The sequence below is a fragment of the Bos indicus x Bos taurus genome, chromosome 18 (genome assembly GCF_003369695.1).
Source record: "Bos indicus x Bos taurus breed Angus x Brahman F1 hybrid chromosome 18, Bos_hybrid_MaternalHap_v2.0, whole genome shotgun sequence".
NCBI lineage: Eukaryota > Metazoa > Chordata > Mammalia > Artiodactyla > Bovidae > Bos > Bos indicus x Bos taurus.
In genome coordinates this window covers 10,868,981-11,008,783 of record NC_040093.1, presented here as the reverse complement: position 1 = coordinate 11,008,783, position 139,803 = coordinate 10,868,981, and the positions used below count along the sequence as shown (strand labels likewise).

The window sequence follows — 139,803 nt, the reverse complement described above, 5'->3', positions numbered from 1 at the left end:
AAAAGACATCTCAGCGGTTTCCTGGTTTTAGTTGGAATGACATTAGGATTAAGGATGTTCATTTCAGCATGGTTAATAACAGTAAAGGAAAAGAGAAAAGAATCCAAAAATATCAATCACCAAGGGAATTTTAAAACACGGGACAGCTTTATAATATCATATGGGCATCAGAAAAGATGAGGATATAAACAGATATGGAAACATTTATACTTTGTTTCCAAGATGACAAAAGGCATTTTCTGTTTCATTTCATTCTATAAGATGCTATTTTTGCAAAAATAAAATTATATGTAATGAAGATATTTGATGACCTAAAAATATTATCAGTAAAGCATACAGTAAAATTATGATTTCTCTCTTCTTCTTTTTCCTTAACTATTTTTAACATGGAATGTCCTTTATCTTATACACAAACACATAATATAGCAGTTTCATGAAAAATATGATTTCTTACCAGGAAAAGAAGTACAGTATTCAATTGCTTCACATTTTATTGCAAAATTTTAAAAGACTTTTCAACTCACCCATAGTTGGTGAATATTTATCTGAAAGACACAATTTTAAACAAATTTTCATTTCACTAGATTTAGCCTTTTAAATAAAATAAAAATAAATACGTCACCAAATTATTCTAGTAAAAATAATATTTTAAAGGTAAAAATTCAATGTTTATTTCCAGTGGTGTTATTGTGGGTGACTTCTAATTTTTCCTTTTGCTTTAACTGTACTTTCCAAATATTGTGAGTGAATAAGGCACAATTAAAGTTATTTTCAGAGAAGGCAATGGCACCCCACTCCAGTACTCTTGCCTGGAAAATCCCATGGACGGAGAAGCCTGGTAGGCTGCAGTCCCTGGGGTCGATAAGAGTCGGACATGACTGAGCGACTTCATTTTCACTTTTCACTTTCATGCATTGGAGAAGGAAATGGCAACCCACTCCAGTGTTCTTGCCTGGAGAATCCCAGGGACGGGAGAGCCTGGTGGGCTGCCGTCTATGGGGTCGCATAGAGTCAGACACGACTGAAGCGACCTAGCAGCAGCAGCAGCAGCAGCAAAGTTATTTTTAAAACAAAGAAACTCAACAGGCAAAAGTAAATGATTTACTTTTTCCACCTTCCCTACAAGATAAATCACACAATAATAGGAAAAAATGTATTTTATCATCTCACCATTATTTCTTGTTTTGTTTTATTCTATTTCTTTTCAGTACTGTCTGCAAAGTACAATTTGAAGCAACCATTTACTTAACTGTCTTAAAATGAGGTCCAATTAGTTTTAGCGTCTATTAAAAAAGGATCTTTTCATCAATTTCACAGGTTTGTTGTAAGGATTAAATCAAAAACATATGTTTTGGGCTCTGCCCAGTAGAGAGCAGTTAGCAAGCACTTTGGATATGGTAGTAATTGTACTGCAATGATAAGGCTTTCTCTTATTACAATAATCCTGATTATTTTCTACTATCAAGTGGAAGACTTATTCAGGCTTGCGATGTGATGCACTTAGTCGAGTCATTCGTTTCTGACTCTTTTTGACCCCATGGACTGCAGCAGGCCAGGCTTTCATGTCCATCCATTCGGTGATGCCATCCAACCATCTCATCCTCTGTCGTCCCCTTCTCTTCCTGTCTTCAGTCCTTCCCAGCATCAGGGTCTTTTCCAATGAGTCAGTTCTTCACATCAGGTGGCCAAAGTATTGGAGCTTCAGATTCAACATCAGTCCTTCCAATGAATATTCAGGGTTGATTTCCTTTAGGACTAACTGGTTTGATCTCCTTGCAGTCCAAGGGATTCTCAAGAGTCTTCTCCAACACCACAGTTCAAAAGCATCAATTCTCTGGCACTCAGCTTTCTTTATAGTCCAACTCTCACATCCATACATGACTATTGGAAAAAACATAGTTTTGACTAGATGGACTTTGTTGGCAAAGTGACGTCTCTGCTTTTTAATACACTGTCTAGGTTGGTCATAGCTTTTCTTCCAAGGAGCAAGTGTCTTTTCATTTCATGGCTGCAATCACCATCTGCAGTGATTTTGGAGCCCAAGAAAATAAAGTCTGTTACTCTTTCCAACCACAGTGCCTCAGATTTTCTTCTATAAAATGAGGACCAAAACTTTACCTACCCCAGGGGACTGTTAAGGGGGCGGCAGAAGGTGAGATGGTTGGATGGCATCATTGACTCCCTGGACATGAGTCTGAGCAAACTCCCGGAGAGAGTGAAGGACAGGGGAGCCTGGTGGGCGTCAGTCCATGGGGTCGCAAAGAATGGGACATGACGGAGCAACTGAACAACAAGAGACTGTTAGGAGGAACAGATTATTATGCATATGAAGTATTTAGAATAGTGCCTGAAACAAAGAACTTCATAGCTTGTAACTGCTATTGTTACCAAGAATGTTATAACTACTGAAATATTATCACCATCATCATCATCACCATCATGTCATCACAGCTGTCATCATTAATAAGATTCAAGCCAGTGTACAAGATATTGGGTTGGCCAAAAGATTTCATTTCAGGATTTTGCATAACATCTTATGGGAAAACCCGAGCAGACTTTTGTGGCCAACCCAATACTTGTTTCACATACCACCTGTGCTATATAAAAGTATAATGTGAGCCTCACTGCTTAACGCTAGAAATGTTTTCTTCCACTCACACAGAAGGGAGGGCGCTAGACAATTCTTTGGAATATGTGGAAATGCTTGCCCGACACAAAGATTTTAAATATTTTTAAAAGGAAACCTGATCTAATCACAACAGCAAAGAGTTACGCAGCATTCGTGGTAGGAATGTAAAATAGTACAGCCCCTAAGAAGTTTCTCAAAAGATTCAAAGTAGAATTGCCATAGGATCCAGTAACCCCACATCTGGGTATTTATCTGAAAGAACTGAAGCCAGGATCTTGAAGAGATCTGCACTACCATATCATATCATCGCAGCCAAGATGTGGAAGCAACCTAAGTGTCCATCGATGATGAATGGACAAAGATGCAGTTTATATACACAACAATATTTTTCAGCCTTAAAAGGAAGGAAATCCAGCCACAGGCAAAGACATGGATGAACCTGGAGGGCATATTATGTCAAGAGAAATAAACCAGACCTAGGAGGAAAAACACAACATGATTCCACTTTATATGAAGCATCTAAACCAGTCAAACTCATTCGTGAATGTTGTCACTAATGTTTACTCGCGAATTTATGTTCGACTATTTTGTGACCCCGTGGACTGTAGCCACCCACCCTGGAGAAGGAAATGGCACCCCACTCCAGTATTCTTGCCTGGAAAATTCCATGGACAGAGGAGCTTGGTGGGCTATTGTCCGTGGGATTGCAAAGAGTCAGACACGCCTGAGCGACTATCACTCTGTTGAAGTTTAACTATTAGTGTTAGCCCCTGGGTGGTCCAACCCCACAGGAGACAGAAATGCTAACAGGCAATGGACGACAATCCCAGAACTCTGGGTTCACATGGCACGTCAGGGTCTGCCCGCCTGGACAGTCCTTCCTGCAAGTGACCCCACTGTCATGGGATCCCTGAGTACTCCTCAAAGCTTGTTCTAGTGGAGAAATTATGTTTTGTGCATGGCAAATTTCTCACCCTGGAACAAGATCAATAGGATGAGCCTTCTGTGAAGTCTGGCCAGGTCAGTCACATGTCCAACTTCAGGACAGGCAGACAGGTGATTTAGATTGTTGGTGTTGTTGGTCAGTCATGTCCAGCTCTTTGTAATCCCACAGACAATAGCCCACTAAGCTCCTCTGTCCATGGAATTTTCCAGGCAAGAATACTGGAGTGGGGTGCCATTTCCTTCTTTAGGGGAATTTTCCCAACCCAGGGGTTGAACCATGTTTCCTGCATTGGCAGAAGAATTCTTTACCATGAGCCACCAGGGAAGCCCAGGTGATTATAGCGTTTACAGTCTTCCTTCTAGCCCGTGAACTCCTGGAGTGGAGGTACTCGTATCATTTAATCTCTGCTTCCTGTGCTCCTGAAAAAATGAAAGTGTTAGTTAGTCAGTTCCAAGTCTTTGCGACCCTGTGGACTGTAGCTCACCAGGCTCCTCTGTCCATGCAATTTTCCAGGCAAGAATACTGGAGTGGGCAGCCATTCTCTTCTCCAGGGGATCTTCCCAACCCAGGGATTGAACCTGGGTCTCCTGCTTTGCAGGCAGATTCTTTATGATACAGGATCCAAAACCTACTATCTCATCGCTCCTAAGATGCTAAAATACTTGGCTTTTCATGTTTGAACATTTCCAATATCAGAATGCCCCCTTACACCTGCTGGCATCCTATTATCTGCAGATCAGGTTGCTATGGAGATGTGCCTTCACTGAAGATGACGGTATTCAAGAAGTCAGCATCAAAACGAGTAGTATGGATGTCTGTGGCTCAAAAGAGAAATCCCTGGAGGCAAGAACAGGCTTTCTTAACCTCTGGGTTACAAGAGGAGAGAGAGGCAGTGAATAAGCAACAGTTTCAAAGACTCAAAGTAGATCACCACTACCTACTTGTTAAGACTGGCTCACTGCCCAGGACCAGTGAGTTTTAATTGCTTTATGTGTTGTTTCAAGAAATGCTGCCATCACTGAGATTTTGCGCAGCCAAAAGAATGTTATATGGAAAAATATGACTTTAATAATTCAGAAGGCCAGACACAAGTGGAGAAATTTTAGGAACATCTTAACTAGCTTCTCTCATGTATAATTTCCTTCTTATGAATGTACAAAACTGACATCTTGTAAAAAACCTATGTATAAGCAACAGTGTTGTTTTTCAACAAGTGTAAAAAAATCTAACTGATAAGGTAGTAGTAGTCATAGTTATACCAAGAGCATCTTTTCCTTTTTAAAAAAAATGTAAATGAATACTATGTTTGATTTATCTTTCCATGCAAAGATGACCTGAAGAGTTGAAAATAGTTTGTGCAAGATCATCGTTTTTTTGCCATTCCATAAAAAAGTTGTTTTGACAACTCTGTGTAAGTCTCTTCAGACATGTGAGAAATGCACCCATAATGAAATCCCTTCTTCTATTGTCAATTTATAGCAGTTGAAGGCAACATGATTTTGGTAAAAAGAATTAAATAGTTTTTCCAAAAATTAGTTCCATTTTCAAAAACCTCTCCGTAAGGCATTTAAAATATATTAGCATGGGAATTTCCTGGTGGACCAGTGATTAGAACTCCGTGTTTTCACTGCCAAGGGCCCCGGGAACTAAGATTTCACAAGCCTCACTGTGTAGCCAAAGCCCCCCCAATCCCCCAAAATACAAGACAAAAGTACACAAACAAAATATGTTAGCAAGAAAGAAGACACATGGTCATCAAGGAACATGACTTCTGTCAACAAAATTTTCTAATTCACATTCCTGCTCTTTGTTGAATCATCTTATTTAAAAAATAATAAAAACCCAGGGCTTCCCTGGTGGTCCAGTGGTTAAGACTCCATGCTGCCAATGCAGAGGTCATGGGTTCAATCCCTGGTCAGGGAACTAAGACTCCACATGCCAAAAGAATTTTTTTTTTTAATTAAAAAAAAAAGTTCATCAGTGGATTGTGTCTATTTTATTTTCAAAAAAAAAAAAATACAGAGTATCTTTTTCTTTCTGAGAGAACATGAGATAAAGATGGCCCTTACCCTTCCTGGCGTCTCTGATTTGATTACACATGGCAGGAGAGGTTTTCAAACGTCCAACCCCAGGTACTGTCACATCGCTCCTCACCTCCATGTTGGAGACCAGCCACGCTGTGGAGCCAGTAGACCGAGACCGACAGAAGCCCCACGGGCAGGGCCATGCTCCTCCCTCCAAGGAGCAGTGATCCACCAGGAGTGGACCCTCCGGAGTTTATAGCCACAATGCCTGTCTCCTCCCCGTCCCCTCCCCTTCGTCCCTCCTCTCTTTCTCCTTCTTCTGTTTTTCCATCAACCCCAGTCCCCTCCTTCCCCCTTCCTCTTCTTCTCACCTGCCTTCTCTGCCTTCACCTCCTCCTCTTTCTTCACCTTCCTCTTCTCTCTCTCTTGGCCCCAAAGCCAGACCTCCTCCTTTTTCATAGGAAGATACACACACAGACACACAGAAAATAATAAGCTGGCATTCAATAAGACAAGGATTAGAAGTCATCACAAGGAATTTCCAGTTGTTTCCATGACAACAAAGATCACGGGAGCAGTCAGAGATTCATCCAAGTCTTGGACCTTACCAGTCTTTGAAAGCCAGGGCTGAAGAATCCCCTGCAGGATGCCAGAGAGGCTGCCTGGGGAATCAGGTTTGCTTCATGAATACAAACATCTCGGTGTATGCTCCGTGAACCTTCAGTGTGAGCCACTGTTTTCTCGTGGCCCTTAATAATCTAGCTAATGAGTTACAGGTGACCTCGCAGTTCTGGGAACGAGCAATGCACCATTTATGGTCACTTACATCCCACAATTCTGAGAAGTAAGGTTAATTGGTCAGTTATGCAGCGAGCAGTACAAACTTGAGCTCGGTTATAGTAATTGTTGCTTTCTCTTCTTGTTCGTTAAAAAACCAAACTACTGGCAGCGCTAGTGGTAAAGAATCTGCCTGCCAATGCAGGAGATAAAACACTTGGGTTTGATCCCTGGGTCGGAAAGATCCCCATGACTAGGAAATGGCAACCCACTCCAGAATTCTTGCCTGGAAAATTCCATGGACAGAGGAGCCTGGCGGCTACAGTCCATGGGGTTGCAAAGCGTCGGACACAACTGAGGGCACGTGGACGCACACACACACACACACACACACACACACCCCTTCATTCTAGAAAATTCTCAGGCTCTAGGAGCTTCATTATCCAGCTGAAACCTGTCCACTTCCTTGTAGCTCAATATCCAGGAACTCTTCCTCCTCTGTTCATTAATATTCTTGTCTATGATCCCAGCCCCCGCAAGACCCCATTACTATATCCATGACTGAATTTTATGAGCCTCATAGATACGCATGAGATCCCCTTGGGACATCATTAACCATGGGGTTATCCCACCCAAACCGCCCCTGATTGTAAGCACTTACAGAGAACTCTCCTTGGGGGAACTGCAGTCTCATCCTACAGACTGGTTGGAGCCAAAACAATCGGGCCAGTCCCCAGATAATCCAGCGATTTTGGAAGCAAAACCTTAAAGAAGGCTCGTGAAGACAGCTAGGGCGGAAAACAACTCTCTTAAAGGTACACCTCAACCTAGAAACCCGGGATGGTGTGGGGATTGGGACCTGGGGGCCCCCACAGCAAGGAAGGGAGGGGTCTGGAGCAATGCTGTCCACTGGGAGAAATATGATGTGAGCTACTTGTATCATGGTGGTCATACTGATAGTAAGAAAAATAAGAAGAAGAAACAGCCATTTTAAAAATAATATATTTAAAATATTACCTTAACATGTCCTCAACATAATATTGATGAGATACTTTACATTTTTTTTCACCCTGCATCTTCAGAGTCCAGTATTTTATGCTTACAACCTGTGATGATTCAAACTCGCCGCGTTTCAAATGCTAACGGGCCACACGTGGCCACCATACTGGACTACGCGGCTCTAGAGCTCTGGAAATGAAAATCCAGAGAAAGTGGGGGCGGGAGCCTTGAGGGCAGGTCAGGAGTGGGTGAAATCACAGAGTGTGAACAATGTCGTGCTGAGGAAGGCTGCCTTTCTCCTGACTTTGGGGGAAAGAGACGGAAGAAAAGGAAACTAGCCCGGACAGATTTCCTGCTGAGTTCCTGCTGGTGGACGCCTAGCTTCATGGTTCTGTGAAGCTTTGCATTCACGCCTCTAAGGTAAGGTTCACTCTTTCTGTTTGATGAGGGAGGAAGCTGAGACACAGAGAGATCTTCCCGAGGTCCTGTTCTCCACTCTCCAAAGGCAGCTTGAATCCATAACAGAAGAGGGGTGTGTGTGTTTGTGAGGGAGTCTTACGTAGAGGTTTTGCTTCGGACACGGAGTTATTTGCTGCTGAGGAGCTGAAGGACTCAGTATTTTGGAGGTACTCTGTACTCCAGTGGCTTTATGCTCACGAGCTCCCTTAATCCTCACAATAGCTGTCATAGCTATCTCCACTTGACAGACGAGAACGTTGAAAACTGGAAGTCAGAGAGGTGAAATGACCTTTCCAAGGCTACCCAGTAGACAAATGGAAGAGGTGGGCTCTGAACTCTGATTGGTTGGGGGCCATTCTTTTCTCGTTGCTCCACTGTGATATTTTTGGCTTAAGAAAACCAGAGAGCAGAGGCTGCAGGCTAGACTGTTCGCTGGCCTCCCACTCAGCACCTTAGTACACCTGGTGTGGCTATTCTTGTGTTCTGCCTTGGGTGACAGATACAGGTGTCTCAGATCTGACTGCTGAAGTCAAAAATGGTGTACAGTTCCTTTTGGTAGTTGCCAAATAAACAATACAAATGGTAGGGTTGTGGGATACTTATTAAATGAATAGATAAAAGGATGGATGAAGAAAAGATGAGGAGATGGAAGGATGGATAATGGACAGAAGAACTGAAGGATGCATGGATGGAAGGAAGGATGGGGAGATGAATGGAAGGATGGATAATGGATAGATGGGTGGAAGGATTGAAGGACAGATGTATGGATGGATGGGAGGAAGGATGAGTAGATAGGTGGAAGGATGGATGATGGATAGATGGACAGAAGGACTGAAGGAAGAACAAATGGATAAATAGATGAATGGAACCAGGTGAACAGAGATTAAGAATACAGACTATCAATAAGTAGGGGAAGCATTTTCTAGACAGTAACATTCTCTGATGGTGATTGCAGCCATGAAATTAAAAGATGCTTACTCCTTGGAAGGAAAGTTATGACCAACCTAGATAGCATATTCAAAAGCAGAGACATTACTTTGCCAACAAAGGTCCATCTAGTCAAGGCTATGGTTTTTCCTGTGGTCATGTATGGATGTGAGAGTTGGACTGTGAAGAGAGCTGAGCGCCGAAGAATTGATGCTTTTGAACTGTGGTGTTGGAGAAGACCCTTGAGAGTCCCTTGGACTGCAAGGAGATCCACCCAGTCCATCCTAAAGGAGACCAGTCCTGGGTGTTCATTGGAAGGACTGATGCTGAGGCTGAAACTCCAATACTTTGGCCACCTCATGTGAAGCGTTGACTCATTGGAAAAGACCCTGATGCTGGGAGGGATTGGGGGCAGGAGGAGAAGGGGACGACAGAGGATAAGGTGGCTGGATGGCATCACCAACTCGATGCACATGAGTTTTGGTGAATTCCAGTTGGTGATGGACAGGGAAGCCTGGTGTGCTGTGATTCATGGGGTCGCAAAGAATCAGACACGACTGAGCAACTGAACTGAACTGAACATTCTCTGAAAAGTTTGGGAGACAATAAATAACAAAAAGGAAAAGAGAGAGGAAAATCATAAAATATTCCCAAAGTAAGTTTGCTTAATTAACTAATTGTAGCAGGTCTTGCTTGGAGTCACTCTGCCAGTGATCAGTGAAGCGTCCACACGGTCTCCTAATCGCTATGAAATGCTGGCTCTGAGGAAGACTCAGGCATTGTGCTTTGCCCTATAGATGTTCCATAAATTTGGTCCCTAAGAGCCACTTTATAAAGTTAATCCACCCTTAAGCCAGCTATCTATGTAGATTTGAAATTTTGCCATTTTAAATTTGTAATTTTGTAGTTTTGCTTTTCTGCAAAGGCTCTTCTATGTTTTCTTTCCCAGTCTTAATTATTTGTGTGTCTGTGTATATATGTATGGAGAAGGCGATGGCACCCCACTCCAGTGTTCTTGCCTGGAAAAATCCCATGGATGGAGGAGCCTGGTAGGCTGCAGTCCATGGGGTCGCAAAGAGTCGAACACGACTGAGCGACTTCACTTTCACTTTTCACTTTCATGCATTGGAGAAGGAAATGACAACCCACTCCAGTGTTCTTGCCTGGAGAATCCCAGGGACGGGAGAGCCTGGTGGGCTGCCATCTGCGGGGTCACACAGGGTCAGACACGACTGAAGCGACTTAGCAGCAGCAGTATATATGTACATCCAACATGTATGTGTTTGTGTAAATGTATTTAAATATCTATCATGTGTCTGCCTGCAATGTAGGAGACACAGGAGATGCGAGTTTGATCCCTGGGTCAGGAAGATCCCCTGGAGGAGGGCATGGCAACCGACTCCAGTATTCTTGCCTGGGAAGTCCTATGGACACAGGAGCCTGGTAGGTTGCAGGTCATGGGGCCGCAGAGTCAGACAAGACTGAGCACAAGCACTGACAGCATAGATTATGTGTACATGTGTGTGCGTGCACGTATATAACCATATTGTATATGCATACAGATACAACATGTACAATTTTTGTTTTAAATTAAGAAAACCATGTATGTGGTAGATGTACCATGCACATCTAAGGTAACAGTTTACCTGGGAAAAGTCCCATGTGTGCCCTGGGTTGTTCATTTCGACTTCTCAGAGGTGACCAGTATTAACTGCTTTCTCACGTGTCCACTCAGGAGAATTTTCTGTGCAGAGATCAGATCAGTCGCTCAGTTGTGTCCGACTCCTTGCGACCCCATGAATCGCAGCACTCCAGGCCTCCCTGTCCATCACCAACTCCCAGAGTTCACTGAGACTCACATCCATCAAATCAGTGATGCCATCCAGCCATCTCATCCTCTGTCGTCCCCTTCTCCTCTTGCCCCCAATCCCTCCCAGCATCAGGGTCTTTTCCAATGAATCAACTCTTCGCATGAGGTGGCCAAAGTAGTGGAGTTTCAGCTTTAGCATCATTCCTTCCAAAGAAATCCCAGGGATGATCTCCTTCAGAATGGACTGGTTGGATCTCCTTGCAGTCCAAGCCCATGCAAAACACAATTGCAGTGTCTCGTGGAGAACAAGGCCCTCAGTGGCTGATGCCCTTTCCCTCCCTTGGCACTCAGCGTGGCCTGGCCGTGTGGACCTCCTTCTGCTCCCCAGGAGAGCCCTCCTGCTGTCTTTGCTCTTACTGTCCCCTCTCCTGGAATGCTCTTCCCCACGACTGTGTAGCTGACTCCAACCTGACCTTGGCTGTGCTCCGAGGGGACCTCCCTGATCGCCTAAAGCAGACACCTGTCAGGCACCATCTACCACAGCCCCCTGTTTATTGTCTTCACTGCACTTATTCTGAAATGATGTTGATGATTTTTTTTTATTGTGGTAAAACTGCGCATAACCTGTAATGGACTTTTTTTTTTTTTTGGATGCGCCATATGGCTTGAGAGAATCTCAGTTCCCCCACCAGGGATCAAACCCAGCCCTGTGAGTGAAAGGGTGGAGTCCTAACCACTCCGTGTGGACATCTGGTGAATTCCCTAAAATGGACCATTTAAAGTGTTGCCCAGAAAATCCCATGGATGGAGGAGCCTGGTAGGCTGCAGTCCATGGGGTCGTGAAGAGTCAGACACAACTGAGCGACTTCACTTTCACTTTCCACTTTCATGCATTGGAGAAGGAAATGGCAACCCACTCCAGTGTTCTTGCCTGGAGAATCCCATGGACGGAGAAGCCTGGTAGGCTGCAGTCCATGGGGTTGCACAGAGTCGGACACAACTGAAGCGACTTAGCAGCAGCAGCAGTCAGTGGCATTAAGTACATTCCCAATATTGTGCAACCATGAATCCCATCTTGTTCTAGGACTTGTTTATCACCCCAGATGGAACCTCTATTCCTTTCTCCTCTCTCCCCTATCCCAATAAAATACTAGCCTTAAAAAAAATTAAATATGTATTTACATTATGGGCTTTTCTGGGTCTGTACTGCTTTGCATGGATTTCTCTAGTTCCAGTGAGAGGGGACTACTCTTTTTGGTGGTTTCTCTTGTTGCAGAGCAACAGGCTCTAGGGCACACAGGCTTCAGTACCCGAGCTTCTAGCACACAGGCTCAGTAGTAGCGGCACTTGGGCTTCATTGCTCTGCAGTATGTGGGATCTTCCTGGACCAGGGATCGAACCTGTGTCCACTGCATTGGCAGGTGGGTTCTTATCCACTGTGCCACCAGGGAAGTCTAAAATATTAGCCTTATATGAGCCGGAACTTCACTTGTCCACGTCGCTGATGACACCGTATAGAGGATGCATAACAAATGTGTAACAAATGAGTAAATGAACATCTGAATGAATCAAAAAGTGGATACAGATGTTTTTACATACATACACTGTCCATTCTTATCTAGAACTTGGACTCTTCACTTAATACTGTGTTTTTATAGCAGAATGCTGCTGCTGCTGCTAAGTCGCTTCAGTCGTGTCTGACTCTGTGCGACCCCAGAGACGGAAGCCCACCAGGCTCCCCCGTCCCTGGGATTCTCCAGGCAAGAACACTGGAGTGGGTTGCCATTTCCTTCTCCAATGCAGGAAAGTGAAAAGTGAAAGGGAAGTCGCTCAGTTGTGTCTGAGTCTTAGCGACCCCATGGACTACATACACATGCAACTCATTCTATTTAAAAGTATTGCGGGGTTAGTCTGATTTGATTGTGGGCAAATCAGAACTCACTGTACCAGTTCTCCCGCCTTCACTACTCATCTTGTTTCCAGTCGTTGCTATTAGACAAAGTCCAGAGGTTTTTGAACATTATGGTCTCCTGTAGTTGACGCTTCTCCAGCAAACCTAATGAAATGTGACCCTTATTTGAGGAACGAGAGCCAGATTCACAAGAGAATTTGGAGGGATGGTAGGGTTGGAGAAGCTGACAATATTTGAAAGGTCTGAGGTGTGTTGGTTTGGCAGCTGATAAGGTCAAAAATAAGAGGGTGTTAGAGGAAGCTAAGTGTAGATTAAGAACAAACAGTTCAATGTGTGATTGAAGTAGCAGCTTTGAAGTCAGGCTTTGAGCTGCACGGAGAGAGTCATGATGGTTAGAGCAAGCTCCTCTTTGCATCCTCATTTCTTCACCCAACTTAGGTGGTACTCCATTCTCAGACTTGTTTCCCTTCTGTTCAAAGCTGGGCAGTCTTTCTGGGCTCCAGGCAGAGTGGTTAGTGACAGTCACAAGTATGGTACCTTGAAGTTAAGCGAATAAGTCCGAAGTTCCACTGAATCCTTTCAAGAAACTTGGCTCTGAGATAAGTGATAAAACTGGTAATAAGCTTATCTCACAGTTGATAAGAAAGTTACCACTCACTGGAATTATATATGATTTGAGCTCTGGGCAATTTGAAAGGTTTAGGTTTGTGGGTTTGTGGCAGTATTTTTATTAGAAAAGAGTCCATTGGCCTTTTACAGAGTATTAATCCCTTTGTCATCTGCCATCGATGCCTTATGTGTTTTGGGGTCTCATTTAAAAACCTTTTACTAATGCATGACCTCATGTGAAGGGTTGACTCATTGGAAAAGTCTCTGATGCTGGGAGGGATTGGGGGCAGGAGGAGAAGGGGACGACAGAGGATGAGATGGCTGGATGGCATCACTGACTCGATGGACGTGAGTCTGGGTGAACTCTGGGAGTTGGTGATGGACAGGGAGGCCTGGCGTGCTGCAATTCATGGGGTTGCAAAGAGTTGGACACAACTGAGCGACTGAACTGAACTGAACTGAATGCATGACAAATGTCATCGGTACCCGCTCATTTATTTGTTTGTATTTAGGAAATGGAAACCCACTCCAGTGTTCTTGCCTGGAGAATCCCAGGGACGGGGCAGCCTGGTGGGCTGCCATCTATGGGGTCACAGAGTCGGACACGACTGAGGTGACTTAGCAGCAGCAGCAGCAGCAGCAGCAGTTTTGCTGCACTATTTAATTATTTTCCCAGCATTTGTCCCCTCCTTACGATTATAATATTCTTTGGTATTAAGCCAAGGCATTGATCATGTATCTGTCTCTATAATGAATTAATAAACTATTTTCCAAAGAGAAAAAAGACAAGGAGAAACTTGGCTCTGTAGAAACTCATCCCCAGTTGGTTTAACGATGAAGAGGATCACAGCCTGTTTGCGCTGCCTGGTTTGAGCTTTGCGTCTACCTTTATAGGCCGTCACCGTATATTTCTTGCCTATTTTTCTATCACACAAAGTAATAATAGTTCCTGCCTCCTGGGGTTTTTTACAATTAATTTTTATTTATTTATTTTTGGCTGCACTAGGTCGCTGTTGCTGCACTCGGGCTTTCTCTAACTGCGGCGAGCGGGGGGCTATTCTTCATTGTGGTTCGTGGGCTTCTCATTGCACGGCTTCTCTTGTTGTGGAGCATGGGCCCTAGAGCTCGGGCTCAGTAGCTGTAGTACACTGGCTTAGTTACCCAAGGGATGTGGGATCTTCCTGGACCAGGGGTCAAACCTGCGTCCCCTACATTGGCAGGCGGATTCTTAACCACTGGACCACCAGGGAAGTCCCACCTCATAGGGTTTTGTGATAATTAAATGCTAATTAAACAAAGCACCCAAAGTTACGCTTTGCACACAAGTGCTCAGCACATGTTGACCTCTGTTATTTATTGAGCTCCCATCATGTAATAAGAATTCTGCTTAGGTGGTCTCATCTCCTTCTGAAAACAACCCAATGGGGTAGATTTCAGTAGTCCCATATATAGACCAAGACCCTGAATATCAATCACTACCCATATCACACCCAAGATCCCCTGGATAAGCTGGAATTCACGTCTGAATCATCCTTTGTCAAAGCCACAATGATAAATATATTTAGCAGTTGTTAAAACAGATATTATGAGAGGTGAAATGCTCAGAGTCACAAAGCCAGCTTACGAGAAGGACTAGGATTGGAAATTATCTTTTCTGGACATCTTCCAGGATGACTGACTCAGATGGGGACAGTGATGATGAAAATGATAACGACTCATATTTACTAAGCATATTTTATGGGCCAGGTGCTGTTCAAAGCCTTTTGGGTCTGTATTAGTTCTCTGGGGCTGCTGTAAAAAAAAAAAAAAAAAAAATTATCCAGCTGAAAACAACGCAGATCTAGTCTCTTACACTCTGTAGGTCAGAAGACTTGCTGGGCTGTAATCAAGGTGTTGGCAGGGCTGTGTGCCTTCTGGAAGTTCTAAGGGAGAAGCTGTTTCCCAGCTTTTCCAGCTTCTAAAGACTTGCCCCTCTGTGGGACTTCCCTGGTGGTCTAGTGGTTAAGATCTTGCCTTCCAATGCAGGGGGTTCAGGTTTGATCTCTGGCTGGGAAAACAAGATTGCACATGCCTGGGGGCCAAAAAACCAAAACATAAAACAGAAGCAATGTTGTAACAAACTCTATAAAGATGATCTGCTTTCCTTGGTTCATGGCCCCTTCCTGATGTCACTCAAACCTCTGCTTCCATTGTTCCATCTGATTTCCTGCCTCTCTCACCTGCCTTACAAAAAAATGTCTTTATGGTTGGCTGCACTGGGTTTTCATTGCTCTATGAGGGCTTTCTCTACTTGCAGTCAGCAGGGGCTACTCTCTAGCTGCAGTACGCCGGCTTCTCACTGCGGTGGCTTCTCTTGTTTCGGAGGACGGGATCTAGACATATGGGCTTCGGTAGTTGCAGCTCTCCATGCCAGTACTCTTGACTCTAGAGTGTGGGCTCAGCAGTTGTGGTGCACAGCCTTAGTTGCTCCACGTGCCGTGGAATCTTCCCGGACCAGGGATCGAACCCATGTCCCCTGCCTTGGCAGGCAGATTCTTATCCCCTGCACCACCAGAGAGGTCCCTGCCTCTGTCTTATAAGGACTCTTATGCTTACTCTGAGCCCACCCAGATCATCCAGGGTAATCTCCCCATCTGACGATCCTTAACGTAATCGAAATCCCCACTGCGACATATTCACGGGTTCTGGGGATTAGGGCGTGGATATCTTTGGCGATGATGAGTATCTGGGTATTAGCATCTACTAACTACCTCACCCTGACTTTCGGAGGCAGCAGCAATTACCATCATTGTCTCCATTTTACAGATGAAGAACTGAGACCCAGAGCCCTGAATAGCTTTCTCTTTTACTTTATTGGGGTACGGTTGCTTCACAGTGCTGTGTTAGCTCTGCTACACAATGAAGTGAATCAGCCATGTGTATTTACAATAACCAGGAAATAGAAGCAACCTAAATGTCCACTCACAGATGAATGGATGAAGAAGATCTGGTGCATAAACACGATGAATAACTTTCTTAACATCGTAAAGGTTCTAAGAGGCAAAGCTTTCAAACCAAGTTCAGGCCTTTAACAGCATTCCACATTCTGCCTTTGGGGATATCTTAGTATATAGGTCAAAAATGATTAAATTTGAATATTGGGAAGGGGGTTTGAAAGGAAAACTTGAGGTGAATGAATTAATGAAAGTATAGATATCGGAGAGTATGGTGAAGCAGAGATATAAGCATGAAATTGTAGGTGGTGAAGAGTTTAGAAGAAGAGGTTCGAATCTGTCTCTCCCCCTTATTCACAAAGGGGATTGCCTAGCACAAAGGGGACTATCTAGTTATTATCTAGCTTGTACACCCTCCATCATTTGCAAAGTACTTTCCAACATCTATGGCTCTTATCATAAGGTCTTGTGGTGGGTTTTTTTCTCCCTCACTTGATGACTGGGAAAACTGCACCCAAGCCGGACTGCAGGTTGACTGCAAGACCCCAGCAGCTCGAGTTCCTACCAGCCAACAGTGTGGTGACAGAGGCAGGATGCCAGCCCCAACCACCCCATGGCCCGGGACAAAGTGACCTCCAGCACGTTTGAACGTGCGGGCGCTTGAGGAATCGCTTGGCCCTAACCTGAATGTTCCAGACGTTCAGCTATTAAGACTCACTTTATAGCCCATTCCTTGCCTTGAACCACCCCCAACCTATTTTCTATTAAGATCCACGACTTGATCCAAGTAGGTTCATTAACCTTCCAGAATGGCAGTCCATATCAACTCGAGTCTGCATGAAAACCCTTTATGACACACACGTCTGGTGTCCCATGCAAATCTCTGGTCTGAGTGGGGGCTGGGGGTGGAGCACCCAGGGGAAGAGAAGAACAAGACCCTGAAGCATAAGCAAGCTTAGCTAGTTTATGCAAGAAACAGCAAAAAAGACTAGTGTAGTCTGAATAGATCAAAGGAGAAGAGGTAAGGAATGAGCTTTGAGGGGAGGGCTTGGTATGGACTGTGAATGTTACGATAAACGTGGTGAAGAACTCTGAATTAATGACTGCTGCTTCTCCCCACTTTAATCCCTCCAGTGGCTTTCAGTTGCATTTTTAAAATAATTTGATTTATTTTATTTTGGCTGGGTCTTTGTTGCTGTGTGGGCTTTCTCTGGTTGCAGAGAGCAGGATCTACTCTCTGGTTGCGGTGCACAGGTTTCTCATTGCAGTGGCTTCTCTTCTTGCGAAGCACAGGCTCCAGGGCACATGGCCTCAGTAGCTGCAACTCCCCAGCTCTCGAGCACAGGCTCAATAGTTGTGGGGCAGGGGCTTAGTTGCTCCGAGGCCTGTGAGATCTTCCCGGACCAGGAATCCAACTTGTTTCTCTTTCGTTGGCAGGCAGATTCTTTTTACCACTGAGTCAACAGGGAAGCCCTCCAGTTGCATCTTTTAAAAATATGTATTTATTTATTTACTTGGCTGTATTAGGTCTTAGTTGCTCCACGGCATCTTTAGTTGCTGCCAGTGGACACTTAATTGAGGCATATGGGATCTACTTCCCTGACCAGGGATTGAACCTGGATCCTCCTCTGCATTGGGAGCGTAGAGTCTTAGCCACTGCGCCACCAGAGAAGTCCCAAACTTGCATTTAGAAAACAAGGAAGGCTTTGCAGGGTCCACTCTATTCACCTCACCAAGCATTCATAGCCAAAGATATGAGTAGTATCTAGTGACACCACTATATCCCCCTGGAGTGATATAGTTCCGGCTCGTCTTGTTCTTTGAACGCATCCAGCTCTTTTCCATCTTAAGCCTTTTGTCACATCCTGCTGTCTCTGCCTAGATGAGCTGCAGACACGCAGCCCAGCTCCGCTCATGGCTACTCATTGTTCTCTTCCTCCGGGTCTCAGTTTTCATGTCATTTTATCTGAAGAGACTTCCCGACCTCACAGTCAGAACTAGCTTTGCCAGGTTCATCTTTATCACAGCCTCTGTCCTCCCACCCAACTGCTGTTCTTTGTTACCGCATGTTCTCATCCTCTGATCTGAACCATCAAGCCAGACTTTCTGAAACTCAAGAGATGTTCAGGAGACTGAGAAGTTCTTCGGGAATGTGAAGGGGTCTGCTACAGAGAAGAGCCTGTCTGGGGATCGCTCGCTTTCAGTCTCCCCTTTTCTTTGTCACTCCTCAAATCTGAGGAGGGTACAGAGGTGGAAAATGGGGGGAAAATGGAATAAAGTTTGAATAGAGGAGTTAATCATAAAGTCATCAGGGGAATTCGATTCAGCAGCCCTGTATACCAGACCAGGAGAGACTGGAGGCCAATGTATCATCAAGGGGAACACAAGAAGTGTTTAGGGGAGAGACGGTAAAGCCCGGACTTTGATCAGTAACGGTAGGGACAGAGAGATAGGGGTGGATACAGGAGCTATTCAAAAAGTACAATCACCTGGGTTTGATGACTGATAGGATGCAGGGAGGAGATGGGAAGAGCAAAACTTTACTCTTAGGGGAATAACTCAAGAGACTGGGAGGAATACTGACAGCAGTTGAACCTGCTATCTGTCACTTACCATCTGTGGTCTTTGGATAAGTTATGCAACCTCCCAAATTCCAGTTTCCTTCTGCAAAATGGAGATGATCACCATGCCAGCTCTTCTGCTTGCTAGGAGGAGTAAAGTGGATACAAAACCTAGAACATCAGCATACAAGAGGCACTCAGTAACTGGGAGCCAGTAGTAGACAAGGCAATAGTAGCCGAGCCGCAAAGGAAACCCAGACCGCCAAGGCTAAGACTGGCATTGTCGTTTCTGCTGAGAATGGCCTATTTATATGTCATTGAGGAAATGCCATAGAGGCAACCAGAGCCAGGAGAAATTATGATTGACGAGGATAGTAATGCTTATTGTTCAGGTACTTTTAATAGCCAGCCGAGGAGATGGGTGTGGTGCGTGAGAACCTAGTGACAGCAAGAATGTTGAGCGTCTAGCCTGGAACACAGTAAGTGCTCAACAAATGCTTCATCTTTCCATCACATGCTCCCCTCTATAACGACAGAATATATATATATGTATATGTCTGCCTGCAATGCGGGAGACCTGGGTCCAATCCCTGGGTTGGGAAGATCCCCTGGAGAAGGGAATGGCTACCCACTCCAGTATTCTTGCCTGGAGAATCCCATGGATGGAGGAGCCTGGTGGGCTACAGTTTATGGGATCACAAAGAGTTGGATACGACTGAATGACTAACACTTTCACTTTTCACTTTGTAAGAATAAGCTATTTTTTTCTTACCCCCTGGGGATAGAAAGAAAATAGCCTGCGTGACGTCAAACCTGGGAGTGAGTGGAAGTGGAAGGAAACCCATGAGAGCCAAATTTTTGTCTTCCTTCAATCCAGAAAGAAGAAGCCAGCCGAGATGAATGGATGGCCCAGTTACCTGCTGGGGTGGATGGCCTTCCTCCTCTACTCCTATGGAACAACTGGAAGTGAGTATACTGGGAAGCAATGGGGAGGGTTTGGGACCTGGAAAGAATGAATGAAGTAAAGATGACTGGATCCAAGTAGGGACAAGATACCCTAGTAGAAATCTCAGACCGACGTGGGGTGTGGCCCCTGGATCTGCCGCTTTTTCTCTGTGTGACCTTGGTCATGCCCTGTAACCTCTCTGAAGTCAGTCCTCAGCCTTGAAAGAGGAATAATGGCATTTACCTCATGGGACGATGTTGAAGCCTAAAGAAAAGAACAGATGCAAGCATCTTTCACAGATTCAGCACAGGTTAGTGAAGTTGCTCAGTCATGTCCGACTCTTTGTGACCCCATGGACTGTAGCCCACCAGGCTCCTCCATCCATGGGATTTCCCAGGCAAGAATGCTGGAGTGGGTTGCCATTTCCTTCTTCAGGGGATCTTCCTGATCCAGGGATCAAACCCGGCCTCCTGCATTGCAGGCAGATCTTTACCATCTGAACCACCAGGGGAATCAGCACATGGTAAGGCGGATATAAATATTTTAATATAAAGAGGGGGCTCTATAATTCCAGTACACTGAAAGCTCAGAATCCCTTACTTGGAAATTCCCTTTATACTCATTACAAAAAAAATTGTGGGGCTTCCTTTTTGGCTCAGTGGTAAAGAATCTGCCTGCCAATGCAGGAGACACAGGTTCAACTCCTGGTCCAGGAAGACCCCACATGCACATGTCTATAGATTAATTTATTCAATACACATTTTTATATTTATTTGGCTGTAACAGATCTTAGTCACAGCACTCGGGATCTTTTAATTATAGCAAGTGAACTCTTAATTGCAGCCTGTGGGCTCTAGTTTCTCAGCAGGGATCGAACCCTGGACCCCTTGCACTGGGAGCATGGAATCTTAGCCACTGGACCACCAGGGAAGTCCTTTCAATACATATAGGTTGAGTGACTCCGAAGTGCCTGGATTTGTGCTTTGATCCAGAAACATAACAGTAAACAAAACCCACACCCTACACTCAGAGTGTTTACGATGAACGGAAGTGGGAGAGACATAAACTGATAATATTATCTTAAAAACTGGTGAGTATGACACTGCTGTATTTAAGATGCACCACCCACAAGGACCCTACTGCAGAGCACAGGGAACTCGGCCCAATGGTATGTGGGTGGCCTGGATGGCAGGGGAGTTTGGGGGAGAATGGATACATGTATATGTATGTCTGAGTTTCTTTGCTGTCCACCTGAATCTACCACAACAGTTAGTTGGATATACTCCATATAAAATTAAAAGTTTTTTAAAAATGGTAAGTACATGTACAAAGATTGGCCCAGTGTATTATAAGAGCAAGCAAGCATATTAATCCAGGCTGAACCAGGTCTTGATGAATGAGTAGCAGTGAGCAGAGTCGTTCTGGGCAGGATGAAGGACATGAGCAAAACTCCAAAGACAAAGAACATGGAGGAAGGTCAAGGGAATGTTAATCGCAGAGTGAGAACAGAGAGGTCAGCAAGTCTCGGATTATGGAGGGTTTTAACCCAGTTAAGAAGATTAGACCATCTGCTGGACTACTTTACAGATGGCTAATAGTATCTATTAGTGTTGATTTTTGCTAACAGCTCCCAAGGATAAACTTAATTCTATGTACACGGGGTACCAGCCTGCCCTCCCCACCACCAGCAGCATCCTGTATACTCAGGGGTGTTCCTGGGTGAGGACAGTCATTAATGATGACAACAGTTAACTTTTGTTAAGTAGTATCTGCCTGCCATGGAGGAGATGCGGGTTCAATCCCTGGGTGGGGAAGATCCCCTGGAGAAGGGAATGACAATCCACTCCAGTATTCTTGCCTGGAGAATCCCATGGACAGAGGAGCCTGCCGGGCTACAGTCCATGGGGTCGCAAAGAGTCGGACAAGACTTAGCAACTAAACAACAATATCCTTACCGTGGTCCAGTGGTTAAGAATCCGCCTACCGGTGCAGGGGACACAGGTTCACTTCCTAGTCCAGGAAGATTCCACATGCCAGGGAACAACTAAGCCCGTTTACACCACAACTACTGAAGCGCTTGCACCCTAGAGCCCATGTTCTGCAACAAGAGAAGCCACCATGATGAGAAGCCCATGCACCACACCTAGAAGGTGGTCCCCACTCACCACAACTAGAGAAAGCCCATGCTGCTGCTAAGTCACTTCAGTTGTGTCCGACTCTGTGCGACCCCATAGACGGCAGCCCACCAGGCTCCCCTGTGCATAGCAATAAACACACAGCACAGACAATGACACATTTTAAAAAGATGGTTAGCAATATCCTTGGCTTCTACCCAGTAGATATCAGTAGCACAGCTACCAGTTCCTCCCTCTTCCTCTTGTAACAACCAGAAATGTCTCCAAACATTGTCTGATGTCCCCTGGAGGGGGGGAGGTCATAATTGCCCCTTCTACATTGAGATCCACCATTCTATGCCCAGCTGGCAGACAGAGAAACAAAGAAGTGTGGAAGGTTGGTTGGAAATTTTTTTTGTTGAGCCAGGAAATGATAACATCATTTTAATCCACATTTTATGAGTCATAACTTAGTCCATGGCCCCACCTAACTAAAAGAGAAACTGCAGACCCTTCTCCAGCAGTCTGGTGGTTAAGACTTCGCCTTCCAGTGCTGGGGGTATGGGTTTGATCCCTAATCGGGGTGCTAAGATCCCACATGCTTTTCAGCCAAAAAAACAAAACATAAAACAGAAGCAATACAATAACAAATTCAATAAAGACTTTAAAAAACATGGTCCATATCAAAAAATCTTTAAAGAGAGAGAGACAGCAAAATGGATTCTAGCTATGAGCTCAGAAAGAGAAGGAAGCTGGGTTTGGCAAATATATGGAAGTTTTGCCTCACCATCTTTGTAACATGAGCTAACACACATGCACACACACGGAGGAAGACAGGCATGTACATATATGCACACACATGCATGCATTTATGTGTGTGCACACACATAACCTATCAGAGCACCTTACTCATAGTAACCCATCATTATGTCTTTGAGGGAGGAAAGAGGAATGTGGAGGAGACGGCAAAGTGAAAGCAAGGGCCGTTCTGATCCTGCTGAAAAAAATCCAAGTCCTCACTCTAATTGTTGTTGTTCAGTCGCTAAGTTGGGTCCGACTCTTTGTGACCTCATGGACTATAGCCTGCCAGGGGCCTCTGTCCATGGGATTTCCCAAACAAGAATACTAGAGCGGGTTTCCATTTCCTTCTCCAGGGAATCTTACCAGAGCAGGGATCAAACCCATGTCTCCTGCATTAGCAGGTGGATTCCTTACCACTGAGCCATGAGGGAAGCCCATTGTCACTCTACTATCAAAAAAAAAAAAAAAAAAAAAGGTATTAACTTTAAATCACTCCTTGTATGGGCCCTCTTTTCCTTCTCCATGAAATGAAGAATTGGGTTCGCACAGCATTTCCTTTTTCTAAGGCGTGGGTTTTTTGTTTTTTTGTTTTTTTTGATGTGGATCATTTTAAAATCTTTATTGAATTTGTTACAATATTGTTTCTGCTTTATGTTTCTTTTTCTTTTTTTTGGCCTCGAGGCATGTGGGCTCTTAACTTCCCTACCAGGGATCGAGCCCGCACCCCCCATGTTAGATGGCGGAGTCTTAACTACTGGACCGCCAGGGAAGTCCCAGAACAGCATTTCTTAAGAGGTGTTTCAGGGACCACTCATCGCCAGCACTATTGACTCATGGGGAAAAAAATAAAAAGGACAACTCAGTATACTCTATTTCACTCTTGTTAATTCAATCCTCATTTGCATATGGACTTCTGTGATGAATCCCACTGAAGAAACCTGTTTAACACTACTTCACATGGTGTTTCCCAAATTTATTTTATTCTGTCAGTTATTTTTTGAGCATCTGCTATAATCCAGTCCCTCTTCTAGGTTCTGAGGATACCTGGTGTAAAAGATAAAGTCCCCATCTTGGTACAGAAGGATAGAAAGGTCAAGAGTTGTGTTTCCAAAACTTTACTCATTCAAGGTCACCCCCTCCATACCTGCCACCACCTGCATGCCATCAAGAATATTCTGCACTCACCATTTTTCTTTCAATGTGCTTCCTCTTCCTGAATACATTTATTTTAAATGAATTGTTAGCATCAGCCCTGTAATCTATAAAAGCACTGCTACTTGCCATAAATAGGAAGTACCAATAAAAATAAACACTATGAGAGCAAAAGCCCATTATTAAATTCTACTAGATACTATTGTCCTAAAAGGGTTTTGAGCCCGAGTCCTGCTCTCTCTCTCTCTCTTTTTTTTTTTTGTTAAAAAGGGAGATTATTAAGTATTAGAGATATTGTAGGAAATACTAGCATTAAATTGAAGCTTTTTCTTTTATGTCATCAGGAGGATTGAAAAAGCATTGGAAAACGAAATGGTTTTTTAGTCTGTGATTCAAAATTATTTCATGTGTGTCTTTTCATAACCTGATGGAATCTTGCAATTTACCAGATTTTTTTTCAAAGATTTTTTGACGTGGACCATTTTTTTTTAAAAGTCTTTATTGAATATATTACAATATTGACTCTGTTTTATATATATATATATATATATTTTTTTTTTGGCTGCCAGGCATGTGAGATCTTAGCTCCCCAACCAAGGATCGAAGCCCCACCCCAGTGAACCCACATCCCCTGCATGGGAACATGAAGTCTTACCTACTGGACCCCCAGGGAATCCTGTCACCAAAAGTGTCTTGTATGCCATTTGCGATAGCCATGCTGGTTTGGAGACATAATATATCTTGGTTGCCTTTATTGTTTATGAAACTCATCCCTACTACTCTGGGTCCAAACATAAGCTGGAAATGTTCTTGTATGTCGTTAGGAAATTAGATGCAAAGACTATACTGCAGACTTCAGGCCATCATATAAAGCAGACCGAGTCTCATCCTTGGCTCCTTCCTTGGGACTAATCCCCTACTTGTCCCTCTGTCCTTCAGATAAGAAAGATTCATGCATCTTTCCCTTCACCTACAAGGGTTCTACTTACTTCTCTTGCACCAGAGCCAACAGCTTATCCCCCTGGTGTTCGACCAGAGCCATCTACGATGGACGGTGGAAGCACTGCCTGACAGAAGGTGAGTGATACCACGTGATCCGTCAGCAGGCGCCTTCAGAGGATGGGCTACCAAAGAGAATGCGGAGGCGTGGGTAATATGATCTTTTTTTGGCAGACCAAACACTGAGTGTTAATAATGGGTAATAACGCTAAGGATCATAGAGTGAGGAGTTTCCCAGCGGTCTAGTGGTTAGGACTCGGCACTTTCACTGCCTGGGGCCCAGGTTCAATCCTTGGTCAGGAAACTAAGATTCCACAAGCCACGTGACATGGCCAAAAAAGAAAAAGATAATGGTGTTAAAAATAGTGCTTTCCAAGACATGAAAGCAGACTAAATGTCCATCAACAAATGAATGGTTAAAGATGATGTGAGATACACACACACACACACACACGCACACACACACACGCACACGCACACGCACACAATGGAATATTACTCCGTCATTAAAAGGAATGAAATAATGCCGTTTGCAGCAACGTGGATGGACCTAGAGATTATCGCACTAAGTAAACCAGAGAAAGACAAATATCTCATGGTGGCATTTATAAGTGGCATCTAGAAAATGATACGAATGGACTTATTTATAAAATAGGAACAGACTCACAGACACAGAAAACAAACATACAGTTACCAGCAGGGAAACATTGCAAATATTGCAATAAGGTGAGTCATATGAATGTTTTGCTTTCCCAGGACATATAAAAGATATGTCACACTGTACTGCAGTCTAAATGTGCAATGGCATTATATGTCTTTAAGAAAATTACATACTCTTAATTTAAAAACTATCTCATTGCTCAAAAATGCTAACCATCCTCTGAATCTTCGGTGAGATGCAATCTTTTTGCTGGTGGAGGGTCTTACCTTGATGTTGATGGTTGCTGGCTGATCAGGGTAGTGGGTGCTTAAGGTTGGGGTGACACAATTTCTTAAAACAAGACAACAAAGAGGTTTGCAGTATCTATTGACTCACCCTTTCGTGAACAATTTCTCTGCATCCTGCAGTGCTGTTTGACAGCATGTTACCTACAGTAGAACGTCTTTCAAAAGTGGAGTCAGCCCTCTCAAACCCTGCTGATGCTTTATCAACTAACTGCATATAGTATCCTGTATCTTTTGTTGTGATGCCAACACTCTTCACAGCATCTTCACCAGGAGTAGTTTTCATCTCAGGAAAACACTTTCTTTTCTTGTCCATTAGAAGCAATTTCTTATCCATAGGTTATGTATTTAATGGTGCCTCAAAACAATTGCATTCACCACATCAAAGATCATTGATTAACCCAATCCCTGGTGGCTCAGTGGTAAAGAATCCGCCTGCTAATGCAGGAGACATGGGTTTGATCCCTGGTCCTGGAAGATCCCACATGCCTCAGAGCAACTAAGCCTATGTAATAAAAAGAAAAAAAGAAATCACTGACCCACCATAACAAATACAATAATAATTTCAAAGTGTGGAATATTGGGAGAATTACCGAAATGTAGCACAGGGACACACAGTGAGCCAATGCTATTGGGGAAATGGCACCGACAGACTGGTTCAAGGCAGGGTTGCCACACACCTTCAACCTGTGAAAACCGCAATCTCTGCAGAGCACAATAAAGCCAAGTGACTAAAGACACGTTGAGCCTGCACTGCCTCTGTTGCAAAGTCCTCTGCAGTTCAAGCAAATCAGGATCAACCGGTTGAAACTGAATTAGGAAATTACAAGTAGATATATGTATTTTTTAGTTCTGGAAAAGAGGTCCTCAGGGACTTCCCCGGTGGTCCAATGATTAGGACTCCGCTCTTCCAATGCAAGGGGCACAGGTTCAATCCCTGGTTGGGAAACTAAGGTCTTGTGAGTCTTGCAGCCAAAAAATGAATGACCAGAGAAATGTCACAGCACTCATGGACGTCTTTCTACACAGACTATCCACGGTGTGTCTTCCCCTTCATCTACCGGGGAAAGCCCCACAATGGCTGCATCACGGATGGCAGTTTATTTGGAAGGCAGTGGTGCTCAGTCACTTCCAGCTTTGATGAGAAGCAGCAGTGGAAATACTGTGAAACCAACGGTGAGGCGCTGCAACAAGGAGGGTGTGTTCACTAGGGGTGGGGATGGCGGCCAGCAATGACTCTCGCGAGGGCATGGGGACCGGGCGGTGAGCACGCGCGCTCAGACTCCTTGTCACCTCGTGAGCTATGGCCCGCCTGGCTCCTCTGTCCATGGGATTCTCCAGGCAAGAATACTGGAGTGGGTTGCCATGCCCTCCTCCAGGGGATCTTCCCGACCCAGGGATTGAATTCAAATCTCTTATGTCTCCTGCATTGGCAGGCAGGTTGTTTTCTTTTTTTTTTAACCACTAGCGCCACCTGGGAACATAAGGCTCTAATTATGTTCGTTTCCATCATTATTTTCAGAGTACGGGGGAAACTCTTTCAGCAAGCCCTGCATCTTCCCTGCCACGTACAGAAATCATGTGGTCTCTGAATGCCTTGAGGACGAAAACAACAAGCTCTGGTGTCCAACCACGGAGAACATGGATAAGGACGGGAAGTGGAGTCTTTGTGCCGACACCAGTACTATGGGGAAGGGGATTGGGTGGGCACGGGTGGAGTCCTTCATTCATTCACTCAACAAATGTCTATCCCAGCCCTACTGTGTGCCGGACCCTGAGCTGAGCACTGGGGCTATAATGATGAATATGCAGATTCCCGCCCTCAGAGATCTGATGAACAAATAGCATAAAGAATGCCATAATGCCACAGGCAAAAATGTGGTCTCCTTAAGATCCAAGAGAAACGGGCCAGTATAAAATTTGCAAAATATTAAATATCCAACACTCAAATAACAAGTATGCTATATGATAAGGTTTTGAAAAATCTGTTACTAATGGAACTGGAAAGACAGTGAAGCCAATTCAAAGGACTTGTAAGAAGCATCCATGGATGCTCAAGTCCTTTATATAAAATGGTGTAGAAGAGTTGAAAGTGAAAGCCTCTCAGTCGTGTCCGACTCTTTGCGACCCCATGGACTGTAGCCTGCCAGGCTCCTCTGTCCATAGAATCCTCCAGGCAAGATACTGGAGTGGGTAGCCTATCCTTTCTCCAGCTCATCTTCCCAACCTCAGTATTTGTGGGTTCTGGAGCCACAGATTCACCAACTAGATAATGCATTCCTCGAGTGGAATATTGAATCCTCAGAGAACCTGTGACTACTGAGGGTCGATTGTACATAGTCAATGAAGAAAAGAATGCCAAGCTGAAGCAAGATTGCTAAATTAGATACAAAATCCATTAACATCTAAAAACAACCAAACCTTTGGGTTTATCTTGTCTACCAGATAGAGATGACTGGACTCTCTCTTGAACAAATTCCCAGGTGGCGCAGTGGTAAAGAATCCGCCTGCCAATGCAGGGGTCCCAGGAGACTCAGATTCCAGCCCTGAGACAGGAAAGTCCTCTGGAAGAGGAAATGGCAACCCACTCCAGTATTCTTGCCTGGACAATCCATTGGACAGAACAGCCTGGTGGGCTACAGTCCACGGGGTTGCAAAAGAGTCTGACACAACTTAACGACTAAACAACAACACATCACCCCTTCGGCAGGAGCTCAGACAACACAAGCTTAAGTGAGGATGAAGCCTCACTGTGATGTAAAGACACAGGAGTAACCCCCGTCTTATCTCCACTTCCTCCCTAGGAATTTCCTCATTGGTTCCTGGCTTCCCTTGCCACTTCCCGTTCAACTACAAAAACAAGAATTATTTTAACTGCACCAATAAAGGATCAAAGGAGAACCTTTTATGGTGTGCAACCTCTTACAACTATGACCGGGACCACACTTGGGTGTACTGCTGATGCAAAGGTGAGCTCTTTTCCTTCCAGCATGATTTGCTGAGTTTTCCAGTAAGACGAGTTCTATTTCTCAGAGAAAAGGTGAAGTTAGCGGGGGTGGGGGAGGCTGGGACAACCTCCCAAAGTAGAAGACAAGAAGAAATCAGGATGTCTCTGAAAAGCAGAGGAGCAGGGTGAGGAGGTGAGCGAATGATTTCAGAACCAGAAAGGTGTCATTCCAAAATTTAGGTCTGGGAGGATTTGGGTGTGAAAAATTCAGAAAGTGGAATTTCTTGAGTTGAGACTTTAAATGAAAGGACAAACTTGAAAAGAGATAACCAAGACCTCTCTGGTCCCCCTGATGACTCAGCAGTAAGGAATCCCCCTGCCAATGCAGGAGACACAGGTTCAATCCCTGGGTTGGGAAGATCCCCTGGAGAAGGAAATGGCAACCCACTCCAGTATGCTTGCCTGAGAAATCTCATGGACAGAGGAGCCTGGTGGACTATGCTCCCTGGGGTTGCAAAGAGTCAGACATGACTTTGTGACTGAGGACACACACACACACACACACACACGTCCCCAGAAACCTTGTTGTTGATCCCGTACCTGCTTCACTGAGTAGCTAACCAGGGAAAAGCTTAGGTTCACCTCTCACCCTCTTCCCAACCTTGGCCCATACATCATCAACTGTCTCCATGGGACCCACTTCATCCTTCCTTTTTTCTATTCTTTCCCTTCCAGCTTCCATATTCTAAAGCCTATAAAAATTCTCTCTGGACCTCCTGCACTGACTTTGTCACATTGTAATTCTGGAATCTGAAAGTAAACAGAAGCCCTCTCGTCAGATATGGGACCATCCTGGTGATTCCAGCAGTATTTATCCTTGCAATTGCATGTGGGTTATAGAACCAAAATCCGTGACTCTTTCTGAAATTTAGTTTGATGGTGAAAATTATCTTCCACGTACAGAGGAAAGGCGAAGAAGTCGGTTTGGGACTCTACCATCTTAACAGTTGTTGATATTGTTGTTTAGTCACTAAGTCGTGTCTGACTCTTTGAGACCCCGTGAACTGTAGCCTGCCAGGCTCCTCTGTCCATGGGATTTCCCAGCAAGAATACTGAAGTGGGCTGCCATTTCCTTCTCCAGGGGATCTTCCCAACCCAGGGATGGAACCTATGTCTCCCGTGTCTCCTGCATTGGCAGGTGGATTCTTTGCCACTACACCGCCTGAGAAGCCCCCATCTTAACAGGGTGAATACTAAAAAAAAAAAAAAAAACCCACAGTGGTCCCCAATCCGTGGCTAAGTCTAAGAACATTTTTAGTCTCCAGCCTCAAATTTGTAACCATCAGAGAAGAACTATCTCGGGACTCCCCTGGCGGTCCAGTGGTTAGAACTCCATGCTTCCACTGCAGGGGGCACAGGTTAGATCCCTGCTTGGGGAACTAAGATCCCTACATGCCGTGCCCCAAACAACCAAAAACAAGCAAACAAAATAAACAAACAAAAAGAACAGAACCATCTCCTTGCAAGTCCTGCTCCTACCGAACATATTACAGCATAGGTGAGGTTGAGGTGCTTATTATTCACTGACTTGATCCCATGAGCCAGGTGAGGGGCAGCAGGTATCTAACTGCTCTTGGCTCAGCTGCGTCATTTTATTCCCAACTGAATCTTAAAAATCAACATGAAGTCACTTTTTAACTCATGTTACATTTGAGTCAGTGTGTACCTGTTACCTGAACACTGGCTTTTGATTTTCTTTTCAAGGGAAGGAGACACGTCTCCAGTGGAAGGCTGACATATTAAGTCTGGAACCTCCTTCATCTTTTTCATCAAATCTTTCAAGCTTAGATAACCGCCTTTAGGAAGAACCTGTTCACCATCTTGCTTCATCACTCGGTCCTTTGTGAAGAACAGAGGGAAAATGTGGTCTAACCACCAAAAGGGAGCCCCACATTAACTCTGGGGCTGCCTTTTCCGCTTCCTAGAATGACAGATATGGTGAGGGATCTGAAAGTGTGGGGAAGGAAACGCTGGTGAGTCGTATGGTGCAGAGATCAGATTCTCAGCCCAGGGATTCTAGGAGATAATTGCAGCCTGCTATCTCTTTCTGGGAAGTTACAGACTTGGGTGGAGCATTTGTAGGTACTTATTAAATCATTAATAAATAAATTAGTACATCAATGGAGGGTAGAAAATTCATTGCAAGATGGCCTCAACTTTTCCCTTATGGTGCCCATGACAGACATCAATAATCAATTGCAGAATCTGTTTCCTGTGAGCCCAGATGCAACCTCAAGTTGTTGGTGTTCTTCTCTTCCTGTCCATTCTCTCCTTCCTTCTCCTCTTCCCTCTCCTCCTCCTCTTCTCCCTCCCTGTCCTCCTCCTCCTTCATAAAATCCCTCTCAGTGGACTTCACCAGTGGTGCAGTGGATAAGAATCTGCCTGCCAATGCAGGGGACTCGGTTGGATCCCTGGTCCGGGAAGACCCCAGATGCCCCAGAACAATTAAACCCCTTTGCCATAACTACTGAAGCCCGAGCTCCAGAGCCCGTGCTCTGCAACAAGAGAAGCCACCGCGGTGAGAAGCCCGTGCACTGCAATGAAGAGTAGCCCCCGCTTACCACAACTAGAGAAAGGCCACACACAGCAACGAAGACCTGTCGCCATCAAAAATAAATATTTAAAAGCAAAACAGAAAAACCCTCTGAGCAACTACGACCATTGTCCCTCACCACAGCCAGACACTAGGAATAGATTTCAGCCATTCAGCCTCATTCACTGCCAGTCTGATCGTTACATTCACATGACATCGCATTGATGTGAGAGACGATCTTTTTCACTTTAGTTTAACAGCCAGAGCACACATCTTCAGTCAATCATATAAAAACACCCTAGTAAGCGTAACCGGCCTGTTCCCAGATCCCACATCTCTGTCCCTTGTTTAGCGCTTTCCCCGTCTCATTTTCTACCTCTGCCCCGACACCTCCTCACTCACTACACTCAAACTGCTACTCTGTTCCTTGAACTCATCAAGCTCGCTCCAGCCTCTGTCTTGCTGGTGCTGCAGTTCTCTTCCTCTCTTGAGCTTCTGTCGCTCTGCTCCTCACCTTGTTCAGTCTCTGCTGAAATGTCCCGTGATGGAGAGGGATGTGTGTCACCAGATCTACAGAAGACTTGCCGCACACCTCTGGGGAGTGCTGTCTGCAGGCAGCCTTCAGCGGTCAAACCAGAATCAGGGATGTCCCCAGCTTCAGAGAGACCTCCCTTGTCCGAGCTCACGCCCCCCCACCCCCCAGGACAGTCCATATGCAAGAATTGACCACGGGCAGATTTAAAGACCCAGCTGTTTCAACCCAAGTGAGACAACTCGGAAGAGCTGGGTCAAGAGCGCCTGTGGACTCCACTGAGATTGTTGAGCTTGCACCATTGTTCAGCTTCTCTCTCTGCTCAATCCTAGTTCCTTCCCAAGTATCCATCCCAAGGATACAGCTTGATAAACCTCCTTCATGCTCTCCTCCACTCTCAGACAAGGGAGAAACCCTGGGAACCCAACTGGAGACAGCTCATCTCTAAGTGCTCTTTCTGACCTTTTCAGTAAATTAAGCCACCCTTGTGCCTTCCCTCCAATTCTCTTGGTATACCCACGCCACTTCCTCAAAGTACTCATCCCAGTCTGAACTTCTCTTAAATGATCATTTTTGTCTTCTTCCCTCACATCAGACTGTAAGCTCCAAGAAAGTAAAGACTTTAAACTATCTCCAGGACCGAGAATAATCCCAGGCTCATAGCGCGAACATGGACTGTCCATTGGGGCTTCCCTGGAAGCTCAGTTGGTAAAAAATCCACCTGCAATGCAGGAGACCCCGGTTCGATTCCTGGGTCGGCAAGATCCCCTGGAGAAGGGATAGGCTACCCACTCCAGTATTCTTGCCTGGAGAATCCCATGGATGGAGGAGCCTGGCAGGCTACCATCCATAGGGTTGTGAAGAGTCAGACTTGACTGAAGCAACTTAGCCAGCCACATGGGGCTATTTAAATTTAACAAGTAATTCATAAAATCAATAATGTATCAAGAAAATGTTATTAACTTACTGAAATAAAAGTAAAATGACGCCCAGATTCTCGGCCTCACCACATCTAATACTCAATAGCGACACATAGCTGGTGGCTACCGTATTGGATGGTGCAGCAACTCCAGAATATTTCCATTATCACCGGGAGATCCTATTGGCTTGTGGGGCTCTAGACTACAAGCTTCTTGAGGTCAAGTAACTTATCCTTGCTCTGTTCCCATCACTTGGAACAGTGCCAGGCCCATATCAGGGACTCAGCAAGTATTATGTTTGAGCAGGTGCAGGAATGATTGGATGGGTGAATTGATGAGGGTAGAGATGGGCTGTGATGGGTAAGACAGGAGGTTGAAGTCACCTGTTAAATGGGATATGGACAATGTAACTTCTCTGCTCCATACCCTCCAAGGTCCTCAAAACAGCCTCTAAGAATGCATACTCGCAGGAGTTGACTCCTGATCCACTCAGACCCCAAACTGTCTACCCCTCTCCAGCCACCCTTGGTCTCCTTGCAATTCCTCCAGAACTCCAGGTGCAATTCCTGCCTCAGGGCCTTTGCATTTGCACTCTGTCGTGTCTGAATTGCCCTTTCCCAGACATGCCCCCAGGGCTCCATAAACTCCCTGATGTGCCTACACAGAATGCAACCCTTCCCCACCTCCAGAACCTTCTCATCCTTCAACCCATTTCTGCTCCTTTTGCTCCACATCTCTTCACCTTCTAACATTCTAGATACGATTATATTTACTCATTTATTTTGTTCTATGTCTATCTCCTCACATTATAATGGAAGCTTCTAGAGCTTCGGGCTATTTTATTCACTGCTATAGCCTCATTTTTCCTCATGCTTGGAAAAATGTCTGGCACATAGCAGGCACATCAGACGTTGCTGCTGAATAAATTAAAGGTGGAAGGGGGAAAGAAGGAAAGGAAGAAAAGGAAAGGAAGGAATGAAGAAAAGAAAAGAAAAAACATAAAATAGTCTTGGGATAGTGAAGAATGGCAAAACAGCATGGCTGCAGCAAAGTTAGGGAACATTATTCTGATTTCACTTTTTAAAATTTAAATTAAAATTTTCTAAAAGGAGGCTATTATTGAACTAGGCAAGCCATTCTCCAGGTCTATACTTAGGACTTTAAAGGTGAAAAAGAGGGACTTCCCGGGTGGATAAGGGGGCGTCCCAGGTGGCTCAGTGGTAAAAGAAATCTGTCTCCCAATGCAGGAGACTCAGGAGACTCCTGTTTGAACCCTCAGTTGGGAAGATCCCCTGGAGAAGGAAATGGCAACCCACTCCAGTATTCTCACCTGGAAAATCCCATGGACAGAGGAGCCTGGTGGGCTACAGTCCATTGGGTCGCAAAGAACTGGAGACGACTGAAGTGACTGAGCACACACCCAGAGGATAGGACTCCATGCTCCCAGTGCAGGGGACCCAGGTTCGATCCCCAGTCAGGAAACCAGATCCCACACACTGCAACTAAAGATCTTTCATGCCTCAACTAAGACCTGGCTCGCCAATTAATTAAGAATAAATAATTGAAGGAGGTTTCAAATGAGCTCTTTATTTGGAGGTCCTTGGGATTACCAAAGGCAGAGGTAAGAAGGAATATATCTTTCCAATTTCTAATGCAGATCAGGGTCAGGGGATGAGGGAGAGAACTGACTTCCAGTCTAACAGAGGGACTATCTCTGTATGGCCCAGGGCAGACCGATGCGGAGGCAGGGGGCTTCCAGGAATGGCTTTGTGGTGACCCGGCTGAGCCAAGGATTTGGAGGTGTCCATCCTCTCTCTCTTTGCATGATGTCGTTTCGAGGGGAGCTAATCCCCTGGGGGATCAGCTTGCTCTAAACCTTGATGATCCAGATTTGTGATTTAATTCAGTGACCAGAGTATCTGACACAAGGAGAAGGAAGTCGGGGGCTAGAGAGATGAAAAGATACTGTGCTTCCAGGAAATCAAGTTGGGCGGGGGTGGGGTGGGGAGGGGGTAGGTTCAAGTGGATGCCTCTTTAATTAACCCTTTCCAAACCCAGTCTCATCAAGAACCCTGTTTCTAGCCTCATGATGGATGTGCCTTCTTCGACCGAGAGGAAGAAACTGAGGGGATTCAAGGCAGCTGAAGTAAGAAGGGGGAAAGGTAGACGCTGTGTTGAACTTTCTGAATCAAACAGGAGAAAAGACTATTTTCACCCAGAGGAAGTAGGGGAAGAGACCCTGCCAGGTTGGAAGGATTTAGGATTATGAGCTGAAAGATGTCATTAGTCTTTCTTTGGGATTTGGGGGAGTGGCAAGGAGACCCCAGTACTGTTCACACAGACCTCTTCCTCCTTAATCTAGTTCCAGGGATGTAACACCACCCCATCTGGCCAAAGCTATTGTTTCTAGGCTACCCTCAATCCACACCGCTGCAATACCAGTCTCCACCCACCCGCCCACCCTCTCTCTCTGGAGGGCCCGTGGGGCACGTGGTCCTCCCCTCCACCACGACTTGATCCACGTTGAGCGGGTGGAGAGAGGCTGGGGATCCCAGGACCTCCTCAACGAGACATCATCTTCACAAACTCTGCAGAAACAAAATTTATGGTGAGGCAGAATAGGCATTTGTGTGGTTTTTTTTTTAATTGTTGAAGAACAGTTGATTTATGGAGAAGGTCGTGGCAACCCTCTCCAGTATTTGTGCCTGGAGAATCCCCATGGGCAGGGGAGCCTGGCGGGCTCCAGTCCATGGGGTCACAAAGAGTCAGACACGAGTGAAGCGACTTAGCAAGCACACACACAGCCGATTTACAATGTTAATTTCAGGTGTACAGTAAAGTGATTCAACTATACACATAGATATATTCATTCTTTTTCAGATTCTTTACCCATACAGGTTATTCCAGAATACTGAGTAGAGTTCGCTGTGCTCTACAGTAGGTCCTTAGTATTTATCTCTTTCATATATATTATATATATTAGTGTGTGATTAATCCCAAGCTCCTAATTTTTCCCTCCCCCACCAAGTGAGGCACCTGTTTGTAAGAGCAGCTGTCATTAATTTTTTCAGCCCTTACTACATGTCAGAAACCACAAGATCTTTGGGAAATGAACGACTTGATCCCTCTATACCTCGATTTCTGCTATTTACCTTATAAGATCTTTCAGATGGTTTAACACTATAATGCTTAGAAGACACAGTCAGAGTTCAATAATTAGTCATTGTGAGTCCCTGATTTCATCTTTTCAACCAATCCGGGAGAGTTAAATACCATTTAACAGATAAGCAAGCTGAGGCTGGTGAGGTTGGCCAGTGTGCCTGGGACCGTGTAGATGGTGAGTGGAGAACCCTGGAAGGGACCCAGGTTGTACCTGACTTTGCTGCGACTCAATGTCAGGGGAGCTTATTGGTCCCACCCAGGTCTCAAGGCTCATCTGTCCTTCTCTTGCCTGTCGTTGACCCGAGGGTCTAGTTCCTCAAAAATTCTACCTCTTCCAGATTTTTCATTGATGTCTACTATGGGGCATCATGGGTGCATTTGAATAGCAAACTAAGAATTTTAGACTTTTGCCTTATAGGCAGCAGTCAGATGCTGAAATTTTTGCACCAGAGAATGTCACAGTGAGACCCTGGCATGCCCTACTTGCATCTCCCACAGAAATGACCCCCATCCCTTCCTCTTAAACCTCCAATCTTTCTTATTTATTCAATCACTCAATGTGTGTGTCCTCAGTCACTCAGTCGTGTCTGGCTCTTTCGTGACCCCATGGACTGTACCCAGCAGGCTCCTCTGGCAAGAATTTTCCAGTCCAGAATACTGGAGCGGGTTGCCATTTCCTCCTCCAGGAGTCTTCCTGATGCAGGGATAGAACCTGCGTCTCCCACGTCTCCTGCATTGGCAGGCAGGTTCTTTACCACTAGGACCACCCGGAAAGCCCAATCACTCAATACACGTGTTGAACTCTGTGCCAGGAACTGTGGTATAATGATGAACCATTTCGTCTGTGGCCTCAGAAGGAAACAGGTAATCAACGATTGGAAGCTATCATGATGTCATGTGTCAGCATCACCGCAGAGGCGGCCGTGGGTGTTATGGGAGCTCAGGGATGCCAAGCCTGGCAAGAAAGATAGGGAGGGGGCACCATCCAGGGGCATAACTGAGGCTTAACCAGTGAAAAGATGAAGGCTGCTCCAGACAGCACACAAGCAGAGGAGTCTGCAGTGCACAATTTCTTTTAGCTTTTCGCTAAAACTTTGGGAGAAAGGTGTCATCCTTACCCCCATTTTGCAGATGTGAAATCTGACACTGAAGGAGAGAAAGTGACTGGGATAAGACCACATCATTAGTAAAAGATGATCCTCAGCTTGAACCCCATGAATCTGACCCCAGCGTCCCAGCAACAAACCAGTCCACCCTCCTTTGGATGGGAGTTTCTGTTCCTATGACAAAGGTGCCCAGGAAACAAGGAAGGGATGGGAAAGGTGGAGTCAGAATCGGCTTCTGGACAGGCTGTTCCAAGGAGTGGCCAAGTGCAGATATTAATCAAGGAGAGGTGAGAGGCATGAGCTTTTGGAAATGACATGGGGAGAAAGTGAGGCAACAAACAGTTCCAAAATCTAACCCTGCCTCCTCCAACTTCAAACTGAGGGAGAATGAGAAGGAATGGCTAACTTGGGAAAAAAATCACCCCGGGGAGATAGGGGTATCTCCCCTAGGGGTGTCTGTTCCCACACAGCGTCACCTTCAAAGTCGACGGTGCCATCTCCATTAATGTCGGCTTCCTGGACCACCTCGGAGATCTCCTGGGACGTGAGCTTGTCTCCCAAGAGCCTCTGCATGGCTTGCTGCAGCTCCCCCAGCGTGATCTCCCCGTCTCCGTTGGCATCAAACTGAAGCGGAGCACAGGGAACAGTATTAACCACAACAACTACAATAATAATAGTGTTTATTGATCACTTCCTGTGAGTCAAGAACTCAGCTAAAGATAAACAGCAAGGACCCGCTGTACAGCACAAGGAACTAACTCAATATCTTGTAATAACCTATAATGGAAGAGAATGTTTTTAAAAAGAACATATATATATATATACATATATATATTTGTATAAGGTGGCTCAGATGGTAAAGAATCCACCTGAGGTTCAGGACACCTGGGTTCAATCCCTGGGGCAGGAAGATCCCCTGGAGGAGGGCATGGCTACCCACTCCAGTATTCTTGTCTGGGAAATCCCATGGACAGAGGAGCCTGGCGGGCTACAGTCCATGGGGTCGCAGAGTCAGACTCACTGAGCAACAAACACACTCTAATTGAATGACCTGACTGTTTACAGAAACTAACACAACATTGTAAATCAATGATACTGCAATAAAAATTTTTAAAAAGAGAGAGAGAGAGGCATTTCCTGGTGGTTCCAGGGGTTAGGACTTGGTGTTTGGGGCTCAATCCCTGCTGGAAAAACTAAGATCCCTCAACTTGTGGCCCAAAATAACACTCAGTTAAGAGGTTTGGTACATCATCTGCTAAATGTCAGCTCCTTAAAGGCAGGTTCAAGGACTCTTGTTCTCTGCTCCATGCTTACCCCTTGGGACGCTGCACACCTTTTTTAAAAAAAATTTTGGCTACATCGCACTGCCTGCAGGACTTGGGTTCCCCGACCAGAGATCGAACCTGCGCCGTCTGTGGTGGAAGCGCAGAGTAATGACCACCGGACCACCAGCGAAGTCCCTGCACACCTTTAACCTACTAGAAAGTCTTAGAATGTCAGTCCTATGTCCAAACATGTCTGGGAGCCAACTGTCCTCCGGCTACACCGATGCCAACAGGGTTCAAACCACAACGCTCTCCTGCCGGGACCATGGCCGACAGCCTCCTCTCTGGTTCCAGCTGCCGCTGTGGTCCTACATAATCTGTTCTCTTCCTATCAGAACATTCGAGTTCATTTAAAACACCAGTCAGGGACTTCCCTGGTGATCCTGTGGTTAGGACTCCACTCTTCCACTGCAGGGGGCGTGGGTTTGATTCCCGGTCAGGCACTAAGAGCCCAGGTGCCACGTGGTGTGGCAAAAAAATAATAAAAATTATTAAAAACAAGAAATACCAACTGGTCTAGTCCCTCCCTAGCTTAAAGTCCTCCAGTGGCTTCCTATCCCACCCAGAAGAAAATCCTGCCACCGCTGCACAACAGGCACCTCCTATGGGATGGGGACCTGCCTTCAGCACCTCTGAGACTTTGTTTATCTCATCCTCCTCTCTCTCCAGCTCCTGCCTCTCCAAATAGGACAGGCTTCTTGCTCTTCCTCAGACACGCCCTCCTGCCTTTCAGCATCCCTACCTGCTGCTTCCTAATCCTGAGATCTGATTTCCCCTAGAGCAGTGCACTGTCCGGAAGAAATACGGGAACCTCGTGGGTAATTTCAAATTCTTCCAGCAGCCATCCCGCCACCACACACATTTTAAGGGAACAAGTGGAATTTTTTATAATTGATTTTACTTTAAAATATCATTTCAGCATGTAATCAATTTAAAAAGTATTAACAGGGCCTTCCCTGGTGGTCCAGTGGTTAAGACACTGAGCTCCTACCGCAGGGGGCCTGGGTTTGAGCCCTGGCTGGGAACTAAGATCCCACTTGCCCCACAGAATGGCCAAGTAAATAAATAAAACATCTTTTTAAATTTATTAATGAGCTATTTTACATTCTTGGTTTTTTTTTCTGGGATTAAACCATTTTATTGATGGGCTTCAGAGAAGGCTGGGAGGACAATGAAATCAGATGTTTTTCTCCCATTTGGAATCTCCCCAGCTTCATAGTTGCTGAAAAGCTGTTATATTCTTTCAGTGCTGTATTTCATAAGACTTAGTATAATACCATACTGAATTCTATGTCCTTAGCATGGCTAGTTAACATACCCAGCTCCCGAGGACGCTTAATCTAAAACACTAAACCTTAACCCAGCGTGTATTTCACACTCAGCGCACACCTCAATTCAGACACCAAATGTTGCAAGAAATACCTGATTTGTGTTTAAGTTTGGTGAAATTCATAGTTGAGAAAGTAGATTGGCACACCCAGCTTTGAGTATTCATTTTCAGATTTAAATGAACTGAAATTATATTCCATTGACTACAAATAGAAATGAACTTAATAGAAATTAACCAAAATTAAATACAATTATATATATGCATATGGACATATCTCAAGTCTCACTCATTGGCAGGTGGGTTCTTTACCGCTGAGCCACTAGGCTTTTGTCCCCCATTAATGACTAATCATAGACCCCTGGGGTCTCCTTCCACCACCTCCAACATTAGGAAACTCACTTCCTTGAAAGCGTCTCGCATCTCCTGGACACCAATCATCCCAGCAGTTTCTGCAAGCAATTTGGGGGTCATCAGCTCCACAAAGTCGTCAAAATCTACACGGCCACCCACTGGGGACAGAAGAGGCAGGTCTAGTGAGACTCTGTATGCCCCGAACCTTCCATTCCCTCACTTTGCCCTTCAACTCTGTTCAGGAAACAGATCTGCTCCAATCTCTCTGCCTTCTAAGAGCTCCCTCTTTCAGCCAACTCAAGCCCTCTTGATCTTCTCATCTGAACAGGAGCGGGCCGTACAGTGGAAGTAACTACCTATTGATGTGACCTTAGGAAAAATCTCTTGATTGGTTCAGATCTAGGCTCCCTCATCTGCAGATCTGGAGAAGAGAGAGTATGAATTAAATGAGCACCAAATCCCTTCCAGAGGCGAATCTCCTTGAATTCGGTCTTGTTTACAGCAACATGCTCAGATGCAAGCCCAGGAGCAATCTTGTCAATCACAAAATCAACTCTGGTCTCCACCTAAAGACCCATCTTTTTGTTACATTTCTCAGCAACATTAGGCTCCAACTCCAAGTGTGTTTTCAGGATCAAATACAGGTCCAATCTTGCACTCCACTGATGAATCTTAGTGGTGATAGCAATGACCTATATTTAATAAGCATTTACTGGAGGCTAAGCCTTTACCTGTATTAACATATTTATCCCTTCCTTTCTACAGTCTCACTAGGTAAGGAGTGATGACATCTTCACTGCGTGGATGGGGAAACTGAGATTCAAGATTGGGGGCTAACTCCGCTTCTCATAATGACTGCAACTAGTAAACAACACAACTGAGACTTGAACCCAAATCTATCTTAAAAATCACCCTTTTAGCCACTTCAAATGCTGCCTCTCTAGGTACAGTCGGAGCTGTTTTCTTCCAGACATCTAGCCCTGCTTCCCTCCTCCCCATCTCCAACTCTACCCTCAACCTCCATACCCTTCCTAACTTCACTCTTAACCCTCCCCCAAAGCCCGGTCATTCCTCCCACCCCCAAGCCTCACAGTTCATCCGGATCTGCTGGCCCAGTTCAATCAGTTCCATCTCCGTGGGCATGTAACCCATTGTCCTCATAAGATTCCCCAAATCCTTACAAGAGATGAACCCATCTCGGTCCTTGTCAAACTCAAGAAATGCTTCCCGGAGCTCTGAAAGTTAAGAGACAAGAACTTAGGGGCAACTTGAAACAGTCAATGGGGAAAAGGAGCATCCCTTGAAACTGTCAATGAGGCACCAACTCAAGACTCCTCAAAAAAGAATACATCGTAAAAATGTCCAAAAGGAGAGATATAGGAAGTGTGTTAGCAAGAGGACTAATTCCCGAGACCACTAAATGATAGCACTGAAGTCCTTCACATTGTTGGGTGAAGTAATGAGAAATCAAAACCACCAAAAAAAAAAAAAAAGAACAATTTTGGACTCATCCTTAAAACTCAGGCATCATTCATGGGTCTCTGAGACACTTGGGGGTCAGGATGGCTTCTGAACACTTTGGGAAGTACTTAAACTGCCCCAAAATCACAGTTGAGTGGGACGTGAGAGTGATGTACAACTTTTGCATCGAGGGATTTATACCGAAATGTACAAAGGAACAGAGGGCAGGTGAATGGGTGGATGGTGATATGAGGATGTCTGGGGGAGAAAGTGTTACCTTCAATCTCATCTGGTCCCAGTGGTCTTTCCTAGAAAGGAATGCAGGGGGTGGGGGCAGGATTTGGAAAGAGAATCAGAGATCCATATTCACTTCTCCAAACACGTCTCATCCTCATCCTTTCCTGGTTCTTCCCCCTTCTCCCTCCCCTCCACCCTTCTTACCTTCCTTCTCCCACCTCCTGACTCCCCTTCCCTGGCTATTTCCTCTCTTCCATCCTTGAACCTTGGTCTTTCTTCTCCTGCCTTTCCCCAATGGACATCCATCCCATTGTGCCAAAACAGATCCTGGAGGCCATGGAATCCAATCTCCTCCTCCAGATGAGAAGAAGTCAGACTTAGAATCAGTTAACATATTCAGAGTGCTAACTGTGCCAGGCTTCCAAAAGCATTTCATTTAAACTTCAGAACCACCCTGTGAGGTTGAGCCAAATACCATTCCCATCTTAAGAGCAAGCTGAGGAACAGAGAGGTTAAGGAACCTGTCTGAGTTCACACAGCTCATAAGTGGCTGGGTGAGAATCCCTTGGTGTAAGAGCTTGTGTTCAGTGGCTCCCAGGCAGGATGAGCACAGCCAGCATGACAAATTTCTGAAACCCTTTCATATTGCCACTAGCCACACCAGGACATACCTGAATCACCTCCCCAGGGAAATTCCATCAACCCCTGGCCTCTTTCACCCCCCATACCTCCCTTTACCCTTGGAGACTTTTTCCCACCTTCTCTTTTTTAGTATCCCCTTCCCCCCTCCAGTTGGGGCTTCCCTAGCAGCTCAGAAGGTAATCTGTCCACAATGCAGGAGACCCAGATTCAATCCCTGGGTCGGGAAGATCCCCTGGAGAAGAGAATGGCAACCCACTCCAGTATTCCTGTCTGGAGAATTCCATGGACAGAGGAGCCTGCCGGGCTACAGTTCATGGGTCGCAAAGAGTCAGACATGACAGAGCGACTAACACTTTCACTTTCCCCCCAGTTCGGTTCAGTTCAGTCGCTCAGTCGTGTCTGACTCTTTGCGACCCCATGAATCACAGCATGCCAGGCCTCCCTGTCCATCACCAACTCCCAGAGTTCACCCAAACTCATGTGCATTGAGTCGGTGATGCCATCCAGCCATGTCATCCTCTGTCATCCCCTTCTCCTCCTGCCCCCAATCCATCCCAGCATCATGGTCTTTTCCAATGAGTCAACTCTTTGCATGAGGTGGCCAAAGTATTGGAGTTTCAGCCTCAGCATCAGTCCTTCCAATGAACACCCAGGACTGGTCTCCTTTAGGATGGACTGGGTGGATCTCCTTGCAGTCCAAGGAACTCTCAAGAATCTTCTCCAACACCACACTTAAGTCTTAAAGACTAACAGTGAAAAACATGCCCATTGGAATCAAACAGTTCTGGCCCTGCCATTTACTAATTGTCAAAGCTTAAAGCAACCTACTTCATGACTCACAGCCTTACCTTCCACATCTATAAAATGGGAATGAAGGTATTACAGACCTCATGAGTCATTGATTGTGAGGATTAAATAATATCAAGAATACAAAACACTTTGCACAAGTTTGGGCACACAGCAATGACTTAGGTGGCAACTACAGACTTCCCTGGTGATCCAGTGGCTAAGACTCCGTGCTGTCAATGCATGGGGGCCAGATTTGATCCCTGGTCAGGGAACTAGATCCCACATGCTACAACTAAGACCCAGCACAAATTAAAAAATGATAAACGGCAGCTACTGTTATCCCCACCACCACCATCGTCACTGGCATCACTATGGTGTCCGTAGAAAAGAATGACATTGGTCAACAGTGACGTCACCCCAGTTCCCCTTTTGTCTCCTCTTTCATCTTCCACCTTTCGGTCCTGACTTCTGATTTCACCCTCCCTTCCCTGACCCACATGTCCCCACCATGCTGCCTGGGATTCTTTAACCTTCTCAGTTCATGCTCTACCCCCCTTCCCTTCTTCCACTGTACCGGTCACAGCCCTTCTCTCCCCGGCATCCCAGCTCCCTCTGCCCTTCCCACCGTCCTTCCCCACTGCCCCCAGCCTCACCCGCTGTTTCTCCGCGATGCCTTTTCTTAGGAAGATGCAGGCAGGGCCCATGGGAAACTGCATGGACGGTGTCAAGGTGGAACTCATCAGGCTCCAATCTCAAGACGCCGCCCCCACCCCCAACCTCGGGTCCCCCTTTGGTGGCTCAGCCTCCTTTGCTTCTCCGCCAGTCCTCGGCCAACTCTGCCTGCCTCTCCCCCGGTCACCCTGGCTCCCTAGGGGCTGTGACAGCTGGGTGGCAAATCTCTTCTCAAGTTGGGGAGGGATCACAGCTGTTCCTGCCTCCCCATCTGGCTTGAGGGAGACTGGAGGTTGGGGCGGGGGAGCCAGTGTCAGGCTCTGACCTTTTATCCCCAGAATAGAATTGGAAGGATGGTTTCAAAAATGAGGATTAGGGCAGAGGGCATCCATTCATACAACGTTCCAGCAGGCACGTGGCGTGATCGGCCTAAGCCTGGCCTCTGCTGGCCTCTAGGCAAGTGAGGATGGAGAGCACACGGCCCCTGGCTTCCAGGAGCTCTGGAGTAAGCCAGGAGCGTGAGTAAATGAGCAGAATGTGAACATCACGTGACAGCCTGACTTTGGGAATAGGCACGTATAGCGGCCGGTTCAGTTGCCAAGTCGTGTCCAACTCTTCGAGACTCCCATGGACTGCAGCACGCCAGGCTTCCCTGTCCCTCACCGTCTCCCAGAGTTTGCCCAAGTTCATGTCCGTTGAATCGGTGATGCCATCCAATCATCTCGTCCTCTGTTGCCCTCTTCACCTTCTGCCCCCAACCTTTCCCAGCACCAGGGTCTTTTCCAGTGAGCCAGGAGGGTGGTGTTTACCCTTCCTCTGCTCATCTCTTCCCTTCCTTTCTTCCTGAACATTTCAGGGCAGGAGGGGCAAGGTAGGCATCCACGCTGACGTGGGTAGTCAGAGGCCAAGACTTCCCTGGTGGGGGAATTTAAGACCCTGGGTTTCCACTGCAGGGGGCACAGTTTCGATCCTTTGTTGGGGAACTGAGATCCCAAGTGCCACGTGGTGTAGACAAAAATAAATAAATAAAAGTGGGTGGGTTTGCAGGCGATAAGGATTGCATGGCCCAGAGTGTTGGGGCCTGAGAAGGTGAGGATGAACCCATGGAAGAGCAGCCTGGTACGGGATACTGGAGCATGAACTGGGTGACAAGGTTTATCTACACACGGGTATCACATCACCTAGGGTAAGGGTTTGCACTGTGAGCAGAGTGAAGATATCCACTCATGGAGGTGGCGTGTGCAGGGTGTTGAAGCCAGATCATGGCGAGAAAGGCGTCCCCACAGGAGCAGATAGCAAAGGAGAAGGGAGATTGGTTACACACGGGATTATACTAAGGATAATAGGAATCGGGTTTGTCGCTGCTGGAAAAGGGAGTTTTTAATACAGAAAGGAAAAAGGTAGAACAAGCTCTATGGTGTTGGATTGGAACTGGAGGCACTGTTATACACTCATGGACTTCAATATATAGGAAGGGATACACAAATAAACAGCTTTCCCAGGTGGCACGCTAGTCGTAAAACATGCCTGCGTTCCAAAGCAGAAGAATGTAAGAGACTCAGTTACGACCCCTGGGTCGGGAAGATCCCCCTGGAGGAAGGCACCACAACTCACTCCACTAATCTTGCCTGGAGAATCCCCACAGACAAAGGAGCCTGGTGGGCTACAGTCTATGGGGTCGAACAGAGTCGCGTACGACTGAAGCAACTCAGCACGCACACACACACACATACAAATAAACACAGACATGACTGTGTGTGTAGGGACTCGGGAACATATATTCTCTAGCTAAGAGGACGCACCCTAGTATTAATGAACACCTCTAGCTTCCAGACCTTGACCATTCTCCACCAAATAGCAACCAAGACTCCTGGAAGCAATGGCTGATTTCAGGTCTGGGGCAAGACAAGTATTATAAGATGAGCCTAAAATTTATGTCTTCTTGCGCCGTAAAGCAGGAATGTGCTCAAAGAGTTATAGGGGCATGCCAAAAGAACACAAGGGCTTCCCTGGTGGCTCAGTGGTGAAGAAACTGCCTGCCACTGCAGGAGACTCAGGTTCGATCCCGACTGGAGACGGAAATGGCAACCTACTCTAAGATTCTTGCCTGGAGAATCCCATGGACAGACAAGCTTGGTGGACTACAGTCCATGGGGTCTCAAAAGAGTTGGACACGACTTGGTGACTAAACAACAACAGAAGCTTGAAGAAGCGCCACTGGCCATTTGATGGGCAATTTGAAAATCAAAATAATAACAAACTATATCAGATAAATAGGGAACCCCGGAGTCTGTACAAATATCAAAAGTTTGATAACACATGGATAGCTTAAAGCACCTCCACTCAAAATACTGGGCTTCCCAGGTGGCACTAGTGGTGAAGAAGCCTCCTGCCAATGCAGGAGACAAAGGGACATGGGTTTGATCTCTGGGTTGGGAAGATCCCCTGGAGGGCATGGCAACCCACTCCAGTATTCTTGCCTGGAGAATCCCCATGGACAGAGAAGTCTGGCGGACTACAGTCCGTTAAGGTAGAAAAGAGTCAGATGTGACTGAAGCGACTTACCACACATACACGTACAAAGTACTAATTTCAAAAGAGTCACTTTATAATGGGGGATACTTTCTTAAATAGTTAAAATGAAGGTCATCAGTAATGTAGCAAATCAAAATGATGCATTCCAACCCATATGCGATTATGATGAGTTTTTCTTCCTTCAAACCTCCCTGACTGCCCGCCCGCCGACTCTCCCCAGAGCCCAGCTCTAAGCATCTTCTCCCAATGGGTTCCAATGATTTTTAGGAGGAATTGGATGTCATCAGAACATGGTCTCCACCACTCCCCTCAGCTCCAGGGTCATCTCTTCAGGGTCCGGGTACTCCAACGTGATCTTTTCACCCCTAGACCTTACCAGGTCCCTTCTCTGCCCGTGAGATAAGGTTCCCCACCCTGTAGCAGCACACGGGGCTCGCCGCCAGGCACTACAGTTGGGGGCTGAGTGCAGACTGCCCAGGCCAAACCCTGGCCCTCCACTCCCTCGATGGTAGACCTGGGGCAAATAACTCACATCCTGTGCCTCAGTGTTCTCATCTGCTTAATGGGGATAATGAAAGCATCTCCCTAGCAGGGGTTTCATGAGGGTCACTAGTGAGTGAGAAGATCCCTGCCCAGCCCTGGCAGAGGGACATGGGCAGTCATGGGTGCTTGAGGAGTGTGTTTACGGGGGCCCTGCAGGGGTGTGGGGCGGGGGGGAAGTGTGCTTGGTCCCAGTTTCCTCAGAAAGACCCTATTCCGTGCCTAAGGGAACCTCAGGACTCCACGTAGGGATGGTCACTGGGATCCCCAGACATACAATATTTAACACTTAGTATTTTACTTAAACATGATAAATATAGAGGTACATTAATTTGCCAATGCTTTAAGGTAGAACTCTTAACTACGAGAAACAAACCCCATTTGTACAGTGGTGTGATCACAATGGAATTTATTTTTTTTCTTCTATCCCCACCCCACCCCCATGACAAGAAGTCCAGTTAGGCAGCTGCCGCCCTCGGTTCACTGGTTAAGGGTTGTCAGGGCGACTTTCTCTGTGACGCTCCTGGCTTGTTCCTCATGATCACAAAGTGGCAGCCCCAGCTCCAGCCATCACACCCACGGTTGCACGTGCATGTGGGCTCAGTTTGCTGCGTCGTGTCCGACACTTTGCAACCCTGTGGACTGTAGCCCACCAGGCACCTCTGTCCAGGGGATTCTCCAGGCAAGACTACTGGAGTGGGTTGCCATTTTCTTCTCCAGGTGACCTTCCCAACTCAGGGATCAAACCCAAGTTCTCCAGCACTGGCAGGTGGATTCTTTACTGTTAAGCCAACAGGGGAGCCACACTGCTACACTACCAAAATGTGACCTGTTAAGGCCATACCCCCAGAGCCCAGCAAGGACACAGAGCAGGTGTTCAATAATTATTTATTGAAAAAAATGACCGAACCCCAGACCCCCGCTGAAACCATCCCCTCACACACACACAGGGCAACACCAGCCGTGGGGAGCACTAGTAGCCACAACCCCGCCCCCGGCGCCCCAGCCTCCAGGGCGAGCAGGAACTCTAGTAGAACTCTTCCTGCTCGGAGTCCGGCTCCGCACCCTGCTGGTTCTGAATCTGACTCTGCTTCTTGTACAGACCGGCCACCTGAGGTGAGAGGGTGGGTGGTGGGCGAGTCAGAAGCCCCGGGCAGCCCCACCTTCTTCCCAGCCAAATCGGGCCAGAGCCCACGCTCTCCAGGAGGCTGGCCTGGCAAGGTGAGCCCACCCCTGGGCCAACCACCCACCCCTCCACCACAGGCCTCACCTGGGCACTGGTAGTGGCCTGCTCCGGCTTCTTATCCTCACGGACGCGAATAAACCGAGGGAAGCGGAGGGAGATCCCCTTCTCGCTGTCCACCTGGGGGAGGCACAGGGGAAGTGGTAAGGAGAGCAGGCAGCATTCCCCACCCAAGGTCTCCTCCCTGCTCCGGTGCCTCTGGCCTCAGTCTCTTGATCCATACAATGGGACTAAGTGATGGGTCATTGTAAAAATCACATCAGGTACGCAAGTGTTTGGGTCTGTACTCAGTGGCATAAGAACAGGGGGCTGCCGGGGCTTCTGTTGCTATTGTTATTGGGGCTGAAAGGCAGGAGGGCACAGAGCCAGAGGTAGACTCTAAAACCAGACTTTGGGGTTCAAAGCCCAGCTCCCGACTCAGAAGCCAAGTGAACCTGGGCCCATTATGCACCTTGGGCCTCTATTTTCCCATCTGTGAAATGGGAAGGTCAGTGTTTTTGTGAGGATGAGTGTGAACAAGTGCCGTGCCTGCTTCACCTAAGTGCGTGATAAATGCTGCTCCCACTGCTTGTTGCCAGGGAACCCTGACTGCCCTAGGTGGAGCAGGCGTGAGAAATTTCAAGAAGGAGACGAGATAAAAAGTATGAGCTTTGCCTTTACGTGGAAGTCTGCTGCTAAGCAGAAATGCGCATGCCAGATTTTGAAGGCTCAGAAGAAATCCCAAAGGGAGTATGTTTTTAAGGTTTCCTGTTCTTCAGATAACTACACTTCAATTTAAAAAAGTTATATTTCCTGTTCTTTGGAAGGAGGATGCTAAGAGCTGCCCTAGTGCCAGTGGGTGGCAGGGGGTGGGGGTCCCCTGGGACACGGATCCTTTGGCAGGTGTGGAGAACAGAACCACTAGTGAGAGAAATTAAGCAAGGAACATTAAAACTTGGAAAATGAACTACAGTTGATAAAGCAACGCAGTAGTTTCTTTTTCTCGTAAATGGTCAGCAGGAAGTATCCTAAGTTTTTACTGAAAGGAACTGCTCTCAAAAATTACTTAAGACCTGAGTGTGAGACTGATATTTAAGAAAGTGATTTAAAAAAAAAGATAGAAATGTGGGGTTCCCTGATGCCTCAGGTGAAGAATCCGCCTGCAGTGCAGGAGACACAGGTCCCATCCCATGGGCAGAGGAAACTGGCACGCGGCAGTCCATGGGCTGCAGAGTCGGGTACGATTAGTGACTAAACAAAATTAACTGAAGCACTTTGCTGCACACCTGAAACTGACATAACTTTCTAAGTCAACTATACTTCAATAAGAACATAAAATTAAAGACATAAGAATTTAAAATTTGACAAAGAAATCAATTTCATCGTTTTCTACTCCTGGGGAATTTTTCCTATTTTTTTAAAGGAGACTTTGATTTCACTGTCTGAAACCCAAATAAAACGCCAGCTTCGGTCTTCTGAAGCATCACCCCGGAAGCACAGACATGGGCCCCAGAATCCCCTCCCCGCTGCTCTCCAGCCACTCAGCTGGGATTCTTTCGGAGGATCTCCTCAGGGTACCCCCGTTACTCACCAGGCCTCGGGCCGCAGGGTAGATGGGGGACAGGGAGAGGTCCGCGCACTTCACCTCCCACACGTCGCTGGGGTCCAGCCAGTGGTCGGGGGCCACCGCACCGTCAGCCCGAACGTAGGAGCGCGGGGTGGGCAGCACTAAGGCCTGCAGCCGTGCGAGAAGGGGAGAGGGTCTTGGATCGAAGTCAAGGCCGAGGGCTGGGGGAGGGAGGGCAGCGAGGAAAGAGGGAGGAAGATGGGGAAGGGGAGACACAGACACCCCTCAAAGTAGAACACTGGCAGGGGCAAGGATGATGAAAGAAATGGGAGAAGGAAGAAATGGAGACCCTGGGAGCCGAGACAAGAAATTAAAGGCAGAAAGAGAGGAGCAGAAACCCAGAGACAGGAGTCAGAGACCAAGAGAGACAGAACCCAGACAGGGACACACAGACCAGAGACACGAACACGCAGGAAACCGCAGCGCACCCCAGACGCCCGGCACCAGGCCAGCAGACACCCCGGAGACTGGGGCTCCCCTGGCATCCTGAGGGCGAACTCGGGGAGCCAGCAACACGCCCTGCCCTGAGCCTGGCCCTGAGCGTGGCAAACAGGGCTCCCTGACAGCATCTCTGGCCGGTAGCCGGCAGGGCTGGGACTTGAACTTGGACGTGCTGGGCTCCCCGCCGCCAAGCCTCCCACAGGGCGAGAGCCCCGAGCGGGCAGGGAGGGCTCACCTGGAGCCTCTGGTGGTGCTCTTCCAGCTCCTCGTCACTGAAGCCAGTTCCGAGCTGCGAGGACAGGGGTCAGTGGCTCTGCTTCCCCCCAGCTCCCACAGGCCCAGGATGAGCCGGTCTGCCCCTCCCCGCCACCCGCCTCCGGGGTCCACCTGGCACCTTGCAGATGGCCTGGAACTCCTCGCTCTCCTCGTCATAGGAGGCCAGCAGGAAGCCCCCGTACCGGCCGGCCCGTTTCCCCTTGCCCAGGTAGGCACCAATCACTACGAGGTCCAGGGTGTCGCCCACACCCTCGAGGTAGTCCTTCTTCAGCTGGGGGGAGGGAAGGCCGGAGATGAGGGTGGGGAGCTCAGGTGTGAACCCCACTGCTGGTGTGGGGAGGGTGGGGGCTGGGTGAGAAGACCCAGGACAGACGCTGGGAGGAGAGCGGATGAGGGACAGGTTTCTCGGCTGAAAAAGGCTGATGAGAAAGGGGCCACTCTGATGGAGAAGGCGGGATGGAGGGGACGGGTCAGGTGGGCAGACTTTGGGGGGTCACCTCAGATCCCCCTTCCTTTAGTATGGAGGGACATTCCACTCCATCACAGGGAGAACATCTATCCACTCATTTCAGAAACTAAATTAAGTGCCAACTGTGTGCCAGGCAGGAGCTTGTTCCTACCCCAGGGTCTCTGCGCTTGCTGTGGCCCTGCCCCTGACTTTACCCTGCTCGTTACTCCCCATCTGCGTCCTGGCTGACCTCCTGGTGGAAGGCAAGAACAGAGTGCTCCCCAGGCTCCCTCATCCTGCCACCTGGGGCACACAGACAGGCGGTTCTCCACCAGCCTTGGTGAATTTGCTCACAGGGAGCAGCGCGGGCAGCAGGGCCGAGGCGGCTGCTATGGGAGGCGGGAGGGAAGGAGCAAAGGGCCCCAGAGCTCGAATGGGGTGAGGTGGCGATGGGGTGTGGACCACCCAGCAGGGACAGGCTTCTGGTCCCTGAGCTCAGAGAGCTGGCAGGATGAGAGGGTGGGCGGCACCTTGAGCCAGTTGTGTGACCTCTTGGCGATCTCGTAGGTGGCGTCCACGTCCAGGGTCTTCACCATCAGCCCCTCGCAGGAGTCTAGGGAACACAGGAGAGCCACGTGAAGCCCCGGCGCACAGCCTCGCAAAAGCCGTGGGCGGGACTCTGGTCCAGTCGTAAGGTGGGGCCAGGGTGGGTGCAGATCACGGGGCGGGGAGGGAGTGTCGGGGGGCACAGACCGTGTGGGACGCCCTCACCTTTCACCGACTGCTCCAAGAACTCTGCGATCTGCTCCGTGTCCTTGGTGTCTAGGGAGGTGGCAAAGACGAACTCGCCCTCCGTCTCCACGAAGTTCTCCCGGAGCAGCTGCCGGCGTCGGGAGAGGGGCTCACGTACCAGGGACTGCAGGGCGGGATGGCAGACAGACGTCACCATGGAAATAAGGAGGAAAAGCCCGACGTGGTCGGGCAAAACAGGAAGCGGGTGGGTCACAGGTCACCCTGTGGCTGATGGAGGTGAGTGTGAAGAGGGGCGTCAGTTTACATTTGAGGCAACTTAACAGAGGCTGGATTCTCACGTCTGTTCCCGCCCTCAGGCCGCAGCAGGTTGTTTTGGTTGCAGGACAGGCATACAGATGGGGAGTTGCAAAGGGAGGCCTCAGGGGCCACACTTGAGAGCCGCTGCCCAAGCGTGGCCTCCCAGCTCAGCCCGCTGGTTCCCAGGTCTACACACCCCTTCATCCCCCGAACACCCAGAACACAATGCCGGAACTCACCTTTCCGTTGAGGTAAATGAGATCGAAGGCATACAGACACACCTGCACCTGGATCTCCGCCGCGTCCACCTCCTGGGTCGGGAGGGATGGAGACCCGGAGTGGGGGTGGGGAAGGTGAGATGGGGCTGGGTGGGGCTGGGTGGGGCTGGGTGGGGCCCCTGCCATCACACCGGAGGCAGACACCCAGTCACCTGCCACTCTCCCCTTCTCCCCGGCCACAAGGTTGTACGCCTATAAGCACAGCAATGATGCCGGCCGCTGGCACTGGATTATGAGAGCAATCATCTCATTCTCTCTGCTAAGTATTCGCTTGCCCAGCCTCCCTCGCAACTAGTGAGGGTGACATGACAATTTTGGCCAATGAGAGTGAAGAAGTTTTCTAGGGTGCAGGATGAGGGGGCTCCTGGAACAGATCTTTCATAATAAGTAAAGACCCCTTCCCTCCTTCCTATTTGGCATGCTGGGATAAGAATGTGATGGCCGGAGCTGTGGCAGCCATATTGTAAAAGGCTGAGAGAACTACATTCCAATTGACAACTCTGTCTCTCTGGGACAGGGCAGGATTGGGTGGAAGATGATGGCAGGTGCTGGAGTGGGGCAGAGGCTACCTTGCGTTTGCGGGTGGTGAGGACTTGGAATGGCTGGATCTGCTTCTTTTCCCGGTCCCAAGCTACAGCTTCTGTGTCTAGGATGAAGGATGTGACCGATGGGAGTTTAATCTGAAAGGTGAAAGGGGGAAATGCAAAGCTCATGAGAGGTGGTGGATGAGGCCAAAAGACAGATGGAGAGAAACCAGTTTATTCCCCTTCTACATGGAGAAGATCCAATGACAAACTGATGCCAGCCTTAGAGACACGCGTGAAAACAGATGCCTTCTGGTCCCCACTGAGAGGGGAAAAAACTAAGTTTTCTGAGGACTTACTATGTGGTCCCACAAGCTGGAAACCCAGGAGCCTTTGTCATCTTCCTCTTTTGCTCACTTCACATTCAATTCAGCCATGAACTTGCCCATTCTCTCTGTGAAATCTCTAAGGCATCCACTTGCCACCACCTCGCAGAGCCCAGTCCAGCCTCAGCCACAGCATCCTACCAGTCTCCCTGCTCCTGCACTGACTCTGCCCAATACACTCTCCTCACAGCAGCCAGGCTGCTCTCAGTAAACCCCACATCTTCTCGGTGCTCATCCCTGCTGAAAACACACGGCTCCCCAAACCCCTGGAATCTTTCCTTGGCCAGCCCCTGCACCCCTTCACCTCACCTAGCCCCTCAGACTCACTCTCTGCACCCCCACACACAAGCCTTTCTGGTTCTTGAACGGACTGTGCCTTTCCAACCACAGGGCCTTTGCACATGCTCTGGACTTGAGAATCTGCATGGCTCCCAGGGCCATCCACACTGTATCCTGGGCTGTGCTTGGTGACGGCCCTGTCTTCCTGACACCAGGGCTAAGTCTTATTCTGTTAAAGGCTCACAGGATCCTGGACCTGTTCTTCAGAGCCCAATCTGAGTACACTCAGAGGTAACAGCAGGGCTCTGATGAAGACCTGCCTGCTCTGCCGTCTGGGTTAGTCGCAGCCTCCAGCACAGGGCTCGGCAGAGAGCAGACACCCAGTAAACACTTGAATGAACGGGGGAAAGAAGCCAGATCCCACTGACCCTGGACTGTGACTGCCTACATGAAGCTCTAGCACAGGCAAGATGAACTTATACCAATGAGAAAAGCAGATCAGTGGTTGTTGCTGCAGGAGGTGGCAGGTGGCGGTGGGAAGAGGGGCCTGCCTGGCACGGGGCATGAGCAAACACTCTGGAGTGATAAACGCACAGAAATGTTTTATATGTTGATTATGTGTCTGGGTGACCTTGTCAAAACTCTGCAAACTCTCAAGTCAGAACCTTTTATGGAAACTACGCCTTAAGTTGGTTTTAAAAATAAACAGCACTCAGCACATCACAGGAGCTCAATTAATGCCTGCGTTGCACTGTTTCTCTGTCCTTGCTGCTCTAGGAAAGAGCAAATGTCCTCATTTATTACAGAAGACTAGTCCTCTCTGTGGGCTTCCCTGGTGGCTCAGTGGCAAAGAATCCGCCTGGACTTGGGTTTGAGCCCTGACTCAGATCTCCTGGAGAAGGAAATGGCAACCCACTCCAGTCTTTTTGTCTGGGAAATCCCACGGACGGAAGGGCCTGGCAGGCTACAGTCTATGGGGTCACAAAGAGTCAGACACGACTTAGGAACTGAACAACAACAAAGTCCTCTTTGACCGAGAGCTCCTAAAGTAGGTCCACACGGCCCCTGGGAGCACAGACAGCCTGGCTCCAGAGCCCTAGAGATCCAGCCCTATTTACAGGCTGTGGGGCCAGCGTGCAGGCTTCTCCTCCACCTTCATCCCAAACCTTCTCCTCGTCAGAGTGTGAGTCTGCCTTTCCCAGCCTCCGCTGCACCAGAGTGCCTGTGACCCCGTGCTGCACAGGGGACCCCAAGGTGGGGTCAGCCGGGGGTGATGGGAGGTGCCCAGAAAAGCGCTAACCTTCCTCATGGCGGGGGGACAGCAGCTGGAATCCCTTTCCTACCCGTCTTTCTGTCTGGAAGTGTGGTGGCTCCCTGGAGACCAAGGGGCCAGGCACTGGGATGAAAAGGCAACGAGCCAAGGACAGCAGACCCAGCTGGGTTTGGGAAGACCTTGGTCCTCAGCTGAGCCAGCCCACGGCCACCCGCCTTCAGATTTAAAAGGGGAAAAAAAAAATCTGCAGGCGTTCTATTATTTATAACCCAACACACTTCAATCTAATTGCACTCTCTCCCGCTACACCGGGCCGGCCTGGCTGGCCCTCCGTTCCCCGCTCCCCTACCAGCACCCCTCCCCGGCCCCCGAGGTGGAGCCGGCAGCTGGCACTCACCTTAGGGATGCGGCTGATAATGTCGGGGTACCTTCCAGTATTGTCCTCCTGATTCCTGCTGAAGATCTTTACCTCCCCGCCTTCCAGAACGTGGATCTGCCATCGTGGGGGAGGGGAGAGGGACTCAGAGCCGGGCCCACTCCCGGGAGCCCCGACTTTCTCGACCCCACTTCCATGGGCAGGAGGTTCCAGAAGCTCTGCAGGAGGAACTGGTGCAGAGACCTCAGCAAATCCTTCCTGGGTTCAGAGGGCGCTCCCAGGCCCATCTGTGGAGCCCCTGCCGCCTCGTCTTCATCTCCAGTCCAGCCCCTCCTCCCCCGGCTAGCACAGGTGCTTTGCTCTGTGTCTGCACGCGCCAATTTGTCTGGATGTTGTGGTGCTGTAACATTCTGGTTTTTATGATTTAAATGTATTCATTTTAATACGTCTGGGTCACAGTCCTTGAGCAGAACCATATATATGCCACCTAATATGCACATTACCCTAAGAAATAGTAGTGTATGTGTATACAACATGACTTTAAAAATATATATCTTTAAATCACGATTGCTATCTTAAGTCATAGTTATTTTCTGCTCAGCACTGTATTTCAAAGGTCCATCTATGCTGAGCCTATCCAATCTACTGCGTGTAGCTGCCTCAAGGCACCACAGGGAGGCGCCCACGGAGCTCGCTTACCTGTCCTCAGGTGAGAGCAGGGAGTGGCCCCCACTCCCCCCAGGACAGAAGAGCCACAAGAATCTTCACAGCCCAGACCAAGGCCGTCTCCGGCCCTGGAAGCCAGGACACACGTCCAGGTAACCGCACTGAGGGGGACGCAGGGCACCGGCTACATCAACACGCCCACCAGCAGGACAGCACAAGTGCAGCCCACGCTTTCTGAGCTCCCACTGCCCTGGGTCAGGACTTGACGATGTTACCTAGTAGGATCTGTTTTCAGAGGAGCCAGTCAGGTGGCTACGACTGTACCACTGGAGGTGGGAACTAAAGCCCCGAGGGCCGTGCGAGACCAGACGAGTAGCCATGCGTGGCCGGCCGGCCCCGAGCTCGGGTCTGAGGCACCCCATGCCCCGCTCAGCGGCGCGTCCACCCCTTACCTGTGCCCTCTGCCCGTCGTATTTGTACTCGCAGGTGAAAGCTGCCTCCTCAAAGCGCTTCAGGACCTCACTGACACCCCGGGTGGGGTGGGCCAACATTGGTTTCAGGGGAACCCCTGGGAGGGGAGGACAGAGTGAATTCAGATAGAATTTACTGGGTGGTGAATTCATGGAGGCAGGGTGGAGACTGCTAATCGCACTCAGAAGCGACGCGTGCAACACCTGGGTCTTGTCATCACAGAGCCTGGCCGCCCCCTTCTCGAAAACTAAAACAGAAATGCGAGCGGTCTAGAAATTAAAGCGACAGCCCTGGAATGACAACGTGATAAGAGAAGGAACTCGGGGCGAGCCCCAGGGTGCAGCGCGGCCCCTCCCCTGCCGCCCGCCTCCCTCTAGGCCCTTCCATGGCAGAAGGATGAGATGCTGCCTGCCTGCCGCACCGCCTCTGGGGTATCTCGGGGACAGCAGCTCTAACACGGAAGCGCGAACTCCATGGGGATGAGGTGCGGCTCAGGGGAGAGGAGGGTGCTCTCTGAGCAGGGGGCCCTGTGCTGGCCACCCCAGGGATGGAGGGAGGGGAGCCTGGTGGCAGCCAGCCCGGGGCGAGGCTGTGGATGGGTGGAGGCGGGCAGGGGGTATTTCATGGAGGCGAGTACCTGGGCTCAGTCTGCAGTGCTCCGGGAGCCGCTCCAGGCCGTGTTCCAGAAGCACGGGGACGATCCGCTCCAGGTCAGGTACCTCACTGGGGCAGGGAGCAAGAACAAGGCGGGCGGGGGTGTTCTTCTAGAACCCTGCTCGCTGGCTGCAAGATCCCCACTGCCTGCCTGTCACCCCTTCCCAGGGTCGGCTTCTGCCTCCCTCGACTCCCCTCATCACCCCAACTGTCGTCATCCTTCATGTTTCTTCCAGGCCGGCCTCCCCCTCCCAATATTCCGGCTTAACAATGGTCTGGGGCCAGCCTGAAAGCAACAGTCTACAGGTCTCCAAGCAGGGGCAGAGTTCTCTCCATGACCGTCACGACCCTCACAGTGTGCCCATCACCAGGCCCCGTCTGGGTTTCTCATGGCCTTTCCACAGGCACAGTCCTGCCTGGAACTCAGAAGCCTCTGCCTGCCCCTCTCCTTGGCTGTCAGGATCACCGCCTCTCCCGTCCCTGTGTCCCTGACCCCTCGCTGTCAGACGCCTCCCTGATCTTTGTCACCTCCCCGTGCCCAGCGCCTGTCTTGTCTGGATCCCCACCCAGGGCTCTGTCACCTAGGTCTCACCAGAAAGTCTGCTTCAGGATCATGCCTTGCTCCTCCAGCCACGTCTTTCTGGCTTCTGCCGTCTTGCCCTTCCCGGCGTCCACCACGGCGGGGGGGCATTCTAGGATGAACCCCAGAGGAAGGGGCTTTGGAATGGGCCCGACCCCCCTCAGCTAGCCCCGGGTCCACAGTGGGTGCTGGTGCGAGATTCCTCAGGGAGAGGAGGCAGAGGGAACCAGGTGGGGGTGGGGATCGGGGGAAGGGTGGCCGGGTTAGCTTGAGTGACAGCGTGGGGCTGGCCACCGGGGCTCACCTTGACTGGGGGGCGTGAGGCTCACGGCCTGGGCGAGGGCCGCCAGCACCGACTGCTCAGCCAACCCGAGGCGCAGCCGTCCACTCAGGGCTCTGGGGGGACAGAGGGTAACGGGGATGGGTGCACCTGTTCAGCCCCTTGCTCCTCCCTCCTCCAGTCTCCCTACCACGACCCTCTCCTCTAAACCAGAGCAGCCTCCAGAGCCGGAAGGGACCTGCGATCACACAGCCCCACTTGACAGAGGAGGAAACTGAGGCCAGCCACAAATCATCACGACCACAGGCAGCGCCTACAGGCAGAACTAGGGGCCTGGCAAGGTGTCCGTGTCTCTCCTCAGCTGCCCTCTGACAAAGCAGTGATGGTGGGGGTGGGGCCGGGGCACGGCCAGATCTGGAACAGCCTGCCCAGGGGTGCCAGGGTGTGATGGCCAAGAACCTGTGCCCGTAAGGGCCCTGCTTGAGCCAGTGACCTCGGGCAGGAGGCTGTCTCCATCTCCCCTTCTCTAAACGGGAGTGAGGTTCACAGCCTCCCAGAGCTGCAGGGAGGAGCTCATGGGAGAAAGCGCGAGGCACAGGCCAGGGCAGACATCACTAATCCACTGCGGCATGCTTCACCCACGAGCCCAGGCTTCTCCAGGCAGCACTGCTGAGAAGAGGAGCTCCGTGCCCCGCTCACGATGCTCCCATCCGAGGGCGGTCAGGGCACCAGCAGTGATGTGCCTGCTGGCCCTCCTCCCCCCGTCACAGGCCCACACCCTCACCTGGCAATGAAACGTGCCTCTGAGTGACGGCAGGCCACAAAGAGGCCTTTGATGACGTCAATCTTCTTGGTTGTGGACTGGAGAGAAGGGGGCAGGGCGGTCAGTGCCAGGGGTGAAGGGAGGGAGGCCATCCTCGCTGCCTGGGGAGCTGCCACCCTTGGAGACCTGCCCGCCTCCCACCCCTGCTCCCCGGTTCCACGGCCTGGAGCGCAGAGAACAGTAAGAAGCTTGTCCTTCCGGCCTCCCACCCCGGCTCTGCTCAGCAGGTGTTCACGGAGCCCCACGGCCCGCACTACATCGGGGCTAGGGTCTCAGGAGGAGAGTCCTGCAGTCTTGAGAGCAGCAGGAGAAGAGAAGCTCTGATCCCAAAAGCAGGACCCAGGTGACACCGCCCTGAGCAGTCGAACCAGAGCCTTCCAGGTCCCCAAGAGGAGAAGGTCTGGGGAGAGCCAGCCGCCCGCCCACTCACAGCGCTGCCTGCCAGCTGCGCGATGTCCCGGAACTTGGCGAAGACGCCGGCGGCAGTGAGCGCAGGCGGGGGCAGCACGAGCCTCTGGGTGCTGCGGCTGCTCTCGGCCACCAGCCCCACATCACCCTTCTCGGCCACCTCGGCCCGGACGGACTCCAGCTGCCGACCTTGTAGGGTAGAGGGAGCAGCGGCTGAGCGCCAGGAGGGGTGTGGCCACCAGGCTCCCCTCTCCAGAAGCCAGGATGATGAGCCCGTCTACACCAGAGGGGTCGTCTGGGGCGGCATCATCAGTATGGAGGTGGGATTTAAAGCCCTGGATTTCGGCCCCGACTTCCTCCCTGGCCTCCTGGTTTCCTGTCCGTCCTCCACGTGGGTCCAGAACTGACCCTGCCCCTTGCCTGCCTGGGACCTTTCCACGGCTCCCCAACACCTTCAGAGTAAACACAGAGCACCCCAGGCCCTGGGCAGGTGGGCAGGTCCCGCCCACTCGGCCAACCTCTCCTGGGCACAACCACACTCTGTCCCCAGCTCCGCTCGTGGCTCTGCTGGCAAAAGCCCCTAAGGACCTCTGCAACCTCCACGAGCCCCGACCATCAGCCTTGCTCTGCACCTGCGGCATCCCCCTCTCCCACCTGATCTGAGTGCAGACCTCGTCCTGATTCCCCCCCGCTCTCAGCCTGTCAGTGGCCGCCCTCCCCACCTTGCACCTTTCCAGTCCCTCCCCATCATCTCCCAGCCTCCCCACGTCCTCCCTGGAAGCCCCCCATCCACCCGGCCTGGGGGCGTCCACCACCACCCCCGCCTCACCCGTGGCCTGGGCCACTGCCTTGAGGAGGATGCCCTCTCCGATGCCGAGCTCCAGGCCCTGCTGGGGCGGCCCCAGGCGGTTGAGGCTCAGGTAGAGGACGGGCAGGAGGTCAGCAGGTGACAGGGCCACCACGGAGCGCAGCAGGTTGCTCAGCGTCTCCACCATCCGGAGCCTGGAGGAGGGGATGGGGGTGAGACCACCTGACATTTCGGGGTCAAGATGGGGTAGGAGAGCATGGTGATAAAAGAAATGCAGGAAAAGAGACGAGGAGAGGGCTCACGACCAGTGCCCGGTGTGTGACCCGAGCCACAGGGACCACCACAGGCTGCTGGTGGGACAGGAACTCCATCTGACGACGACAAAAGGCATGATCAGCTACAGGGAAACAGCTGATGTGTACGGACTGCTTTCCGGGTGCCAGGCGTTGGTATTAAGCCTTCAAAACGTTCTCTGACTCCCTGAATTCTCACAGCTGCCCTGAGCTAGATACTATTTCATTTTACAGGTGAAGAAACTGAGGCACAAAAGACTATGTAACATGCCAAGGTCAAAGAGCTAGTGAGTATTGGGCTGAGACAGGGTTCTCACTACAAACAAGACGTGGGCTTTCTCTAACACTGAGGATCGGGAGCATCAGCCTTGGTTACTGCAGGTACTCTTGGTTACTTGAGCTTAGTATCCAGTTCCTGCCACCAGGCAGTGGAGCCTCTCTTCCCACGCCGGGGATCACGGTCACCCTCCTGTCCTGCTCTGACCAACAAACCAGGCACAAACGATGGTGTGGGCCCTCAGAGGCCTGTGGCCGCTCTTGTGGCCAGGCCTGTTGTCTGTGATCTCATGCGTGAGGGTGCAGCTGAGCCAGGAGGGGGTTAAGAGGATTAAACAGCTGGAGGCACAGCCAGCGCCAGTGGGACAGAACCGGGAGAGCCCCCACTGGCCCCGGGCAGGCAGCCTGGTTAATTACCGAGCAGAGACCTCCTCGATCTTCTCGAACGCCCGGGCCACAGCCAGATAAGGAACCCTGGGGGAGGAAAAGGACAAACACCCACACTGTACACCCAGCGTGTACACCCACGCTGCCTCCCCGCCAGCTCCCTGCCCCTACACGCTTCCCAGTGAAAGATCTGCTGATCCCCAGGTGCTCGCAGGCAATCCTGCCTGACCCCTGCCTGGGGTTCTCTCTCTCCATCCCCTTCAGAGCGCCCAATGGTCTCCCCAAAACACTGAGGGTTGTGGGGGCTGGGGGAGGACTGGCAAATCTCTCATTGAAGCCTCCGGAGACAAGGCCTCCCGCAGTGCCAGGGAGCAGAGGAGGGGTTCTAGGGAGGGCCACGCCTCACCTCTGGCCCGCCTTCCAGCAGGCATCTTCGATGGGGTGATAGTTGTTCTTGGCAGGATTATAGCTCGCTGGGTCCACGTGTCTGTGGAGGGAAAGGAGAGGCTGCAGGGTAGATGCCTGGGTCGAGGAGAAGCCATTCCACCAGCTGGCATCTACTGAGCATGTCCTAAGTGCCAGGTACTATTCCAGGCACAAGGGCATGGAAATGAATGAAAGTGAGTTTGCTAACCTGGAACACATGTTCCAGTGTGAGAGTCGGGGGTGAAAAACAAATGAGACCAAAAAGCAGAAGAGAATAAGTCATTTTCAGTATTAAAACATTTTTAAGACAAAAACCAGATAGAGGAAGAAATCAGAAAGGCAGATGCTGCTTCAGAGGACGGTTGGGGAAGGCCAGAGGAGACATCCGGTCAGAATGATATGAGGGGTTAGCAGAGTGGGGGCCAGGGAAAAGAGCATCCCAGAGGGGAGCTGCAGGTGCAAAGGCCCTGAGGCAGAGACACGCCTGGCACGTTGGAGGAACAGAAAAGGGGTCAGTGTGGCTGAAGTGGAGCAGTGTGATCTGAATATCGTTCAGTTTAGTCGCTCAGTTGTGCCTGACTCTGCGATCTCATGGACTGTAGCCCGCCAGGCTCCTCTGTCCATGGGGTTTCCCAGGCATGAATACTGGAGTGGGTTGCCGTTTCCTCCTCCAGGGGATCTTCCCGACCCAGGGATTGAACCCACCTCTCCTGTACTGGCAGATGAATTCTTTACCACTGAGCCACCTGGGAAGCCATGTTGTTCAGAGTCCACTCCGAGAGGCAAGGACCCCTGTGGGTCAGACCTGCCCTCACTCTGGCTGGAACAGCAGGAGGAAGGTGCAGTCCCTGGGTGCCCCAAGGAGCCAGGCACTGTGCGAAGGGCACTCCATCTGCTAGCAAATCAGTCCTGCAGGCAGGGACTCACCTGCCTCCCGTGTCACATAAGGAAACTGGGCAGAGTGGTTACGTAGCTCACCCGAGGCCACACAGCTAGTAAGCGGTGCAGTTCTCGGACTGTGTTCTAACCCTCTACATCATACGTTCCTCGGGAAATGCCTCACACCCATCCCGTTAGAGCCACCACAATCCAGATTCTGCAGTCACACTCCTTTGGGTTAAAATCGCTGCTCCATCAGTGACCAGCTGTGTCCTGGTGAGGAAGCAATTTCCCTCTGAACCAACCATATGATGGAGCTACCCGGAGTCCGTGCCCTGACACGCCCTGAGGTTAAGGGAGAAATTAGGGGAAGAGTTCCCACTCCTTGGTGCGCTTTGTGGGGAGCATTTTTACAACACTGACTCCCCAGCCTCAGACCTATGTCTCTGCCAAACATGGGGTGAGGGAGGAGACTGCCGACTGTTTACAGCTCTTCAGCTGATCCTGTGCACAGACAGGGATGAGGATGGCTGAGCCGGACAGAGCACGAGCAGTGAGTTGTATGGTCTCAGTATTTGATAAGGGATCGCTGCCTGGTACTTCCTACTATAAGGAGAAACGGCAGAGCTGAGGGGTAAGAAATTCTGCAGCCACGCTGCCTGGCTCAAATCCCAACTCTGCCACACTCCTCATCTGTGGTCTAATCAAGGCAATCAAAATTAATAATAATAATAGCAGCTACTACTTGCCGAGTGTGGGCATGGCCAGACGCTAGTCTGCAAACCTCAGGAGGAAACTGGCCCAGAAAGGCTAAGTCGCTTGGCCAAGGTCACACCAGCTGACAAAGGTGGAGCTGGGATTTCCAAGCACTCCAGAGCACTGTCCTGCCTCCATGCCTCACTTTTCCCACCTGTGGAATGGGAGTCCCAACAGAGTCGATGCACAGGGTTGCTGTGAGGCTTCAATGCATCAGGATATGGAGGGCACAGCGTCTGGTGCCGAGCACACCGTTTACAGTGGATAAAAGGGTGTGCTTTCTACCATTAACAAGTCCTCATATTAAAGGTGAGGAAATTGGAGGTACTGACAGTTTGTCTGTCTCCTGGAGGCGGCCATCAGTGATCAGGTTGGGAAGAGTGTAAAAAAAAAAACGATCGCAGTATCCCAAGAAGTAAAAATCAGGACACAGAACTTCATGTCAGACACCAAGTTGGCGAGAGAAACTTACAAGTAATATAAGCATGGGCACGAGCCCAGGGCGCAGGGCAGGGGTGCAGAGAAGAGGCCCAGCGTAGAAGCCAGGGCAACTCGGCCTCCAGGCCTGGCTTTACCCCCACCCTCCCTGCGTGTCCCAGGGAAGATGGCCTAGCTGCTGGGCTACTGGTTTCAATGCCTGGGAAATGGCTAAACACCAGCTGCCTACTGCACAGGCCCACTGCAGAGAGGAAGTAAAAAGGCACAAAAGAAACCTTTAGGACGTGACTTGACACAGAGGAGGCGCAAGAAAAGGAGCTGACCTTTCCTACAGCGCAGTCACGTGCTGAAATGGGGCCATTTAATCTCACTAATAAGGTTGCGACTGGGGTACAAACTTGTCATTAAGAATCCCAAATTTTTTATTAGACTAATTAAACCTGAATCACAAAATTCTAACGCTGAAAGGCTGTTTGGTGATTACCGGTCTCCTTTTTGGAGGCCCACCTCCAATCAGATCAGTGAGGCCTGGGACTCACTGGCTTACTTTGTTTCGTCTGCTATTCTCTTGATGGATCCTGACTCACCCCTTGATCTCGTCCTTTCTCAGAGCACCAGGTCCTTCTTCTTTCGCTTCTTTTTTGACAGCTGGCTTCCGGGGGGCTGGGGAATGAAGCAGGGAAACAGTGGACCCTTTCTCCTTCCCACAGCCCCCACCTCCCAAGTACTCTCCAGGTGGCATCGCTCCGTGCTTGGGGCAGGAACACGGCAGGAAGGGCAAGTTAGGCCTTCTCACCCATGGGAAGGCTGAGCTCCTTGGAGAAAGACCCACCTGCCTCTTCCCTGCGCAGCCCCGCAAGGTGAAGTCCCCACTCACAGAAGAAACTGCTGAGGGTCTTTGGAGTTTTGGGGGGCGGTTGAGCCTGGCCATCCTCCTGTGGTTCCTGCTTCACCGTCACCCCGGGCTCTGAGACGCTTTCTGTCAGGGACTCTGCTGAAAGTGAGAGAGCTCAGATGGTGATGCAAACTTTAAACAAATGTATTTCTTGGCCACGAGGCATGTGTGACCTAGTTCCCTGACCAAGGATGGGACCCGGGCCCCCTGCACTGGGAACACAGAGTCCCAGCCACTGGACCCCCAGGGAAGTCCCCAGTGCCTATGATTTCTGAAAGATAACTCGTTGGAGGATGACTGGCTCTCTTTTCCTCACATGTGTGGAGGAAAAATAACAATAAAAATAACAGTAGTAACAAAACCTAAAGTTTCCCCTAGAATTTGCTTTTAGACAAGACATTGGAGAATCTTATTGAAGTCTTATCCAAGCCTTATTTACATTAACCGTCCTCCAAAGACATGGGACCCCCCCGCCCCGACAAAACCAGAGAGAGGGGCCCCAGGGAGAAAGAGGGTCAGACACTCACTGGAGGTCTTCCGGGGCTCAGGGGGCGTCGTGGGCTGGTCCCCACCTTCCACTTCCTCCTTGTCGTCCCCTTCAGGCTCTGGGAGGCTTTCTATTGGTGTCTCCGCTTCCAATGACATAAAAAGGCAGATGGCAAGAAGTGGCACTGGGAACCCCTCCCCAAGGGCATTTGCATTCCCAAGACACTCCGCCCCGTTTCATCTTTGCTGCTCTGACCGCACACGTGTGAAGTGACGGGAGGGTGAGGGTGGGTCAGCCCTGGCCACGCAGGGACCTTGAGGGACACCAACCCCAACGCTTGCTTGTGTAGCTGAAAAGCAGGGAGGGCCAGACTTTTCTTATAAACCATTATTTTTGAATTACTCACAATGAAATAGAACTGGAAAGGTTTCAAAATGCCAATGATAACTTGTTAAAGTTTTTTTAAGCTGACTGAAAAATAAAAAAAAAAACCCACCTCCAGGGTAATAATAACAACTGCATCAATTGACTTGGGAATAATCTGCCTTTGTAGGGAGAAGTCATCCCCTGCCCTGGCCCCCAAAACCCCTGGACACAGATAAGGGCTAAAACTTCATGATTTACAGTAAAATTTGTTACTAAAAATTGCCAACCAGAAATCAGATCTCCACCAAATTCAGACCTTCCCTGGGAAGGACAAACCCAATAAAGACCTCTTATTGAAACAAATGACGGTGACAAAGCCTGATTATTATAATCATGTAAAGGCCCCAAATGATCTGTGGATCAGATGTTTGTAGCTGTATTTCCCAGGTAAGATATTTTACATTTTCACAGGCTGGACGCTGTGTGACCTACTAGCTCACGGCATTTTGCTTGTCATTATTAGATCACATACTTGGTAATTCATGACGTCAGCTTTCTGCAAAGCTGGGTACTCATGGGTGGTGTGATGAAAACCAAGTATTACATGAAAATCAGCATGAACAGGAAACGAGGGCAGCAGTTTTCAACTGGACTCCGAGGTCCGAGCAATTGTGCAGTGCCCAGGAGACATCCTATTAGAAACTAACTGTGATTATTTAAGAATTAATTTTTTTTCCTTTCAATGCTATGTATATTACTTTCTCAAACGCCCAAGCTAGAACATAAATAGTTGTTTGGACATAACTCGACAAGCTGAAGAGCAAAGGCCTTGGGCAATGCGCAGTTAGTTACTAAGACACTACGGGTCCTGAAGTTTCTACTTCTTTGCTTTTTGGCAAAACTTACAATAAAAACAAATCATTTAGAGGAAAATATCTTCCATACGAGAAATAAACAGAGAGAATAAACTGTATTTGAATTAAGATGGCCAAACTAAGGTACTCCAGAATGCGTTCATGACAAAATTCCCTGGGCAGCGGGGTGGGATTCTGATGGAAACGTGTGGATTCCTGGTCACAGTGTCAAATCAAGTGGGGTCCCCACACCCTGTCCTCCTAGGCAGGCCCCCACCTTTCCAGACCCCCCCCACACAAACACAGAGTGAGCCTCTCCCCTGCTTCCTCCCTCCCGACCAGGGTCTCACCTTCTTCCTCCTTCTTCTTCTTAGTTTCTGGATCCTTGTCCTCGCCCTGCTCTTTCAGAACATCTTGAAATGTCCGTTTGGGAAGCTGCTTCCGGGCTGGAAAGACAAAGGGCTCAGGGTGGCCTCCTTGCTGGCCCACCGGACCCACCACAGTGGGCTCAGACCCCCGTGGTGATGGCCCCTGGGATGGCTCTGGGGCCCTGCCACTGCCCGGGTGCGGGGCCCATCCTTCAGGCTTCTGCTTCCTGGCTGTGTGGCCGCGGCAGGCAGGTCCCTTCATCTTGGGAGCCAGCACCCGCCCCCCTCTCTGCTTCACCTCTCACCACACGCTATCCTCAAGCCCTCGCTGCCCCCCACATCACACCTTATCCTCAGAGACTCCGAGGGGTGTGGGGTTCCCGCACCTGCTGTGCTGTTCCCACCCCGAGGCCTTCACACGCGCTCTGCTTGGCAGCAACACTTCCCTGTCCCCCTTTCTCAACAGGGCCGACCCCGACCAGGACCCTGATCCAAGACTCAGGCCAGACAGCCGCTCCTCTGGGCCCTGCCTCAATCCGCAGCCACCCCTGTGCCTGCATGTCATTCCTTATAGCAGCACCGTCAGTGGAAATGTACAGTGAGCCACGTGTGTCTTCTGAAACTTTCTAGTGGCTACACTGAGGAAAGCAAAAAGAACCAGGTGAATCTAAGTTCGGATAATCTTGTTTACTTGACCCAACATAACCAAAATATGATGATTCCAACATGTTTTGAATATTTAAAATCAGTATCATTCTTTTTCCTATGCTGCTGCTGCTGCTGCGTCGCTTCAGTCGTGTCCAACTCTGTGCGACCCCATAGACAGCAGCCCACCAGGCTCCCCTGTCCCTGGGATTCTCCAGGCAAGAACACTGGAGTGGCTTGCCATTTCCTTCTCCAATGCATGAAAGTGAAGAGTGAAAGTGAAGTCACTCAGTCGTGTCCGACTCTTAGCGACCCCATGGACTGCAGCCAGCAGGCTCCTCCGTCCATGGGATTTTCCAGGCAAGAGTACTGGAGTGGGGTGCCATTGCCTTTCCTATGCTAGGTCTTCAAAATCTGATGCACTTACAAGCACATCTCAACTGGGCACTGAATTTTCATCAGAAATACTTGATGTGTTTAGATTTCATACAATCTACCAGTGAGAAAGCCCAGAGAAGGAAACCATTTGCCCGAGGTCACACAGCCAGGGGCTGGTGGAGCCGTGCTCTTAACCACAATGCTAAGACCAGCGCTGGCAGGAGGGTGGCTCAACGGTGGAGAGATCCACACATGGACAAAGACAGGTAGCTGAAACAGCGTGGCCCAGGGGTCCTTACCCGTGCGACGCTTCGGGATCCCTGATGGGGATGCAACTGCTGGGGAGGGTTTGGAGTGGGAAGGGCTGCTCTCAGGCAGTGTGACAGGACTGGGAGGCGAGGCCTGTGGAGAGTCTGAAGCAGGCTTCTGGAAAGGAAGAGAAAGAGCAACTCCTGAGTTGGGGGAGAAGGAGGGAGCACCCAGCTGCTTCAGTTTCCAAACACTTGAGAGAACACAGCAACTCAGCCCCAGCTCTGGCCTCTTCCCTGGGCCATCACCCCACTCTCCTGTGTAGTTTCATGGTCCCAGACTGGCCCTATTATGGACCACGGTAACAATTCTTTTTTTTTTTTTTTCCCTAAAGTGACAAGATCTTTGATTTTTAGCTAAGCATAATATGGCCCAACCAAAAAGTGGTGGCTCAGATGGTAAAGAATTTGCCTGCGATACAGGAGACCTTCCCTGGGTTGGGAAGATCCCCTGGAGGAGGGCATGGCAACCCACTCCAGTATTCTTGTCTGGAGAATCCCCACGGACAGAGGAGCCTGGTGAGCTACTGTCCATAGGGTCACAAAGAGCCAGACACGACTGAGCGACTAAGCACAGCACAGCACATAATATGGCCCAACCAAAAACTTCCCAGATGCCCTTGCAGCTAGGTGTAGTCAGGAGCCTAAGGACTACACTTCCCAGACTCCCTTGCAGCTAGGTCAGAAGCCCCAGGTCTACACGATGCAATGTAAGGGCAACTGGTTCAAATGACATTCACCTAAATGCAAGGGGAGTGCCCTGCTCTTCCCACTGGCTGAATGTCGGCATTCACTTGGACAACTTCATCTAGGGATGGTGAGCAACAATACAGAAGCACCCTGGGGCAGAACGAGCCGAGGAAAAGACAGAGATGACAAGAGGCGGCTCACGGGGGGCCTTGGAGGCTCCATCAGGACTGTCTTTGTCCTGAGCTGGCAACCCTAGGGCGGGGGTGGGGGTGGGGGAAGGGTTGGAGATGGAAGAGGGGTGTGCAGTGGGGGAGACAGGATGTCGCTTCACCATCGACAGACTGAGAAGTGCTGCACTTCGGATGTGATCTTCAGAGCAGCCAACAGGCAAGAAATGACTTAAATGAGGGGAGCAAGTGAGCCGCTGCACTTGGGGAAGATGGAAAGCCTTCGATTCCACGGGTTCTGAGCCTTTCCTACAGCAGGCGTTCTCTCCCATCACTGTGTAAATCAACTTACGGCACCTTCACGGCCACCCCTGACAGGGGAGGCTACCCAGAGCTGCCCGAGCCACCTGAGGCTGCCTGCCAAGACATCACGAGGGCAAGGAACCACGCCCAGGCCCCAGGGCAGAGGCGGAGTGAGGCGCACAGAAACCAGGCCCAACCACTGAACTCCTCTGCCCCCTGGGGCATCAGCTCCAGAATTCTCCTGAGTAGCTGCTGCACGCAGCTCCAAGGCCAATGGGAATGACGCTTCTGGTAAACGGGGGCAGGCTACTGGGGCCCCACCTGGCTTCTGGGGGTGGTGGGGGCTTCCTCTTCCTCCTCCTCGCCCTCGCTGCCCAGGACCCGGGTCGCCTTCCTCCCTGGCCTCTTCACTGGAGAGTCACCCTCAGACACCACTCGATTCCGCTCCTTCAGCGCCACCCTGGAAAGTGAAAAAATGGAGGTTTTTCCAGCAGGCAGAGTGGGGACGCTGCCCCCAGACTCTCCAGCAATTTCATTATGTTTCATTCCCTTCCTTGCCTTTCAAGCATGCAACAAACATCTTCCAGAAGCCTCCTTGGCATGTATATATTTTTTAAGCTATGTTGGGTCTTTGTTACTTTTCTCTACTTGTGGTGCATGGGCTTCTCATTGCAGTGGCTTCTCTTGTCACAGAGCATAGGACCTAGGGTACTCAAACTCAGTAGTTATAGCTTCCAGCCTTTACAGTGCTCAGGCTCAGTAATTATGGCACAGGGGCTCAGTTGCTCTGCAGCATGTGGGATCTCTCTGAACCAGGGATCGAACCCATGTCTCCTGCATTGGCAGGCAGATTCTTTACTACTGAGCCGCCAGGGAAGCCTTCAACATATGCTCTGAAACACCCATCCCCCTCGTCCCACTTCTCTGGAGGGCTCCTGTGTGCCCACCTGGTGGTGGGCGATGCTGGAGGAACAAACGCAGTCCCTACGAAGGATAGACAATGGCCTTCAACATTTCTTTGGAGACTTTCTTTCAGTCAGTCATGTAAGACCCTGATCCCCTAGGGAGGGACTACACTTCCCAGCAACATAAAACAAAAGGGGTGGCTCTCAAGTCAGAAGTGTTGATAAATCATGACCTGATCTTTATCACTGACTGAGCATCTTTTATGAATCAGGCCCTGTTCTGTAAGTTGTTAGGGTGTTGACACATCAAGTCCACACTGAAAGCCTGATACAGATCATGATACCCTGTTACCCATAAGGAAACTAGGCACAGGATCCCAGGGTCCCAAACTGGGAAGGTGAGCTAAATCTACCTTGAATGGTCCGGGGACAAGGTCTTCCCAAGAACTTATGACAAGGATGGTGGGGAGAGAACACTGTTCTCCTCAGATGCAGCCAGTGGCAGGGTCCCTGCCTTGTGGAGGAAGTCTGCTCCAGAATGAAGTCAAGACACTGGGCCAGAGTCCTGAAGACAACTCTGAGGTCCTGGATCCAGCTATACCAGAAGCTGACACTACCTTTAGCCTTTCAGTTTACCAGGATCAAAAATTTCCCCATGGAGGCCTGCGACATTCTGAGCCGAGTTTGTTAACACTTGCAGCCAACAGAGTCCTGACTGATGAACAGATTCACCACCTCCCAGCCCCAGAACATACTTCGGAGGGGACTCTGTTTCTCTGATGCTCTTGGCTGTCTCCTTCTCTGGCTTCTTCGCTTTGCCCTCTTTCTTGGGCTGGAAAAATGACCTGGAGGAGCAGAAGAAGGGGAAAAGAAGTGAATGATAACAGTACCCATAACCCCTCTAACACATGCCACATCCCTCAGCTTCCGATGCCCGTCCCCATTTCTGGCACACAGCAAAAGACTTTGAACAATCCCCTTGGATGGATGAGGAAACAGGCTTGGACAGAGGAGGCAGCACTATGTGCTTTTCTGCCTCAGCTCACCTCTCATGTGAGAGCCAGGATGCATCCCAGTTTCCCTCCTGCAAGTATTAACTGCGCACTTACTGTGTGGCAGGCCCTGTCCTGGGAACCCAGGGGCACAGGAGCGGCCCCGACACATCAAGTCCCTGCCCTCAAGGGGCTGACGCTCCAGGAGCAGGCAGACATTAAGCAATAATTCACTGCTTAGTTGTGTCTGGCTCTTTGCAACCCCATGGACTGCGGCCCACCAGGCTCCTTTGTCCATGGGATTCTCCAGGCAAGAATACTGGAGTGGGTTGTCATGCCCTCCTCCAGGGGATCTTCCCAACCCAGGGTCTGGGTCTCTTGCATTGCAGGCAGATTCTTTACTGTTTGAGCCACCAGGGAAGCCAATAGCTAATATGAAATGTTTGGAAGCGTTATCTGCTCTAGAAAAGGTCAAGTAATGGGCTCTCCCTTCCACCCAGGCATTACCGGCCCTTTAGGCTGGATCACACTTTGTTGTGGGGGCTATCTGGGGCACTGTAGGATGTTAACAGCCTGCCCCACCTTTACCCACCAGATTCTAAGGGAAGCCCCCTCTCCCTCCAAGTGGTGACAACCAAGAATGTCTGATGTTCCCTGCTGGAGGGGGTCGGGGGAAGTTGGAAACTGCCCCAGATTGAGAACCACGGGGCTAGGGTCTCTGAACCTTGCAGCCACTAAAATTCTCAGTTACTACACCACCTGGTTTTCCAGTGCCCCTCCCCACTCTCCATACTGCTCAACTCCTGGAAATTCCTATGTAAAGACTAACCCGAGTTCTTCTAAGATAAGGGCAGAGGTAGAGATAGGAGCAGAGAATTTGGAGAACGCAAGCTGCTGGTGGGTGGGGCGGGGGTCCTTACATGATACTTCGCTGCATGATGGTATCAGAATTCTCTCCCCACTCCTCCTCTCCGCTGGTCACCAGTTTCTGAAAAGAACATCCAAAAATACTTGATGAGGATACTCATTTTTGTGCAGAGATCAAAACACAAAACACACTGATTATGTGGAGATCGGAACACATACACCTCTGATAAGAGAGGGGAAACTTTCACAAATTGAGATTTGGGGAAATCACCCTGAAATCTACATCATTTGGCTTGAACTTCACGCTGACAGACCTGACATATGGGCTGTCAAACATAATATGCAGCTGCTTTAACCAACTAAAGAAGAGAATGCATTTACCAGAAATAAAAAAAGTCTACTCTGAAGACACGGCTAAAAGCCTTCCTTCCTACGAGCCCAGACTAGGAGCTCTTCAAAGACAAGGTTCCTTTCCCAGGTGCCCAGGCCATAATGACTCTGTGTACATGCTAATCTTTTTCTTCTTTTTGAAACCTTGAAAAAATGTGTCCCTGGTCGCATTTGATATACATTCTTTACTCTGTTGTTTGGTCACTAAGATGTGTCTGACTCTTTTGCAACCCCATGGACTGCAGCCCGCCAGGTTCCTCTGTCCATGGGATTTCCCAGGCAAGAATACTGGAGTGGGTTGCCATTTCCTTCTCCAGGGGATCTTCCTAGCTCAGGGATCAACCAGCGTCTCCTGCACTGCGGGTAGTTTCTTTAACATGGAGCCACCAGGGAGGCCCACTCTTTGTTCTAACAAGATATAAATCTGCTGAAAACCATGCTTCACTGGAGCAGTTCCTCAGAACTGAAAGGCTTTCTCCTGGGCTAGAATCCTCCATTTGGCTCAAATAAAACTCTTCTTCCCTTCCTATAATATTATTTCTATTCCAACTTCAAATGTTCCCCTGCTGCTGCTAAGTCGCTTCAGTCGTGTCCGACTCTGTGCGACCCCATAGACGGCAGCCCACCAAGCTACCCTGTCCCTTGGATTCTCCAGGCAAGAACACTGGAGTGAGTTGCCATTTCCTTCTCCAATGCATGAAAGTGAAAAGTTAAAGTGAAGTCGCTCAGTCGTGTCCGACTCCTAGCGACCCCATGGACTGCAGCCTACCAGGCTCCTCCGTCCATGAGATTTTCCAGGCAAGAGTACTGGAGTGGGGTGCCATTGCCTTCTCTGCAAATGTTACCCAGTCCTTCCCTAAGTCTCCAAACCAGTCAGTGCTCCCTCTTTTCAATGTCCTTCCCCATCATGTCCTCCCTTCCTTCCTTAACTCTGGCAAACTCCAGTACACTTTTCATCCCTCTCTGGGCCCTGCCTCCTGCCCTCTCTCTCACCGGGCAAAACCCCAAAGCTGTTGATTGAAACCAACTTTCCACCCACCCTGTTCCTGCAACCGCAGAGTAGAGCGGGACTGGTCACCAGGAGTCCTTCGGGTTGCGGTCCAAGCCTCTCCATTTCCCCAGACTGTTCAATTCTCCAGCTCTCTCAGGCAAACCGACTCCACCCTCCGCCGCCGAGAAAACGCAAGCAAATGCGAGAAAGGCAATTTCCCACCGCCTTATCTACCTCCTGCTGCACCTGCGCACCGCTCCGAATCCCAGCTGTAGGTACTTCGACCACCCAGCTGTACTCTCATCTGAGATCAGACCCTTGACCTGCGCACCAGATCTCATGCCCTCTGACCTCCTCAAACCCTATGCTCCAGTAAGCCCCTCCTTTCTTTCCTCTAGATCAACTTTTCTCTACTAGACCATGCCTATCGATTTACAAATCAGCTGTGATTTGTCCCATCTTAAAAATCAAACAAAATCCCTTCTCTTGAGCCTACATGTTCCAGCAGCTATCGCTCCATCTCTCCTCCCCTTTTCAGAGACGTCATACAAAGAACTGGAGAAGGCAATGGCACCCGACTCCAGTACTCTTGTCTGGAAAATCCCATGAACGGAGGAGCCTGGAAGGCTGCAGTCCATGGGGTCGCTGAGGGTGGGACACGACTGAGCGACTTCACTTTCACTTTTCACTTTCATGCATTGGAGAAGGAAATGGCAACCCACTCCACTGTTCTTGCCTGGAGAATCCCAGGGACGGCGGAGCCTAGTGGGCTGCCATCTATGGGGTCGCACAGAGTCGGACACGACTGAAGTGACTTAGCAGCAGCATACAAAGAACTGTCCCATGGCATCATCTCCCGTCTCTCTCTCCTCCCATCCCTGCTTGAACCTTCAAGTTTCTCCACATCCCTCAGCTGGCCCTTCTCATCAAGGTGATAGAAGAACTCTGGGTTGCTAATTCCGGAAATCACCTCCTGTTCCTCATCTTGGCCCATCAGCAGGATTGGAAACATCTGACTCCTTGCTCCATTGAATTTTTTTTTTTAATTCTTTCTTCATACCACACACACCCTCACCTTGGTATCCATAAATATTAAAGAAAAAAAAAATTCAAGGACTCATATAGCTAGTTTTCTATGCTGATATCTCTATCTGGATATTTAACCAACATCTCAGACCCAATCAGACCAGCTCAAGATCCTTGTCTCTTCCCTCCCCAAGCTCTTCTAGGCCTCCCTCCACCATCCTGGGCAATAATAAGCGCAGTGCTTTGTGTGCTAAATCGTTTCAGAGTTTTTGCGACCCTATGGGCCGTAGGGATTTTCCTGGCAAGAATACTGGAGTGGGTTGCTATGCTCTCCAACAGGGCATCAATCTTCCAGACCCAGGGATCGAAGTTGTGTCTTTCAAGTCCCCTGTATTGGCAGGCAGGTTCTTTACCACTAGCGCCACCTGAGAAGCCCACAATAAGCCCAGACCTTTCAGCTCCCCTCCCCTGGACCCCACACCTTCACGTCTCTTCCCTTGACTCCGCCCCCTCATCAGGCATACACAAGGCCAGACCGCTCCCTGTTCAGAAGGTTCTCGACCTTTCAAAAGGCCTTTGCTTTAGGCCTAGATCTTACCACTGACTTGCCCCGCCCCACCTCCAGCTCCCCGGGCTCTCCCCTTAGTAGACCCTTTTCCTTCAACCTTTCCCCGGCCCCGCCCACTATTAAACTTCCCCCTAGACCCACCCCCTTCCAGGTGGGCCTGCCTCTCCGGCCCTTCCAACTTCCGGATGACCCCGCCCACCTAGAGCCGTTCCCCGCCCCCTCATCCCTATATAACCACGCCCCTTTCAGGTAGTCCCGTCCCTCCAGGCGTCTCTGCAGATCCTGTCTTGTGCAGTTTTCGGTCTTCGTCTACCTTCTACCTGATCCTGAACCTCTGACGGACGCCGTCCCGCCCCCTCCAGCGGCCCGTAGCCCGCGCACTCCCCTCCGCGGCGCGCTCCCGGCCGTATCAGCCTGCCCCCATGTCCTCTCCTTTGCAGCCGACCTATTCGGCGAAAGCTGGAGCCCCGAGTTGCCGACATGCGCTCTGTTGAACAGCCCTGAAGCCCCGCAAGGCTGGTGCCACTTGCCTCGCGCCAGGCCCGCGCGCCGCTGTCCTGAGCGTCTCTCCTGGAGCGACCCCGCAGTCCCAATTTCGCGCCACCGACTTCGCGCGCAGACTTCGGCGGGCGGGGGCGGGGCCGAGTCGAGGGGCGGGGCCGGGCGACGTCCGAGCCGCCGTCGCGAGGAGGACGCTGGGAGTTGTAGTCTCCCGGTCGCGAGACTCCCTGGAAAGGGGATGAAGTGGGGCGAGCCCTCCCGCAGAGCACGCTGGGAAACAGCCCCGAGCCACTGTTGCTCTGGATTGAGGAGTGACCAGCGGGAAAACGGAGATCTGGTGGGAGCCACCGCGCGAGGCACGGCGGGAAGAGAGGCGGGAGGCCGCGCGGGGCATCCCGGGAGCAAGGGCCGGGCCGGGCCGCGGCGCGGGGCATTGTGGGAGGTGGACGCCGCTCCGGGGCGGGTAGGTGAGTGGGGAGGGGCGGGAAGGGTGCACATCTGGGGGAGGGGAGAGGCACAGCTGGGTGGGACAGCCGGGATGGGAGGTGCCGCGGCTGGCAGGGCTGGGAGGGGTTGTGGAGCCTGGAGCTGGCTGGGAGTGGCTCCAAGAGTGGGGGAGGCGCAGCTGGACGTGGGGGAGCATCTGGGGCGATGCAGCCCGTCTGACGACGACGGGCCACGTCTAGGGCGAGGACGCCAATCTGGGGGAGGATGATAGCTGGACGTGGGAGGAGGGGGCCACAGCTGGGCCGCGCGGTGCATCTGGGCAGATGGGGACCGCAGATGAATACTGGTGACACTTTAGAGAATTGGCCATAAGTGAATGGGGCACACACCTGTACGTGAAGGGGCCGTACTCGATGTGGGGAGGACGTCTGGATACGAGAGCATCTCGGAAGTAGGGGCACAGCTGCATGTGGCAACCCCTGGGGGCCCCATCTGGGAGAGAGGCAACAGCCGCCTAGTATCTGAAACACATCTGGGGAGGAGAAAGCCACAGGTGCATGAAGAATAAGACTGGGGATGAGCGATCCATTACTGGAGGTGCGGAGCACATCCGGAGATCGAGCTTCTTTAGAAGGGCCGCGAGGGGGGGAGGTCGCAGCTGGATGTGGGTTACAGCCCTCGTATAGGCGCATGAAAAAGGGCGTTCTAGATGACCGGAGGCTCTAGAGGTTACCGCCAAGTGCAGAAGGCACATCCGGAAGGGGAGGGAATCCTACCTGGAAGCTGGGAACACATTCGGGAAGGGGTCCACGACTGAGTTTTAAGAGTCATATTTTGGGAGAGGGACCGTAACTGTACTAGGGATCACGTGTGTCTATGGAGGAGACCAGAACTGGAGTTAAAAGATCAGCCTGGCAGGTTCCAACTGTCCCAGGAATATAGCTGGGCGTGGGAGGAGGCCAAAGATGGGCTGGAGGCTAACGGGTACACCCCGCTCCCCGCCCCCGCCCCCTGCCCCACCTGGAGAGAGGCGTCAGCTCTGAAGAGGCAGGCGGAGACTGGAGCAAGCGGGAGACCTCCTCGGGAGAGGACGGATCTGATATCCAGGTGTCCTCCCCACCCCTCCCACCCAGGCGCCCCAGGATGGAGCCTCCACCAGGCACAGCGGCGGGGCAGGAGGAGCAGGAGCTGCGGGAGAGGGCCTTCTTCTCGTGGGCCGAGTTCAGTCGCTTCTTCGACGCGTGGTGCCAGCAGCGACTGGCACTCTTCTTCGTCAAGAGCTCCATGCACCTGGCGCGCTGCCGCTGGGCCAGCGCGCCCCCGCTCTACACGCTCATCGACGTGCTCAAGTACAGCTACGTGCGGCTGGTGTGCAAGGACGTGCGCGCGCCCAGCCGGCCCGCCGTGGGGTGCGTGAGCCGGGCTGGGGGCTGGCGGGGGGTGGTGTGCGTCCCGGGGGAGGGGAAAGCAGCGAGCCCGCACCCGGGAGACCGGGAGGGCAGAGATGTCAACTGAAACCGCTAAACCTTGAAGAGAGACTAAAGGGTCAAGGCTCAGACTAAAACTGAGACAGAGGCAGTTTGCTGGAGGGATGGAGAGCCACTTGCAAAGTGCGGCCTCCACTTAGAGATTTTCTAAGAGACCCGTGGAGAGGCACAGAGCGAGACAGACACACACACACCCAAGAGACATTAAAAAAGAAAATTCCAAAAACATGGAGACATGGCGCCAAAAACACCAGCCAGCCAGAAAAACAGGTGAGAGCCCAGGTTTAGGACACCTATATGAAGAGGCTAGCTGCAGAGAAAGCCATAGGACAAAAATAGCTACCCCCTGCCAAAAAAAAAAAAAAAAATCATTGCATTCAGTAAATCCAAGGCCAGGTCCCCTGCCAGAAGCTAGGGATATTTCACTTGGGGGGAGTTGGGGTGGGGGTTAGCAAGACAGACAAATTCCCAGCCCTTCTGCTTTCAGAAGGGACAGAAGAGTAACATGATATGAACAAGCTCACAGATAACAGTTCCCTCTAACTGTAATGCTTCAGAGGGCTTGAGGAATCCAGGAGGGCTAGGAGACACAACCAAGTGGCCAGGGGTATTTTAACTTACCCTAGTTTTAAACCCTGCACATTCTCCTTACAATGTTGGGTTTCCAGCCTCCCTTGCAACTCGGGAGGAGGCTGAGACATTGTTCCCGTGTGGCAGGCAGCCACCCCAATCAGACGGGGCTTTGGCACTCAGGTTTGCCACAGACCCCACCACTCTCTGCCACCTCCTCCTCTGCCACTTCCTTTGTCTGTCTGGCCCTTGTCCGTGTATGAGTTGGAGACCCTTGGTTGGGGAGTCAGGGACAGAGGGGTTCGCTGAAGAACACAGGCTCTGCCTATGCTGCTTGAGACCGGCTCCACCACTTCCTGGGTGGGTCTCTTTGGGCGGCGAACTTCACACCTCCAAGCCTCAGTTTTCTCATCTATGGAAAGGGCTGTTGTAAGGTTACTGTGAGCAGGAAGGCGGCTTTCCAGTGCCTGGAACACGGGGCAGCTCAATACATAAGAACTGTTACAGGAGTCACATGCACAGAGAAGGAAGCTGGCAGCCTGGGGCCCACCACAGCTCTACTGCTCATCAGCCCATGACGCTGAGCTCGTGACATCCCCTTTCTGGGCCTCAGTTACCTCCCTGGGAAGATGGGAGAAGTAATATATTAATGGGCTTCCCAGTTGGCTCAGTGGTAAAGAATCCACCTGCAATGCAAGAGATACAGGAGACGCTGGTTCAATCCCTGGGTCAGGAAGATCCCCTGGAGGAGAGCAGGGCAACCCACTCCAGTATTCTTGCCTGGAGAATCCCATGGGCAGAGGACCCTGGAGGGCTAGAGTCCATAGGGTCACAAAGAATCGAAGATGAGTGGAGCAACTTGGCACGCATACACACACGATAGTATTGATCAGTAGGTTTTGTGAGGATTCAATGAGTGGATAGATTGAGATCATTCAAAAGGGGGCCTAGGTGATTGCTTAGTAACTACAGTTCTCATTCAGAGCTCATTAAGCATTTATTGTGAGGATTACAATTCTCAGTAGCTTACCCACTGCTTATTCTAGAAACAGACTTGGAGAGCTAGAAGTAGAACAGTATCAAACACTCATTATCACCCAGGTACCTAGAACATGAGAGCTTGTGGGGAGCTCAGGCCCAATCTGGAATCTCTCCTTGTTTTTGCTTTTTCTCCTTGTTAACAGAACCCAATTCAAAACAACAGACACTTACTGAGCCCCTACCGTATTCATGCTGTTCATAGGGTGTGTGGAACCCAAAGAGCTGATGTCTGCCCTTGAGCAGCTCAGGCATCTAATGGAGGAGACAAAGGCCACCACCCCTCAAAGATGGCCCAAAGTAATGAAAAAGACGGGCTTCCCTAGTGGCTCAATGGTGAAAAATCCGCCTGCCAATGCCGAGACACAGGTTCCATCCCTGGGTCAGGAAGATCCCCTGGGGAAGGAAATGGAAACCCACTCTAGTATTCTTGCCTGAGAATCCCATGGACAGAGGAGCCTGGCGGGCTACAGTCCATGGGATCGCAAAAGAGTTGGACACGACTTAGCGACCAAACAAAATGCCACAACAACAACAAAAAAAAAAAAAAGAGAAAGATGGAGGAGGATAAAAGAGGAATGATCAGCTGTACCAAGTTCCCAGGGTAGATCTGGAAGGCTGCCTGGAAGAGGTGACCGTAGGTGGTATTATCTCTGTATGTTTGTGTTATGTATGTATGTGACTTAACAAACACATGGCACATACTACATGCAGGCACTGTCCCTCTACACATTTCAGAGGGACCCAGGGGGCAGGAGGGATGGGAGGGAGTGACAGGCCAGCAAGGGGGTGAGGACCATGACTTGGGCTGGGCCTGGTGACTGGGTGGACAGTGGGATGGTCCCGGGATGCAGAGCCTGGGACTGGAGGTGATTGATGAACTGGTGGCTGAGGATGTGGGGGCCCATCACTTCTGAGCCCCTGTATTCCCTCCAGCTGCTCAGGCAGGGCCTCTCCAGTGTCACAGTCCAGGGACCAAGGACAGAGTCGGAAATGAGTTCATGAGAAAGGCCAGGAGACATGGCTGGAACGGTGTCAGGCCTAGACCCGCAGGGCTGAGTCCAAGAGCTGGGACTTCATCCTGGTGCTCCCCGGGGCTGTGAGCAGGGTCAGCTCTGGGGGTAGGAAGATCCTCTGGGGCCTGACAGGGAATGGACTAGAGGCGGGAAATCAGAGGCCAGAGAGGCGGCTGGGGCTGAGGGTTCAGGGAGCACACAAATGGGCCATCTTTCTAGCCCATCCTTTCCTGGAGGTTGCACAGTAACCCCCAAATCACCACTGGTGTATGTACCTCTCCCACTTTTCCCAGCTGTCACAGCACTCACCTCTTTAGAAGAGAACTCCCAACCTTTCCCAACACACACCAGCCTTTGAAAGCACAAACATCTTGAGAACCTGAAAGATCCAGAAGAATCCTGTGAGTGGAGTGCAGAACACAGCGGCGGTACTTTTTTTTGACGGCAAGACTTGCAGGATCTTAGTTCCCCAACCAGGGGTGGAACCTGCACCCTGGACAGAAAAAGTGCAGAGTCCTCACCACTGGACCACCAGGGAAGTCCTAGGAAGGTACTTTTAGAAGAAAAAAAGATGTTTGAAAACAGCAGCTACTTTTTAATTGTTTATTAGATATCAGCCCCCTTTCTCACCATGCATTTTAATCATCTCACTGAATCCTCTCAACGACCCTGCAAGGTCAGTATTATTATTAGCCCCTATTTCCAGATGAGAAAACTGAGGCACAGAGAGGTTAAAAGACTTTCCCAAAATAACACAGCTGCTAAGAGGGAAAACCAGAATTTAGACCCACACAATTTGACCATAAAACCCAGGCTTTTAATTACCATCCTATCTCCCTCACCTTTATTTCAATCATGGATCATTTTAATGTGAGAGTTCAATGTGCTAACACCCTAAGGATATTTTGGTCCTAGGTATCATGCATTTGTTCGTTTCATCAAGAGGTTTGTATTGAGCATCTACTATATGCAGGATGTATGTGTCTTAGGTGCTGTGATTTCAGCGGGGAGCATTCATTGCAGATGTGCATCAATCAAATCATCATGCCAGTATTGTGATGGAATCTGCCCAGGGATGGTCAGGGAGGGCTTCCTGGAGGAGGTGGTGCTGGCTCTGAGTTGTGAAGGATGAGTAGGAGTTATCTAGATGAAAAGAAGGGAGAAGGATGTTACATGAAGAGGGAAAGAACTTATGGTAGGTTGGTTGCAATTGAAATAGGGGGGGAAATGAATGGTTTCGAGAGTTTAGAAGGTGTGATAGGCAGGACTTGGTGGTGGGTGATTTCGGTGGGATGAGTAATAAGTGGTGTACCTGGGGTTCAGACAGTGGCATATAGTCATTCACTCATATATTTACTGAGCACCTCCCAGAGGCTGGAGCTGTTCTAGGTGTTGAAGATCCAGCAGTAGACAAAACAGACTAAAATTCCTGCCCATGTGGAGCTGACAGTGAGAGGGGCTTGTGGTATTGTTATCCCAGTTAGATGGAGAGAAGTGGCATGTGGAGGCTGCCATAGACCATTGTGTGACATAATGTGACCCCAGAGAGGGCACGTGCCATCCTCTGGTACGTCCATTCTTCTGGATGCATGGCTTCCCCTGGAGTTGGGGCTTGTTCTAGAGGCTGAAACACCCAGGCCCAAAGAGGTCAGACCAGAGAGAAAGCCCATGAATTTTTCTAGATAAATGTATGGGGTAGAACCCCATGAACTTGTCATTTGGTTAGATCAGAAATGGCTGCATGTTGGAAATTCTCTTGAGCTTCATCTGATACCATCGTGGCAGCTCCACTGTGCTGTGCTTAGTCACTCAGTCATGTCTGACTCTTTGTGACCCCATGGACTGTAGCCCACCAGACTCCTCTGTCCATGGGGATTCTCCAGGCAAGAATACTGGAATGGGTTGCGATGCCCTCCTCCAGAGGATCTTCGCAACCCAGGGATCAAACCCAGGTCTCCCACATTGCAGATAGATTCTTCACCATCTGAGCCACCAGGGAAGCCCCTCAGAGCGGCTTCACATTTTTCTTCTATTTAGAATGATTTGTACACTGAAGATTTTTCTAAATTTGCATTCTTTCTGTTACTTTAAGCAAAAAGTCTCAAATGCTTTTTGTGGATTTTTAAAATCTGTTAAACTCTTGGGTTTTACTTTGTGCATAGAGGGAAAAAAAGAATTGTCTCTGATTTAACAGAGACAATTCCAAGTATTTAGACTGAAGGTTTCTCGGGTGGATCCTGAGAAGGATCACCCTCCTCAAGGACTGTTTAGAAAGAATGTGGGAGCCTTTAGGGGCTGGGGTGTGCTATTGGCATTTACCACCCGGAAGCCTTCTTAACTCTACCAGACCCCAGATGGTCTATGTTAGAAGGGTTGGCAGACTAGGAGCCCTGGGGCCAAGTGCAACCTGCAGCTCATCATTGTAAATAAAGTTTTATTGACACACAGATACACCCATTCAGTTACATATCATCCATGGCTGTGTCTATGGTATAGCAACAGGACCTGTAAGTTTGCTGACCCCTGCTCTATAAATGTGAAATCTACCAAAAAATGCCAATCTCACCTCCCCATGGAGAAACACAGTCCCCTTTTCGGACAACAGATGTCAATTTAAACATTATCAGAGAAATATATACTCTGATGTTTTTCTTTTTGTACTCTGGTTTTCTTTTCCCGCACCCCACTCCAGTACTCTTGCCTGGAAAATCCCATGGATGGAGGAGCCTGGTGGGCTGCAGTCCATGGGGTCGCTAAGAGTCAGGCATGACTGAGCGACTTCACTTTCACTTTTCACTTTCATGCATTGGAGAAGGAAATGGCAACCCACTCCATTGTTCTTGCCTGGAGAGTCCCAGGGACGGGGGAGCCTGGTGGGCTGCCGTCTATGGGGTCACGCAGAGTTGGACACGACTGAAGTGACTTAGCAGCAGCATTCTCTTTTTCACCGTGCTGGATGTCATTCCCTAAGTTGATGCCAGGTGATGGGCCATGCCCTGCAGTTTGAAAACCACTGTCTGAGACAGGCTTTTGCTCACACACATAGAGATGTATAAGGGCATGTTAGCTCACGTGTTGTCTGTAAGGGAGAACTGGAGACAACCTAACAGTTGGCATAGTTGTGGAGTGGAATATTAGGCAGCAAACAATGAAACAGAAAGTCTTGGAGAGCTAACGAGTGAAAAAGCAAGCTACAAAATGTTATATAGAGTGTGATGTTTGTATTAGTTTCTAGTTGCTGCTGCAACAAATTACCACAAACATTGTGGCTTACCACACACATCATACAGATGTGTGATCTTACGCTGCTGAAGGTCAGAAGTCCAACACGGGTCTCAGTGGGCTAAATCAAGTTGTCTGCAGGGTTGTGCTTCAGGAGGCTGCAGGGGAGAATCTGTTTCGTTGCCTTTTCCAGCTTCTAGAGCCCACCCCCATTCCTTGGTTTGCAGCCTCTTCCTCCATTTTCAAAGCCAACAGCATAGCATCTTTCAATCTGTCTCTGACTTTGATGCTCCTCTTTCCTTTTTCCCCTTATTTAAGGACCCTTGTGATTCCACTGGGCCCGTCTGGATAACCTAGTATCATCTCCTCACCTCAAATCTGAATTTAATCATATTTGCAAAAGTCTGTTTGCCCTGTACAATAACATTTGCATGGCTCCTTCAACTAAGGTGTGACTATCTTTGTGTGTATGCGTGCGTGCAAAGTTGCTTCAGTCGTGTCTGACTCTTTGTGACGCTATGGACCATAGCCCCCCCAGGCTCCTCTGTCCATGGGATTTCCCAGGCAAGAATACTGGAGTGGGTTGCCATTTCCTTCTCCAGGGGATCTTCCCGACCCAGGGATCAAACCCATGTGTCCTGCATTGCAGGACATTTACCACTGAGCCAACAGGGAAGCCCATTTTATATATAGAAGTGTGTATATTTTAATCCCAAACTTCTAATCCCACCCCTTCCCCTTATGGTAGCCATAAGTTTGTTTTATATGTCTTTGAGTCTGTTTTGTAAGTTTATTTGTGTCATTTTTTTCAGTTCCATGTATAAGCAGTATCGTATATTTGTCTTTGACTTAAAATCACTTGGTATGGTAGTCTCTAAGTACATTTGTATTGCTGCAAATGGCATTATTTTATTTTTATGGTTGAGTAATATTCTACCATATCTGTGTCTACATCTGTATATAATACAGATATCTCACCGTAAGGCTTTGTGTTCCTTTGATACCTCATCAGTTTGAGCACCTTTTCATGTATACAAAGTTTTGAAACCTTGTAAAATCATTTTCATTGCTTATGAATACATAAAAACACATGTGGGAATGCTCAGTACCCCCTTTTGGGAGTGGCTACCTCTGGGGGCAGAAGGAGGGAGGGGATTTAGTTGGGACAGAGTTCACAGAAGGCCTCGGCTTGCAGTGTTGTTATTGCTAAGTCAGAAGCAGATACAGGAGTATATGAAACATTTTATTTCTTCAAATTGATTAAGGTAAGTATGATAAACCATGCATTCACTTTTAATAGAGCTGGGGGTGGTGGATACAGAATTCTAGCACACATACAGCCCTCCCCCATGTTCCAGACACTGTTTTCCAGTACTTTCCAGGTAGCAACTCTTTTAATCCTCACAACAACCCTATGAGAAACGTATGATGATTGTCACCTCCCTTTTAAGAGGAAACTGAGGCCCGGAGACCTGAAGCAACCTGCCCAAGGTCACACAGCCAGCATATTCTTAAGGCCCTCTACTCTTCTCTGTGCTCAAAACAATTCTTTTTAAAACAATTTTACTGAGAGTTGATTAACAATGTTATGTCAGTTTCGGGTGTGCAGCAAAGCGATTCAGTTAAGACATATATTCTTTTTAGATTCTTTTCCATTGTGGGTTATGACAGGGTATTGAGTATAGGTCCCTGCACATACAGTAGGTTCTTGTTGGTTATCTAGTTTCTATATAGTAGTGTGTTTATTTTATTTTAGTAGTGTGTATGTTTTAATCCGGAACTCATAATGAATGGATCCCTCCCCCACCTTGAAACAATTCTTAATGTTAAAACCTAAGAATAAAGGAGAGAGAGAGAAGGCAGAAGAGGGCGGGCAGTGGGGTGATGTGACTGGCAGCCGTGATCCTTCCTTCCGCAGGCCCCCCCAGCCTGGCTGCCCGGCCTTCATCATCGTCAAGCTGAGTCCGCTGCGGGACCGCCTTGTGGTGACGGAGTGCCAGCTGACTCACTCGCACCCGGCCTGCCCGCTCGAGTTCGCCTACTACTTCCGCCCGGGCCACCTGCTGGCCAACGCCTGCCTACCTGTGCGCACCACCAACAAGATCTCCAAGCAGTTCGTGGCCCCGGCCGACGTGCGCCGCCTGCTCTCCTACTGCAAGGGCCGCGACCACGGCGTTCTGGACGCCCTGCACGTGCTCGAAGGGCTCTTCCGCACCGACCCCGAGGCCAAGGTGGGGTCTCGCGAGAGGCAGGCGGGGAGCGGGGGTATGGGGGAGAGCCACGCCCAAGTCTCGCGGGTCTTTCATTTCGTCCATCAATCCATCCTCCCATTCATCATTCTCGCCTTTCATTCATTCCTTTCCACATTCATTCAGCACTTATGGAGGCATGGGATGGGGGTGAGAGGCGGCCGCCAGCAAGACACGCACAGTCCCTCAGAGAACTCATCCTCTAGGGCCGCGCCCTGCAGTAGAACTTTCTGCCGGGATGGGAATGCCTTATGATCCCACGCCGCCCACTATGTTAGCCCCGCAACCACATGTGGTTGTTGCGTGCTTGTCATGTGGCCAGTCGGACTGAGGAACCCAATTTTTAAATATTACTTCGTTTTCACGAATTGAAATTTAAATAGCCACCTGTGGTGATTGGCTACTGCTACCGTGCAGTGGTCGCGGGAGAAACCACAGACAGGCATGTCCAAATGTGGTATCAGGTCAATAGAGTTGGGGCTAGGTAGAAAAGTATCCGGAGTGATGGACGGTGCTATTAAAAAATTTTTTTAACTGAACTACACAAATAGAAAATGCACAAATGATAAGTATGGAATTTGATGAGTATTCGCAAAGTAAAAACACCCCGGTCAACCAGATCACATCTTAGTAGGGAGGGTACGCCATGATATAATGAGATGAATGGGGGTTGGAGGGGTAGGGGAAGAATCCTAAAGGAGAATAGGGCAAGAGTGTGGACAGGGCCCGTTGTAAGGGTGCTATTTTAATGTGAGTGGTCAGGGAAGGCCTCTATGAGGACATGATGGTGAAGCTGAGGAGACAGACTGGAGGGAAGGGACACCCCACCCCCCCCCCCCCCAATCATTTTGTCTTTGAAAGGAAATGGATTCCAGGCAGAGGGAAGAGTCATTGTAGAGGCTCTGAGGCTGGGGGGAGATCGAGGTGCTGGAAGAATGGCGAGAATACTGCCTCTCTGTGAGGAATCTTTCTGCTGGTTTGATCTGACTTCAGAGCCAGGGAGGATTTAAAGGGAAAGAAGGAAGGGAGGGAGGGAAGAAGAGAAGGAGGGAGGAGAGAAAACTGGTTTCTCCTTTCTCCTTCTGGCTGTGCTTTCATGCATGGAAGAGGTCCCGACTCAGGATAAAGATGAGGTGTGAACCTGTTACCAACTCCAAGCTCACTCTACTTGCTGCATGAGAGGCCAATAAATCCAAGGGCCGAGGTGTTGAAGGAAGGAATATGACTTTATGCAGAAAGCCAGCTGACCCAGAAGATGGCAGACTAACGTCTCAAAATAACTATCTTCTTGTTGCCGGGAGGAAGCCAGTTCTGACTCCATGTTGGAAACTGTTTCTTTGACTTGCTTTTATTATTATAATCATACTCAAGGGCTTACCTGGGAGGACCCTGCCCCTCTGCTTGACTGTAAACTAAAGTTCCTTTGTTCATCTCCTGGAGAGATAGTTTGTGCTTGCCCCCCTGTGAATAGAAGAGAGTAACACACCCCTTCTGAAGGTTGGACATTCCCTTGGAGATGTTTTGCAAGACTGAAGACCCTTTCACTTTACTTCCCCACTGCATCTCCCTCTCTGTTCTGCCTTTTGACTTTAGTTCCTCATTGCCTCTTTCTCTCTGATCTATAAAACAACCTGGCGTCCAGACCCCAATAAGATGGTTATTTTGAGGTGCTAGCCTGCCATCTTCTCGGTCTGCCAGCTCCCCGATTAAAGTGTCTTCCTTGCCTTCCGAGAGACCTCACCTCGTCTCTCAGATTCATTGGCCTATTGTGCAGCGAGGAGAACGAGCTTGGACTCAGTAACATTCTCAGGGCCTGGATGCCAGGTTCTTTTATGGATAGGAGATGGAGGGAGGTGAGAAAACAAGTTAAAAAGACCATTTAATTTTTGAAAATACCTCCTAGAATGGCAAGTCTCAGGCAGGGGAATGTGTTAGTTTTTCTTTACAATCATTCGTAGGTGGGTAGGGTCAGATTATCTCCCTGTGAGCTAAACAAAGGCACTTTAGCTTAAGGGTCAGGCAGAGGGGGCAGGGTTCTCTGAGGCAGGCCATTATGTATGATTATAACAACAAAAACAGCACACACACACACACAAAAACCACGAGGGTTAAAGCCATAGAAACAGCAAGGAGTCAAAATTAACCCTTCCCAGTAACAAACCCACTCTCTAGAATCAAGTCCAAGCACTCTTCCCATCTCCACCTCATGCCCAGTAACAAGCCCTCTTTCACACCCAGCCCCCTATCCACACATAATATTGACAATTTCACTAACGTTTATCGGGCACTTACTATGTTGCGGGCACTGCCCTAAGTGCTTTATAAATGGTGATTTGTTTCAAATCTCACCAGCACACTACAAGGAAGGAGTCCACCATTCTCATTTTCATTTGGCAAATAAGGAAACTGAAGCACAGAGAGGGCAAGTAACTGGCTGGAGGTCACACCGCTACTTAGCGACAGAGCTGGACTTCAGACCCACACGGTCTGGATCCAAGGACATGCTCTTTACCACTCTGTATATTCCTCAGTTTGAAAATGAGGTTCCTGCGCTTCCTTGTCAGTTCCAGCTCTTTCCTGGAAACACCCTGAGTAGGCTCACCCCTGCAAGAAGCAGCATGTTCATATTGGAAAGACTCCAAAGTCAGTGGATCATCCTTCTAGCTCCCAGTCTGGAGGCTGTCATGAAATCCACCCTCAACTGAAGTTGGTCCTGGGTCTGTGACTTGCCCTGCCTTAATTTTTTTCAATTGAAGTATAGTTGATTTACAGTGTTGTGTTAGTTTCAAGTATACAGCAAAGTGATTCTGTTATGCATATACATACATCTATTCTTTTTCCTTATCGGTTATCACAAAATGTTGAGTTTAGTTCCCTGTGCTATACTCAACGTTGGTGCTTATCTATTATATATAGTAATGTGTATATGTTCCTGGAGGAGAGCATGGCAACCCACTCCAGTATTCTTACCTGGAGAATCCCCATGGACAGAGGAGCCTGGTGGGCTACAGTCCATGGTGTCGCAGTCAGACACGACTGAGCGACTAAGCACAGCACAGCACGGCGTGTATATGTTCATCCCAAGTTCTTAGTTTATCCCTGCCCCTGCCTTTTCCCTTTGATAACCATAAATCTTTTCGTTTCTAAGTCTTTGAGTTTATGTCTGTTGTGTGAATAAGTTCGTTTGTATACTTTTTTCAGATTCCACATATAAGCATTATCATATGATATTTGTCTTTCTCTGTCTGGCTTACTTCACTTAGGATGATAATCTCTAGGTCCATCTGTGACGCTACAAATGGCGTTACTTCCTTCTTTTTCATGGCTGAGTAGTGTTCCGGTGTGTGTGTGTGTGTGTGTGTGTGTGTGTGTGTGTGTGTGTACGCTAAGTCGCTTTGTCGTGTCCGACTCTTTCCCACCCTATGGACTGTAGCCTTCCAGGCTCCTCTGTCCATGGGATTCTCCAGGCAAGAACACTGGAGTGGGTTGCTGTGGTCTCCTCCAGGGGGTCTTCCCAACCCAGGGACTGAACCTGGGTATATTATGTCTACCTGCATTGGCAGGCAGGTTCTTTACCACTGGTGCCACCTGGGAACCCCATTACATACACACACACACACACACACACACACCCCACATCTTTGTCCATTCATCTTCTGTCCATGGACACTTAGGTTGCTTCCATGTCTTGGCTCTTGTGAATAGTGCGGCTGTGAACTTGGGCTGCATGTGTCTCTTCAAATTAAGAGTTTTCTTTGGATATATGCCCAGGAGTGGGATTGCAGGATTATATGTCGACTTGCCTTAATACTTTTGAAAGAAATGAAGAAGTTCTAGAAAACCAAGACACAGACTAGTGAAAGGGCTCTTCCTTTAAAAAAAAAAATTTAAATACTGGTGTTTTGAATATGTAAGACGGTCACATGTCCTAAATTCAAGAGGTACGAAGGGTATGTAGTGACAAGTCCCCTTGACATATCCTGTCCCTCGGGGCTCCTCCTCAGAGGCTTCTGGAGTATTCAGTGGCTTATCCATCATTTCTATCTTTCTGTTTTATAGCCCAGCGCTGTCCCACAGAACTTTCTGTGATGCTAGAAATGATTTGTGTCTTGCTGTCCAGTAGGCTAGCTCATGTGGCTATTGAGTGCTTGAAATATGGCCAGTCTGACTGAGGAACTGAATTATTTTATTTGGCTGTGCTGTGCCGGATTTTTAAGTTGTGACTTGCAGGACCTTAGTTCCCCCACCAAGGAACCAATACATGCCCCGCTGGAGTGGAAGTGTGGAGTCTTAACCACTGCGCTGCCAGGGAAGTCCCTTGAATTCTTCACTGAATTACACGAACGGAAATTTCAGTAGCCCCATGTCGCTAGTGGCTTCTGAACGGAACGGCACAGCTCTCTGCACAGATAACATTTGCATGTGTTTCTTTTTAATCTTCTTTGCCCTCCCCCCTCCCCCAGCAAGGCAGCGCATCACACCCACTTTTCTGCATCTTGCTTTGTATGCTGGGACCTGCCAGACGTTAGCATCTTTTGTTCTTCCCCTGGGGCCGCTCAAATCCCCCTGAGAAAACTCCAACCACTTGGCTGGCTGGAGGGTAAAAAAAGACAACCATAGGCTTACAGAGCCGTTTCACCGAGGGTATCCCAGAGCCCTATCTGAACCTGGAGCTGGTGCACCCCCTGGTCTCTCACGGCTCAGTCTCAGCCTTTCTACCTCTTGTTGGCTCCCAAAGCGAATCTTCTCTGTGTCCTGTTTTTTACATCAGGCTAGTCATTCGGGGAGTGATATGGTAACAGCTAGAAATTTGCTTTTATGTGGACATACACTAAAAACGTGATATACATTCTAGCTGAACCATTTCCTGGCTGGGGAACATCCAGTAAGTTGTGAACACAAGTTATTAATACACAACCTCTTTGGACCTTGGTTTGTTCATCTGTAGAATGGAGATAATCAAAGATACTACTTCATAGGGTTTGGGGGCTTGGTTTAGGGTCTGGTGGCTCAGACCGTAAAGAATCTGCCTGCAATGTGGGAGACCTGGGTTTGATCTCTGGATCAGGAAGATTCCCCTGGAGAAGGGAATGGCTGCCCACTCCAGTATTCTTGCCTGGAGAATCCCATGGACCAAGGAGCCTGGCAGGCTGCAGTCCATGAGGCCGCAAAGAGTCAAACATGAGTGAGCAACTAACACTTTCATAGGGTTTAGGGTTGTTGTTTTTGTAGGGGTGTGTGTGTGTGTGTGTGTGTGTGTAAGGAACAGTGCCCAGAAAGTTGGAAGCCCTATATGATTTGGCTATTTAGCTATTATTTTTATCCCTTCCTATTTTTGGGGAGGTGGGGACAGTCTGGACACTGTCCACATGTTATTCTGTGCATGTGAAAAAGGAGGCTGTGTGCCTGAATATAGGAAGATGTGTGGTGGGGAGTGTTAAGTGGTATGGTTTCCAATATTCACATCACATTCTGATGTGGAATCTGGTCTACGGATGTTGCATCCCAGGGCCACCGATCTGTGGGTCTGAGATGGTACCCACGCTCATTCGCATCCTCCCAGCTGCTCCTCCCCCGGCCACTCCATCCATCCTTGTGCCCTACCATCCACCATGCACCTCACCCTGGAAGCCTGGGAGGCAGGCCCGATCACTTCTGTGAAGGGTCTAATGGTCAGAAGCATGGACCCTGGGCCCAAAATGCCTGAGTTCAAATCCCAGCTCTGCTGCTTACTACCTGTGTGACCCCAGACAAGCAACTGAACTGCTCTGTGCCTCAGTTTCCCCATGTGAAAAATGGGATGGTAGTAACAGGCCCTGATGTTCAGGATTGTTGTGGGAGTTGAAAGAGTTAATGCCGCAGAACTGTGGAGATAGTTTTTCCCAGCAGTTTGCATATGTGTATTAAGTCGCTTCTCTTCAGTCATATCTGACTCTTTGCCACCCCATGGACTGGTAGCCCGCCAGGCTTCACTATCCATGGGATTCTCCAGGCAAGAATACTGGAGTGGGTTGCCGTGCCCCCCTCCAGGGGATCCTCTCAACCCAGGTATCAAACTGACGTCTCTTACGTCTCCGGCATTGGCAGGCGGGTTCTTTACCTCTAGTGCCACCTGGGAAGCCCTTTGCTCTGTTTGCTTTTCTCTTATTCCTTTTCACAAGGAGAAAAAGATAAGAAGCTTACTTAATACAGTGGACACGTGTAAAGTTGTTCTGGAGGTTTTTTTTAACCCGTTATATCTATTAATATTTTCTTTTCGTTTCTGTTTTGTAACAGAAGTATAGTTGATTTGCAATGCTGTGTTACTTTCTGCTGTACAGCAAAGTGATTCAGTTGTACATGCATATACGTTCTTTTTCCCATTATTTCCATTATGGTTTGTCACAGGATACTGAATAGTTTCCTGTGCTATTCAGTGCTGTGCTTAGTCACTCAGCGTGTCTGACTCTTTGCGATCCCATGGACTGTAGCCCACCAGGCTCCTCTGTCCATGCGGATTCTCCAGGCAAGAATACTGGAGTGGGTTGCCATGCCCTCCTCCAGGGGATCTTCCCAACCCAGGGCTCTAACCCAGGTCTCCTGCATTGCAAGAGGATTCTTTACCGTCTGAGCCACCCAGGAAGCCCGTGCTATACAGTAGGACCTTGTCATTTATCCTTTTTTTTTTTCTTTTTTTGAGATGTAATTGACATATAACATTCTGTTAGTTTCAGGTATACAACATAAGGGTTTTTTTTAATATTTACTTATTTTTATTTATTTACTTGGCTGTGTCTGGTCTTAGCTATGGCATGCAAGATCTTCCTTGGGAACAATGACTCTCTAGTTGTGGCGCCCAGACTCCAGAGCGTGTCGGGCTCAGAAGTTACAGCGCTGGGCTTAGTTGCTCCAAAACATGTGGGATCTTAGTTCCCCAATCAGGGTTCTAACCCACATCCCCTGCATTGCAAGGTGGGTTCTTAACCCCTGGACCACCAGGGAAGTCCCCATAAGGGTTTTGATATTTGTATATATTGTGAAATGATCACCTCAGTAAGTCTAGTTAGCATCTGACAACTTGTATCTTTACGTTGGTTTCTACACCAGCTCCATCGAATAAGACTTTTTGTGTTGATGCAATGTCCTGTCGGCCCCAACCCACAGAGCAGACATGAACCTCGCCCGGCTGCTGAGCAGTGAAATATGACCGGTGTGACCGAGCAAGTGAATTTGTACATCTTTTTAAGTCTTCATTTAAATGTAAATTGCCACTGTATTGAACAGAGCTGTCCTAGATCGAAACATCTGCTAGGATAAATTAAATCATAAAGTAATGGTAGGTATAAAAATTAATGACGGTTGAAAAAACTGATTGTGGTGCTGTAACTGGCTCAGTGGTAAGCCGACTAGGCTTTTCCATAAAATGTATCAAATGCCTCTACTCCTTAAGATGCTGAATGTACAATTTTAGGGTGGGGGAGGCAATTTCCGTGTTCTTTTTGGACTCTGCTAGGCTTTTCAGTGGAGAAGGCAATGGCACCCCCCTCCAGTACTCTTGCCTGGAAAATCCCATGGACAGAGGACCCTGGTAGGCTGCAGTCCATGGGGTCACGAAGAGTCAGACACGACTGAGCGACTTCACTTTCAGTTTTCACTTTCATGCATTGGAGAAGGAAATGGCAACCCACTCCAGTGTTCTTGCCTGGAGAATCCCAGGGATTGGGGAGCCTGGTGGGCTGCCATCTGTGGGGTTGCACAGAGTCAGACACGACTGAGGCGACCTAGCAGCAGCAGCAGGCTTTTCAGAGAAGGCAATGGCACCCCACTCCAGTACTCTTGCCTGGAAATCCCATGGACGGAGGAGCCTGGTAGGCTGCAGTCCATGGGGTCGATGAGGGTTGGACACGACTGAGCGACTTCACTTTCAGTTTTCACTTTCATGCATTGGAGAAGGAAATGGCAACCCACTCCAGTGTTCTTGCCTGGAGAATCCCAGGGACAGGGGAGACTGGTGGGCTGCCATCTATGGGGTCACACAGAGTCGGACACGACTGAAGCGACTTAGCAGCAGCAGCAGGCTTTATTTTTAATAGAATTTTTTGTTGTTGTTACTGTTTTGGTGTTTGTTTTTGTTTTTTTCTTTTACTTTGAAAGTGGAGAACTGTGCATTGCTTTTTAACCCGTTTTGAGGGATGAGGTCAGATTATGGCAGAATAGTTTGTGGAGAGATCTATGCTTAACTTATATTCCAACCCTGATTCTTCAGCTGTGGGTCAGCTCTGCAGGGCCTGGCTGAAACAGCCTAGCTGCCTGCCTGGTAGAGGGGACCTAAGCTCATTGCCACTAATCTCCCTACCCCATTAAGTGACTTTCGTGCAAAAATAATGAGGCCAGAGTGGCTGAGGCCAAGGCAGACAAAAGGGACAGGAGATGAGGTCCAAGGGCCTGAGCATCCAGCTGGATAGCTGTGGGGTGAACTCTGGATTTGACTTGAAGTGTGATTGGAATTTCTGGGAAAGGTTTTCAAGCAGAGGAGGGGGTGATCTGATCTTGAAAATGCCCCCTGGCAGCTCTGTGGGGGACTGGGAGAGACAGGGAGCCTAGTGGAAGTGGCTACAGTAATCCAGGTGGGAGATGGTGATGGTTCTGACCAGTGGCCATAGGGGTGGGGAGATGGGGTCAGATCCTGGACTTATTTTGAAGGTTGCTGCTAGATTTGGGGATGGGTCAAATTTTTAAAAATACATTTATTTGCTTGCACCAGGTCTTCGTTGCAGCACACAGAAGAATCTTTAGTTGCGGCATGTGAACTCTTAGTTGTAGCACGTGGGATCTAGTTCCCTGACCACAGATCGAACCCATGCCCCTTGCATTGGGAGCAAGGAGTCTTAGCCACTGGGCCCCCAGGGAAGTCCCTAGGGGGTGAACTGCATGTGGAGGGTGAAGAAACAGAGGAGCTAAGAGTCAGCCTTGAGTGCTGGGGACTGAGCTATAAAGTGGATGGTGGATTCGAAACCAGGATTCAAAACCAGCATTCCCTGAACTTCCACTCCAGAGATAGTGGCAATTGCTACACACTAGCATTCATTCACTCACTCACTAGGGATGTATTGAGCTGTGGCTCAGGCCAGGTGCCATTCAGAGCACCAACGGCTGCAAAAGTGAAATGAAACAGTATCCTTGTGATGCTGACATCCTAGGGAGGGCAAACAGGCAGCAAGCGAAACAGCAAATAAAAATGTAACACGCTTCAGGGGGTAAGTGTGGAGAGAAGTGGCTGGAGAGAGATGGGTGTTGGCTTAAATGGGGTGTTCAGAGAAGACCTTTGTGAGCACCTGGTCTTTAAGCATGGATGATAGTTATGATAATAAGAAACACTTCAAGAGCACTTACTGGTTATTGAGTGAGTATTGTTGAATAATAGTGATATTATTTGTCAGTGCTGCATGCATGCATGCTCAGTCGCTAAGTCATGTCCGACTCTTTGCGACCCCATGGACTACTGGCCAGCCTCCTCTGTCCATGGGATTTCCCAGGAAAGAATACTGGAGTGAGTTGCCATTTCCTTCTCCAGTGGATCTTCCTGACTCAGAGATTGAACCTGGATCTTCTGCACTGGCCGGCGGATTCTTTACCACTGAGCCACCAAGGAAACCCACTTGTGCCCTGAGATGTTCTAAATACTTCCATTCATTTCATCTGCCTAGTCACACTCTCATCATCATCATTTTGCAAATGATAGAGGTCAGGGAAGTGGCCAGAAGCTACACACAGCCAGGAAGTGGGGGCTCCAGGGTCTCAGCTCAGGCCATCTGGCTCCAGACGCTATGCTAAACCTGACCATCCATGCATGAAGGAATGACTCTTCATTTCCCAGAAGGGGGAACTGGGAAACGAGGGGGTTAAGGAGGAAGCTGGGCACAGAGAGCCTGAGTCACAAGGTTAGGAAGTGGTGGTGCAGGGACTCAAAGCCAGGCAAATTGGCCCCACAGTCTATGCCCTTGAATTCTAGACCAGTGGCTCTCAGACTTGAGCATGCATGGGAACCCCGGGTGTATGCATGCGTGCTCAGTCGCTTCAGTTGTGTCCGACTCTTTGTGACCCCATGGACTATAGCCCATCAGGCTCTTCTGTCCATGGGATTCTCCAGGCAAGAATACTAGAGTGGGTTGCCATGCCCTCCTCCAGGGGATCTTGCCAACCCAGGGATCAAACCCGTGTGTCCTGCATTGCAGGCATATTCTTATACCACTGAGCCACCAGGGAAGCCCTGGAAACCCTGGGAGAGCTTGTCAAGACAGATTGCTGGGCCCCTCCCCCTGAACTTCTGACTCAACGGGGCTGCAGAGGGCCTGGGAATATGCATTTCTGTCAAAGAATCAATAGGTGATGCTGATGCTGCTGATCCAGGACTTACACTTTGAGAACCACTACCCTAGCTGCCTTTGAGTGTAGGAAGGAATGAATACCCAGTTTCTATTAGGGGGAACTGAGGTTCAGAGACGCTGTCTAGTGGGCAAAAACCACACAGCTCTTAGATGGTAATGCCAGAATCGCAAATCCAGGCAATCTGGCCTGTGTGCTCAATGTCTCAATCGTGTCCCGTTCTGTGTGACCCCATGGACTGTAGCCCGCCAGGATCCTCTGTCCATGGAATTTGCCAGGCAAGAATACTGGAGTGGTTTGCCATTTCCTACTCCAGGGGCTCTTCCCCATCCAGGGATCGAACCCACATCTCCTGTGTTTCCTGCACTGGCAGGTGGATTCTTTACCGTGGCTCCACCTGGGAAGCCCCCAGACAATCTGGAGTCGGGTTTTAAACCATTCCCCTGCACTGCCTCCTGCTGGTCAAACGGATGAATGAATGAATGGTTGGAGAGCATCACAGACTCAATGGACACGAATTTGAGCAAACTCCGGGAAATAGTGAAGGACAGGGAAGCCTGGAGTGCTACAGTCCATGGGGTCTCAAAGACAGGGACACGACTTGGGCACTGAACAAGAACAGCAGCAATGAATGAATGGATGGAGTCCCAATTCCCGCCGAGGGGGGGAATCGTGGGCAGGGCGACGACCCCTGAGCCTCTTGACAGCTCTCCCTGCCTCTCCTCCCACGCCCGCAGGTGAAGCTGGTGTTCGTGGAGGACCAGGCGGTGGTGGAGACCGTGTTCTTCCTGACGTCACGCACCCGGGCGCTGCTGCGGCGCTTCCCACGCATGCTTCTGGTGGACCGGCTGCCGGGGCTGCAAGGCGCGCTGGATCTGCTGGCGGTCCTGTGCGTGGACGGCGCGGGCCGCGCGCGTCAGGCCGCGTGCTGCGTGGCGCGCCCGGGCACGCCGAGCCTGCTGCGCTTCGCGCTGGCCTCGTTGCTGCAGAGCGCGCCGGATGTCAAGGGCCGCGTGCGCTGCCTGACTGCCGGGCCCGAGGTGGCGGCGCAGCTGCCAGCCGTGCGCCAGCTCCTGCCCGGCGCTCGCGTCCAGATCTGCAGGGCGCAGGGCCTGGAGACACTCTTCAGCAAGGCGCAGGAGCTTGGCGGCGCGGGCCGCGAGGACCCGGGCCTGTGGCCCCGCCTGTGTCGCCTGGCGGGCGCGTCGTCCCCCGCCGCCTATGCCGAGGCCCTGGCCGAGCTGCGGGCCCACGGCCCGGCCGCCTTCGTCGATTACTTTGAGCGCAACTGGGCGCCACGCCGGGACATGTGGGTGCGCTTCCGCGCCTTCGAAGCCGCCCGCGACCTGGACGCGTGCGCCTTGGTGCGCGGCCACCGCCGGCGTTTGCTGCGTCGCCTGAGCCCCTCGCGCAGCGTGGCGCAGTGCCTACGCGATCTGGTGGCCATGCAGTGGGCCGACGCGGCTGGGGAGGCGGCGCCCGACATCTCCGACGACGCGGGCCCTTGGCCGGAGGGGGAGCCAGGGAGGGGAGCACAGGTGGAAAACCAGAGGTTGAAGGGCCTAGAAACCAGAGACTGGGGAGGGGCGTGGAAGGAGGGAAGTTTTTGGAGAGAAGCTCAGGTGGAGAAGGAGTGGGCCCGAGGGCTGGAGACCAGAGACCGGGGAGGGGCTCAGGTGGAAAGTGAGAAGGGGAGAGGGTTGCAAATCCGTGACTGGAGAGGGGTCCAGTTGGAAAACCAGGTGAGAGAGCTAGAGGGGAGTGTCTGGAGAGGGTCCCAGTTGGAGAAGGAGCGCTTGAGAGCTCCCGAGATCCGAGACTGGAGGGGGGGCCCGTTGGAGGGTGAGAAAGATTGGGGGCTGGAAGGTTATATCTGGAGGGGGGCCCAGGTGGAGGACCAGAGGTTGAGAGGACTGGAAGGGTATACCTGGAGGCTGGCGCAGCTGGAGGATCGAAAGGTTAGGGTGCTGGAGACCGCAGACGGGAGGGGGACCCAGTTTGATTGCGAGAGAGTCAGGAGTCATGATGGGAGCTCCTGGAGGGGGCCCAAGTTGCACGATGAGCGGGTAAGTGGCCTGAAAACCAGGGACTGGAAGGGGCTGCACTTGGAAGCCGAGAAGGAGAGGGGGCTGGAGGTCAGAAACTGGAGGGGGGTCCCTGTGGAGAAGGCCCTGGAACTGGTCCCCGAGAATGGAGACCCCAGGGGGCCCCAGTGGGGAGATGGGAGGCAGAGAGGGCCAGAGACTAGAGAAGGAGGAGCGAGGTTGGGTGTCAAAAGAAGAAGGGGCCTGGAGGATGTAGTTCTGATCCAGCTGGGGGACCCTAGGGGGGCAGGCCTGGAGAATGGAGACGGAGGGGGTGCCCAGGCTGGCAGCCCCAAGAGCAGAGGCGGGCAGGGCAGGGAGTGTGGGGACCCAGGAGGGGGCTGTCTAGGGCTGGGGGATGGAGTCACGTGCAGCGCCCCAGTGGGGACCGTGTCAGAGGGTGACCCAGAGCGGGCAGCCAGAAGGAGGAGGTACCCGGCGCCAGGGGAGAGCTCGCAGGAAGGAAGTGGCGGAGAAGGCCCAAGGGAACCAAAGAGGCCGTGCTGCCCTTCAGGGGACGAGGAGGTGGACTGGGAGCCGCTGGCCAAGTTCCGAGCAGCCTGCGGGCCAGAACTGGCAGAGCTGGTGGCCGAAGAGCTGGCCTTCGCCCGGCAGCACGGGACCCGCGGTTTCCACTGGACGGGGGCTGGCTTCGCCCTGCAGGACGGCGCCTCGGACTTCTTCCTGGACGGAGCGCTGACGCGCTGCTCCTGCTCCATCCACGCGGCGCGCCGCCTGCCCTGCCGCCACGTGTTCGCCGCACGCCTCCTCACCGGGGCAGCCTTATTCCACATGGACCTGCTCAGGGATTGCTGGGGGAGGGCCCCCGAGCCCTGAGCCTGCCGGCCCCTGCCCGTGACCCTCCACGGTGGGAGCGGGAGGGTGGGGGCGGGAGGGCACGCTTCGATCCCAAAGATAACAGGGCTGAGGCCAAGAGGGCCACCCCATTCTGTCCCCGGCCACCTCCTGGGGTACCCAGGGGCCCGATCTTGGCAGCTGGCCTCTCTGGATCCGAGGGGGGAGCCGACAGTGTGGTCTCTGAGGTTCCGTGGCAGATGGTGGTAGCCAAGGGATTCTCCTTCGGAGAGGAAAGTTGGGGTAAGAGAGTGTAGACAGGGTCAGGTCGGGACAGGAGAAGGAAGGGGATAGAGCTGGGGGAGGGGAGGACACCAGGATGTGGGGAGAGCCTGGCAGGAGGAGGGAGAAAAGCAAAGGGGGATGAAGGAGAGGGGAGGGGAGACAGGACAAAGGAGACGTGGAGGAGAGAGGACAAGGGAAGAGGCAGAAATGACGAAGAAATGGAGACAAGCAAGAGGAGGTTGGAGAGGGTGGGGGAGGGGAGGAGGAGATGAGGAGATGAGGAGATGAGGATGAAGCAGAGGGAAGGGGAAAAGGAACCGGCAAAAGAAAGGAAGGGGAGAAAAGAAATGGGAGGGGTTTGATTTGGGATTTCTCTGAGGCCTGGAGTCTTGGATCGCCTTTGCCTACTTGTTGGTCATTCCCAGAAGAGACAAAATTAGAGGGGGGCCCCGGGGGTCTGATGGGATGGGATGGGCTGGGGGGCTCTCCAGCAGGGGAGGGTAACCGTCTGGACTCTGGCGCTTCAAGATTGGAATAAAACAGTACTATTTTGGTTTTTGTGCTGAGTTCTTGGCTTGTTGGGGGTGGGTGGGAGGCCGAGACCCAGAGGACAGTTGAAAAGGTCCAGTGTTCCTCCTCATTTTTTTTTTTTTTTCTCCTATCAACAGGCCCTACAGGGGCTTGATGAAATGTGGGGACCCAAAATGAATCCATCTCCATGGCAGCTCAGGCCCCATCTTCCCTTGCCTGGGCCAGTGGGCCATGGGGACAGCTTGCCAACACCTGTGGATGCTTTCCACCAATGACTAGTCCATGCCAGTGATTGGTTTAAGATGGGGCGTGTGCCCTGATCCAGGCCAGTGGGTCTGCTTAGGGTAGGAGACTTCTAAAAGTTCTCTCAGTCCTAAGGAGAAGCCCGGAATGCAATGGTTAGGCCTAGAGCTGCTTACAAGCCTCTTAATAAAATGTGAGAATGAAGGATATCATTGACGATGACAGAGCTAAGAGAGGAAGAAAATCTGGGGAATTCCCTGGTAGTCCAGTGGTTAGAACTCTGCATTCTCACTACCGAGGGCAAGGGTTCAATCCCTGGTCAGGGATCTAAAATCCTGTAAACTGTGTGGCCAAAAGGAAAGAAAGAAAGAAAAAACCTGTATCTGGAGTCTGCCTACTGGGGAGCTTCCAAATAGGATAAAGATAAGTTAATACTTAATGGCAGCTGGAGTTGGGGTTTCTGTTATTGTAGGTGATGTGGGGGACTGAATTCTCCTGCAGGTGATAGAAATCCAGGCAGAAATAGCACAGCACTTCTCAAATTTTACGAATGGATGAATCACCAGTCAGTCTAAATGGGGCCCGATATTTTATCATTGTTGTCGTTTAGTCGCTAAGTCATGTCTGACTCTTTCAACACCCCATGGACTGTAGCCAGCCAGGCTCCTCTGTCTGTTGGATTTCCCAGGCAAGAATACTGGAGTGGGTTGCCATTTCCTTCTCCAGGGGATCTTCCCAACCCAGGGAGGGAACTGGCATTTCCTGCATTGGCAGGCAGAATCTTTACCACTGAGCCACCAGGGAAGCCCCCAAGATTGTATAAGGTTCTCCAATGATGCGGTTGCTGCTGGACTGTGGAGCACACTTTGAGTAGCAACAAAGGAGCTTGATATAAAAGGGGGTCCAGCCAGTCACATCACTGGGAAATCAGAGGCTTCAAGTGCAGCTGAATCCAGGAGCTCAGATAATGTCAGGTTTCTCCTCTGTGCTTCTGCCTTTTGTGTGTGGGTTCTTTCAAAAGAAGGCAATCTCCTTTGGCTGAGAAAGATAGTGACTTGGAGCCCTAATCTCATATCCTCAGATTTTGGTCCCCTTTCCATCAGCATCCCTGTATCAAGTCTCAAAGAAGAAACTGTTCAGATGTACCAAGAGTATCAGTATCAGTTATCTATGGTTGCATTAATACTGTGTAACAACCATGACACTTCAAAGCTATTTAATGATAAGCATTGATTGTTTTTGTCTTTCATTGTCTCTTGTTTATGTGTTACTCAAAAACTTGAGCAAGCCTCAGGAAATTGATTACCCAGAGACCTTGTTAAGACATAGACATCGCCCTGAATTTCTGATTGAGTAGGTCTGAGGAAGGGCCTGAGAATTTACATGTCTAATGATGCTGACGCACCTGGTTTAAAGACCATGCTCGGAGAATCACTGTTCTGATCAGTCAGCCTGGACACCTGCTTATTCCTATAATAGGACGACGGGGCAGACAGAATGTACAGGATCACAAAGATTGAGGAGTTTGGGGGATTTTTATATTTATTATTTATTTGGCTCCACTGGGTCTTCATTGCAGCATGCGGGATCTAGTTCCCTGACCAGGGATTGGACCCAGGCCCCTGCATTGGGAGCATGGAGTCTTAGCCACTGGACCACCAGGGAAGTTCCAAAGAGGGAGGGTTGTTCAAGAAAGGAGGCAGTAAGAATTCTGAGCAGGCAAACCCCACCGCAGTCCAGTGCACATCAATGTCCCAAACCTCCCCACTTAACTGTTTTATACTTAGATTCTTGGACGTGGGTTAGGGAGAGTCCTAGGAGGGAAAGAGCTCAGCTGTACTGTAAATTGAAGAAGGGCCAGTAGAAGAGGGTCAGGGTATGAGAAAGGCAGAGATGTGGATAGTGACATCAGGACCTTAAACATACAGGAGGAACAGGAGATGAGTCTTCATTCTGGGAGCAGTGGGAAGCCATTCAGTTTTTCATGTGGGGTGGGGGGGGGTGCTCCCTGGTGGTCCAGTTATTAAGAATCTGCTTTGCAATGCAGGGATGTGGGTTCCATCCCTGTTTGGGGGAACTAAGATCCCACATGCTGAGGAGAAGCTAAGCCCACACGCCACAACCACTAAAGCCCAGACAGCACAACTAAAGAGTCGGTGCCCCGCGATGCAGCAAAATAAATTAATTTTTTAAAAAGAGATGGGGTAAAATCTCACAAAAAATTTTTTTTCACACAAGGGCATGGCTTGATGGGGCGCCCCTGGTGGTTCAGACAGTAAAGAATCTGCTTGCAATGCAGAAGATCCAGGTTCGATCCCTGGGTTGGGAAGATCCCCTTGGAGAAGGAAATGGCAATCCACTCCAGTATTCTTGCCTGGAGAATTCCATGGACAGAGGAGCCTGGCGGGCTACAGTCCATGGGGTCGAAAAGAATCTGACACGATTGAGTGAATGACACACACACACCCAATGGCTCGACTGGATGTACAGAAATAAAATTACCCCTGGCAGCTTTCTTGTGACAAATGGATTGGATGTGAGTGCAGAGGAAGAAGAGGTTTATGGTCAGCAAAACGGGACAGAGCAAAAGTTTCTTCAGAGAACTAGATCTTGAAGGATGCATTTGACAGGGTAAAAATGGGGAAGTGCATTCTCTGCAGAGGGAACAGGGTGTGTAACAGTTTTCCCTTGGGGAAGGCAAGAGAAAACTCTAAAGTTCAGTGACCCTTGGACCTCTACACGCTCTACATGCCCAGCACAATCCCTTCAGGCCTCTGCTCAAATGTCACCTTCTTCTAAAAGCCATCCCTAAACTGTCCATTTAAAGAGCCATTCCACCCCCTTTCTCTGCTCTATTTTTCACAGGCGCTATCACTGCCTGAAATTGTGCCATACATCTCTACCAGGTCAGCACTGGTCTTGGTTAACATCCCTGCTCCACTCCTTGCCATGTGCCCTTCTGTTGCTTAATCTCTGTTTCTGTAGCTTAATCTCTGTTTGTTACTGATTGGGGACAGCGGTACCTCTCTCACAGGGCTTTGTGAAATAGATGAATTAGGGTGTGTACGGATGTTCTCACATAATCTGCATTCCCTCTTCTCCCAAAGCATTTCAATTACCTATTAATATACCGTTTGCTCTATCGATTTGCTCTAACAATGTGTTCCTCCTTGTTATTAATAGTCCATCTTTCCCCGTCAAAGTATAAGCTCTATTTTGTTTCCCACTGTATCTCCAGTGCTTAGAACAGTGTCCAGCGCAAAGTGAGCACTGAACAAGAAAGATGAAAGAATAAAAATGGCAGCCTGGCTTGCAGGGCTAGTGCTTCATCATGCCTCATTGTTGCTATGGTGACATTGGAGACTGCCAGAAGATTCTCAGCTTCAGTAACTGTTTTTATCCGGCTCACCCATTGGCCACCGGTGTCTCCGCTGTAGCAGCCAGAAAACTACAACTCCCGGCAAGCTGAGCGCCTCCAGCTCCGACCGCTAAGCGTGGGCGCCTGCGCAGTAGAATCTGCCGCCCGGAGTTTTACTAGAGCGGTTCCGGGCGCAGGGTCGGATGGAAGCAGAAGAATGGGTGAGGTTGGGGGCGGGCGGGGGAGGGGGGGAACCCTTTGCTCGCTGAGCATTGTGGGGCCCCCTAGTTTCTTCTGGCTCTCTCGGGTCTAAAGGGTCTGGGTCTCAGAACATCTCACCGTGAGGTGGGTGGAGGAGACTGCTCCGGTTTCCATAGTAATGAGCCTGGCTAGGTGCGCGGAGGGTTGCTACGGGGGACTGCGGGTAGAGAGAGATCAGAGACTGGCGTTGCCATGGCAACCCTGGGGCAGACGAAGATGGGGGTGAGATGAAGGGATTTAAGGGTTGTCATGGGAGAAAATAGAATAACAGCCCGAGGAACTAACTGAGATGCTCGGAGGAACGGAGGGTGTGATGGGGAATCGGGTGTGAAATTGGGGGCGTTATGAGATACTAGGGGAGTGGGACTGTTTTAACGAATTCTTATGTAAAAAGATCGGAACGAGAATAGGGTTGTTTGTGCGGTTGTTACAGGATTCTTATAGAGACGAGTGGAGGCTTGTAGGGAGCACTGGAATGTTTGGGATTGGGGGGGGGGAGTTACAGGAAGAGTTTGATGTTGAGGTGTAATCAGAAGTTGTATGGGCTTCACTGGTGGCTCAAACGGTGAAGAATCTGCCTGCAGTGCAGGAGACCCGGGTTGGATCCCCTTCTCGGGTCGGGAAGATCCCCTGGAGAAGAGAATGGCTACCCACTCCAGGATTCTTGCCTGGAGAATTCCATGGACAGAGGAACCTGGCAGGCGACAGTCCATGGGATCACAAGAGTTCGACATGACTGAGCGGCTCACACTGTACAGCTAGGTTGTCCAATATTGTAGCAGGTACCCGCATGTGGCTAACTTACAGTGAAATATAATTAAAAATTCAGTTCTTCAGCCACACTCACTCCATTGCAAATACTGTTTTGGACACTGATGATGTAGAACATTTCCATTATCAAAGAAAGTTCTGTTGGCCGGCGCGGATATACAGGGTGAACTGGGATGTTAAAGGGAACTGGAGTTTCCTGACTCCTGACTGTCCGGACATATCTCTTATCACTTGCCATCCTGCCTCACCTACAGCGGGCTCCATCCCTTTGCAAAAACAGAACCAGCTTAATTCATTGTTTGCCCCTTCCAGTCCCTTTCCTGTATTGCTCATCCAACTCTTTGCCTTTCAGGCCTCCCAGGAGAGGATGCCCTGGACAGCCCTATTTAAAGTAGCCCACCACCCTCTTCCTACCACCAGCAACTATCCTATCTCCCTGTATTATTTCTTACAGAAGCTTTATCAGAATCTAAAAAAGTATATTGTTGCCGTCTCTGGGGTCGCACAGAGTCGGACACGACTGAAGCGACTTAGCAGCAGCAGCAGCAGCATTTATCTTTTAATTGCTCATCTTCCCCACTAGGGGGAGGTCTTGTGCTATTTACCATGAAAAATTCCAGTGCCCAGAAGAGTGCCTGGCACAAAGGGGACACTCCATAAATTTTGTTGATTAAACGAATGGAGGCGATTCAGAATTTGAGAGCTGTGGTATTACAGGGATGATTAGGAGTGTTAGAGTCATGGTAGAGTTGGGGGACATAGAAGAGGAACTGATACCAGGAATTCAAGTGTTAAGGAATTGGGACATGAGTGTTACATTAGAAAATGAATGTGTGCTCCAACTGAAAAGTAAAAATAAAAAACTTTTAAAAGAAAATGTATGAACAAAGCAAACAAACAAAAAGACACACAAATATGGGGGTGGTAGAGGAGGACTTGGGATGTTCCCTGGAACTCATTGCTATTTGCAGGATTATTAAATGCCCAGTGCCTCAGTCTCCTCATCTGTAAATGGAAATAATAGTAGTATCCATCTGATAAGTTTGAAGAATAACTAAGGAATAATACATGCAATATGTTTGGAAGACTGCCTGTCATCATCAAAATTATCACTGAAGTTAAAGCAGGAGTTGGTATACACAGGGTCCTGCCCCCTTGCTCCACCCCCAAGCTTGGTCTCATGAACCCGGGAAGAACCCTAGGGTTCCAAAAATATGGTTTGAAACCCAGTCTGCTGAAGAAGGCCATTTGAGACTGTGGGCCTGTGTTCTTTGTAGTAAAGAAAGGGTAGCAGTAACTCTTCTCTGTGTAGATAGTACAGACCTCTCTTCACAGTTGGCCTTCTTCCCTCATCAAAATCCTGTGCCTGCCCCCATGCCGATATTTAATCAGCCCTCATTGTGCCAGGTGGTTTACCTACAAGATCACCCCAAACACTCAAGGAGGTGGCTATCGTGATGGCTTTCCAGCTGGGGAAATTAAATCATAGAGGTTCAGTGACTTTCCTAAGGACACACAGCAGAGAGGAGGGTAGTTCCCTGCTCAACCTCCACCCCTGCACTTTCAATGGCTCTCATTTTAGCAAAGAATGTCTGAATGGAGTCATACACAGCAGGCCACCAATACGGCTGTCACGCATTTGTTGAGGCTCCTTCTATGTGAGCCTCAGTTTCTTCATGTGGAAAATGGGGCTAATAGTAATGCACCACGGCTGTTTTGAAAAATGAGAATGCTGTGCTTTTATTTAGCGGATGTTAAGCACATCAGTAATTGGTTATTACTATATATCTGCCCTCCCCGTTTCTTTTTGAGAGACTGAAGCAGTGGTTTGATGTTAAGTGGAGATTAGTGAAGTTACTCGGAGAAGGCAATGGCAAGCCACTCCAGTACTCTTGCCTAGAAAATCCCATGGATGGAGGAGCCTGGTAGGCTGCAGTCCATGGGGTCGCTACGAGTCGGACGCGACTGAGCGACTTCACTTTCACGCAATGGAGAAGGAAATGGCAACCCACTCCAGTGTTCTTGCCTGAAGAATCCCAGGGACGGCAGAGCCGGGTGGGCTGTCGTCTATGGTGTCGCACAGAGTCGGACACGACTGAAGTGACTTAGCAGCAGTGAAGTTACTGAGGGAGAGAAAAACCCCTTGTTAATCTCCAGATAAAAACTAGCCACTGTGCCAGAAATGCACTGCGCATGCGCATTCGGGTGGGGGATGGGCCGCTGCCTCCATTCCTATTGTGGATGCAGACTCCTGTGAATCCGCAATATACCTGAACCGAAAGGTGAGCCGACGAAGTTTGGGAAGATACGGGTCGAATCTGAAAGGCACTGGGGGAGCCCGAGGTCCGCTCAGTCCTAGTTGAAGGGACTCCCTTTATATTTCGCACCCCTCCCCGCTCGGGTAATGGTCTCGCCCGATTCTCGTTCTCTTCCACCACTCCAGGACATACCAAGTTTCCAGCAGAGGGGTGGGGTAGTAGGGACCATTCAGCAGACGAGACCCTTGTTTCCCAGGTCAAGAAAAAATGGGGGGAGGGGGAAAAGGGGGACCATACGGAGGAGGAGCGGGGAGGCCTTCAGGAGACTGTGTCAAGGGGGCGGGGCCCGGAAGACCTTTGTCAAAAAAAGCAGGCGGGGCCTCTGGATGGGCGAGTTTATTGGGTGCGAAGGTGGGAGTTGGGGTGGGCGAGTTCATTGTGTGTCCGAATGAGGGGAATGAATGGTTGGGAGAGACCATTGTTTGGAGAAATTTGGGCAATGTTTGGGAGTGACCTCTGCGTGTATGAATGGGGAGGGTCAGGGTGAATGGATGTGCAGGTAACAGGTTTGAATTGTGCTTCGAGGCAGGAGTTGAATTCTGACAGAGAACAGAGGCTCTGAGATGTGGGTGAACAACAGGTGCAAACGCCCTATTGACGGAAGAGTCAAGGACCTACTTGCAGAAGGAGGGTCTGCCAGTTATGGAATGTAAGGTCCGCGGGCAAACATATGGAGAGTGATGCTGGAGAGGATGCGGGGGACATATCAGAGGGGCCTGGACGGTCAGGCTGAGGGGCCTGACGCCGTCCCACGGTACTGCGGAGCCATGGGCGGGTTGTGAGCCGGAGACAGGCAAGATCAGCTCTGGGTGTAGAAAGACCTGCCTGGGGCCGTGTGCGAAATGGACTGGAGAGGAGAGACTGGAAGCAGGGAGGCCCGGGAGCTAGGCTGGGCGAAGACACCGGTTTCAGGGCTGTGGCGAGGGAGAGTACAGTGTGTAGCTGGTGGAGGAGGCCATGGGAATGTCTGCCGTTGTTCCGAGGAGGGTCTTGGAGAGAAAAGGCCTTCCTTGCCACGCGCCTCCACCCCCCCCCCCCCCCCCCCGCCAAAAGCACATGAGAACTCTGAGTTCTCCCTTTCAACACCAGCGGCGTGGAGAAAACCCTCCCTGTCACCTCCCTTCTTTCTTCCTCAGCCCCCTTTGCCTCCTCACCACTAGGAGTTGACCTGTAGCAGGCCTGCCTCACCCTCCCTTCAGCACCCAGAGCCCAAGAGCTGATCAGGGATAGACTCCACCTCATGAAGCCGGGAGATGGAGAAGTGGATCCCGGAGAACCCCCAGACTGTCTGGGGTTTGATCCATCTCACCTGAGGACACACCCTGAGGATGCTGAGGACCCAGAAGAAGAGGTGAGACCCCACCGCAGGGGCTGGGTCTCAGTCTGCATAGAGGTTCAAGCAGCTATGAGTTTGATCCCCAGGTCTATCACCTCCTGGCTTGATGAGAAGGAAAGGTCTCGGGGGGAAGTGACATTAGACCAAAGACTCGATCAAGGTGAGGGAGGGGAAAAGGGTCCCAGGCACCAACTCCCTTGAGGAGGCTTTGGGTGTGGCCAGAGCCTGGTGGGCCTAGGGGAGACAGGAGAGATGAGGTCAAAGGGGGAACGCAGGCGGGTCGTGCAGGGCCTCCTGGGTCTTGGTGAGGACTCTTCAGGGCACTGAGCGGAGAACCGACGTGAGCTCACGTAGGTGTTAACAGGCGCCCTCTGGCGGCCGCGTGGGGAACAGACCTGGGGATTGGGGTTTGAGGCAGGGATTCGAGAGAGCAGACAATTGCAGTAACCCGGGCAAGAGATGGGGCTTCCCAGGTGGCACCAGCGGTAAAGAGCCCGCCTGCGAGTGCAGAAGACATAAGAGACGCGAGTTCGATCCCTGGGTCGGGAAGATCCCTTGGAGGAGGGCACGGCAACCCACTCCAGTATTCTTGCCAGGAGAATCCCATGGACAGAGAAGCCTGGCGGGCTACGGTCCATAGGGTCACAAAGAGTCGGACACGACTGAGCACGCCGCACGGGCAAGAGGTGATTGGGCTCATAAGAGGGTGCTGTCTGTGGAGGTGATGAGATGTGGTCCGATTCTGGATGTATTTTCAAGTTGGCGCCAACAGGCTTAATAAGGGATTAGATGAAGGTGTGTGAGAAAGAGGTGGCAGGTTTTTGCCCCGAGCACTTGGAAGGGAAGAAGCTGTCTTTTCCTCAGATGAAGGTATCAGAAGGGCCAGGCGTGGAGTGAGGGGACAGGACTTCAATCATAACCCGTTTGATCCGCATCGCCGCCGCTCCAGGAGGGAGGTCCCGTTATCTGCCCATTTTGCAGATCAGACAGTTGCAGTTTCAAGCCATGGCCATGCCTAGGCAGCTGTGGAATCGGGGGAGAGGGGGCGGATGACCCTAGGACTGTGCCCTCTCTCCACCTCTCCCAGGCGCCCGGAGGAGCCGAGGCGGAGTCGGGGACCCTGGTGCAGCTCATCGACGAGCACGGGGCGTACTCGACCGCGCGCCTGGTGCCCGACGGTTCCGTGGAGGAGCGCTCCGAGAAGAGGGGGCCAGGCTTGCTCGGCGCCGGCTCTGAGGGCTGGGAGGGGCTGGCACGGCCCAGGCGATTCAGCTGCGCCGCCTGCGGGAAGGCCTTCAAGCGCGCGTGGGAGCTGCTGAGCCACGAGGTGGTGCACACGGTCGCGCGGCCCTTCCGCTGTGGTCTGTGCGCGGCCGCCTTCAAACGCCACTCGGACTGCAAGAGTCACCGGCTGGTGCACAGCGACGAGCGGCCGCACGGCTGCGACGCCTGCGGCAAGCGCTTCAAGCGAGCCAGCAACCTACAGGTGCGGTCCGCGGGGCGGGGCCAAAGGAGGCGGGGCCTGCAGAAAAGGGGTAGGGCTGAACGGGGATGGGTGAGGTGTCCAGAGATGGGCGGGGCCTGTAGAAAGGGGCGGGGCAGGGTGTTGAACCAGATGTTGTTCAGCTGCTCGTCGCGTCTGACTCTGCGACTCCATGGAGTGCAGCACGCCAGGCTTCCCCGTCCTTCACTATCTTCCGGAGTTTGCTCAAACTGACGTCCATTGAGTCCAGGGACCCTGAAATTCTTTGCCCAAGGAGCCCTAAGGCTGCTTCCAGGGCTCTCTCCAGATCCACCATCCCCAGGTGCACTTTGCCCCCCTCTAGCAGGAATAACCCTCTAGCCTGGAAGGGAGGCAGGGAGGCTTGGGCATCTGGGCAGGGCTGTCCATCTGTGGGTGCAATATCCCCTGAGGCCTGAGAAGCCCCTGCCAGCTGACCTGGGCCACCAAGTTCTAGTGTGCAATTCTGAGGATTCCAAAAATTGTGAATTCGAACCTAGGCTTCTAGATCATGGTGAAGGTCTATTTGTTAAGGAGAAGGAAGAACCTATTTTATTTGATAGTTTGATTTGTAGTTTTTAAAAATGCTTAAACAATTGGTATGTGTACCTTCATGGGCTTCCCTGATGGCTCAGTGGGAAAGAATTCACCTGCCAAACAGGAGGCGGGAGTTCAGTTGGGTTGGGAAGAAAGAGCCCCTGGAGAAGGGAATGGCAACCCGCTCCAGTATGCTTGCCTGGGAAATCCCATGGACAGAGGAGCGTGCGGGCTACAGTCCATGGGGTCGCCAAAGAGTCGGGCGTGAATCAGCAACTAAACCACAACAAATGTATACTTTAACCTAGTCTCTTTCCCAGAGACCTACGAGGACTAGGGGTGAATCTGTCTGGAGAGGAGTGTCGTGCAGAGATGCGTGTCCTCACTCCCTATGCTCTCCCCGTCCCTAGGAGCACCGCCGCATCCACACGGGCGAGCGTCCCTTCCCCTGCCAGTCCTGCCCAAAGCGCTTCAAGACCCCCTACGAGCTGCATCGCCACGAGCCGCTGCACGCTCCCTCGAGGCCCTTCCCCTGCCCGGACTGCGGCAAGGCCTTCGCGGCAGGGCCGGCCCTGCTTCTCCACCGGCGGCAGCACTGCGTAGACAAGCCGCACGCGTGCGGGGTGTGCGGCAAGCGCTTCACCCACAGTCACAGCCTGCGGGTGCACGAGCGTGTGCACACGGGCGATCGGCCCTTCGTGTGCCCGCTGTGCGCCAAGGCCTTCAAGCAGTCCAACGCGCTGGCCTCTCACCGCCGCGTGCATTCGGGGGAGCGGCCCTACCGGTGCGCCACGTGCGGCAAGGCTTTCAAGCAATCGTCCTACCTTGCCATCCACCGGCGCACGCACACAGGCGAGCGGCCCTACCCCTGCGACGCCTGCGGCAAAGCCTTCTCCAGGCCCTCGCTGCTCCTGCAGCATCGCCGGGTGCACAGCCCCGTGCGCCCCCACGCCTGTCGCTTCTGCCCCAGGCACTTCAAGGACCTGAACTACCGCGCAGTCCACGAGAGGCTGCACACGGGAGACACGCCCTACAAGTGTGGTCTCTGTGGCAAGGGCTTCGCGCATCCCAGCAACCTGCTGCAGCATCAGAGCGTGCACCCGGATGGGTGAGGGTGGGGTGTAGGGCCGCGAGGAGGCCAACGAGGGCTCCAGAGCTGGAATGGGAGGGAACCCGGTCCAGTGGACGCCGGGTTTCGGACAGCGCCGTCCAATAGCATCTCTGCAGAAACACTGTGCATCTAGGTGGTCCAGTATCTTAGCACCAGGCCCCTGTGGTTCCTTTGAGTGTTTGAAACCTGGTTAGTGCCCCTGTGGACATTATTTTTTTTGGAGGGGTGTAACTTTTTAGTTTGCAGTCCTTTAGACTCACAAGAAGTTGCAAAGATTAGCACAGAGCTTTCCCATGTACCCTTCACCCAGCTCCCTGCCATGGATACCATCTTAGCCTTCCTGGCACCATGTACTTGCGTGCATGCTCAGTCCTGTCCGATTCTTTGCGACCCCCTGGACTGTAGCCTGCCAGGCTCCTTTGTCCATAGGGTTTCCCAGGCAAGAATACTGAGTGGGTTTCCATTTTCTTCTCCAGGGGATCTCCCTGACCCAGAGATTGAACCTGTGTCTCCTGCACTGGCAGGCAGGGTTTTTGTTTTTGTTTTTACCACTGAGCCACCTGGGAAGGCCCAGCATACTCCCAATAACCAGGAAATTGATTCTCATAAGATTCTGTTAACTCAGGTACAGATCTTACTCAGAGATCACCAAAACATGAGTGACTATTTAAGCTCACTGAATTTAAATCAATTTCCATTTAAATAGCCACCGGTGTCTACTTGCTGCCATCCTGTACAGTGCAAGTCTAAGGCCTGAAGGCATGAGGGGTGCTGGGCAGTGGCTGTGACATTTGAAGAATTGTTGTACATGCCCATGTGAGCCACTTAATATTCTTGAGAAGGACTTTTCAGAGGACCTTTAACAGAGCCTTTTTTTTTTTTTTTTTTCCCTTTCAAAGCCAAGAGGAAAGTTTATAAATCTCATTCCAGGGCAGAAAGTGCCCACATTGAAACCCAACACACTGGTATTATGTGGTGTAAATTTACATGGTAATAACTTTGACCAAATCACAGCTGCTCCCAGGTGTAGCCTCTTAGGTGGCCCTTTGGCTGTTTCGGCTTTCCTTATAACTAAAACATCAGTGTGGTAATGAGGTCATGTGGTCATCTTGTGTCTTCCCATGCATAAAAAAGCGCTGAATTCCTTCACTTGGAATATCTGGTTTTCCTTAAATAACAATAATCATTTGATGTTCTGACTACCTGCCCTTTGTTGCAAAACCTCTGTATGACCTGGGTCGTCCCCTTGCCTCCTCAGAGCAGTTCTCTCAGTGTCATTTGAGATGCTGCCTCCCAGGCTTGAAGTCCTAAGAATTCCCACCGAATAAAACATAACTGTCAACTTTTAGTTGGTGACTGTTTTTTTTTTAAGTCGACGATGCAATTGTCTGTGTAGTACTGTGCCATAATAGATCTATAATACTTTTCACACAAATAATACATAAAAAACCAGACACTAAAAATACAGAAAACATTTTTAATCTTAGAGAACCTCAAAAAGTACAGTAGTGCAGTACAGCAGCCGGCATACAGGGGCTGGCACCGAGTGAACAGGACAGAAGAATCACTAACAGGAGGAGAGAGACGTGGTGGGGGATGGCAGAGCTGAAGGGTCATCAGCAATAGGAGACAGAGGGCAAGCCACAAATTCACCCACTCCTGACGTTGATGGCACAGATTCTGGTTCCTTGCTGGATTCAATTTTATCTACTCCCATGAAGAAACGATCTGGTGGTGTCTGGTTCGCAGCTCTCTCTCTTTTTTTTCTCCTCATAGATGACACGGCAGTACTGGATTGCATTCTGAACGGCTGACGCAACCTCCCTGTACCATTCTCCGTTCAGGTCCCGTGCTTCAAAACACAAACAGTGCCTCCTGGAATGAAGAAAATCCCCTTCCCCTTTCCTGCATCGTGAATCTCTTTGGTTCTTCAGTGAGTTCTTCTTCCTCTTGTCTCTCGTTGTCCTTTCTCCGGGCTTCTGATTCCATCAGGTCTTCATCAGTTTCATTAGTAAGCTCCTCGTGGCACACCAGGGAGTTCAGTGAAGTCAGCCTCTTGTAGATCTGGCTTGAATTAAAGGTACTGTACCACAGAACTCTACGTAGTACTGTCCAGTAAAGGACGCAAAACACAACCACTTACAGAGAATGTGTGCAAGAGACAATGTACTCTAGCTATGTGAACTAACTTATGTGATTGGACATGATTACAAACAACACCCACATCTTTGAGAGTTCACAACATGCAGGTTTCGTATGTAGGCGACTTACTGTATTCCCAGAGTTGGTTGAGCAAGGTAGCAGCCACATTTTCAATAGAGCAAAATTAAGCAGATAAAGTTAGTTTTAATCACATTGTAATATGCATTTTAACTCAAAATATTGTAAACAAGCGGAGAAGGCGATGGCACCCCACTCCAGTACTCTTGCCTGGAAAATCCCATGGACGGAGGAGCCTGGTAGGTTGCAGTCCATGGGGTCGCTAGAGTCGGACACGACTGAGCGACTTCACTTTCAGTTTTCACTTTCATGCATTGGAGAAGGAAATGGCAACCCACTCCAGTGTTCTTGCCTGGAGAATCCCAGGGACGTGGCGGGGGGGGGGGTGGGCTGCCGGCTCTGGAGTCACACAAAGTCGGACACGACTGAAGTGACTTAGCAGCAGCATTGTAAACAAGTAGTCAGTATGGAAATTATTAATTTCATATTGATGTGCTCTTTTTCATTATAAGACTTCCAGTCTGTATGTATTTTTTAATGGAGAACTTGTCTGAATTCATACTCAGCCGCATTTCAGAGTTCAAGAGCCACACAGCATTTTTTTTCCTTCTGTAAATTATAGAGACTCTTTGGTTGTCACAGGAAGTTGTGGATATGAGACCATCTATTGGATATCTTTCAAGAAAAGATGATTCTCAGCTTGGAGAGGGAAGAAGTCAATTTGGAAGTAATCTTACTGTTTTTCAGCAGCACAAAAGGGCAGACGGTTGGGTAGCAGGATGAAAATATCCCAGTAATTCTCTTCAGTCTTGAATCTTTCTCAGGTTTATGAAACACATAGAAGACAATGAAGTTGTTTGAGCAATGGAAGAAAACGAAGCAACTTACCAGCAAAAGAATAGTGTGGGTGGCTTTGATTTCAGGAGATGACTGGGGAGAGAGGCTGGGGCTGTGAATGTGCTGGGCCCTCTGGCGGTGTTTGTAGAGGAGATTCACGGTGTAGAGACTGGACCACAGCATGAGGATCACAAAGAGGAGATCTCGAATTATTACGACACTTCCAAATGCAACCGAATGATTCTGTCTCAACTGACTCGTTTGGCAGTGTAGTGTCGAATACTCCAAACCAACAATCGTGACATTGTGATTGGCTTCTACAGTTTCAATGATGTAGCTATAGATGAGCATGTTGGTGATCCAGAAGAAAAGGAAAGAGGAGTAAACGCACGTAGAGTTTAGATCTAAGCCACGCCCACCTCGAATGAATAGGACTGATAGTGATGGCTTGGTACCCACTCAGGAGAGCAGTGGCACAGATGGAAAGACCCCGGGTAACTCTATATATGTACAAAGTGGCCTTACAGCCAACGTCATCCAGAAAATGTTTTACTCCGAAGGATGACACAATGTCTGGTATCAACTTGAACAAGATGGTCAAAGCATTGACCGAGGTCAGATGTATACAGATCAAATCTATGGGTTTTTTCAGGTGATTTTTATCTAAGAAGATACACACACAAAGCATGAAAAGCAATGAGTTCCCCATGAACCCAATACTAATTTGAAATATGAAGAAAAGTCCCCAGATCACTTCACTTGGAAACATTATGAGATGGATGTTTTATACACTATAGTGGGGTCAACCAGGTTTAAAATAAAATCAATTATATTGTGAAGTTATACATAATGGAGGCTGTGAAAGGATATAAGGATTGACAGTTCAGTGTCAAGGTAAGGGGTAGGAATGTTTAACTCTTCTGTATTTCAGGCCAAGATGTGTCACTTCCAGACCCTCAATTCCAGGAATTCTTGAGAATCTCTGATATAGAATTAGGTCTAAAAAATGGAGAATTCACAAATAATATTAGAATTAAAAAATGTTGCTAGGACGGAGAAGTTGACAAATACTAGAAAAATAACATGATATTACAATCATCGAGCCAACTCACTGGAAAAGACCCTGATGCTGAGAAAGATTGAAAGCCAAAGGAGAAGAGGGTGACAGAGGAAGAGGTGGTTGGAAGGCATCACGGACTGAGTGGACAGGAGTTTGAGCAAGCTCTGGGAGATGGTGAAGGACAGGGGAGCCTGGCGTGCTGCAGTCCAGGAGGTCTCAAAGAGTCCAACGTGACTTAGCAACGGAACAACAACGACACCATTATCTATGCCAGTAAATTTGGAAATTTAGGAGACTGGGGGACAAAATTCCAGAAGACTTTAACTTACCCCCCAAATATATTGACATAATAGAAAGACATAAGTGTATAAAGTTCCTCATGATAACACTGATCAGTAGGAAAAATTCATCCAGAAGATATACCGAAGAATGTTTCGATGTTGACGTGTGCCAAACACAGCAGATATAAATAACATCTATGAACCACTGCTAAGGGGAGAATAACAGAATATTCCATCAATCATATTATGGGCTTAACATAACTTTGGAAGCAAAAAAATAACAAAGTATGAAAAAGACAATGCCAACTCTATTACATAAGCAAAAACTTCAAAAAAAGTTACAGAATAACTGTAAAATTATGTTTACAGTGCATTAAAACAGCAAGCACTTAATCAAAGGTTTATCTGAACATAAAGATAAGCTGAACAGTTGAAACTTCATCTGCATGATTACCCAAACTAGTAGGCTAAAAGAACAAAAGTAGATGATCACTTTAATATATGCAGAAGATCATATGATAAAATTTAAGATATTCAACATATATTTATGATAGAAATATTTAGGTATTAACAATGGAAAGGAATAATCTTACCCTGACAAAAGCATCAACAATGACAAGACTCCTAATTCAGGCTACATAAGAAAAGCTTTACATTTGAGATCGGCACTAAGTAAAAATATTTTCTCTCACTCCTTCTATTCCTCATTTTTTCAGATTTCATGGCCTTTACTGTAAAGAAAGAAAGTGAAGAAGGAAGACTTTTTGTCATTGACAATATATAAATTTAAAGAAGGAAACCAATATTATTGGTTATTATTGAATTATTGGACTATTCAAGAGTGATTTTCAGGATTACTGAAAGCAAAGTCAGTAAAAAAATTTTTTTTGGATTTCTATGTGCCAACATAAAAATAGTTTTTAAGTGCAATTTAAAGTGTTATTAATATAGCATAAAATCTGTTAAATCTAGGAGTTAATGTGTGATTAGAAATATGTAAAACTTCTAAGAGGAAACAATGGTGTATATTTGTCTACATGTGATTAAAGCATTTTAATGGAAAATGATGTAAAATAATTTGAGATAAATGACATTATCCATAAAAATACAATAACAAAAGGTATTATCTATTAAAAATAAAATCTTAAAATAGAAAAACAAAGGTGAGACATACTGATGGCTGGAAAAGGAATGAAGTGAAACTAAGAGGCAAATTTTATCACATGTAAATTTATAGCAACTAAATGTAGAGAAAGGGCTTCCCCCCTGGTTCAGTAAAGAACCTGTCTGCAAATGCAGGAGACACGGGAGATGTGTGTTCGATCCCTGGGTTTGGGAAGATCTCCTGGAGGAAGGAAATGGCAACCCACTCCAGTATTCTTGCCTGGAGAATTCCAGGGACAGAGGAGTCTGGCGGGCTACAGTCCATGGGGTCTCACAGAGTTGGACACGACTGAGTGATGAAGCACAACCCAAATGTAGAGAACAGAGACCAAAGAAAACGTAAATAAAGGGTGATATTAGCTGACACATGGACCATATGGAATTTTCAAATAGCTGCTAATAATACACTGAAAGTCAAAATACACTAAAGAAAATGTGATATGGTTTTAAATGTAAACAAAAAGAGGGACAGTGAAACAGTATTGGAGAGCGATAAGTGATACTAATGAGTAAAAGAAATGAAAGAAAGAAGAAAGCAGAGCAATAGAAAAGAGAATGGGGGCAATATTAGAAGAAAGAAGATAAAATACGCTTCTATTGAACAGAAAATTAACTGAAGGTTAAGTCTGAAAAAAATGGCAGACTCCATAAGGAAGTTTTGAATGGGGAAAGGGAATACTGGAAAGGTCTCCATACCACTGTCCCTTTCTTGAGGCTGAGAGTCTCAGATCCTTAAGGAAAGCAGTCAGATTTCCCAAGAAGGCGGAAGCATCTTGGACAGGCTGGGTCTGACCCACAAAGAGTGTATATGGGAGACCAGATAGCAGGGCTTCTCCTCCCAGGGGACCCCCTTATCACCTGCTGTCTCCAGCACCTTGTTTGCTGGGGTCATCCTGATGCACCCAGAGGGGAGCAAATTGCTCTCCCAGATGCAAAGTGATTCTCCTGGTAAACTTATTAGATTTATTGACGAGGAGGCAAAGGCACCATCTGGGGAGGTACATTTTCCCAATAGATCTACATCATGAACTTCAGAATTGAGAGACGTGATCAAAGTCAGTTTTCACTTCGCTGATGGAAATTCCCCCAAGACTTGTTAAACTCTGACTTCAGAGCAGCTCCTCAGAAATCACGGTTCACTTTCCCTCTTTAGCCTTTTATGCCTCCTGCTTTTTTTTTTTAATTAATTAATTAATTTTAATTGGAGGCTAATTACTTTACAATATTGTAGTGGTTTTGCCATACATTGACATGAATCAGCCATGGGTGTACATGTGTTCCCCATCCTGAAACCCCGTTCCCACCTCCCTCCCCGTCCCATCCTTCTGGGTCATCCCAGTGCACCAGCCCTGAGCACCCTGCCTCAAGCATCAAACCTGGACTGGCAATCTGTTTCACATATGATAATATACATGTTTCAATGCTATTCTCTCAAATCATCCCACCCTCGCCTTCTCCCACAGAATCCAAAAGTCTGTTCTTTACATCTGTGTCTCTTTTGCTGTCTCGTATGTAGGGTCATCGTTACCATCTTTCTAAATTCCACATATGCCTCCTGCTTTTATTGTTTACTTTTCATGCAGTTTTGTTGAAATAGAGTTGACATGTAACACTGTGTAAGTTTAAGGAGTATAATGTGGTGATTTGATACACTGAACTGCATGGGTTTGCAAATGAGCGGATCCACTTATACATGGATCATTTTTCCCACTAATTATGTACTGCAGTTCTACACGATCCACGGTTGACTGAATTCACTGATCCAAGACCACAAATACAGAGGGCTCACTGGATTTTCAATTGTGCGGGCATCAGAGCCCCTAACCTTCGTGTTGTTAGTCAACTGATATTGCAAAATGACTACCATAATACAGGCAATGTCTCAGCCATCTCACATGATTACCTGTGTGCCTGTGTCTCTCTGCGTGTGTAGGACATTCAAGATCGACACTCCCGGTAACTCTCAAGTATACAGTGCAGTCTTGTTAATTAGTGTTAACTAGAGTAACCAGGCTATTGACTAGAGTCCCAGAAATTATTCGTTTTAGAAATGGCAGTTTGTGTCCTTTGACCAAGATCTCTCAATTTCCCCCATTGTCCAGCCCCTGACAATCACATTCTGCTGTCTGTTTCTAGGAGTCAGCCTTTCTTAATTTTCATTTAAAAATTTTAAATTATGGTATCTTTTATTATTTTTAAAATTTTTATTGAAATTACGTTGTGTTTGTTTCAGGTGTACAGCAAGGTGATTCAGTTATCAGTTCAGTTCAATTCAGTCACTCAGTTGTGTCCAACTATTTGCGACCCCATGAATCGCAGCACGCCAGGCCTCCCTGTCCATCACCAACTCCCGGAGTTCACCCAGACTCACGTCCATCGAGTCAGTGATGCCATCCAGCCATCTCATCCTCTGTCGTCCCCTTCTCCTCCTGCCCCCAATCCCTCCCAGCATCAGAGTCTTTTCCAATGGGTCAACTCTTCGCATGAGGTGCCCAAAGTACTGGAGTTCCAGCTTTAGCATCATTCCTTCCAAAGAAATCCCAGGGCTGATCTCCTTCAGAATGGACTGGTTGGATCTCCTTGCAGTCCAAGGGACTCTCAAGAGTCTTCTCCAGCACCATAGTTCAAAAGCATCAATTCTTCAGCACTCAGCCTTCTTCACAGTCCAACTCTCACATCCATACATGACCACAGGAAAAACCATAGCCCTGACTAGACGAACCTTTGTTGGCAGAGTAATGTCTCTGCTTTTGAATATGCTATCTAGGTTGGTCATAACTTTGCTTCCAAGGAGTAAGTGTCTTTTAATTTCATGGCTGCAGTCACCATCTGCAGTGATTTTGGAGCCCCCCAAAATAAAGTCTGACACTGTTTCCACTGTTTCCCCATCTATTTCCCATGAAGTGATGGGACCAGATGCCATGATCTTAGTTTTCTGAATGTTGAGCTTTAAGCCAACTTTTTCACTCTCCACTTTCACTTTCATCAAGAGGCTTTTGAGTTCCTCTTCACTTTCTGCCATAAGGGTGGTGTCATCTGCATACCTGAGGTTATTGATATTTCTCCCGGCAATCTTGATTCCAGCTTGTGTTTCTTCCAGCCCAGCGTTTCTCATGATGTACTCTGCATAGAAGTTAAATAAACAGGGTGACAATATACAGCCTTGACGTACTCCTTTTCCTATTTGGAACAAGTCTGTTGTTTCATGTCCAGTTCTAACTGTTGCTTCCTGACCTGCATATAGGTTTCTCAAGAGGCAGGTCAGGTGCTCTGGTATTCCCATCTCTTTCAGAATTTTCCACAGTTTATTGTGATCCATGCAGTCAAAGGCTTTGGCATAGTCAATAAAGCAGAAATAGATGCTTTTCTGGAACTCTCTTGCTTTTTCCATGATCCAGCGGATGTTGGCAATTTGATCTTTGGTTCCTCTGCCTTTTCTAAAACCAGCTTGAACATCAGGAAGTTCACAGTTCACATATTGCTGAAGCCTGGCTTGGAGAACTTTGAGCGTTACTTTACTAGCGTGTGAGATGAGTGCAATTGTGCGGTAGTTTGAGCATTCTTTGGCATTGCCTTTCTTTGGGATTGGAATGAAAACTGACCTTTTCCAGTCCTGTGGCCACTGCTGAGTTTTCCAAATTTGCTGGCACATTGAGTGCAGCACCTTCACAGCATCATCTTTCAGGATTTGAAATAGCTCCACTGGAATTCCATCACCTCCACTAGCTTTGTTTGTAGTGATGCTTTCTAAGGCCCACTTGACTTCACATTCCAGAATGTCTGGCTCTAGATGAGTGATCATACCATCATGATTATCTGGGTCATGAAGATCTTTTTTGTACAGTTCTTCTGTGTATTCTTTCCATCTCTTCTTAATATCTTCTGCTTCTGTTAGAAGAAATGTTAGAAAATACACTGGTCATAACAAACACCCTCTTCCAACAACACAAGAGAAGACTCTACACATGGACATCACCAGATGGTCAACACCAAAATCAGATTGATTATATTCTTTGCAGCCAAAGATGGAGAAGCTCTATACAGTCAACAAAAACAAGACCAGGAGCTGACTGTGGCTCAGATCATGAACTCCTTATTGCCAAATTCAGACTGAAATTGAAGAAAGTAGGGAAAACCACTAGACCATTCAGGTATGACCTAAATCAAATCCCTTATGATTATACAGTGGAAGTGAGAAATAGATTTAAAGGCCTAGATCTGATAGATCTGATAGAGTGCCTGATGAACTATGGAATGAGGTTTGTGACATTGTACAGGAGACAGGGATCAAGACCATCCCCATGGAAAAGAAATGCAAAAAAGCAAAATGGCTGTCTGGGGAGGCCTTACAAATAGCTGTGAAAAGAAGAGAATTGAAAAGCAAAGGAGAAAAGGAAAGATATAAGCATCTGAATGCAGAGTTCCAAAGAACAGCAAGAAGAGACAAGAAAGCCTTCCTTAGTGATCAATGCAAAGAAATAGAGGAAAACAACAGAATGGGAAAGACTAGAGATTCAGTTATACATATACATAAATATACTCTTTTTTAGATTCTTTTCCCATATAGGCCGTTACAGAGTATTGAGTAGAGTTCCCTGTGCTATAAGTAGGTCCTTATTAGTTGTCTCTTTTATATACAGCATTGGGTATATGTCAATCCCAATCTCCCACTTTACCCTCCTCCCCACCCCTGCTTTTAATCATAAGGCTGTTTTCTACACCTGTGATTCTCTTTCTGTTTTGTAAACAAGTTCATTTGTATGACTTTCTTCGACACCACATATAAGCAACACCATTGGATATTTATCCTGAATTAGGCTTTTTTAGATTCCACATATAAATGAGATCATTTGGCTTGCCTTTCTCTGTCTGACTTATCTCGAAAAGCATAATAATCCCCAGTTTCCCAAATTGTTCCAAATGGCAGGTTTTCCTTTTAAAAAAAAATATTTCTTTTTATTTATTTTGGTTACACTGTGTCTCAGTTGTGGCTCTTGGGATCTTTAGTTGGTGCATGTGGGATGTCGGTCCCTGACCAGGGATCAAACCCAGGCCCCTGGCATTGGGAGCACAGTCTTAGCCACTGGGCCACCAGGCAAGTCCCACCTGTTTTTGTTTTTTTTTTTAATTGCATCCTATTGATATTCACCAATCCAAAAACCCAGCCATTCATAATTGCCGTATTTTATCCAGGCTTTGCCTATTAAAAGTTTTTTTTTTTTTTAACTGAAATATTGTTGCCAGACATTATGCCTGTTAAGGTTTTAGGATGCTATTGGCTAGGCAAAAAAAATCTTTTTCAAATGAAAGACAACTACACAAGAGAAAATAGTTTGATCTTTAAGAGTAATGGAGAGCGTGGCAACATTCCTTTATCACAATATTCCTTGGGTGTCTATATGGGCTAGACATGAGTCCAGCCATCTAGGATGCTGGCAATGACGAAGGAGACATATGCATTGCCCCTTCCTATACTGGACAAAAAAATCACACCAAGAAACCCAAAGACTCTTATTATCTGAATGATCAGACATTTACCTGGAAGCAGGACCAGGTATGCCAAGACCTGGAGATGCAAGTGTCCGGCTGCCCTGGAATGTGACTGCAGGCTTGAAGTCCCAAACACATAGACAGGACCCAAGCAAGATGGTAACCTGCCTGGGCAAGAGGAGATTCATCATGCAGGTGACCTTGAATCTCTGGACAGTATCGTGGGGCAGGAGATGAGATGACACGGTGAAGATTCAGTAGAAGAAGGATGACCAGTAGCTGAGGACCCCAAAATGACAGGGTCAGCTCCACCAACAGTGTGACAAAGTCACCCCATCCTAACAAAACACATTGGCACATACAGACAAAACTCAATGAAAGAGTCAGAGATTGTTTCATGATATGGATTCTCCCACATTGGTTTCAACTATTCCACTATTCCCAGGAATTCAGTTGGTTTTATTTTTCCCCACTACATATAACAGTTCAGGGAATATCTTTCCATATTCTTTCTCTGCGTATAGGTGCTCTTATGTTATAGAACTGATTTCTAAAGGTGGCTTTTGGGGTCAAGTGACAATTCAAAATTTTAACTTATGTTTCCACACTATTCAAAAAGTTTAAGGCAGTTCATAGCTCCTCTACTAGTTTCATCTTATAAAGTCTTATATAAATGGTTCTTTGCATAATATTGCCCGAGGTGATGAATTTCTACTCTTGAAGACATTCCTTTCTGAGTCTTTGTAAGTATCAAATAGAGAAAGTCCTTTACAAAAGATGTTGTATTGCAGATTTTTTTTTATATCCAGCATCCAGGGATTTGATAACCTATAGATCTTCTGACCTATATCAGGGGGTATATCTCATCTTGATGAAATCATGTTTATGATGTTGAGTTTATGTAAATAGATAAAACATTTTATAAGAATATTCATCAGGTTGTCTGAAGGATATGACACCCCAAATTAAGAAGGGTGACTGTGTATATATGTTTTCATAAAAGTCATTTAGGGTATTTAAACTGTTTATTCATTTCCTTTTGACTGTGCTGAGTCTTCATTGCTCCTAGGGCTTTTCTCTAGTTGTGGCAAACAGGGGCTACTCTTTAATTGCAGTACTTGGGCTTCTCATTGCGGAGACTTCTCCTGTTGCAGAGCATGGGTTTCTAGGTGCACAGGCTTCAGCAGTTGTGGCTCAAGGGCTTAGTTGCTCCATGGTATGTGGGATCTTCCCAGACCAGGGATCAAACCCATGTCTCCTGCACTGCCAGGCAGATTTTTATCCACTGTGCCACCAGGGAAGCCCAGGGTATTTTCTTGATATTCTAATTCAGTCTTTTTGTATGAGCCTTAATTTTGATGACAGATAAAATTTCATGGCAGGACCTATACGGCTTCTAGGAATTTCCTACAATTTCTGGGACACTTATAACAATGTGTCTGAGCCTCTATAGACACATTGTTAATAAACTGTTAATGTTATTTATTTGACAATGCTTCCCATGTAATTTAATATATCAAATATACCTAGTTAGTTTAATCTCTTTTTTCTCAATAAGGAGAGAAAACAAATCTTTGAGATATTTCAGGGGCCTCTGAATATCTTAAAGTTAGTCCAAAGTCAAGAAGACCTTGTTTAGAATTTAACTTAATGTTCTAGAAGTTTGTAAAAAAGATTAAAGGGTTTTAAAACACTTAGTCAAATAGGTCAGTTGGAAACAATGCTTAGTTATCCATTTAACCAAAATTACAAAGATTTCGTAGGCAAATACAGAAGCTAAGGGAAAATGTAGATCTTTTAATGCTATCAAGACCAGATCTACTTAAAAAACAAAGACATGATGAAGATAACATAGAGCATAACTAATTTGACCCGGCACAAGATCTTCATTTATTTATTTAGGCAAATGACTTAAAGGTAAGGAAAAAGTTTATTAGAAATCCTGGTGGCTCAGAATTCAACTGCCAGTGCAGGAGACGCAGGTTCGACCCCTGGGTCAGGGAAGATCCCCTGGAGAAGAAAATGGCAACCTACTCCAGTATCTTTGCCTGGGAAATCCCATGGACAGGGGAGCCTGGCAGGTGACAGTCCATGGGATCGAAAAAAGTTAGATGGGACTTAGGGACTGAACAACAGCAACAGCAATCAAGTGCAGATCAATTTTTTTTAAAATTGTCCTCTCAATAGATAGAAAACCAAATTCCAGTTTTGCATCAATTTACTTTAGATATTGGGGGCTTCCCTGGTGGCTCAGAAGGTAGTCTGCCTGCAATGCAGGAGACTCAGGTTTGATCCCTGGGCCAGGAAGATCCCCTGGAGAAGGAAATGGTAACCAACTCCAGTATTCTTGCCTGAAGAATCCCATGGACAGAGGAGCCTAGCGGGCTGCAGTCCATGGGGTCGAAGAGAGTCAGAGACGACTGAATGACTGAACAATACCACCACTGGTTAACACTCCGAGCTTCCACTGCAGGGGGCTCAGGCCATCCCTAATTGAGGAACTAAGATCCAACATGCAACATGGCCAAAAATAAATAAATATTAAAAATTTAAAAAGAAACTTATAAGACCTTGGCTGGACCTTGAGAGCATTAAACGGTGTAAGTTAGACAGTGAAGGACAAATGCTGTATGATCTCACTTACAAGTGATATCCAAAACATCCAAACTCATAGAAACAGCAGAAGGGCAGCTGTCAGGGACTGGGGTGTGGGGGAAATGGAGAGATCTTAGTCAAAGGCCATACATCTCTGGTTCTAAGATAAATGGTTTGGAGGAATCTAAGGGACAGCTTAGTATACAGTATACAGTATACAGTAAAGTATACTTAACAATACTGTATTGTTCACTTGAAAGTTGCTAAGAGAGCTGACTTAAATATATTCTTATCACACAAAAAAACGATGGTAATTATGTGAAGTATTGAGAGGTTAACCAACTTTTATTATGATAATCGCTTTGCAATATATACCTGCTTCAAATCATCACACCTTAAATTTACTCAATGTTATATATTGTGCTGCTGTGCTAAGTCAGCTCAGTCATGTCTGACTCTTTGCGACCCCATGGACGGTTGCCTGCCAGACTTCACTGTCCATGGGATTCTCCAGGCAAGAATACTGGAGTGGGTTGCCATGCCCTCCTGGAGGGGCTCTTCCCGACCCAGGGATCGAACCCGGCTCTCTTATGTCTCCTGCATTGGCAGGCAGGTTCTTTACCACTACCACCCCTGGAGAAGCCCATGTTATATATTGCTTTGTGTCAGAAAAGATGTTTTAAAAAATAAGCTTCAGAAGAGGAGGCTGAGCTGGAAAAGTGAACATATCCTCTGAGATGCTGCTCTGAGGTAGGCTTTTATCAGGTCCTGGGGGAATTTCCATCAGGGAGTGGAAACTAACTTTGATCACTTGTCTAGATTCTGACGTTTACTTAATGATGTAGATCAACCTGGGAAAAGTACATCCCCAGATCCTGCCTTTGCTTTCTTGTCAATAAACCTAATAAGTTTACCAGGAGAATCATTCTGCTTCTGGGAGAGCAACTTGCTGTCCTTCTGGGTGCATCAGGATGACTTCAACAAACAAGGTGCTGGAGACCGCAGGTGACAAAGGGGACCCGCTGGGAGGAGACGCTCTGCCATCCCATCCCTCATATACAGTCTTTGCGGGTCAGACCCGGCCTTTCCAAGATGCCCCACCTTCCTGGGGAAGCCAATTGCTTTCTGTAAGGATCTGAGACACTGCGGTTTGAGAGCCAGAAAGAGGTATAAAATCCTTTTTTAACTTTCATTGAGGAGGAGGCGGAAGCCTAGTTCCACCGCCAGAAATCAAACCCATGCCCTCTGCAATGGGAAGCGCAGAGTCTTAACCACTGGACTACCAGGGAAGTCCCTAAAAATCTTTTCAATATTTTCACTCCCAATCCCAAGCTTCCTTACAGAGACTTCATTATTTGCTCAGATATAATCTGCTAATTTTTTGATATGAATATATTTATCTTCTTTCTCACAATATTGTCATGATTTCTTTTCCTTCAGGTATGTTGCTTTTTATACTTTATTCTTTTCCTTTTTTAGTATTTCTTAAATAATGTTTCTTAAATTTCTTAAATTACTTAAATAATGAACAGGTGTTTATTACTCTTTCACTGTCTTCAATTCATTTTCCTTTTAAAACTCTATCGTATTTTCTACATTGTACTTTTGACTTTTTTGTTTCTTAAAAGCTATTTAAAATTCCAAAGAATTTCACTTGACAAATGCCTCCTCTTTTTTAACGTTTTTTTGGGTCTCTTTATAGTCTACACCCTAACTGATATTTATTTACATTTGATATAATGCAATGCCTCTCAGTTTCATTTAATTACTATTTTATAATTTTGTCTTTACTTTTGTTTTTCCCAGCATCTTTCTATTTTTATGTATATAAGTTCTTATCTCAAATTGAATTACAGTACACTCATTTTCATTAAAAAATGCTCGATAACATCATTTATCTTAGAGGCTTTACATATTTTCTATTAAATATATATTAATTCCTGGGTTCAAGAAATTTTTATGCTGTTGAGATGTATAATTCCTTAAATTTTATTTTAAAACAAATATCCTACTGGAATACAGAAATTCAGATGATTTTTATACTGACTTTGCTTCCAGTAAACTTGTATGTCAGTTTTTAAAATTCTAAAAATGAAGCTGATGATTCTACCAGTTTCCTTTTTAACATGTATAGATTCTGTTAATGATTAAAGATAGTGATAAAAAATTCTTTCTAATTTTCTTCTTACTTTATTACAAAGCCTAGGAAATCGGAAATCATGAAAACTCCAAATTCCAAGAAACATGGATGAGGTAATAACCTTGTGAATTTCAATGTCAGCCTTAATGGAGGTCATACCATTCTTACACTCTATCTGTAAGCTGACTAATTCTGGTTTTGTAACAAGCACATAAAATTGTTTACAAGAAGATATGGGTTGGAGATATTTTGCAGTCAGCAATACACATGGAATATTGATTAGTTTGGGTTTTATCAGCCACAGTATGACTGCTATTTATGGCTAAAAAAAACATTCCATGTTGTGGGAACAGACCCTTATATTGTAAAATGTTTAGCAGCATCCATGACCATTAGCCATTAGATGCCAAAACTCTGTAGTGCTTACTATTAAGAACAGAAAATGTCACTGAAAAATGCAATTGACCAGTGGGACAAAGGCAGCATGAGGTAAATTGTCCACTTGGAAAGTTCTATATGAGATGATTTGTGTTGGGAGTGGGAAGCCATGCAGCGCTGCATGTAGGATCTTAGTTCTGGGACCAAGGATTGAACCTGCATCCCCTACATTGAAAGCATAGAGTGTTAACCACTGGAATGCCAGGGAAGACTCTGAGTTGAATTCTTAAGTGGTAATTGCTTTGGGGTATTGTATAATGTAGTTAAAATTCTAAACACGAACTTCAAATACATATGATTCTCTTTAGGTTTTAGAAGTGTAACATTCTCTAGAAATGTCAGACTATTGAAACATATGGGTTCAGATACAAAATGCAATTTGATACTCTTAGGAAAAATGTTTTCTTTTTTCAAGAAATATTATATAGATTTGTGCATACATTTTCTTTTTTTAAGATTTGTGTGTGTGTGTGGACCATTTTTAAAGTCTTCATTGAATTTGTTATGACATTGCTTCTGTTTTATACTTTGGGTTTTTTTGGCCATTAGGCATGTGGGCTTTTAGCTCCCTGATCAGGGATTGAACCCCGACCTCCTGAACTGGAAGGTGAAGTTCTTTAACCACTGGACCACCAGGGAAGTCCCTGTGGCTAGCACATTCATTGTATTTGGTCAATTAAAAACAGAAAAAACTTGGAGAGTTAAAAATAATTCTTGAATCCCACTTCCTGGTGGGAATCTTGTTAGCAGAGAAACACTCACTACACCTCTGTTTTTTGCTCTTTCTATGAGTGATTCCTCCCAAATTGGAACCAGTCTGTACACAGCTTTCCTGCCTTACGATTGTCTCTCATTTGCATTCCCCATATCATCTTTTAAACATTCTTTTTTGCATTCTTTTCCATTATGGTTTAGCCTGGAATATTGAATACAGTTGCCTGTGCTATCCAGTAGGACCTTGTTTATCCATCCATATTTAACCGTTTCCATCTGCTAATCTCAAACCCCCAATCCATTCCTGTCCCCCAGCCCTTGGCAACTACAAGCTGTTCCCTATGTCTCTGAGTCGGTGTATGTTTCATAGACAGATTGGATTTTGCATGTTCTACATTCCACAGGTAAGTGAGGTCAGGTGGTTATTTGTCTTTCTCTTTCTCACTTACTTCACTTACTTCTCTAGATCCATCTATGTTGCTGCAGTTCTTTTTCATGACCGAGTAGTATTCTACTGGGGCTTCCCAGGTGGCATTAGTGGTAAAGAACCCACCTGCAATGCAAAAGACAAAGAGACACTGGTTTGATCCCCGGGTAGGGAAGATCCCCTGGAGTAGGGCATGGGCAAGCCATTCCAGTATTCTGCCTGGAGAATCCCAAGGATAGAGAAACCTGGTGGGCTACAGTTCATGGGTGGCAAAGAGTCAGACTCGACTGAAGCTACTTAGCATGCACACAAAAAGAATTCTATTGTATATATGTGCCAAAAATGCCTTCTAGAGACTTCTCTAGTGCTCCGGTGGCTAAGACTCCATGCTCCCAATGCAGTGGGCCTGGGTTCAATCCCTGGTCAGGAAACTAGATCCCACGTGCCGCAGCTAAGATCCAGTGCAGCCAAGTAAATCAATGTTCTTTAAAATGCCTTCTAAGATGCAAATTAAAATTTGTCTTTTTTTTTAATATGCCCAACATGCCATAGGTAATATACTAGAATTAATGTTAGTATTTGAATTACACCCTCTTCATGAAACTGAATTCTGTACTCAAAGATTCTCAAGAATCCTTGTAGTCCAGTTCTGAAAGCACCATATGTGGGTCTGAAATACAGAAAAGTTGAACAGACCCTATAATTTATAATTTCAGAATATAATCTATTTTGCTTTGTTTGAAGTCTGGTTGACCTAATGACAGCCATAAAACGGGATTAAGATAATGCTTGCGAGTGATGCAATTTTGGAATTTTTCTTCATATCTCAGATCTGTATTGGGCTCATGGGGAACTCGGTCCTCTTCAAGTTAAAAATGTGCACTTTCATAACTCGGTCTCACCTGAAAAAGCCCATTGATGTCATATTCATACACCTGACTTTGGTCAATGTCTTGACCATCATGTTCAAGTTGATACCAGATGTCATGTCATCCTTTGGAGTACGACACTTTCTAGACGACGTTGGTTGTAAAGCGACTTTGTTCACACACAGAGTTACACGGGGTCTTTCCATCTGTACCACCGCTCTCCTGAGTGCCTACCAAGCCATCACCATCAGTCCTGTTCATTCTAAATGGGCGTGGCTTAAATTGAAACTCTCTACGTGTATTTACCCCTCTTTCCTTTTCTTCTGGGTCATCAACATGCTTATCTATATCCACATCATCAAAACAGTAGTAGCCAATCTCAACTTCACAATTGTTGGTTCTGGGTATTCCACACTATATTGCCAAACTAACCAGTTGGAACACCACTACTATTCAATGGCATTTTTGAGTGTCATCTTGATTCGAGATCTCCTCTTTGTGAGCCTCATGGCGTGGTCCAGTCTCTACATGGTGACCCTTCTCTACAAACACCGCCGGAGAGCCCTGCATATTCACAGCCCCACCCTCTCTCCCCGGCCCTCTCCTGAAATCCAAGCCACCCACATCATTCTTCTCCTAGTCAGCTGCTTTGTCTTCTTTTATTTCTCAGACAATTTTATTACCCTTTATCTGTTTTATAGACATGAGAAAAATTGGAGACTGAAGAGAATGAATGGAATAATTTCTTCCTGCTATCCAGTGATCTGCCCTTTTGTGCTGATGAAAAATAATAAAATTGTTTCCAAATGTATTTCTTCCATTTCAAAGATGAGAATGACCTTTTCTCGAAGAACAGTGAAGAGATGACCTGATACCCGCAGGCAATGTAGGGGGTCTCTGGAATAATTTATATAAAGAAGAAAATGCCACATGGCTCTTGAACCCTTAAAATGGGGCTAGTCGGCTAAAATGAGATGAAATGTAAATTAAAAATACACACAGATTTGAATCTCACAAGGAAGAAGAGGACATAAACATCCCGTTAATAATTTTCCTATTTCATATGGATTACTTGTTTCTATTATAATAATTGGGTTAAGCAAAATGTAGTATAGTCATATCATTAAATAATCTGCTTTGTTTTACTTTTTTTTAAACTGCAGCTACTAGAAGGTTTAAAATTACATTTGGGACCCACCTTATATTTCTATTAATGTGCACTGCTCTAGGGAAAGTCATTTGTCTATTTAACAAATAGATATAGCATGTTTAGGCATTAGACATGTTCTAAGCTCTCAAAAGAGTGGGGCATGCATGGGTGATTAACACAGGCAAAATATAATTACTGGGGAGATTATATGCAATGCTCTCTAAAAAATGTAAATCCACGTGATAGAGCTATAAATTATTCAAGCAGCTAACACAACATTGTAAGTTAACAATATTTCACTAAAATAAATCTTTCTTAAAAGGAAAGCAATAATTTGAGCAGGATAAATGAATCGGGAGTGCTGGGGCTGTCACCCTAACGCACAGCGCCCTGCAGGATGTGTCTTTCAGTGTCTGTGGGAATCTATCCACGAAAATAATCCCGCGAATGCTGTGCTCATGTATTTGCAGTTTTCAATACGCTATGTGATGATAACGTCAATGAAATGTGTCCCTCCCTTTTCAATAATTCTTTATTAAACACAGCCTGACACTTTCCTATCTACTCTGCTGCAACATTTGCTTTAAATAGATGGAGTTTGCACATTTCTTTGTTCTGCAGCATTTTTCTTCATCTTCAGCTTGTGTGGTTTTGAAGCCTTTGTTCAGTCAATTCCTTGTTTGCTTTAAGTCCTCAGGGTTATGATGAAAGTGACATAGACTTTGAATCTTTGTTCAGAATGTTTGATGTATTCTGCTTTGCCCAGGCATAGGATTATGGGCTTAACCCATAATAGTTCACTTTCCCCCGACTTCCAATTTTCCCTGGTGCAAATGAAATGAGTGATTCTTTTCCTTTGAAGAAATTTCATGTTCTCTATGAGCTTTTAAAATTGAACTTTAACATAGAAATAAAACTTATGATTACCAAAGGGGAGGGAGAGAGTGGATAAATTAGGAGAATAAGATTAACATATGCACACTACTATGTATAAGACAGAGGGCTTCCCAGGGCAGCACTAGTAGAAAAGAATCCACCTGCCAATGCAGGAGATGCGAGAGATGTGGGCTCAATCCCTAGAGATGTGGGCTCAATCCCTCGGTCAGAAAGATTCCCTGGAGTAGGAAATGGCAACCCACTGCAGTAATTTTGCCTGGGAAATTCCATGGGCAGAGGAGCCTGGAGGGCTACAGTCCATAGGGTCTCAAAGAGTCAGACTGAGCAAACACGCACCACAGAATACACTAACCCCACTTTGGGGTTTATTTTGAGGGCAATGAAATTACCATCTTTAAGAGATGTATGTACCCCATTTTTGTAGCATTATTCATATACCCAAGAGACTCTTGAAAAGCAAGGAGATCAAACCAGTCCATCCTAAAGGAAATCAATCCTGAATATTCTTTGGAAGGACTGATACTGAAGCTGAAGCTCCAATATTTTGGCCACCTGGTGCAAAGAGTCAATTCACTGGAAAAGACCCTGATGCTGGAAAAGATCGAAGGCAGGAAGAGAAGGGAACAATAGAGGATGAGATGATTGGATGGCATCCCTGATTTAATGGACATGAGTTTGAGCAAACTCTGGGAGATAGTGAAGGACAGGGAAGCCTGGTGTGCTGCAGTCCATTGGGTCGAAAAGAGTCGGACATGACTTAGCAACTGAACAACAAGATATCAAAACAAGCTCTGTGTTAATCAGTGGATGAATGTGTGGATAAAATGTGGTATACGTATATATATATTTTTCCTGTCTCTATATTGAAATATTATCAGTTATTAAAAACTGAAGAAGGGGAGGGATGAACTGACAGTTGGGGTTTGTAGATGCAAATTATCACATATATCATGGGTAAACGAGGTTTTTTGTAGAGCACAGGGAACTGGGTTCAATATCCTGGGATAAACCGTAATGGAAAACAATATAAAAAAGAAAGTATGTATGTATATAACTGAATCGCTTAGCTATACACCAGAAATTAATGCAACAGTGTAAATCAACTATACTTCAATAAAAAAAATTTTTTTTTAAATGAAGAAAATCTTGCCACAGTGTGGATGGACCTTGAGGGCATTATACTATGTGAAACAAACTAGGCAGAGAAAAACAAATACTGTATGATCTCACTTATATGTGGAATTTAAATATGCCAAACTCATAAAAGCAGAGATCAGACTGGTGGTTGTTTGGGGCTGGGGTGTGGGGGAAATGGGGATATCTGAGTTGAAGAGTATGAGCTTCCATTTCTTAGATGAATAGATTCTGGGGAGCTTAAAGGGCAGCATGGTTACTATAGTACATGTTGTTCAGTTGCTAAGTCATGTCCCACTCTTTGCAACCTCAGGGACTGCAGCACACCAGGCTTCCCTGTCCTTCACTATCTCCTGGAGTTTGTTCAAACTCAGGTCCATTGAGTCGATGATGCCATCCAACTAGCTCATCTCTATCGCCCCCTTCTTCTGGACTCAGTCTTTCACAGCATCAGGGTCTTTTCCAATGAGTCGGCTCTTCACATCAGGTGGCCAAAGTATTGGAGTTTACTATAGTTAACAATACTGTACTGTATATGTGAAAGTGGCTAAGAGAGTGGGTCTCCAATGTTCTCATTATTAACAGTATGCTAATTCTGTGAGGTATTGAGATGCTAGCTAACTTTATTATGGGAATCATTTTGCAATGAACACTTGCATCAAAACAACACACTGTAGACCTTAAATTTTTGTTGTTGGGATTTAGTCGCCAAGTTGTGTCCGACTCTTCTCGACCCCGTGGATCGCAGACTTTACAGAGTTAAACTTACACAGTGCCAATTACACTTCACAAGAGCTAGCAGCTCTTGGCGGGGAGAAAGCCTTAAAAGAGGAAGCACAACAAGGGAATTGGAAAAGTGAACTTCTGCTCTGAAGAGCTGCTCTGAGGTCAGGTTTTATCAAGTCCTCGGGGAGTTTCTATCAGTGGAGTGGCAACTAACTTTGATTTCTAATTTTCTAAAGTTTACTTTTTAATGCAGTTCAACTGGGGGGAAAATTACATCCTCAGATGATGACTTTGTCTCCTCATCAATAATCCTATTAAGTTTACCATGAGAATCATTTTGCATCTGGGAGAGCAATTTGCTGCCCCTCTGGGCACATCAGGATGACCCCAACAAGATGCTGGAGACAGCAGGTGACAAGGGGAACCCCTGAGAGGCTTTGCAGGTCAGACCCAGCCTTTCCAAGAAGCCTCTTGTTTTTTGCAGAGGCTGGCTGCTTTTAATAAGGATCTGAGATACTCAGTTTTGACAAGAGAGAGGCACGAAAATCTTTTCAAGATTCCCATTCCCCATCCTAAGCTTCCTTACAGAGACTGCCTTTCTTTTAAATTTCAAATTTAATCCTCCATCAATTTTCTGTTTGATATGATTGTATTTTATCTTTTTTCTCATGATATTGTCACTATCTCTCCTTTCCTCCATAGATATTACTTTTCATTTCTTCATTCTTTTTCTTTAGTATTTCCTATACCTGCCCTGTATTATTTTATTATTCACAATATATTTTACTTTAAAACTATATCTATCACACTTCCTACATTGTATTTTGACATTTGAAATTTCCAAACCATTCCATGTATTGGCTAATACTGCTCCTTATTTTATGCTTTACTTTCACTTTTCACCTTTATACTCTACACCTTAGTTGATATTTATCTATATTTGATATCATGTCATGCCTCTCAGGTTCATTTAATTTCTCATTTTTACAATCTTCTGTTATACCTGCTTTTGTTTTCCCCCGCATCACTCTATTTTTATAATACCCTTTATTTCAAATTATAATATGCTAATTTTATTTTTAGAGTACTTGAGTCACATTTACATTAATTGATAACATCGTTTCTTCTTAGAGGTTTTGTACATTTCTTGTTATTTAGTCGCTAAGTCATGTCCAATTCTTTTACGACCTCATGGGCAATAGCCTGCCAGACTCCTCTGTCCATGGAATTTCCCAGGCAAGAATACTGAAGTGGGTTACCATTTCCTTCTCCAATACATTTCTTATTATGTACTAATTCCTAGGTTCAACAAATTTTCATGGTTTGTGAACGATGCTATTTTTTAAATTGCATTTAAAAATTTTCATGCTGGCATATAGAAATCCAAATGATTTTTGTTCTGACTCTTCAGGACTCTTGAAAATTGTTCTTAAAAATTCTAATCATTTAACCAATGATTATATCAGTTCCCTTCTTAAAATTTACAGAATATTTTAATGATAAAAGATAGTGGTAAATAATTCTTTCTAATTTTTTGCTTCTTTCTTTACCAAAAAGCCCAGGGAGGGATTTCCCTCGTGGTCCAGTGGTTAGGACTCTGTGCTTCCATGGCTGGGGACATGGGTTTGATCCTTGGTCAGAGAACTAAGATCTCAAAAGCCATGCTGCTGGGCAAAAAAAAAAAAAAAAGTTCAGGGAACCTGGAAACATGAAAAATAGAAGTGATGAAGCAGATATTTTTACTCACAGCCGATCTCAAAGGAAAAGCTTTCAGTACACAGCCTTTAATGTAATACTACTGCTGCTGTTAGATAGCATCACCAACTCAATGGACATGAATTTGAGCAAACTCCAGGAGATAGTGAAGGACAGAGGAGCCTGCTGTGCTGCAGTCCATGGGGTCACAGAGAGTGTGACATGACTTAACAACTGAGCAACAACTGCCATTGTAAATATTTTTGTCTGGGTACAAGATCATTCCTTCCTAGTGCTACATAACTAAACATTTTTATCCTAAGTACATACTGAATTTTGTCACATGATTTTTTTACATACACTGAAGTGACAATATATTTTTGTTCCTTGTGAGCAATCATACAGATGAAGTTTCAAATGTTAAAATTACCTTCCAGTTAGGGATAATTCTATGGCAAAGTGCTTGATTCTTTTTGCATATTGTGGACTCAATTTTTACAATCATTTTGATGGATTGCTTTTAATTTGGTTTCTGAAATAATCTCATATTATTGTCCTTTTCATTATAAGTTATGTTTTGCTACCAGGGTCATGCTAATCTCATAATGTGATTAATGGAAGGTTCTCCATTTTTTTATCCTCAGCAGTTGTTTGTATATATTATTTGTTTCTGAAGTGTTTGCCATACTTCACCATCAAGCATTCTTTAGAATTTCTTATGGAATGATTTTTACCCACTCTTCAATTTGATCATGAGGAGCATTGTCTACGTATGACCTTCTATGACACAAATGTCTTTCTTTTGGTAAGTTAACTCCTAGGTATTCGTCCATATCTCCCAAACTTCCAAATTTATTGACAGAGTTAATCATACTTTCATATTATTTTCTAGTATTTGCAGCTTCTGTGTTGCTATCCATTTAACGTTTTAAATCCTGATAGTATTTGTGCTTACCTTGAAGGAAAGTTATGACCAACCTAGATAGCATATTCTAAAGTAGAGACATTACTCTGCCAACAAAGGTCCGTCTAGTCCAGGCTATGGTTTTTCCTGTGGTCATGTATGGATGTGAGAGTTGGACTGTGAAGAAGGCTGAGCGCCGAAGAATTGATGCTTTTGAACTGTGGTGTTGGAGAACACTCTTGAGAGTCCCTTGGCCTGCAAGGAGATCCAACCAGTCCATTCTGAAGGAGATCAGCCCTGGGATTTCTTTGGAAGGAATGATGCTAAAGCTGAAACTCCAATACTTTGGCCACCTCATGCGAAGAGTTGCCTCACTGGAAAAGACTCTGATGCTGGGAGGGATTGGGGGCAGGAGGAGAAGGGGACGACAGAGGATGAGATGGCTGGATGGCATCACCGACTCGATGGACATGAGTTTGAGTGAACTCCGGGAGTTGGTGATGGACAGGGAGGCCTGGCGTGCTGCGATTCATGGGGTTTCGAAGAGTTGGACACGACTGAGCGACTGAACTGAACTGAGGAAAGTGGAACAGTCTCACTGAAAAGTGAAAAGTGTTAGTCACTCAGTCATGTCTGACTCTTTGTAACCCCATGGACTATAGCCGGTCAGGCTCCTCTGTCCAAGGAATTCTCCAGGCAAGAATACTGGAGTGGGTTGCCATTTCCTTCTCCAGAGGATCTTCCTGCCCCAAGGAATCTTCCTGCCCCAGGGATCGAACCCAGGTCTTCTGCATTGCAGGCAAATTCTTTACCATCTGAGCCACCAGGGAAGCCCATATGGCCTTGTGCTTATATTTTTACATTTATGTATGTACTATATGGGGCTTCCCAGATGGCGCTAGTGGTAAAGAACCGACCCGCCAATGCAGGAGGCATAAGGGATGCAGATTCAGTCCCTGGATCGGAAAGATCCCCTGGAGAAGGGCATGATAACCCATTCCAGGATTCTTGCGTGGAGAATCCCATTGGACAGAGGAGCCTGGTGGGCTACAGTCCATGGGGTTGCATAGAGTCAGACACAACTGAAATGAGTTAGCATGCACACATGTACTGTATGCACACACAATTCTTTTTATGCACCAGAACTGTTGAATACAGTGTTCTACAGAAAATTTAGAATATTAAAACATATTGATCCAGATATTAAAAAGGAATCTATGGACATCTGGTCAACCAGGTCAGTTTGTGAAGCGGTAACCTGTGTAGATATCTATGCATGTGTGTGTTAGTCAGTCCCATCCAGCTCTTTGTGACCCCATAGACTGTAGCCTGCCAAGCTCCAGCTCTGTCTATGGAATTCTCTAGGCAAGGATACTGAAGTGGGTTGCCATTTCCTTCTCCAGGGGATGTCTATGGAGTCTACCAAACCTGAGGAAGCTGAAGCCAAGTGCATGGTTGTTGGCTTGTGGCCATTTGGGGGGATAAACAAGCTGGGATCTAATACTTATAAGAAAAAATGCCCTCTAACATGCAAATTTCATATAGGCCCAATATGTTCTAGGTAACATACTATATAAGTTATTATTATTATTATTATTATTATTTTAAACTTTTGGTCTCTGACGAGGGATTGAACCCACGCCCCCTGCATTGGCAGCATGGAATCTTAACCACTGCACCACCAAGGAAGTCCCAATATACTAGAAATAGGGTGTTAGTATTTGAATTCCACCTGCTTCATAAAACCTAATTCTCTAAGGTTCTCAAGAATTCTCAAGAATCCAGTCTCTGAAAGTTCCGTATTGGGGCCTGAAATACAGAAGAGTGGAACATTTCGCACCCTGTCCTCCTCCTGAACTGTCAGTCATTAATTTCTTTAACAAGCTCCATTATAATTTCCCAATATACTCTATTTTGTTTCAGTACAAACCAGGTAAACCTAATTAATATATTTAAAATCAATAAGATATGTTTACAAGTGATGAAATTTGGGGTTTTTTCCATATGTTTCAAATTTGTGTCAGGTTCATGGGAAATTCATTGCTTTTCATGTTCTATATGTACACCTTCTTAACTCATTATCACATGAAAAATCCAATAGATTTAATATTCATACACTTGACCTTGGTCAACATTTTGAATATCATGTTTAACTTGATACAACATTTCATGTCATCCTTTGGAGACAGATATTTTCTGGATGATATAGGTTGTAAGGCAACTTTGTATACATACAGAGTTACCCAGGGTCTTTCCATCTGTACCACCACTCTCCTGAGTGCCTACCAAGCCATCACCATCAGTCCTATTCAGTCTAATTGGGCATGGCTTAAATCAAAACTCTCTACGTGTGTTTACCCTTCTTTCCTTTTCTTCTGGGTCATCAACATGCTCATCTATATCCACATCATTAAAACTGTAGAAGCCAGACGCAATTTCGCAATAGTTCAGTTCAGTTCAGTCGCTCAGTCGTGTCCAACTCTTTGCGACCCCATGAATCGCAGCACGCCAGGCCTCCCTGTCCATCACCAACTCCCGGAGTTCACTCAAACTCATGTCCATCGAGTCGGTGATGCCATCCAGCCATCTCATCCTCTGTCGTCCCCTTCTCCTCCTGCCCCCAATCCCTCCCAGCATCAGGGTCTTTTCCAATGAATCAACTCTTCGCATGAGGTGGCCAAAGTACTGAAGTTTCAGCTTTGGCATCATTCCTTCCAAAGAAATCCCAGGGCTGATCTCCTTCAGAATGGACTGGTTGGATCTCCTTGCCGTCCAAGGGACTCTCAAGAGTGTTCTCCAACACCACAGTTCAAAAGCATCAATTCTTCAGCACTCAGCCTTCTTCACAGTCCAACTCTCACATCCATACATGACGACAGAAAAACCATAGTCTAGATTAGACGGACCTTTGTTGGCAAAGTAATGTCTCTGCTTTTCAATGTGTTATCTAAATTGATCATAACTTTTCTTCCAAGGAGAAAGCCACTTCATGGCTGCAGTCACCATCTGCAGTGATTTTGGAGCCCCCAAAAATAAAGTCTGACACTGTTTCCACTGTTTCCCCATCTATTTCCCATGAAATGATGGGACCAGATGCCATGATCTTTGTTTTCTGAATGTTGAGCTTTAAGCCAACTTTTTCACTCTCCACTCTCACCTTCATCAAGAGGATTTTGAGTTCCTCTTCACTTTCTGCCATAAGGGTAGTGTCATCTGCATACCTGAGGTTATTGGTATTTCTCCCAGCAATCTTGATTCCAGCTTGTGCTTCTTCCAGCCTAGCGTTTCTGCATAGAAGTTAAATAAGCAGGGTGACAATATACAGCCTTGACGTCCTCCTTTTCCTATTTGGAACCAGTCTGTTGGTCCATGTCCAGTTCTAACTGTTGCTTCCTGACCTGCATATAGGTTTCTCAAGAGGCAGATCAGGTGGTCTGGTATTCCCATCTCTTTCAGAATTTTCCACAGTTTATTGTGATCCATGCAGTCAAAGGCTTTGGCATAGTCAATAAAGCAGAAATAGATGTTTTTCTGGAACTCTCTTGCTTTTTCCATGATCCAGTGGATGTTGGCAATTTGATCTCTGGTTCCTCTGCCTTTTCTAAAACCAGCTTGAACATCTAAGTTCACGGTTCATGTATTGCTGAGGCCTGGCTTGGGGAATTTTGAGCATTACTTTACTAGCATGTGAGATGAGTGCAATTGTGTGGTAGTTTGAGCATTCTTTGGCATTGCCTTTCTTTGGGATTGGAATGAAAACTGACCTTTTCCAGTCCTGTGGCCACTGCTGAGTTTTCCAAATTTGCTGTCAACCTATGCAAGCCACACCACACAATTCAATGGAATTTTTGAGCGTCATGGTGATTTGAGATCTCCTCTTCGTGTTCCTCGTGATATGGTCCAGTCTCTACATGTCTCTACCACCATCTCTAGTAACCAGTGCAGGAAGCCAACAATAAAGTCTGGAATAATTGGCCCCAAACTGCCAGGATTTGATTAATAATTTGATCATTTTTTCCTTGACTTCCCACTTAGTATCAACTGGAGAAAGCCAGATATTCACCCCCCTCCCCTTCTAGTTCACCTGCTGACCCATTTTAGTGCCCCAGGCCAACAGCCTCCCATCATGGCTTACCTGAAGCCTTCCCTATTTTTCTTTTAAGGAGCTCTCCCACTCTGCCTGCCTTTGAGTCTCTGCTAAATGCTGGTGATGGTGGCTGACTCCCTTGCTAGAGCCAGCTCTGAACAATAGCCTTTCCTTGTTCTCCTTCCGGGTTTCTCTTTTGATTTCCACATTGTCTCAATCCTCTGTTCAAACCCACAAGAGTTTTCTTCACATGAATGAAGCTCTCCATGGTTATTCTCATAATATCCTATGTCCCTGTCACAGCATAACTCATGCTTCAATTTCTGTCTCCATACTCTCTGGCCAGTCATAAGGAAGAACTCAGTGTTGACAAAAACAGACTATGTGATTTCCCATTTTGGCATCTTTGCACATTTGTCCTCACACACACTGATTCTCAGTCTGAAAAATGAAAATCTCAACCCAAAAGCTATCTTCCTTGTTTCCAGACCTTCATAGCTGTGTGTTTCTATCTCTTCTTGCCTCTTGAAACTATTTTGCATTTTGATCTCTGCAATGAACTACCCACCTTCGATAAAAGGTGATTCTGAGATCACCATTGGATGACACCATAATATAACGGAAGTCCATTCTTAAGTAATCCATTTTCACTTACCATGTTTTTATTGTTGGCAGCCAAGTAAATGGTACTCCAGTTTCCAGCCCACTAAAAAGAACATTTATATTGACTCATATTAGG

At 48.0% G+C, this 139,803-nt stretch overlaps 9 protein-coding genes across 30 annotated transcripts in view; 5 read left to right on the top strand and 4 right to left on the bottom strand.

Annotated features, from left to right (window-relative positions):
- BSPH1 (binder of sperm protein homolog 1) overlaps positions 1-6,510 on the bottom strand; it is a 9,724-nt gene extending 3,214 nt beyond the window's left edge. The window contains exons 1-4 of one of the 10 annotated variants that reach the window (XM_027515306.1): positions 6,208-6,479; positions 5,971-6,049; positions 3,884-3,994; positions 525-545 (exon numbers count right to left, since the gene is read on the bottom strand). In XM_027515306.1, the coding sequence (XP_027371107.1) occupies positions 525-528 (4 nt within the window). In that variant the 5' untranslated portion in view covers positions 529-545; positions 3,884-3,994; positions 5,971-6,049; positions 6,208-6,479. Of the gene's footprint in view, positions 1-524; positions 546-2,122; positions 2,224-3,883; positions 3,995-5,644; positions 5,889-5,970; positions 6,050-6,207 lie in introns of those variants that run through there. The other 9 variants (XM_027515307.1, XM_027515309.1, XM_027515308.1 and 6 more) reach the window with 9 other exon arrangements.
- A 290-nt stretch (positions 6,511-6,800) lies between these two features.
- Positions 6,801-30,644, top strand: ELSPBP1 (epididymal sperm binding protein 1). Its single transcript, XM_027514440.1, has 7 exons — positions 6,801-7,191; positions 19,464-19,552; positions 24,539-24,676; positions 26,573-26,719; positions 27,066-27,224; positions 28,348-28,512; positions 30,255-30,644. Exons 2-6 carry the CDS (start codon positions 19,483-19,485, stop codon positions 28,503-28,505), a joined length of 672 nt encoding a protein of 223 aa, XP_027370241.1. The 5' UTR covers positions 6,801-7,191; positions 19,464-19,482; the 3' UTR covers positions 28,506-28,512; positions 30,255-30,644.
- A 3,864-nt stretch (positions 30,645-34,508) lies between these two features.
- Positions 34,509-43,760, bottom strand: CABP5 (calcium binding protein 5). The gene is made up of 6 exons (XM_027516391.1): positions 43,592-43,760; positions 41,548-41,578; positions 40,901-41,044; positions 39,858-39,967; positions 37,280-37,427; positions 34,509-35,123 (listed from the first exon to the last, which is right to left on the bottom strand). Exons 1-6 carry the CDS (start codon positions 43,676-43,678, stop codon positions 35,098-35,100), a joined length of 546 nt encoding a protein of 181 aa, XP_027372192.1. The 5' UTR covers positions 43,679-43,760; the 3' UTR covers positions 34,509-35,097.
- Positions 43,761-47,556: 3,796 nt separating this feature from the next.
- On the bottom strand, positions 47,557-74,863 carry LIG1 (DNA ligase 1). Of its 3 annotated transcripts, none has more exons than XM_027515294.1 (28): positions 74,741-74,863; positions 71,289-71,356; positions 70,132-70,221; positions 68,793-68,931; positions 67,303-67,429; positions 65,963-66,058; positions 64,433-64,537; positions 63,888-64,004; positions 63,598-63,673; positions 60,918-60,998; positions 60,542-60,598; positions 59,577-59,749; positions 58,770-58,936; positions 58,301-58,377; positions 57,541-57,632; positions 57,249-57,348; positions 56,640-56,725; positions 55,984-56,099; positions 54,887-54,982; positions 52,597-52,707; positions 51,989-52,060; positions 51,471-51,615; positions 51,230-51,312; positions 50,370-50,522; positions 50,211-50,264; positions 49,499-49,642; positions 47,956-48,048; positions 47,557-47,796 (listed from the first exon to the last, which is right to left on the bottom strand). In XM_027515294.1, exons 2-28 carry the CDS (start codon positions 71,303-71,305, stop codon positions 47,713-47,715), a joined length of 2,751 nt encoding a protein of 916 aa, XP_027371095.1. In that variant the 5' UTR covers positions 71,306-71,356; positions 74,741-74,863; the 3' UTR covers positions 47,557-47,712. The 3 variants fall into 3 exon arrangements, with proteins under 3 accessions (XP_027371095.1, XP_027371097.1, XP_027371098.1); XM_027515296.1 differs by having other exon boundaries at positions 63,888-64,001; XM_027515297.1 differs by lacking the exon at positions 74,741-74,863 and adding an exon at positions 72,665-73,202.
- A 233-nt stretch (positions 74,864-75,096) lies between these two features.
- On the top strand, positions 75,097-98,394 carry ZSWIM9 (zinc finger SWIM-type containing 9). Of its 3 annotated transcripts, none has more exons than XM_027515298.1 (4): positions 75,097-75,174; positions 76,292-76,567; positions 84,410-84,722; positions 95,843-98,394. In XM_027515298.1, the coding sequence occupies exons 2-4, from the start codon at positions 76,302-76,304 to the stop codon at positions 98,024-98,026; spliced, it is 2,763 nt and encodes a 920-aa protein (XP_027371099.1). In that variant the 5' UTR covers positions 75,097-75,174; positions 76,292-76,301; the 3' UTR covers positions 98,027-98,394. The 3 variants fall into 3 exon arrangements, with proteins under 3 accessions (XP_027371099.1, XP_027371100.1, XP_027371101.1); XM_027515299.1 differs by having other exon boundaries at positions 75,106-75,178; XM_027515300.1 differs by lacking the exon at positions 75,097-75,174 and adding an exon at positions 75,369-75,755.
- A 4,163-nt stretch (positions 98,395-102,557) lies between these two features.
- On the top strand, positions 102,558-111,584 carry LOC113876267 (zinc finger protein 664-like). Of its 9 annotated transcripts, none has more exons than XM_027515288.1 (5): positions 105,480-105,715; positions 106,281-106,400; positions 106,888-107,102; positions 108,175-108,573; positions 109,536-111,584. In XM_027515288.1, exons 3-5 carry the CDS (start codon positions 106,992-106,994, stop codon positions 110,235-110,237), a joined length of 1,212 nt encoding a protein of 403 aa, XP_027371089.1. In that variant the 5' UTR covers positions 105,480-105,715; positions 106,281-106,400; positions 106,888-106,991; the 3' UTR covers positions 110,238-111,584. The 9 variants fall into 9 exon arrangements, with proteins under 9 accessions (XP_027371091.1, XP_027371094.1, XP_027371089.1 ...); XM_027515287.1 differs by having other exon boundaries at positions 106,277-106,400; XM_027515289.1 differs by lacking the exon at positions 105,480-105,715 and adding an exon at positions 105,723-105,947.
- Positions 111,585-112,886: 1,302 nt separating this feature from the next.
- LOC113875767 (vomeronasal type-1 receptor 92-like) lies at positions 112,887-113,783 on the bottom strand. The gene has a single exon (XM_027514453.1). The coding sequence runs from the start codon at positions 113,642-113,644 to the stop codon at positions 113,135-113,137; it is 510 nt and encodes a 169-aa protein (XP_027370254.1). The 5' UTR covers positions 113,645-113,783; the 3' UTR covers positions 112,887-113,134.
- Positions 113,784-128,387: 14,604 nt separating this feature from the next.
- On the top strand, positions 128,388-129,338 carry LOC113876389 (vomeronasal type-1 receptor 4-like). The gene has a single exon (XM_027515539.1). It carries the CDS (start codon positions 128,388-128,390, stop codon positions 129,336-129,338), a length of 951 nt encoding a protein of 316 aa, XP_027371340.1.
- A 7,607-nt stretch (positions 129,339-136,945) lies between these two features.
- On the top strand, positions 136,946-138,936 carry LOC113875292 (vomeronasal type-1 receptor 2-like). The gene is given in 2 exon segments (XM_027513627.1): positions 136,946-137,450; positions 138,770-138,936. Coding segments are annotated over 2 exon segments (672 nt in total).
- Positions 138,937-139,803: the final 867 nt, after the last annotated feature.

Bases quoted from the DNA above. Each gene is read 5' to 3' on its own strand.
- ELSPBP1 (XM_027514440.1), top strand. From the start codon at position 19,483: ATGAATGGATGGCCCAGTTACCTGCTGGGGTGGATGGCCTTCCTCCTC. The intron at 19,553-24,538 runs GTGAGTATACTG...TCTGTCCTTCAG, and splicing joins CTCCTATGGAACAACTGGAA to ATAAGAAAGATTCATGCATC. The intron at 24,677-26,572 runs GTGAGTGATACC...CTTTCTACACAG, and splicing joins GAAGCACTGCCTGACAGAAG to ACTATCCACGGTGTGTCTTC.
- CABP5 (XM_027516391.1), bottom strand. From the start codon at position 43,678: ATGAGTTCCACCTTGACACCGTCCATGCAGTTTCCCATGGGCCCTGCC. The intron at 41,579-43,591 runs GTGAGGCTGGGG...ATTCCTTTCTAG, and splicing joins GCATCGCGGAGAAACAGCGG to GAAAGACCACTGGGACCAGA. The intron at 39,968-40,900 runs GTGAGGCTTGGG...TTCTGTCCCCAG, and splicing joins CCAGCAGATCCGGATGAACT to TGGGTGGCCGTGTAGATTTT.
- LIG1 (XM_027515297.1), bottom strand. From the start codon at position 72,739: ATGGAGAGGCTTGGACCGCAACCCGAAGGACTCCTGGTGACCAGTCCC. The intron at 57,349-57,540 runs GTGAGCCCCGGT...GGTTCATCCTAG, and splicing joins CCTCACGCCCCCCAGTCAAG to AATGCCCCCCCGCCGTGGTG. The intron at 52,061-52,596 runs GTAGCCTCTGCC...CTCCCGACCCAG, and splicing joins TCACCACCCGCAAACGCAAG to GAGGTGGACGCGGCGGAGAT.
- ZSWIM9 (XM_027515298.1), top strand. From the start codon at position 76,302: ATGGAGCCTCCACCAGGCACAGCGGCGGGGCAGGAGGAGCAGGAGCTG. The intron at 76,568-84,409 runs GTGCGTGAGCCG...TTCCTTCCGCAG, and splicing joins CCCAGCCGGCCCGCCGTGGG to GCCCCCCCAGCCTGGCTGCC. The intron at 84,723-95,842 runs GTGGGGTCTCGC...CCACGCCCGCAG, and splicing joins GCACCGACCCCGAGGCCAAG to GTGAAGCTGGTGTTCGTGGA.
- LOC113876267 (XM_027515290.1), top strand. From the start codon at position 106,992: ATGAAGCCGGGAGATGGAGAAGTGGATCCCGGAGAACCCCCAGACTGT. The intron at 107,103-108,174 runs GTGAGACCCCAC...CACCTCTCCCAG, and splicing joins CTGAGGACCCAGAAGAAGAG to GCGCCCGGAGGAGCCGAGGC. The intron at 108,574-109,535 runs GTGCGGTCCGCG...CCCCGTCCCTAG, and splicing joins AGCGAGCCAGCAACCTACAG to GAGCACCGCCGCATCCACAC.
- LOC113875767 (XM_027514453.1), bottom strand. From the start codon at position 113,644: ATGCTCATCTATAGCTACATCATTGAAACTGTAGAAGCCAATCACAAT.
- LOC113876389 (XM_027515539.1), top strand. From the start codon at position 128,388: ATGCTTGCGAGTGATGCAATTTTGGAATTTTTCTTCATATCTCAGATC.